General features: G+C 53.5%; 1 protein-coding gene across 1 annotated transcript; it reads right to left on the bottom strand.

Moving 5' to 3' along the window:
* Positions 1 to 21,966: 21,966 nt before the first annotated feature.
* Wscd2 (WSC domain containing 2) lies at positions 21,967 to 114,312 on the bottom strand. Its single transcript, XM_076561260.1, has 9 exons — positions 114,077 to 114,312; positions 62,531 to 63,455; positions 54,813 to 54,927; positions 52,352 to 52,536; positions 42,292 to 42,413; positions 40,627 to 40,801; positions 37,463 to 37,627; positions 33,244 to 33,444; positions 21,967 to 23,900 (listed from the first exon to the last, which is right to left on the bottom strand). The coding sequence occupies exons 2-9, from the start codon at positions 62,928 to 62,930 to the stop codon at positions 23,548 to 23,550; spliced, it is 1,716 nt and encodes a 571-aa protein (XP_076417375.1). The 5' UTR covers positions 62,931 to 63,455; positions 114,077 to 114,312; the 3' UTR covers positions 21,967 to 23,547.
* Between the last annotated feature and the right edge of the window lie 6,046 nt (positions 114,313 to 120,358).

The following is a 120,358-nucleotide window of genomic DNA, read 5'->3' as shown; positions in this document are numbered from 1 at the left end:
AGAATCTTTCGGGAGATTCCAAATCCAGTCAAGTTGACAACAAAGACACCAGCAGGTCCAGGTCAGCTTGCTTTCAGCCGCCGGCCTTATCTCTGGGTCCCAGCTCCACTCTGGGGTGGGGGGCCAGTGTGGGGAGTCAGACTGAAGAGCTCTTTGGAAGCTTTCAGAGGTAAGCAGCTTGGAAAGGGGAGGGGGGACTGCCTAGGAGAAGCTGACCACACAGTGTCTGGAATCCAGCCCATCTGATGAGGCAAACAACTCTCCAGGCCTCAGCTCCCTACTCCGTAAGACTGGGAGTCCAAAAAGCCTTGTGGGATTGCATATACATTCAGGAAAAGTAAGCCACAGGCAGCATCTGTCCTGAGGCCTACAGTTGTGTGCTTGGAAGCTTGCTTGCTGGATGGGGTGGGGGTGGGGGTCCCTGCAGGTGTCATACAGGGAAGCAAACCATGAAAAGAGATAAGAATGAAAACCCAGTCCAGATTGACTTCATCAACCTGGATCAGACTTCGGGGAGTCTAATAACAGGTAGTTTATTCCCAATGTACTTAAGCCCAGTATAATTTGGAAAAACTTTCCTGGTGTGATACAATCCCTGTTGCACAAGGAATCATAGTTACATTGAAACTCAATTCAGAGTACATGTCATTTCTTGCAAAAAGATAGGTTCTAGAGATACACTACCTGTACCAGCTTAAGGGCCTAAGGATCTGGCCTGGCCTAGGTCATACAGATAGTGCAGAGGTCATTTGGGCTATTAGCCACCTCTGGTCCTGGTTGGGGGAGCTTGGGGGATCCTCTGGCTATCCGGGTCATTCAGATTACTAGCCACCTTGGGTTTTGGTTGTAAGAGCTTAGTATGGCCTGGCCCAACAGGTAACACAGATCACCAGGCTGTTAATCATTTCCAATTCTCAGCTTTCTGGATGGAAGAACAGGTTTTTCATCTTTCCCATTGGAAAGGCAACCCTGTATGCATAACATTCCTGGTCTCCCTGGAGATCTGTGGCTGCAAGGACCTTGGCGCTAAGCTCCCAACAATTGTTCTTGCTGTTGTAATGACTTGTGCCTTTTGCTTAGACTGTATTTGCTGTGTAGTTCCTGGGGTCACACCTAACCCAGGCCATTGATTTGGGAAGTTGCATACATCTGCTTACATATGTATTAAGCCTACAGGAGTCATGTTTCTTCTGTGCGACCGGAGGAAAAAAAATATAATGTCTCTGTCTATAGCTGACCCGGTTCCCCACCTTGAGCGGCAGAAAACAAAGGGAGACAGAATATCATGAATAACCTTCAGGCCCGTCACGGGTTCAACGGGACCACACCCCAAACCCACATGTTGTCATCCTTTGTCCCAGCAGTTCAGCAGCTCTTTGTAGATGTTTTTTTTTTATAGCAATCAAGTTAAAGGAGGTCCTTGAGGTGGCCCTAATCCAGTGTGACTAAAGCCCCATGGGAAGGGGAGAATTGGAACACAGGTCCAAAAGGAAGATGAGGCAGAGGAAACTAGAGAGGATGGCCGCTTACCTGCTGGTGGGAGCAGAGAAGACACCTCACTGTCAGAAGAAGGAGCCAACCCTGCAGACCGGAGGCTCGTGGGCTTCTGGCCTCCTACGCTGTGAACGCAGCCTGCATTGCCCACGGCTCATGTTATGTTGTTGAGCTCAGTCAGCAGCCGCAGCCGAGGAATCCAACCCGGTTGTAAAATTTCAGTCTGAGTGACATCTGGATGTCCCCCTATGGATGATCACACCCTTCTCTGGGACCACACACTCCTTACTTCTGGGATGTCACCGTCCCCTCTCTGTTTTCTAGGGGCGGAGGGGGTGGGTGGTGGGGGGTACAGTGTGACGCTCCTCGGGAAGCATGTGAGTTGAGTGTTTATGCTCCTGGGTGTGTTACACATCACCTGTGGGCACACAGAGTGGGGATAGGGAGCCTGTTCTGACCTGGCAGACTGGCCTGGGGTGCCCCAAAGGTGAGTTGTAGCATCTCAGCCCCACACCTCATCTAGGTTTTGTTAGAATGCTACACACACAGGGTCCGCCTGGATTTTTCCCAGCCTTCCCTCAGGACTATCTCACTGGCTCCCACCACACATCAGGCCACATGGGTCCAGGGGTGGGAGGTGGGCTGAACTCCAGAGAACCTTCCTGCTTTTGGAGAAGCCAAGCCCAGACTTGAGGGCTCTCTCCCGCTCTCAACTCCCTCTCCTTCCCTCCGTCCTCCATGCCTGCCTCTCCTTCTCTCCATCCTCCATGCCTGCCTCTCCTTCCCTCCGTCCTCCACGCCTATCTCTGCTACTTTAGCTCCCCCCCTTTAATTCTCCTGTCGTGAGGGTCACTCTACATCGACAGCTCGATGGGATCTTGAGTCACCATGGAGACTCACCTCCTGGTACAAGTCTAAAGAGTATTTCCAGAAAGGTTGAACTGGAGAGGAAGACACACCCTGAATGGGGGCCAGGACCACTCCAGGGGCTGAAGTTCTGGGTTGAGTAAAAAATGAAAACCTGAAGCGAACCCTAGCCTCCCCCCCCCTTCCTGACTGTGGACGCAGGGTGACGGGCTCTTGGCACCCCAATTTCTCTGCCACGATGGCTTGTATCCTCAAACCGTGAGCCAGAATAGACCCTTCCTCCTTACGGTGCTTCTGTGGCATAACAAGAAGAGCATCATCCATCTAATACACCCTGACTCAGCCTGGAGAAGCAGAGCCAGGTTGGTGCCCCTGATCCGGGAGAATCCAGGGATGGGCTTTTCCAGCCTTACCCTTCACGTGTTGAAAGTAATAAAAGATGCCTGGGATGCAGCTCAGTGGTAGAGCACTTGCCTAGCAGCCATGAGGTGTAATTTATTTATTTATTTATTTATTTATTTATTTATTTATTTATTTATTTATTTATACTCTTTTGCTCTTTTTTTTTTCTTTTGCTCTTTGGGAGACCCGCCACCCAGCTCCCAACAAAATTACGCACAGAGGCTTATTATTACTTATAAACACCCCGCCTAAACTTGGCTTGTTTCTTGGTAGCTTTTCTTAAATTATTATCCCATCTGGGATTTGATTCTGGGCTTATTCCTTTTCTTACTTCTGTATATCTTACTTTCATTCTTACTCCATGGCTGACTGTGTGGCTGTGTGGCTGTGTGGCTGTGTGGCTGTGTGGCTGTGTGGCTGTGTGGCTGTGTGGCTGTGTGGCTGTGTGGCTGTGTGGCTGTGTGGCTGTGTGGCTGTGTGTCTGGCCCCTGGTGCCCTCCTCTCCTTGTTCTTCCTCCTCCTCCTTTTCCTACCAGATTTTTTTCTCCTCTTTATCCTCTCTGCCTGCCAGCCCCACCTATCCTTTCTCCTGCCTTGCTATTGGCCGTTCAGCTCCTTACGAGACCGTCAGGTGTTTTAGACAGGCACAGTAATACAGCTTCACAGAGTTAAACAAATGCAACGTGAAAGAACACAACGCATCTTTGCACCATTAAACAAATGTTCCACAGCATAAATGAATGCAACACATCTTCAAACAATAGTCTACAATGGCGAGGCCCTGGGTTTCATCCCTAGCACCATAAAATAGATGAATAAAAACAGGAGTTGGGAAATCCTCCTTCAAGACAGTGACCTATGCTACACTTCAAACGTGGCATGTTCTCCAGGAGCACCTGGCTCCCAGCTGTCTGTGCTGTTTGGGAAGGAGGATGCCTGGGATGGACTCCTGAGGGTTAGTGCCTCTGGTGTCTGTCACACATTCTCTGCGTCCTGGCCCACTGTGATTAGAGTAGCCCCTGCCATACACTCCTCTGTGAGGATCTCGCCTCTCCTTCCCCTCAGACTGTGAGCCCAAATCAATCCTCTTTACCCTCAGTTGCCTCCCGTCAGGTGCTGCAGCCACAGAGATGCTGAAGTAACAAACATACCTGCTACAGGTCCCACCTCCTAACGCTGTCACATTTGGGGTTCAGATTGATCATGAACTATGCAGGGGACACAAACACTTCAGCCACAGCCCCAGGGGTCCGGAAAGTCAGAATGAAAAGGCTCTAGTGGTCAGTGGGACAGCTCTTCTGTCATCATTCACACATTTTCCACATTTCACAAAGGACAGAAGCAGCCAGAGAAAGGCGCCTGGTGTCATCCGGTTTCACTCAGGGCCAGCTGCGGATGGCGGTGACAGAGGGCTTCTCCCCCAGAGGGCTCCCGGGTGCAGTCACACTCGATTTTCTGCTATTCACAGGGAACTCCACGGATTTCTAGGAACCTGGGGACGGGCCGGTGGCTGGCAGAGATCCGTGGAAAGGGTGGAACTGTGTGGCTGGTTCTTAATGCACGTGTAATGGGATTAACGCTGCCTGGAACCTGGGCTGCTGCTCCTGAGGGCCCTGGCTGAGGGTTGCCAGGAATTAAGAACCCATTCCCGGGCCGTTGGTGCCTTGAGAAAGACGCTCTGGCTGGCGTCTGCTGCCGGTGTTCTGGGCAGGGGGTGGGGGATGGGAGTGGGTGAGGGCCCTGGCCAGTGTCTCTCCATGCTGCCTCCTGGACCGCACCGGGCCTCACCTGTCTACCCTCAGCCAACTCCGGACTTCAGTGGTGAATGGAAGCCATGAACCCCAGCTTGAAGCCAAGTGCCCAGAGAAGGCCAGCCTCAAATATGGACAAGTATCATTGCAACCTCTGTGAGATCACCAGCGCCGCTCTGGCCTTGGCCTTCTGGCATGGAAAAGGGAGCAGAGGAAGGGAAGACAGTGATCAGGGGGTAGCACTTATGCAGACCTACCGTGTGCAGAGAGCACTTCCTTAGACCCCAGCTGCATCTCCTGACCCTGGGAGGTAGGACTTGACGGGCAGAGAGACAGGAGCCTTGCTGTGGCATCGTGTTGTCTTGCCACCTCCTTTCCATTCGGACACGCCAACGTTTCCGGCAGATGGTCAAATCCTGCTCGAGGCCCAGCCTGGCCAGACTGCTTCCCCTCACCGAGCCTCCGTCTGCAGAACTGGCCCTTGTCATGGCTGCCTGGTGGAGCTGATGACATAAAGAAATGCTGTAGGGCTGGGGGCCTGTCTGAGGGAGCAGGGTGCCTGCCTGCCCGGGCACGGCCCTGGGTTCCATGCCTAGTACACACAAACAGGGTATGGCCATGCATGTCTGCACTCCTAGAGCTTGGGAAATGGCTGCAGGAGGATCAGGAGGTCGGGGCCATCCTTGGCTACCTAGAGAGTCTTGGGGTAGGCCAGCCTGGGCTATGTAAGACCATAGCCCCCAAACAAAGCAAAAGAGAACAAAATCCCACTAGGCTAAGGCCCCTTGGTCAGCACATGACAGGGTGGTTCCCTTCTGGGTCCTCTTCATGTTCTTCCTGTCCTCGGAGCCCTCCCTTTCCTTGATCTGTTCCACTCCACCAGAGTCCGCTTCCAGCAGTTGCCTTTAATTAGATTTAACAGAATGGAATTACAGTTGCCTTTTGGTTTAGGGCCTGTAGAGATCTCTGGGTAATTTGCTTGTTTTTAACAAACTGAAATAAAGAACTGATAAGCACAAACAAGCCCATTTTAATTGGATTAAGGGGAGGGTTGGCTTGTGGACTTTAAACCACAAAGAAGGGGGGGCTCTTGGAGACTTCAGCCTTTTCGTGCATCCCGCCCCCACAGCCTCCCGCCCCCAGCACCAGCTTCCTGATGAGCACATTACATGTTGTGTCCCCTCAGAGTCTTGGAAAGATGTGAGCTGGCAATTTCCCTCAAACAACTCCTTTCCCAGTCGCTCTGTCCTGTGCCGCTTGATAAATGGCTCACTCCACTGGCTTTGGGCTCAGACTAAAGGTCTATGTCCTGGCCCCATGTCCTCCCGGCTCTCAAAAGTCTTGCTCCAGCCTCGGGACTCCCTTTGTGGTGGAAGGAAGTGGCTGTGGCTTCCACCCTGAAGGGTTAGTGTGGGAAACACCTGCTGGCAAATCGCCCTCCACTTGATGGGTTCACATGGTGGCCATGGAGGAAGGGTGGATACCAAATGCTGCCTGGAGACCCAGTGAACTGAGGAGGCTGACCCCAGCAGGTGTGGCCTACACTCTCATACATGGGGACGGGGAGTGTCACCTAGCCCAGCCTCTAGCCTGAGGGACCAGGGATGGATTTTTGGAGTTGATGATGGTGTTAATCCCAAAGATGGGAGAAGAAAGATCATGGACCCAAATCATTGTGGCTAAACTCATTAAAGCAAGCTTTTTAAAATAATGTACACTGGCTGCCTCCCCCTAAGACGGGGTTTGAGAGGTCAGCACTGGATTTGAGGAAGATGAGGCTTTATAGGTCAGGGCTAGAGGGTTTCCAAATGGCTGGGAAATAGGCAGGGTTACAGGAGTAGGACATCACAGGTGGTCATGACAAGGATGTCATGGGAGTCAAATAACCTTTCAAAACAAGGGCGGGGTTGCAAGATTGGTATAAACAACTTTTTGCAACAGAGACATGATGGCCATTCCTAGAACAGGCAGTACAGAATCATTCGTAGTTAGGGTTACAGCAGGGTCTAGTTCGATCTTTGGGAAACAGTTTTGTTTTGTTTTTTAAAGTAATTTACTTATTTGTATTTGATATACATTGGTATTTTGCCTGCATGTATGTCTGTGTGAGGGTGTCAGATCCCCTGGAACAGGAGTTATAGACAGTTGTGAGTTGCCATGTAGGTGCTGGGAATTGAACCTGCGTCCTCTGGAAGAGCAGCCAGTGCTCTTACCGCTGAGCCATCTCTCCAGCCCCCGGGAAACAGGTTTAATCATAAACAGGAATGAACCTAGTTTGTCTACAAGGTGGCTTTTAAACCTAAGGTGGAAGCAGAGCAGGCTGGTTCTTCAATGGGCCTGGGAGTCTGAATAGGAGTGGGCCACAGCAGCCCCTCCTGAAGTGTATCCAAAGAGGTTCTCCCTCTTCCCTTCCTCTTCCCTCCCTGCCTCCCTCCTCTTTTTTCCTTCCTTCCTTTCTTCCCAGCACAGAGATCAAGCTCAGGGCCCTGTGTAGTTAAGCTACACCAACATTCCACCACTCAGCCACACCCCCCAGCACTCCACCACTCAGCCACGCCCCCAGCACTCCACCACTGAGCCACACCCCCCAGCACTCCACCACTGAGCCACGCCCCCCAGCGCTCCACCACTGAGCCACGCCCCCAGCACTCCACCACTGAGCCACGCCCCCCAGCACTCCACCACTCAGCCACGCCCCCCAGCACTCCACCACTCAGCCCCGACCCCAGCACTCCACCACTCAGCCCCGACCCCAGCACTCCACCACTCAGCCACGCCCCCAGCACTCCACCACTCAGCCACGCCCCCCAGCCCTCCACCACTGAGCCACGCCCCCCAGCACTCCACCACTGAGCCACGCCCCCAGCCCTCCACCACTGAGCCACGCCCCCAGCCCTCCACCACTGAGCCACGCCCCCCAGCACTCCACCACTGAGCCACGCCCCCAGCACGCCACCACTCAGCCACGCCCCCCAGCACTCCACCACTCAGCCACGCCCCCAGCACGCCACCACTCAGCCACGCCCCCAGCACTCCACCACTCAGCCACGCCCCCCAGCACTCCACCACTGAGCCACGCCCCCAGCACTCCACCACTGAGCCACGCCCCCCAGCACTCCACCACTCAGCCACGCCCCCAGCACTCCCCCACTCAGCCACGCCCCCCAGCACTCCACCACTGAGCCACGCCCCCCCAGCCCTCCACCACTCAGCCACGCCCCCAGCACTCCACCACTCAGCCACGCCCCCCAGCCTTCCACCACTGAGCCACGCCCCCAGCACTCCACCACTCAGCCACGCCCCCAGCACTCCACCACTCAGCCACGCCCCCAGCACTCCACCACTCAGCCACGCCCCCAGCACTCCACCACTCAGCCACGCCCCCAGCACTCCACCACTGAGCCATGCCCCCCAGCACTCCACCACTCAGCCACGCCCCCAGCACTCCACCACTCAGCCACGCCCCCAGCACTCCACCACTGAGCCATGCCCCCCAGCTCTCCACCACTGAGCCATGACCCCACACTCCACCACTCAGCCACACCCCCCAGCACTCCACCACTCAGCCACGCCCCCCAGCACTCCACCACTCAGCCACGCCCCCCAGCACTCCACCACTCAGCCACGCCCTCCAGCACTCCACCACTCAGCCACGCCCCCCAGCACTCCACCACTCAGCCACGCCCTCCAGCACTCCACCACTCAGCCACGCCCCCCAGCACTCCACCACTCAGCCACGCCCTCCAGCACTCCACCACTCAGCCACGCCCCCGGCTCTTGGTTTTTCAACACCGGGAGGATAAAGGCGATTGTTTGAGCGCCCAGGAAGGCCTTGAATTCACTATGTAGCAAAGGCTCCTTCCTCCCCTTCCCGGGCAGGTGCTGGGATTACAGGGTGTGCCCCCACAGCTGGCAGTGGCCCCTCTTATCCCCGAACCTCTCTACAGATAGTGGCAAACCCTACGTGGATGGTGCTTCCCCCTCCCGTATGCATATACAGCGGTGACAACATTTGTAGATTAGCACAGGGAGAGGTCAACAGCAGAACAAACCGGACAGTCAGACAACCTCTCCATCTCTGACTCTCAAGACAAACACTCTTGTTTTCAGAGTGACTGGCTGTGGGCAAGTGAGCGTTTGGGTGAGGTGGGACACTGACCCCTGACTCTTGTCAGGGTCTGGAGCAGGGCCTGAGACGTGAGTCCTCTCGACACCTCCCAGATGACGCCGATAGGGCTGACGACAGGCCACACCTTGAGGAGGCAGCAGCCGGTGAACCGGTGGGGCTGAGGTTTTGCTACACCATCTATTTATTTATTTGAGTATGGGGCGGGCATGTGCCACAGCACACCTGTGTGAGAGGACAATTTGTGGGGGTGAGTTCTCTCCTCCTGCCACGTGGCTCCTGAGAACTGAACGCAGGTCGTCAGCCTTGGTGGCAGGCACCTTTACCTACTAAGCCGCGTTGATGACCTGGGGCTGACTTGAGGCCAGGCATCTACTCTGCCATCTGTTCCCGAAGACCCTGGCAGGATCTGGAGCGGGTGGTTGTCACCAAGGCCAGGGGGATGGAAACAGCATGAAGGAGGGAGGCTTTGCCCTGGCTCAGGGTTTCTGAGGGTCTGGCTTTTGTTGTTTAACCACGTGTGCCTGGGCCGAGCGACAGGGAGATGGGAGGGAGCACAGGGTGGAGGGGGTGCCCATCTCATGGTGAGCAGAAAACAGAGAGGGAGGGAAGAAGAGAGGAGGGAGAGAGAGGAGGGGGAGGAGCGGGGACAACATGCCCCAAAGTCCTCTGGGACCTTCAGCAGGTGCAGAGGGTTTCCAGAGCCTTCAAGGAGTCATCCCCAGGAAGGGACTGAGCATCCAACATGGAGATCTCTGGGTCATTTCACACTGAACCACAGCACAGGGCACCTTTGGGTTGGAGTTAGGGGTGGTGATTTTGGCCTCCTGTAAAATGTCTGCTTTGCATATCTATCTATCTATCTATCTATCTATCTATCTATCTATCTATCTATCATCTATCTATCTATCTATCTATCTATCTATCTATCTATCTATCTATCATCTATCTATCTATCATCTATCATCTATCTATTATCATCATCATCATCTGTCTGTCTGAGTTCCATGTGTGTGTAGTGTGGCAGAGGCCAGAAGAGGGCATCCGATCCCCTGAAATTGGAGGTAGAGAAAGTTATGAGACACCATGTGGGTGCTGGGAACCAAACCCAGGTCCTCGGCAAGAGCAGCCAGCACTCTTAACCATGTGCCACATCCCCCATGCTCTGGCTCATTTTTAATGGGGGACATAGAGGATCCTTTGCTTGCCTACCTGTTGTAGGTTGGAAGCCAGAGAAATGTATTATAGCTTTTGGGGAAGTGTAGTGGCCCACAAAGGCTTCCTAGTGAGACCTTCCCCAGGGTCAGAGACTCTGAGCTTGCTTTACCCAGCAGGGCTGCATAAGGAGATGATTTGGCCAGGGGTGTGTTTACCAGGTGTTTGAAAGGGTCTATACTTGGCTGTACGATGTGCTTTGATCTTGCAAGGGGAGGTCTCTTGCCTCTCGCCTTGGCATATTATAAAAAGCCCTTTTGAATAAAGTTCTGGGCAACTGGGTACTGACCCAGGGCCTTCCTGAAGCTATCCTGTGTCTCTGCCTTTCTCCTCGGTGTCTAGGCCTATCTTTCTACCTAATATTTCCTAATTCCTCTCCCCTCCACCCAAGGTGGGAGCAGGTTGGAGCTGGTCTTCCGGCAGACTCCCCCAGGGGAGTTTAGGGAGTAATCTTACACCAGCACCAGCGTGAGGAAGTGAACAGTGGGTGCTCTGGGGAGGAGGCCTCTGTGTGCCTGGGTTCACAAGAACAGAGATGTCTGAAAGAGACAAAACCAAAACACAAGCTAACACAGCAAAGTCAACACCCTGGACTTCACCGAAATGAGTGGCTCTGGTTCCTCCAAAGAGTGGAAAGGGGAGGTGCTTGAGGCCAAGATGCGTTGCCCTCAGCAGGGCACTTGCCCCCAGGATAGACAAAGAACACTTCAGCTCACCCTGGAGAGAAACAGGGACCAGAGCTGTCAGAGCACCAACTGCTCCTGCAGCTGCAGAGGACCCGGGGTCAGTGCCCAGCACTCATGTCTGGGGTTTCATCACTGCCTGTCACTCAGGCTCTAGGGACCTGACTCCCTCTTCTGTCCTCCAGGGACACCTGCATTTATGTGCACACATGCACACACACATATAACACACACACACACACACACACACACACACACACACACACACACACGTCTAAAAGGGAGACTGACAGAGCTGATGGGAATGCAAAGGATGTGACCTCTTGGGAGAAGTTTGGCAGCACATTTCATGGGTAACTAACTGTGACCCAGCAGTTCTCCTGGACACTTAACTGAGAGGGTGAGACCGTCCGTCCATACAAAGAGTACAGGTGCATGCTTATGCAGTTTTTTGTTTTTTTCGAGACAGGGTTTCTCTGCGTAGCTTTGCGCCTTTCCTAGGACTCACTTGGTAGCCCAGGCTGGCCTCCAACTCACAGAGATCCGCCTGGCTCTGCCTCCTGAGTGCTGGGATTAAAGGCGTGCGCCACCACCGCCCGGCCTAGCTTGTTTTTTTTAAAGCGCTGTGCTTTGCCTGCATGTATGCATGTGCACCAGGTGCACGAAATAATGAGATCAGAAGAGGGCAGCAGATCCCCTGAAACGGGAAGTATGGATGGTTGGGAGCCACCACTTGGGTGCTGGGATCTGAACCTGGGTTCTCTGCAAGAACAGCCAGCTCCCTTAACCCCTGAGTCATCACTCCAGCCCCTTTGTTGGCTAGTTTTAAAAGGATAGGCACAAAGGAAGCGAAGAAAAGGGGGAGTGGCCAGCTGCTATGGCCACGGACTTCTGGGGATGCAGGGAGGGAGGTACTTTGCTTGAAGAAAAGTTTTGCCCAGGAGGAGATATGAAAAGATATGCATCAAAGTTTCCTGGGGTCGGGAGACACGTGAAATATGTGGACTGCGAGCTACCTTTAATAGCAATAAAACATTTCTTACACATGGGAACACTACTTTTCAGCGGTATAAAGGAATGGAATACTAATGCACACAAAGAAGCTAAGCTCCTTGAACAGTTCTGTTGATGAGAAAGTCTAGAAAAGACAAAACCATGTAAGTGGATTTCTCTGCCACGCCCTCCTGTGGTGATGCCACCATGGCCAGAAGTCCGAAGCCCATGGGGCTGCCTAATCCTGGGCTGGAACTCCTAGAACCTGGAGCCAAAGAAACCGTCTAACTTTATAAATTAACCAGATCAGGTGTTCATTGTAGCAACACGAAGCTGACAAGACAAGTGAGTGTAAAATACCTTTCAAAACATCTGGCAGAAAACATAACCCAGGGTAGAGGTGGCAGGTCCCATAGCGGCTGCAGCCACCAATACCTCAGAGGGTTAGATCCCCTTACATGTCTCTCACTTTCTAGACATGGGGTCACATTCCTAAAGCTGAGTGAGCCACAGAGAGCTGACAACTGGGCCCTGAAGGTCACACCAGCAAAGCCATATTCCCCCAGGACCCCACTTCACCCCCTTTCAAGCCCCAAGACCATCAGGCTTGTCCTCCTAGGACTTGAGAATCAGGTCAATGGCTGAGAGAAAGTTGCAACACCTGAGGGCCTGGCTTCTCTTTGGGAATTAGCTAATAATTACAGAATCCATGCATTTAATTAGGCAGGAAACGGGCCCTGATAACAATAATTAGCATTTAAACGTCGCTTTTTAACATCAACTTGCATTAAAGGCGTGTTTATTAATTAGACCCTTTCCACAGTCCAGGAGGCGAGGGATGGGCTGGTGGTTGCTTCAGGGCAGCCTAGGAAGGCCAGGAAGGGGGTGAGGCTTCTCCAGCCTCGGGTCATTCAGCTCAAAGACTTACAGGAAAGGGCAGAGGCTGGGGTGGGGTGAGGGGGGGGGCGTGGACAGGGCTGATGCTTTAGGGGGAGTAGGTGTGACCAGCCCTTCCCTTCTCCGTCCCTTTAGTTCTCCAGGGGTTGGTTTGTTTCTTTGTCTCCACGCCTACACATGGCCCCTTCTTCGTCTAGGAATACTCCCAATCCTTAGGGCTCACCTAGCTCAACCCCCTGGCTTTACAGAGAGGGGTGCCAAGCTTGGGAGACAGCAGGGCTGTGTGATTATTTCTGAGCCACAGCGCCCTGGCTAGAGAGAGTGGGCGAAATGTTGAGGACGAAGGAAGAGCATCTGGAAAGACACAGGTTCAGCTATAAAAGGAATGCCTGGATCTGAGCAGCCGGCGTCTGGTGGTTTGACTGGGAAACGTCCCCGTAATCTCAGGCATTTGAAGCCTAGGTTTCCAGTTGGTGGTGCTGTTTGGGGAGGTTAGGCAATGCAGTCTTGCTGGAGTCACTGGGGGCAGGTGTGGGTTTTTTGTTTGTTTGTTTTTGTTTTTGTTTTGTTTTGTTTTTTCTTTTTTAACTTGACATAAACCTAGACAAATCTGGGAAGGAATCTTAACTGAGAAAAAAAACGCCTCCATCAGTTCTGCCTGTAGGCAAGCCTGTAGGGTCATTTCTTAATTAGTGATTGATGGGGGAGGGCCCAGCCCATTGTGGGTGGGGCCATCCATGGGCTGGTGGTCCTGGGTTCTATAAGAAAGCAGTCTGAACAAGCCATGGGGAGCAAGCCAGTAAGCAGCACCCCTCCATGGCCTCTGCATCAGCTCCTGCCTCCGGGATCCTGCCCTGCTTGAGTTCCTGTCCTGACTTCCTTCAGTGATGGACTATGGTGTGGAAATGTGTGCCAAACAAACCCTTCCCTCCCCAACTTGCTTTGCTCACGCTGTTTTGTCACAGCAGTTGAAACCCTGACTAGGACACCTTCTTCACCTATTCAGACCTGCTCATTCCTCTTTGAGATGAATCTGGAGTTAAGAACTCTGAGTAGGGAGCCTGGCGGCTGCGGCGGCAGCGGCAGTGGTAGCGGCAGCGCACGCCTTTAATCTCAGCACTCGGGAGGCAGAGCCAGGCGGATCTCTGTGAGTATCTGAGTAGGGAGCTGGAATCTGATGAGGGTCTAATGACCCCTCAACCCTCGCTTCCATGAGGGAACACCAATAGGCCGAATTGCTAGTGGGTAGTCACAGCTGCTCTGGTTAAGATGGTGATGCCCACTGAACAGTGTCCACCACACTGACTGTGGGCAGGGACTTCAATGGTATCCATGACAAAGAATATGATACTTGGGGAGACTTTGAAAAAGTCACTCAACAGCTGTAGCCTTCAGAAGCCAGCAATGGAAAATATGAGCAAATATGGCGTCCAGGCTCTCATGCTGTTGTGTGCAAAATACCTGGCTTCATAGGCTTGTGCAAAGGAACAGGAGAGGACAGCACATTCAGAGGGGAAGAAGTCACCTCTGAAGACTCCATCCAGTGGTTTTTCCCATCCATTCATTCATTCATCCATCCATTCATTCATTCATCCAGTCATTTGTCCATCCAGTCATCCATCCATCCAGTGATTTTCCCATTCATTCATACATCCAATCATTCATCCATCCATTCATTCATTCATCCAGTCATCCATCCATCCAGTGATTTTCCCATTCATTCATACATCCAGTCATTCATCCATCCATCCATCCATCCAGTCATCCATCCATCCAGTGATTTTCCCATCCATCCATCCATCCATCCATCCATCCAGCCAGCCAGCCAGTCATTCATCCATCCAGTGATTTTTCCCATCCACTCATTCATCCATCCAGTGGTTTTCCCATCCAGTCATTCATCCATCCAGTGATTTTTCTCATCCATTCATCCATCCATTCAGTGATTTTTTCCCATCCATCCATCCATCCATCCATCAATTTTCCCATCCACTCATCCATCCATCCAGTGATTTTTCCCATCCATTCATCCATCCACAGCTCATTCACACTCTTGTCCATCCATCCTATGCATGGCTTCATTTGCTGGTTCACCCACTTCTTGTCAGTTTACTGGCTCATCTGGGCATTCATCACCACCACCCTGCCCACTCCTCACCAGGGAGCTTCATCTGCCCAGTGCACCCTACAAATGCTTCCAGCCCCATATTAGTTACTTTTCTGTTGCTGTGGTAAAACACCATGACCGAGGGAATTTACAGATGAGCTTATCTGGGCTTATGATTCCAGAGGGAAAAGAGTCCATCGTGGCAGGGAAGCATGGCAGCAGGTGGCAGACATGGTGGCCGGAGCGGGAAGCTGAGAGCTCACATCCTCAACCACAAAGCACAAAGCAGAGAAAGGAAACAAAGTGGCACCAGGTTTTTTAATCTCCAAGTCCACCGTCAGCTGGGTTTCCATTGCTGTGATAAACACCGTGACCAAAAGCAACTAGGGAAAGAAAGGGTTAATTCAGCATACACTTCTACACCAGAGTCCATCATCAAAGGAAGTCAGGACAGGAACTCAGGCAGGGCAGGATCCTGGAGGCAGGAGCTGATACAGAGGCCATGGAGGGGTGCTGCTTACTGGCTTGCTCCCCATGGCTTGCCTAGCCTGTGTTCTTATAGAACCCAGGACCACCAGCCCAGGGATGGCTCCACCCACCATGGGCTGGGTCCTCCCTAATCAATCGCTAATTAAGGAAATGCCCTACAGCTGGATCTCATGGGGCATTTTCTCAATTGAGGATCCCTCCTTTCAGATGACTCTAGCTTGTGTCAAGTTGACACAAAACTAGTCGGGACAGATAGGAAATAAAGCTATAAATTATAAATTTGTAAGGTGGAGTTTTATAGGAACTCACTAGATGCCAGACATACCTCCCCTCCCTCTGCTTGCTTAGACATTTCCTGGGTGTACCCCAGAGTGGGAAGCACTATAATAGCCAATACTGAAAACAGGTTCCCACTGTTTTAACACGGAGAGTCTAATTGCCTAACTGAGGCGCCAAGGGATGGATTTATTCATTTTTGGTTTGTTGAGACAGGGTCTCATGTAGCTCAGGCTAGCCTCGAAATCACAACAGCTCAGAATGACTTTGAACTCCTGATCCTCCTGCCTCCCCCTCCTGAAGGCTGGGACTACAGATGTGCACCACCACACCTGGTTTATGAGGTGCTGGGGATGGAACCGGGCACTCTACCAACTGAGTTACATCCTCAGCCCCTTAGTGGATTGGAAAACTACACATAATTTTTTTTTTTTTCTGGAAAGACAAGTCATGGCTTTGGCTCAACACCTCCCTTTCCAGTCTCTTCCACATATGCTAGTTGGGCGTTTGTGGTTTTACACTTCCTTTTTTTACACCCCACCCCAAATTAGTCCTGTGCCCTCATTTATCATCAGGAAAAGGTCTCGGACCACGCCTTCCTCTCTAGCTCATTCTTCTCTACGGATTGTGGGGAAGGAGGTGGGTAGTTCCAGCAGGAGAAAGAGTTGCCGAAAACCTATAAAGCCACAGAATCCAAGGTTCTTCCTTGCCTGGCAGTTGTCATGGGAACCTGTTAGCCATCCATGCCGCTGAGAACTGGGAGGCATCTGCATGGCCACCCCTGAGCCCACTGCTCTCAGGGTGGCTTGTGTCCATATCATTTCACCCGTATGCTCCGTGAACTGTGGGGGTAGGACGCGACCTTCCTTGTCTCTACCCACTAACACGCCAACAACACGCTCAGCTGTTCAAAAACCCCCAAAACACCTCCAGACATTGCTAAACGCCCCTGTGTGGGAAGTTGGGGTTTCATTGTGTGAATCTGGGAACCACAGCTTTGAGTGGCTTCTTGTTTCCCAATCGGAGTCCTAGAGGTCCAGGCAACCACGGAAAGACCGGCCGTGTGCCCCGTGTCTCCTCCTCGCCTCCGTGGTAGACCACCCTCAGCATCCCTCCCCAGCATCCAGTCGGGTCCACAGCTTCCTCCTTCATCCTGACCTCGCATCTGCCCCACACCTACCATGCAGCAGCACGTGATCACATAAGCAGGTTCTCAAACCAGATGCCTCAGTGTCCTGTTGCTGTGGGGAGACACCGTGACCAAGGCAACTCTGATGAAAGAAAGCTTTTAGCTGGGAGCTTGCTTACAGTTCGTCTGTTATCATGACAGTGTCAGGATGGCAGCAGGCAGAGAGCTACATCCACAAACGAAAGAGACACTGGGTGGGCCTGGCTTGGGATTTTAAAACCTCAAAGCCAAGGGACGCACTTACTCCAGCAAGGCTGCACTTCCTAATCCCGCTGATCTTTTCAAATTCACCATTCCCCCCATGACCAAGCATTCCAATATATGAGCCAATGGCAGCCATTCTCCCATTCTCATTCTGACCACCACACCAGACTTCCCGGGTTCAAAGTCCTCTTCCACCTCCTTCATGCTGTGCCACCTTGGCCACATTACCTTCCCTCTCTGAGCCTTGGCATCCTGACATGAAATGGGGAGGATAAGCGTTCCTTCCTCACAGGGGTCTTGGGAGTGACTTTGGGGTGATAGGCTTGTGAAAGCCTTAGCTTCTGTCAGCACATAATTGGTGCTTAGCAGCCAGAAGCTACCGTCACCATGGGAACCATTATCTCCCATTCTCCCCTCTCTCTGGCCAGTGTCCGGAAGATGGATCTTCCCATCTTGTCCCTCAAATGCTTGAGCTCTAGTGGGTGGGGGATGTGACATGGTGGGCACATGATTCTGTATCAGGCCAGTGCTTGTCACTGTCTGCGTCAGGAGACATCTGTAAACGAAGGAGGAAGACTGGGTTTTCAGGCTCACGGAGTTCACGGCCTGGGGAGGCATGTGACATGTGCATGGTCATGCACACACAAACATACAGACAGCCATGTGCACTCATGCGAGCACACATGAGCATATCCCCATACACACACACACACACACACACACACACACACACACACACACACACACGCATACACACTGTCAACGCAAAAACACAGCTCTCACTTCCAAAGAAGGGAGGGTTTATTCTGGAGCCCAATAGGAGTGACCGTGGCCCGGGAACACAGGTTTAGGTCTCCCCAGATTCCATGTCCCAACATGGAAGCTGTTTCATGAAGTTTTCATAGCAATAGAAAAGGCCAGTCACAGATGGAGACACTTTCCGGATACACTGGTGGAGGAGCCCTGGCTGGAGGCCTGGGGTGCGTTCTGATGACAGGCTTAGCTCCTGAGTTGGTGGACGCTGGGGCGTCTGCTGAGTTAAAACATTTCAGAAGGCTTCACCTTCACCTATGACCTGTGAGTCATAGGACCTTAGGTCCAACAGAGGCAGCTAAGGGACGGCTACTCAGGGCCCTGAAGACAGCCCAGAGTAAACTGTAATTGGGCTCTGGACCTGCAACATTCCCACCTCTCCAGGTAGCTGCTGCTGTTCTGATGAGTCAGCCTGCCTCTGCCGACACGGCTTTCCAGGAAGTCCCACGCAAAACACACACATGCCTTGGGATTCTAACATGACCACATGTACTGCCACCTCCAAAGGCGTGATCAGGGTGACTGAGGAGAGGCTGAACGCGGTCTGTGTGGTCAGGGTGCCTGGGAGAAGAAGCCTGAATGGAGTCCTAAGGACATTTGGCCATTGGCCACTTCCTGAGAGGAGTGGGAAGAGGGCAACCCAGAGGCCGACGGGAGCTGTAAACCGGCAAAGACGACTAATAGACGGACGCGTGGCTGCAGGCACCTCACCCTGCGCCTCAGTGCTTTTTGGAAAGAGGTGGGACGTGTTTCCTTGTCTCCACACACCGCTCTCTGCCCTTCTGTCCTCATGCCTCCCACATCCCTCTGAATCTTGAGCACCAGCCTAGAAGGGGGACCCAACCTGTCTCTCTGGAAGGGAGTGCACCTGGACAGAAGTGTTCTTTGGAGACCAATGTTTACAGCTGCACAGGTGCTCAGGCATTCAGGGTGCGTCATCAGAGCAATGATTTAAGGCACCCCCTTCCTCCCTCCCTCTCTTCCTCCCTCTCTCCCTCCCTCCCTCCCTCCCTCCCTCCCTCTCTCCCTCCCCCTTTCCTCCCTCCCCTTCCTTCCCTCTCTCTCTCCCTCTCTCCCTCCCCCCTCTGTCTGTCTCTGTCTTTGTCTCTCTCTGCTCCCCCTCCTCTCTCCTGGTACCCCCTTTGCCCCCCCACCTTCCAAACGGGCTCTCATGGTTTCTGGTTTCAACCCAAGCATTGCCGTCAACCTTTATGTCTGAGTGAATTACTTAACTTCTTTAAGCATCTCGAGCCTTGGTCGTGCCCTGGGTGGTTCCGGGCCTCCACGTTTCTCCTTAGCAGTTCAGAAGGGAGATCTCTGCATCCTTCATTATATTTTCCTACCCCAGCACCCGCTGAGGGGAACTCCTGAGGACCGGAAACTGTAGGATACTTCCCCCCACTCACCTTGTCCCCTCACTGTGTTCTCATTCAGTCACAGGATCCCCCTGGTGTCTGGGGATGGCTGAGCCTGGGAGCTCCAGGCCCCGGTTGCCTTTTTTGTCTTTTCTACACATCCAACCTGTAGTCTAGTCCTCCAGGTGCTTACCCCCTCCACTCTGCCTCCCTCAGCTCTCACCCACTTTGCGCCTCAAATTTTGAGTGTTCCCAAAGCATCCGACAATGAGCTGGTGCCGGAGCATTGTCCCTTCCTGGAGGGACCACAGCAGTGTCACACTGAGGCACTCAGCCTGAAACCCCATCTTTCTTTCCCTTTCTCATTTTTTTTCCCTTCCCTCTTCCTTTATCCTGTTACTGCAATAGCAGAGCTAAGGGACAGGGCAGTGCAGCCCCTGCCTGTAGATTTTGTTGCTAAGGAAACGACTTCCTTGGTTACCAGCCCGGGTACATTTGTCTCCTGATGCCTGGATCCCACAGAGCCACCCCCACGCTGCAGGAGGAGGCAATGGGGTGGGAGGGGGGGTGGGGAGGGAAGGAGAGAGGAGTTGAGAGCTCCAGGATCCAGGGGTAGAGATGGAGAGACACTCGCAAAAATAATGCAGACCAGGATGAGCGGGTGGTGAGAGAGGCAGAGAAAGGCAGAGAAAGGCAGAGGAGCAGCCAGGGGAGGGCAGAGAAGAAAGAGGCACCCTGGGCAGCTGGAGGAGATCGGACCTCAGAGAGGGAAACCATGGCTGTAAGAAAAACAGTGAGGAGGAGGAAGGAGGAGGAGGAGAAAGAAAACAAAAGAGAGACCCAGGGGAAGAGGGGCTGGACCTGAGGACAGTCTTTGGAGGACCTGCCCACACCCCCTTGCCTCTCCTCTTCCCTCTACATGGGCTGCCTCCAGGGCGCCTGGGAAAACCTGGGATTGATTCCAATAATCAGCCTTATTCTACTCGAGTCTGGGAGCCACTGTGGGAAGACAGCAGAACCCAGCTTGGATGTCTCCTGCCCCCCCTGTGCTGGGGACCCCTGGGACCCACGGCCATGCTTCCTGTTGCTTTCCACAGTGAGATCCTGAGCTGTGAGCAGGTCAGCAGTCTCTGCAGCTCACAGGGTCACCGGGGCTTCCTCTCCTCTCCCCCAAACGCTTTCTGATTCCGTGGACATCTGCAGGGATGGGGACTTTTTAAATCCCCCTTTTTAAGACTCTATAACAGGGTGCAGGGTCTGACACACTGGCAATACATGCTTAGGGAGTATGTGTGAGCAAGTGATCGAAAGAACGTTCCTTTAGTTCCTCCTAAGTCTGAAAGGTAAAGATTTGACTAAAAATGGCCACAGGAAGGGCAGTGACCATTGAACCTGGGTCACCCAATTCGAGACTCTTGAACCTGGGTCACCCAGTCCTAGACCCCTGAACCTGGGTCACCCAATCCTAGACCCCTGAACCTGGGTCACCCAGTCCTAGACCCCTGAACCTGGGTCACCCAGTCCTAGACCCCTGAACCTGGGTCACCCAGTCCTAGATCCCTGAACCTGGGTCACCCAATCCTAGATCCCTGAACCTGGGTCACCCAGTCCTAGATCCCTGAACCTGGGTCACCCAATCCTAGACCCCTGAACCTGGGTCACCCAGTCCTAGACCCTGGAACACCTGTGACAGGTGCCTCAGCCCAGCTTCACCCCTGGCCATGGCCTGGAGCATCAGGGAGGAGTGGGGGATGGGTGCAGCAGATTCCTTGTGACCCCGAGACAAGAATCCAGGGCAGCTAGATGCCACATGGCTTCCCTCACTGGGAGTGGGTGGGTGGAGGTGGCCTCAGGGACATGGAGGGGACTTAGGTTCAAAGCAAGCCAGCACACTGGTTCAGGAGCAGGCCACCAGGGCTAGTCAAGCCTTGATGTAAGGTCACATCAGGGCACACCGGACCAAGGTTCAGATGCCTTCCAAGCCAAGACTGTGGCTTAGTCAGCACCTAGAGTCCGTCAGGACACAGAGTAAGGACCATTCAAGAGACATCAATGGCATCTGTTTTGGGGCAGGTCAGGAATTAGCCTGGGACATGGGTAGAGTGGTCAAATAGCTGTGAGCAGGGCTCAGTATGCATAGGACCAGCCTTGGGACTCAGTCAATGTGGAGATAGGATAAGGATTAGGGTTAGTCTAAGATTGGTCATGGATCAATATATGTCTATGAGCATATAAACTGTAACAGGATTTAGTTATAATCCAGGTTCAAGGGTCCAAGATTAGGTGACCCAGGTTCAGGGGTCTAGGACTGGGTGACCCAGGTTCAGGGGTCTAGGGTTGGGAGACCCAGGTTAAAGGGTCTAGGTTTAAGGTGACCCAGGTTTAAGGGTCTCAGTTTGGTTGACCAGGTTCAAGGGTCTAGGCTTAGATGACCCAGTTTAGGTTCAAGGGTCTAGGCTTGGGTGACCCAAGTGTCTCAGTTTGAGTGATCCAGGTTCAAGGGTCTAGGATTGGGTGTGTCTGTGACAGGTCAGAGTTGGTTTAAGACTGCGATCTGAGTTACCCCAGGCCCAGAAGAACTCTGTCACCCAGCGTGGCTTTCATGAGCAGCATTCCCTCTCCCAATGACTCTGCCACTGAAGTCCTGATTCTTGCTCCTATGTTGGCCCAGGACTTTGAGGGGGGTGAAGCCCTGCCTTTTCCCTGCCTGTCTCAGCTGCCCCTCCCCCTCAGTGCCAACAAGGCAACATGAAAAGTTCTTTCTCCCTCCGGCCGGGAAAGTCTCTAGTCACAGCCTTCCCCACAGAAGCTGCAGTCTGGTGTGTGAGAAGCCAGGGTAGAGGTTTGGAGATCCAACAGGCCAACCACAGGGCCCCTGGGTGTCAGAAAGACTCCCCTGTGTCTCTGTGTTGTCACTGGCTCCATACAGGGTCTCTGTCACTCACATACATAGAAGCGACACCTCCCATGGGACACCACACCCTCTTCCACATCTGTGCGCAAACCCAGAGAATCCTCAGCCCTCTCCTGGACATCACCCCCCTCCCCCTCCCCCCAAGAAAATGTCTCCTTTGTGAACTCACCATCTACAACAGGGCCACGTGGTAGAATTAGCAACAAAACTCTTTTTAATGACAGTGTCGACCTGAGGAATCTTGGAACAGAAAGTTCGTGACCAGAGGTGGCCACTAGCAAGGAACTGGCCCGAGTTCTGGACCCAGAGAGAACTGACCTCCAAACAGGAGGGGAGACCCGGCCATCTACTCCCCGCTGAAAGAAAACTATAAATTAGCCTGGGAGGAGGGGAAGAAACACCATACAAAATACATTCAGAGCCCCCTGGCTGAGCCCTGGGGTGGTCCAAACCCTTCAGACGAGGGCATCGGAGAAGGGAATCAGGGACAGTCTCTGGCCCTTCTTTTTGCGTGGCCAGTGTCCAAGGGGCAGAATGTCTTGGTCATATTCCTCTTAAAAAAATATATCTCTTTGCGTGACCCTTCTCCGGGGTTCCTTGGCTCGGTGGGAACCAGTGTTCATTTGCCCCCCCCCCAAGGCTTCGGGGGTGGGGGGTGGGGGGGTGGAGGCTGCTCCAGACAGAAGAGCAAGGGGGCTGTGACTATGGCTTTTGTGTCTATGCAGTGGGAATGGTGAAAGTGTGGGCTGGAGGGGAAGCCACGGGGATCCGAGGTGGGGAGACGGGATCCTGGATGCATGCTTTGGAAAACATGATCAGTGACTCAAGTCAGAAATCCTTTGGTTTGGTGTCTCGGCATCGAGAGAGCAGTGGCGCAGTGGGAATGGACAGCCATTCATTACCCCGTTTCTAAGGAGTCCCCGCGGGGCGGGGGGGGGGGAGGACTGGCCCTGTTGGGCTGTAAGCGAGGGAAGGGAGGCTGATGTCTTGTGGGTAGGGGGACTGTTTTGAGTGTGGCTCCCTCTGAGCTGGAGCAGTCTGTTCCCTCCCCTGGGTAGTAAAGGACTCCCTGGTTAAGGGTTCAGGAGGGCAGTGTAAGATAGACATGTTGGACCCCACCCTGAAAAGATGGGTCGTTGGGAGCTCTGTATGTGGTACATGACCAACCTTTGGGTTGATGTTTGGTACCTAAGGGACTTTGGAAGAAGGGTCAAAACCCCCAAAGTCACCCCGCCCTCCAAGACACAGCGTGGGCAGAAAGGACAGAGTTCCAGCCCTCGAAGTGGAACAGCACCCAGCTTGGATCTCATATGTGATTTAGCCTGGGGGACAGCTCCCACGGTGGTGCCGGGCCACCAGTTCCCCCACAACAGAAGCCAGAGATCTAAGGCCATGGAGACAGGTCCCAGACATCTGCCTGTCACATACAGATGGCCTGAGAGAGATCATAAAGCCAGTGCTCGCTCAGGGGAAGAGACAGGGGCCCACACAGTCAGCTGCAGGGTCACTGCTTATAACTTTTCATCAGCTGTCATCTCCAGAACCTCCCAACCACTGCCGTCTCCATGATAATCATCTCCTTCCCCCCCACCCCAACAGCAGGGACAGGGACTCCCCAAACAGGCAGCCAGGGGAAGGTGCCTGGATGTCTCCTCCCCAGGCCTCGGAGGGGGTCTCTCTGAAGGCAGGCAGAAGCCTGGGGTTGTCATCATGGCAGAGGGAAGCCAGCTCTTGGAGCCAAGTGGGGAGCTGGGACCCTCCCTGGCCACCCATCATCTTGGGCTGTAGGCATCGGGCACCCCGGTGAGGTTGCGACTGCGCAGGGCTGTGTCCACCATCCTGATGTAGGCAGCGATGGTCCTGCGCATCTCGGCGGTGTAAGGGTCGTACTCCAGCTTGCGCAGCCCCGAGCGCTTGAAGTTGCCATCCTTCTGGCTCTCCACGCACAGCAGCCGGTCTTCCCTGACCGCCACGCCCAGCAGGCTGACCATTCGGCCCAGCTGCGCAAAGAGGTCCTGCTTCAGATCCTCGAAGTGCACCACCAGTACCGTCTTGCCGAACTTGAGCCAGTCCAGCGTGTGTGTGGCCCACCACGGGGCATAGTTCCTGACGAACTCGGGCCACTCTGCGGAGAGAGCAGGGTATCAGGGACGCCACCAGATGGGCAGATGACACACCTTCCAGACCTCTGAACCCACTTGTGCCCTCTGGGGTAACACCCACTTGACTGGTGCCTGGTTCATTCCAGGCACGGCCCTATACACGAATAGACTACCGCATATAAATATATATACTACCAAAATGTGGAGGTAAGGAAGTAATAAGAGATGCAGGGTTACGCAGGAAGGGCTGGGGAGTAGGCGCTTGCTCGCCTAGGATGCTGGGAGCCCCAGCTTTGATCTCGGGAAGCAGAATTCTTGGAAAGAAGCTGTCCATGCAGACACTGATTGATTAGCACTGCAGTACCATGGAGAGGTTGCGATGTTGCAGGTCCAGGTACCAATTACCTTACCCTGGGCTAGTTCTAGCCCCCTGGAACCGCCATTCCTTGCCCGCCTGTGTCAGAACTAACACCCCCACCCCGACTAGTAGATAGAAATCCTTTGGAATCTGTTAGCAGATGGCTGGCTTCCACCAACCCCAAAGCTAAGGATGCCATCAGATAGCTTCTCGGGCCTACAGGAAAGCTTTCCCTCATCTTGCTGTACCCACCTCTCTGATGTACCAATCAACATATTTTACACTTGTCTTGGTGTATGACTTTCTTTGTCCTGTAAAACCACAAATGTTCATGAAACGGCTTCCACGTCGGAACATGGAATTTGGGGTAACCTAAATCTGTGTTTCTGGGCCACAGTAACTCAAAATGCTCCAGAATAAACTACCTCATATTTCCTTTAAGATGAGAGATGTGTTTTTTTGTGTCAACAGATATGGTGACATGTGGGATTCCAAAAATGGTCCACTTTTCACCAGAGGAATCGCTTGAACGGAAGCCAGGACCCTGCATGGTCATCTGGTGTTATTTCCTCATGGGGACTGTTGGTGAGTTCTTTCCGGGGCTCCAACCCTCCCTTGGTTTTGTGGACTGTCTATTCTGAGCTGGCTAGCAGATCCTATTGTGATAGGAATCTCTCTTCGTCTGCTTTCAAAGTATCTGTTTTAAGGTTGTCAGTTTGAAAGCATTTTGTTCTAACATTTGGTTTGGTTTGCTTGCTTGCATTCTGAACTCTAAAGGCAGTTTAGGTTCTATTTAGCTTGTTTTCAGTATTTTGTTTGCTTCTGGGACTTTTGAAGGCATTTTGGTTTCTTATTTTGCCCGGGTTTTCCTGGTCTTTGAAATGTGTTGATTTATTAGCACTTGACCTTTGTTTCCTGACACTTGACCTTTGTTTCCTGACATTTGACCTTTGTTTCTGCCCCGCCCCTCAGAGGCTTAAGTCTGCTTTTTTCCTGCTGTGTCTCCTGCGACCTTGTCAACCCTTTAGCTCAGGAACGTTAGGATCATCTGATGATAAAGACACTGAGGACGAGAGGTACTTGTTCGCCCCCACCCCACCCCACCCCAGAGTGTGGCGGTGTCATGGGGAACGCCCCACTCTGTGCAATGGCCACTCTGGGGTCAGGAGACACTTCACTGGCTCTTCGGGGAAGACGCTTACGAGGGTTCGTTCGCCCTGGGTCTTGAGCTCTCTCGTGTTTGTGTACACGTGTAAGATAACCAAAGACCCAGTAGGAGAAGATGGTTTCTGGGCAAAAGCCGAGAAAGTCGATGCCAAAAGCAGCGCACAAAACTGACCCAAACCACATATTCCCCAATGAGCACAGACGCGGTGATTTTTCAGGAGAACAGAAAAAAGAAAGAGAAAAAATATATATAAACACGGCCACGAGGTTTCCAAAAAGGAGGAGGATCTGCCTGGAGGTAAGGGCCATCTGGCATTCTAGCAGGTTCTGGGAGTGATAATTGCTGACTAGCTTGGAAGTGTTTGGAAGAAACACACCAAAGATAACCCAAACAGTCACCGCCTCCAAAGTAGTGGGCCATAAAAGCAAAGTCCCAGGCAAGATAAAAAAAAAAAAAAAAAATCACAAATAGGCAACCGGCTTTCACTAAGATGTAAAATGATCTCCAAAAACTGATCAAATTGGTAATTCATAGTAAAGAGCTCTTAAAGCCATACAAGTTAAATTAGATGCTAAAATGAAAAATTAATAATAAAAAAAACTTTTGGGGAGGTTTATGTCAAAGGCAAATGCTAAGATAGCCCCCCCCTGCCCCCATCCCCTGCCTCTCCTCTCTCTTTGGCTGCTTCTTTGTGTCCTCCTTTCTTACTATTTCTTTAAACAGCTTCTTTCCCTGTAATTCTAACATTAAAGTGTCTTAACCAGCCCTAAAATTCCTTTCAGCATTAAAGCCCCAAATCTCAGCTTGGCCTGAACTTAGGGGAACTCCTCAGGCTATTAAAGATAACCAAGTGAGTCTGTGTCCCCTCTCCAGCATCCTGGGGACTTGTGCCGAGACCCATTTTCAAGCATCTTGTGGAGTTTCCCTATCCGCTGTCCTGCCCTGCAGATCCTCCTAACACGGGATTCTGTATTCCTTTTATTTAACAAGAAACTCTCTAGATGTCTGAGTGCCAATGACACCAGCCATAGGCATTTTCCAGACCCATTCAGCTCTGCTTCTGGGTCCTATGTAGTAACACATGGCTCATCTGGGGAACGTCATCATAAAAAGTGATCCCCCGAGTAACCAGTCTGGCAGAAATGAAGATATTCTCCAGAGTGTCTCAGCCAGACTATCAGACTGTTGAAGGAATGGACCCTCAGGATAGAGGGGTTCCCCCAGGAATCTCATGCTGGAAGAGGGAAGGGCGCCAGCAGGATGGGGACCCTGTCTCCCTGAAAGAGACTTCAAACAGTTGTAGCAACTTGTCTGCCACCTTAGAGGACAAGACTGAAGCCCAGATGATGATGAGTCCTGAGGACCGATCAGTCCTGCATATCCCCGGTCTTTATACCTTGATCTCACCTCAGGTCCCTAAAGACAAACTTGAGGGGTTTGCTGTACCTCATCGTCCCCCTGCCCAGCGTGACCACATTGACTAAATCTCCTTGTTGTGCATTCTGCTTTTCAATGGGCTCTTTTGACGGTCCTAAATCTTTCTCTGGGACAACAAAAACATGAGTTTTCAGATTAAGAAAAATTTAAATCTGCTTTTAAGTACAAGATACAATTCTGATGAAGATGTCATCTCCTTATCCTGTTCTGGTTTACAGCACAGTCCCTATCACTTGAGGGAATAAAGTAACTATGCTATGATTGCTTCTGCTTTAGCATATGTTTTTCCTAGTGACAACGGCCACCCCTGACACACAGAACTCTATCCCATGGATTAACAGGCCAGCTCACATCTGTCCTTTAGCTAGGTCTTGTTTATATGGGAGTGTTTATATGCATACCAACATTTCAAGGATATGTTTGAGCACCAGTTCCCCTTTAAAAACAAATGAATGGACAAGTAGGGTTTCAAGAGCCGGGTCTCGGCACGGCCAATGTAAGAGAAAACCCTAAGTGTCTACTTTTTTGAACTGTCTTTTTAAGAACTTACTGTTAGGTTTGCATAGACATCTCAGAGCTTACTGATCATCTTAACGTGTTACACCATAGTTAAGAATTCAACAGAATTATTCAACTCTGTTTCTAATTAAAAAGAATAATAAAGTCATGAATGTGAAAGCTTACCCCCATCCCACGCTTTATGCCTCATACTTTTGGTGTCTGGTAAAGACTAACAAAAGGAAATGCTTTTTCCAACAATGACAACGAAAACCACACATGCATAAAAGCAAAACTCTTCAAGGTATCAGATCTCGTGGCTTAACTCTTTAGCAAATACTTAATTTAAATTTGGTTAAGTAAACAAAAACCATTAATGTACTTTACCTGTATTTATAATGTTTGGATATCTAAGATACCATATTTTCTGTTCTATACTATACCCTCCTGAACTTTCTTTTAAAATTACCTCAAACAAACAAAAAATATTTTCTAAATTTTGTAATAACAATAAAAATAAGATGTATGTTGCAAAAGGATTGTTTAAAATGGATATGGTTATAATGAGGTTAAAAATAATGCTGAAGTTATAAAACTTAAGGTCAATTCAGTACTGTGAGATAAAATTAATGATTAATTCTCTACCATACTTTCTTAAGTACTGATTTGTTCTTAGTAATGTTTAAAAAAAATCGCTTGAAACAGCAATAAAATTCTTTGTTTATTTTTTGACTTAAATGTGCATTTAAAACCTGTGACTAAATGTGTTTTTCCATTGAACAAAGCCTTTGTTTTTTGAATAGTCATTGCTTTAATCATTAAAAAAAAAAATCTGTTTAGAGACATGCCTCTTTAGAATATTCCTACTAAATTCAATAATGATTGTAAAATTTTTAAAAGGACAAATATTTAAATCTGTTGATATAGGGCTGGAGAGATGGCTCAGAGGTTAAGAGCACTGGCTGTTCTTCCAGAGGTCCTGAGTTCAATTCCCAGCAACCACATGGTGGCTCACAGCCATCTGTAATTAGATATGGTGCCCTCTTCTGGCCTGCAGTCATACATGCTGTATACATAATAAATAAATAAATCTTTAAAAAAATAAATCTGTTGATATAATTTGGCCCGTTAATTAGTGAGTAACACATAGTGTTATAAATAGCTTTTAAGTAGGATAACTAAATTCGAAGCTAGTCACAGGGTACTCAAAAGGGTAAAGACAACCAGATGCTTCCATCAACTGAAAAGAAAGAAGACAGCATGGCCAAGACTCCATTCTGATGAAAAGAGCAGGCTATGTCCAGGTACTTCCAACTCCCTCCTAGACACTATACTCTGCAAATTATATAAAATTTATATAGAAGAGATTTTTTTTTTTTTGAGACATGGTTTCTCTGTGTAGCCCTGGCTCTCCTGGAACTTGCTTTGTAGACCAGGCTGGCCTGGAACTCACAGCGATCCACTTGCCTCTGCCTCCCAAGTGCTGGGGTTAAAGGTGTGCGCCACCATGCCTGGCTTTATAGAATATATTCGTATTACATATAATTTATGTAACTATATTCACACCATAGGTCTATCATTTCCATTGATAGGATCATTATCAAGGTGTATGGCCGGGTTGAAACCGCGTTTTCACCGTGGTGATGTAGGCAGGGTTCTATTCAGTCCTCACAGCCCAGCATCATTGTGGCCATCATTTAGCAGAAGAGGAAACTGAGGCAGAGAGTGGGTGAGTGACTGTTCACGGTCACTCAGGGAGACCTGGCTGCACGGGGCGGGCCTTTTGCTTATCCCCCATCAGCAATAACAGCATCTTACGGGGAATGGTGGGCTGTGCTCCGAGTGTGGCCAGAGCACCGGGGATTGTTGGCGTACTGGCCCGAGCCCTGATGTTGTTCAATAAGCGTGGCTATCACCATCCCTTCTGAGAAGTCATTTCGCTGGCTCCCGGGGCCTCCTTTGGGCTCCGCAGGCACAGTGCTCCCTCCTGACCACACAGTGAGTCATGACTGTGTGGTCACCCTGATTACGCGCCTGTCTCCACTGCCGGCTGAGCCCGTGGGGGTCTTTTGAACAGGATTGTTAGTCTTGTTCATGTGGTCTCTCTACTCTTCACTGAAATGGTCACAAATGGTCTCTTTGGGGGGGGGGGTAGGGGCTCATCAGCCATCTTGCCATGTGACAGAAAGTCACCCGACTGGGAGGGTGCCTTTGGGGTTGCCTGACTTGAGAACACTCCTTGGGTTAGCTGTACAGCAAGCAAGTCTCAAGGAGAGCTGCTGAGGCTCAGGCTCAGGTGGGAGGGGAGCCGGGAGACGGCCCAAGGTAGGCACTGGAATGCTGGGAACAGCATCAGCCCCAACTCAGCTAGAGAACCCCAAAGGCTCAATGGTTGATGAGGCAGCCCCCCCAGTCCAGAGTGGGCCATGCATGACAGACCGGTGAGTCCCTCAAGCTAGGTTGCGGACCTGAAACTCCTCCTACCTCCTAATCCCTCACTGGATGACAGAGCCTTTCTGTCTCACTTAGCCTTCCTAGACACCCTGAAAGGAAACGACTGTTGGGCACTGGGGCCAGGAAGGAAACTGAGGCTAAGACAGTGAATGGAGCCACTTCTTCAAGGTCACACAGCAGGGAAGCACCATCCAATCCAGCCTGCCTCACTCTGGCCCAGATCCTCTGGAGACACCAGCAGCCGCATCCCTACTTCCTCCCACAGCCTGGTACCCAGCAGGAGCTGGGGGGAACTGCCACTGAACTAAATTGAAATCCCAACTGCTAAATTGCGCCGTGATAAAAGGCTGCTTTTCTTGACAGAACCCATGGAAGCCATCCTGAGATGCCTCTCACCCAGTCCCCTCCTGGAACCCCACGGCTACTTGAGAAATATTTATGCTGGCGACAGGTTATTTTTTTATTCTTAAAATAGATTATTCACAAGGCAGCTGACTAATTGGGCCCGTACTGGTATAATGGGCTGGGGCCAGATGTATCTGGATGATTAGGAAACTTTAAGCACACACAGGGGCTCCTTCCCTTTGTCAGCCTGTCCCCACGTCTGAGTCCCCTCTCAGCATCCTTGGTGACTCAGGACAGCTGTGATGGTCCCAGGAGAAACCCGGGTGAGGCTGGCCCTTGTCATCCAGCGTGCCACAGGCCTGGACTTCAGGTGTGGCCATGTGTGACCATCCTGAAGACACTCGCCTGGTGTGTCTTCCGATCCCATCGCCTGCACCTCCTATTCTGGGGAGGCTGCTTCTCTACTTGCTGTGTCCTTGACTTCTGGATGCTGCCTGAGACACAGGAGCTGTCCACAGATGACTTCCCAGCCAGGGGCCGGGGCTGGAGACCCTGTTCTTCTCCACCCGCACTGGATGACCTTGGAGGTGCTCTTTGCTCGCGCCTTGAGGTTCACTCTACTGACTTGAGGGCAGGCATCCCTGACCTCTTAGGATAATAAGCTTTGCAAAGATCCTGATGAGGTTCCAGGTGCAGAAGAGTAAACGCTGCTTATGACAATCCTTGCTGATGCTGGCCTCCAGCTTTTCCCGAGACACCCCCTGTGCCCCAGCCCGCTGGCCCGAGTCTCCCTGCCAAAGCTTAGCCGCACCCTGAGCTGTTCTGAGCTCTTCCGTATCAGACGTTTGTCCACACACTCCAGCCCTTCACCTCTCGAAGCTCCTAAATGACTTCATCGCAAAGAACAGTAGAAATGGTAACAAAAGCCCTCCTCTGCTAGCTCAGGGCTCCTGGTAATGGATCAGCACCCACAAATCTGGAAATAAAGCACCCCCCCCCCCCAGGGAGCCAAGGCCACACAGGCAGGCGTGCCTGGCTGCACACAGCATGGAGGTGTCCGCTTCATCTTCTTGTCGGCAGGAGGAACCAGGCCCTGATTAATGGTTTCTCCGTGCCAGTTCCCCATGGAATCATTAAACACAGGATCGGTTTCATTAAACAGATCCAGGACAATTCACCTTGTGTAATCATATCACATAAAATTTTGCCTTGGTTCTGCTCCAGAGGGGTTGTAAAATTAATGTGATGGAACCAAAGTTGGGGGGTGGGGAGGCTTATCTCCGTCTAATCAGGAGGGAGCAGATCTGTGGGGAGCTATGGGGAGTGGCTATGGGGCCTCTCCTTCGAGGTGACTCTCCCGCTGTTCATCAAAGGGTGTCCTGACGCAGTCCTCAAAACTTGTGAGAGCCCCCCCCCCCCTGAGAACTCTGGTTGGACATGGACTCTGAAATATCCCAGGAGACACCGGTGCCGCTGGTCCCCAGCCACACCTGAGCAGTAAGGGTTTAAGGCAATTAAAGTAAGTTGAGGGGTGCATCAGGAAGGTCCCCAAAGGCTGGTGAAAATGCGGTGTTTCTAGTCGGGCAGGTCTGGGGTGGAGCCTGGTCACTGGCATGGCTAATGAGCCCCCCAGTGGTCCTGTTGCCTAGGGTATCAAAGAAGAGGACTGGGTCGGGGGAGTAGGGTGGAGGAGAGTCGGGGCTCTGTTCCCTGGAGAGAGTTCTCTGCCAAAGCTTCGACCTGAGAGGAGCTGATGGAGCTAATCTGGCCCCAGTATGAGATGAGTCTGAACCAATCCTGGGTTCATATGCCCTGACTCAGTGTTGACCTAAAGGACCCAGGTGTCTTAAATAAGGAAACAGAGCAGATGAGGTGGTGTGTGTGTGTGTGTGTGTGTGTGTGTGTGTGAATGTCTCTGAATGTGGAGGCTGGCGATCAATCAATACCGATGCCTGGGTTGGAATCCCAGCTCAGCAGCACCCAGGGTGCTAACTAAGCTCCGTTTACCCTGCCCCAGCAATCACGCTCTCCCTAGTTCCTGGAGGGCTTGACGACAGCCACACTCCCCGACACCCCACTTCTCTCAGACCCCAGGAGGCCTGGGACGAGGAGAGCTTGGCCACTGGGTTTCCCAGTGACCTTAGTGGTCTCTACCTCTCTGGGCCCCAGTTTTCCTCATTAGTAAAGAGAGAACCAGGGTTCTCAGCCAGAAGCTGGGCCCATGGTCCAGCCACGGCCTGCTCCCTGGCGCAGGCCTCTCCCCTAGCTGGGGAGGAGCTGTCAAATCCCACTTTGCCTCGGGCCCTGCTTGCTGCCCAGCGGAGCGACACTAGCAGATCATCAAGCCCTCTGTGTGGGTCGGAGCTGTTGGGTGAGTTCACTGGCAATGGTCCCACAGCTGTAGGGTTTCACCACCACGCAGGGGCTGGACACGGGCCATGTGGTACCCAGGAGAGGACCCACAACTCGTGGCCACCCATGCCATCTGGATTTCACCAGCAGTGTCCCCGTTAGCATAGTGAGAACCACAGCTGCTGAGTAGAGAAAGTGAGCCTTCCAGCCTCTCAAATCCCGTGTCCTCCCCCTAAGTCCAGAAAGTTAGAGCTGTTTAAGAAAGCGTAAGGGCTTGGGGTCCCACTGCAAGGGAGCCTCACTGTAAAGAGTGAAACCGTAGTTCCTGGGTCACATGGATGGTGCTTTGGGTGTGGCCCCATGGTGCCTCAGCCACCCAGAGCTGGAGCATTGCAAAAAGCTCTGCACTCCTCTGGAGAGCTTCCTGCTGGTCACCCTGCACCCCACACCACCTGGGCCCTCCCCCTGTCGCCCCATGCTGGTCACTCTGCACCCCACACTGCCCCAGGCCTGACCTCCTGTTACCCCATGCTGGCCACCTGCACCCTACAGGGTCCAAGATCCTCCTATCACCCCATGCTGGTCACTCTGCACCCCACACTGCTCCAGGCCTGACCTCCTGTTACCCCATGCTGGCCACCTGCACCCCAGACTGCCCCAGGCCCCTCTGTACCCCACACTGCTCCAGGGTCTCTTATCACCCCATGCTGGCCACCCTGTACCCCACACCACCCCAGGCCCTCCCTCCCCATACCTTTGCCTTTCCAGTGGGCATGGGCAGCGAAGCCGATGTGGCCTCCATACTTGCGGTTGAACTCAGCCATGAGGGCCTTGTAGGGGTTGCGGATGAGCAGGATGGCTGCGTCGAAGGCCTCGATCTCCTTCTGGCCACTCTCGTGGGTCTTGATGCAGATGGTCCGACCGCTTCGCCAGTGGTCTCGCTCACCTTTGAACCCTGTCCCCAATCCCCGGGGGCGAGAAGTTAGAAGCTGGGGAGGCAGGGAGGCGGGAAGGACATGCCACCCCGTCCCGCACCTCCTCAGGACTCCTCACTCTCTTGACTCACTCATTCCTTTCCGTGTGTGTTCTGAGCACCCACGTAACCGAACATCCTGAGGGAAGCCGAGCAGAGCATCACGGCTCAGCGGAGGGTGGCATCGGTTAACCGACGTCACAGGAACGGAAAGTCACGGCTGCTGTCGATGCAGCAGAACAGGAGGACCAGGCCCAGAAGGGACCTGGCTGGACGGTTCTGGTTTGGACCCAGGCTACACCTCCACCCTCTGAGATACAGACCGGGCCCCAGCCCAGCTCATGAGCTTGTGGCGTACAGGAAGGCCTTCTGGGTAGGGATGTTTAATTTGAGAACTGAAGGTCAAGGAGGAACTGGTTATCCCAAGACAAGAAAGGTCGGGGACCACAGGTACCAAAGTCCTGGGTAGAGTGAGAGGGGACGTCCTAGGATGGGTGGCCGGGAACCCAGGGAGCTGGGGAGGCTGAGGGAGTCACGATGCACTCAGAGGCACCAAACTCGTGACACCCAGGCTCCTGAGCCTGTGCCCTTCCCCCTCAGGACTCCCACACTCTGAGGGGCGAGGCATTAGGAAGATCTTGAAGGACAAGTGCGGCCTTCACCGCTGTTTCTAAGACAGCGAGTGACCCCGACTGACACTGTGTCACATCTCTGGGCCTCAGTTTCTCATCTGCACCTTCTTCCCCCAGCCTCTGTGAGAAACTGGCGAGACATAGAGCAGGACTCTGATGAAAGGCGCTATGCTGGCTGCTGGGGACGGCCCTTCTAATCCACCAGTGATGTAGCTGTGGTGGAGGATTGCTCTCCTGGGGACTGAGCTGCTCCCTGACCCCCTTCCCTGTAATGAAGGACTGGATGAGCCAAAACAGATCCTCCCTTACACCGTTTTTGTTTTTTTTTTTTTGTTTTTTGTTTTTTTTTTTTAGGTTTTCTGTCACAGAAACTAACATAAGCCACAGCAAATCCTGGGCTGAGAGGCCACGGGGCCTTGCCAGGCCGTGGGGTGCCGTGTCTTCCTGTTCAGCCCACGTGTATAAGCGGCTTACATATCGCTTTGGAGGTGGATGGTGGTAAGGGCTAGCATGTCATCCGATCCTCTTCCAGAGGTCCAGAGAGCTGTGGCTGCCCTCACGGGGCCTCTGGGCAGAAGAGGCAGACCTGGAATGGCCTTTCCTGAATTACGTTTCACCCTGGGGCTGCTTGGGCCAAAGGCATTAGAGGAGTCTTGCAAATTTGAGCTGGATCATACCTGCGACTAGATCTTTACCAACAGCTTTTGAGGTCCTCTGAGGCACAGAATCCCGAGGGCACTGAGGATGATGGTGTGGGGCTTGGGAGAGAGTATGGGCAAGTTCACCCCACACAGCCCTGGCTACAGTCCCATGCCACACATCCCATTGGTGGGACTCTGTACCATCCAGACAAGGACTTCCCACCTCCGGCTTCTTTTTGTCTTCACTGAAATCCATTTCATCACAGCCCCAGCCATGGGCAGACAGAGGTGGCATACAAGAACCCACACACTCTCAGAGGAGAAGATGGGTCTGGGTGAGTGTGGTGGCAATGCCCACGCTAGCGAGCTGAGGCAGATGGATTGGTATTGCCATGAGATGCCGTGAAGCCATCTCCAGAAACCCAAACCATCAAAGCGGTAATGAAAACTCCCCAAATGCCCCAAACAAGGCATCATGATGTCATCAACGGAGACAGTAGGAGAAGTCACTTCCCTGTCTGGGGAGACCTGAGATTCTGTCTCTTTGATGCCATGATGGCATTAACTTAGCTTGATATTTGTGGAAATTATAAATAAGCACCAACAAGATAAGCCACGATCGTCTAGAAATACCTACTGCAGAGTCTAAATATTCATCCCCCGGGGAACTGGCCTGTAGATGGGGGTGGGGTGATTTCATTTAGCAGAACATGTTCCAGAAGTGTCCTATGACTAGGAAGGAGCTTGGGAAGACAGTGGCCTGGGCTTTTCTGAGGAATGTTGCTCACTTGTCAATAAGTAACGGGGAATTGCTGAATTCCACCACCAGAGGCCCCCCTTCCGCACCCCTCTTTTCTACAGGACCCAACACCACCATGACACAAATGTGGCATGTTTAAATATTACTTTTCAGAGTCACCACAGTGGTCTACTTATTTGGGGAGCATGTGACCGTCAGGCATGTGACACTTAGGTTCTGAGGGGCCACCAGAATATTGTTCCAAGACATGGACTCAGAGCTGCAGGAAAAAATAAATGTTTTCTCTTTTCTGTCTCTCTCTTCACACCTCCAATATTACAGGTTGTGTGTTCCTTGCATCCCCAAGTGTCCCCAGTGTCCCCAGGCACCAGCTCATAAAGACAGCAGAGCTCAGGGTCTGCTGAGGGTCTGGGTTCAAACCCTGGCAGGTGCCTCACACATAGTAGGTGACATTTCATACCTAGTAGTTGCTAAGTAAAAGAGTGCAGAAACCCAAACCAAATACAGAGAATGGGGATCTGAAGGCACAGGCCCTGCGTGCTTGCCAACATGACACAAAATCGAGTCACTCACAGAGAGGGAACCTCAGCCAGGAATGCCCTCTATCAGATCGGACTCTGGGGCATTATCTTGATTAATAATTGATGGGAAGGGGCCCAGCACAGGGTGGGTGGAGCCATCCCACAGCTGGTGGTTCCAGGTTCTATAAGAACGCAGGCTGAGCAAGCCATGGGGAGCAGGCCAGTGAGCAGCACCCCTCCGTGGCCTCTGCTGGAGTTCTCATCTGACTTCGCTCACTGGCGGATTGTGAGCTGGGGGCCGCTAAGATAAATAAATAAATAAATAAATAACCTCTCTGAGCTGTTTTTTGTCAGTGTTTGTCATAGCCAACTGAACGCAAACTAGAAAGCCCTTCCGCATCCCTGCTGGCTCCGACCTTCCACCCCACCTCCTTCACTCTCCACCTCCCACCTGTCCCCATCCTGGGAGCTGCTGCTGTCTAGCTTTGCCTCAGCCATGCCTGGCACCCGAGCCGTCACGCCAGGCTCGACTTCCCGTGTGCTGAACTTGTTACACGGACTGGCTCCTTCGCTTTCACACCACCCTCACGAGGTACCAACTGTTGGCTGTAGTAGGTGAACGATCACAGGACCAGAGAGGTGCAGTCATGTGCCCAAGACCACACAGCCAGGAAGTGTTCCTCCACTAAAACATAGACACAACCCAGGGCCGTCCACACATAGACGTAAAACCCACACGGAGGAGAGTGCTTCATGTCCGGTGCCACCCATGATGTTTAGTTGCCCAGTAAGTGACAAGGACATACTTGCGAAATCAGGAAACAGTTGGGGACATTTTCTAATCAGCCATTTGAAAAAAAAAAAATCCTGTGACTTTGGGGGCTGGTTATTTCCCCCTCTTCAGCCTCAGTTTTCATGTCTGGGGACAGGATGTAGCTGGCCCAACAAGGTATCTGGGGGTGGTGAACTTCCCTGAGATTCCCTACACACACTTGGTGCTCCATAAATGTGTCTTGAAAACCACACGAGGGAAGCACATCTCTCATACAATGGTGTTCACTAAAACACAGCGCACAGCCTCAGAATAAAGCGTGGCACACAGCACTGTTGGCAAGATGCCCGGTAAGCAGTTGGTACTCAATAAGTGCCCCGATGTAAACACAGTTAGCATACTTCTATTGAGAGCAGAGAGCTGTTGGTCAGCCAGTATCTGTGGTGAGGGGCCTAGCACACAGCAGGTGCTTAAGAAATGCTTAAGGCAACCTAAATGGTGCTTACTAGATGTCAATCAGCCGGCAGGCTCCGGGGAGGTACTGAGACAGGACACACAGGATGTGTGTGCCAGACATGAACGGAGGTACGGCAGGAGCACACAGCAGAGGCCTTCAGGGATGAGCCCAGGCATGCTGAGCCGTGCGGATGCTCCCCTCACTCTCTGCCCCTCACCTTTGTTATATAGAGAGCCATCAAAGTAGTAGCTGCCGGTGTAGAAGCCGGTGGCCAGTTCGATGAGATGGCGAGCCCACGTGTTGCCGGCGCCTGGGAAGCTGGCGAGTGCGATGAGTTTCTTAGACTTGGCTGGGAGGAACCTTCTGTCCATGCAGCGATTGTCTGCAGGGGGACAGATAGACAGACAGGGGTCAGGGATCAGCACAGTGTGCCCTGGAGACAAGGTCATACATGGAAGAGGAGGGGCACTCGGATGTGCTGAGCTCACAGGAAGGACCGACAGAAGTCCCACGGGAGGACAAGCCTCCTCTTCAGTCCCAGCCGCCCCTGGCGTAGCAAGTCCCTCACGGTGAGTGGTTGGCAATAGTTCAGCTTGACCTTCAACTTGATGGGACTGAGAACCCCGCCTGTGGGAGACCCAGCCCCACCCACTGTGGCATCTACCAAACCAGAAGGCCCTCCGGTTTCTTTCGGTCTTAGAGGGTCAAAGGTCATCAAGTGACCATGGGCCACCCCACTTGAAAGGTGCCTTTCCCTCTATGGCAATGGGACTTAAAAACAAAAACAAAACAACCTCAATCAAATGTCGCATTGGAATTAATGATTCCTATTGGGGACCACACTTCCTTCAGAAGGGCTGGATGTAAGAGGGTCCTGGGGACAAGGGGTGGAGGGAAGTGTGACTCGGTAAAATAGTGCAGGGGGCAGATGGGAGGTGGGTCAGCTCTGCGATGACGGCTCTTGTTTTCAGTGTTAAAATCTATTGATTCTGAAGCCCCATAAACCAGGCAGGAGCTACAGGCTGTGTTTTCCAGGCCCCGGAACCAGCAGACCCGACTCTCCAGCCTTTATTTACACCTTACTATGTGCCAGGGTCACGTAGCGCTGCCCAAATGCTGGTGCATCCTGGAAACCAGCACACACTCATCCCTCCTCACTGGACTGTGAATGAGCAGGGCTTGCTCACCAGGCTCTTGTACTCAACATGAGATCAAGTGGGATTTCCTGCCAGGGACCACCAGTCACTTGTACAGGAAGGATTTTCATGCAAATCACGAACAGGCATCTGCTGCTTTTCTCTAGAGTGCTGGCGTGCGAGAGCGCAGGCTGACTTGCATGTACTTTTGCTGTTGACACACCCATGCAGTGTCCAGCCTGTCCATCTATGCATTGTTGCTAGGAGGCAGTCTGCTCAGAGATGTGCTGTTTGCTCTTCAGAGTCCAGAAGGGTTGGGAGTGCTCTTGCCACTGTGAGCTGAAGATTCTGGCACGATCTTTGGAATCATCTCTGAAGGCACATTGCTCTTGTATATAGGATTGTGGCCAATTCCTTAACCCTCTACCATCTATAAAATGGGCACAGTCCTGGATCACTGGCTGATTTCGGCCTTTCTATCACAGAATGAGCTGAGGCTTAGCCTGAGGCTGGTACACAGTGGATGGCCAGTGTATCCATGTATCCATGCTGGTATAAATCCAACCACTGTATCCATGCTGGTTTCCTTAGGCTCTGTTACAGGGTGAGTACCCAGCCCCACACCAACTTCTCCTTGAGATGCCCCAGCCAGGAATAAAGGTTTATAGTCTGTCTGCAGGCAAGTAAGTCCCTTAGCTAGTCTGAGTCTCACTTTCCCAGGAAAGTAGGAATAATCACTGTTCCCACTTCCTAAGACAGCTGAGGGGAAGGAAGTATATAATAAGGTCTTAGCACTGAGCCTGGTGTGGAGTAAGACTCAAGGAACTCATTACACCCTCTCATCACCATTCTTATCATCATCACCATAATCAATACCACATCATTATCATCATCATCACCATCACCACCATCCATCACCTTCATTACAAATATCACCACCATCATTTCATCATTGTTTATCAGCACTGTCGCTACCATCAGCATCACCATGATCATCATCACGGCCAGCAGCAGCAGCAGCAGCACAAACATTATTATCATCATTACCCTAGTTTGCTTCGTCTATTGCTGTGATGAAACACTGACCCACGGAAAGGGTTTATTCGGCTTGCATGCCCCAGTTACAGCCAATCATTGAGAGAAGTTAAGGTAGGCAATCAAGCAGGAGAAGGGGCAGGGACCATGGAGGAAGCCGTTTCCTGGTTTGCTTTCCATGGCTTGCTCAGTTTGTTTTCCTATACAACCCATGATCATCTGCCCAGGGGTGGTACCACCCGCAGTGGGCTAGAGCCGCTCACCTCAGTCCTTAATAAAGAGAATGCTCCACAGACTCTCCTATGTGCAATGTGATGGGGATAATTCCTCAGTTGAGATTCCCCCTTCCCAGATATATCTAGGTTTGTGTCAAGTTGACAAACACTAACACACACAAGTGCAGTCATCATCGCCATCATGATCCACACCATCGCCATCAACACACGGCATCATGACCGTCATGACCAACACCACTGCATCATGACCACCACCATCATGTCATCAACACAGCCTATGACTGCCATCACCATCACTTTCCTCTTCACTGTCGTCGTCAGTGCCGCATCAGGACCACCATCACAATCAGCATTGCTGTCTTCGTCAACACCGAATCGTAACTGTCATGACCACCATCACTTTCATCCCTACCCTCCCAGCCACTGTCATTGCCACGGCACTTGGCATCCCCCATAGACAGTAGAGAGACGGTCAGTCAGTGTGGGTTCTACTGGCAAAGAAGGGGAGAGATGGAAAGGATGACCAAGTCGGGGAGGGGAAGAAGGAGAGAGAAGGAAGAAGTTACAGACACACTGACAGAATGCGACCTTGGAGGCCAAGCATCCATCACAGCTTCATTTTCCAGATGGAGAAACTGAGGCCCAGATGGGTGGTAGGAGCTGTCCAGGGTCACACTCTGGGTCTGTGTTGGAGGAGAGGAGATCCAGGGCTCTCTTTCCACTCAATCTCACTGCCTCTTGTATCAGCAAAGAGCCACCAAGGACCCTCACTGATGAGGGACAGACAGGAGGTCATTAGACCCTCCCCTCATGCTTCCTCTCTCTTGCACCTAGAAGCCCTCAGCCTAGGCAACTTCACCAGCCCAGCCCTCTGCCGTCACATCAATCCTCCTCTCCCCTCACTGCGGGCTTTAAGAGACTGACTGGCCGGGACGCATCTGGGAAGGAGGGTCTGTCCAGACCTGCTGGCTTACCTTGGACCTGCGTCTGGTACACAATGAAGTAGCTGGGGGTCCCACAGCTCTCAAACTCCTCGGCACTGCACTTCTGCGCACACAGTTGCTCATCCTCCCGGTCATGAAGAGGGAACCGTGTGGTGGGAAAGCCACAGTGGCAGGCAGTGCCAGCGAGAGCTGCCAGGGGGTACTCCTGGGCGCGAGAGGAGAGGAAGAGTCACCTGGCCCTTGTAGAGCCCAACCATCCTCCTCCCCAGACCTCAGCAGCTATGGATTTCCACCCTGGCGGATTTCCTCCATCCCAATGCTTGTGCTGATTGTTTATCTGATTCCTTGTTTGAAACAAGACTTCAGGATAAACTTGGTGTCTGTAACCAGTAAGGCCAGTGGAGAAGTGGTGGGTTCCTACACACTCCCACGCAGCCAAGGGAGACCCATGGAATGTACCAGCCCCCCCCCTCCCCATCTGCTGGCTCCACAGTGACGTAAAAAAAACATTCCAGAAAAGTTCTATCTGGGCACTGAACACCTGGACCCTTTCCTTCCCCTCAGTGATTGCCATAGCAACTCCTTACACAGCATTAGGAACCCATTAGGAGTTAGAAGTCATCCAGAGCTGAGGGTGTGCAAGGCTTCTGCAGAGCCTTGCCAGCCCGATAAGACCTTCGGGTGTCCTAGGACCCAGGTATGCACAGGGTGTGCTGGAGCTCAACCCCAGATGGATGGCTAGTTTGGTAAATTCTGCCTGGGTCCTGCTGAGAGTGAACTTGGGGTCACTGCCATCTTTTCCGGCAAAAGGGATTCACCAAGGGTTGTGGTAGGGAGTGTCAGCACTGTACTGACACTTTCTCCTGGAGCTGGGGAGAGGATCCAGGGGGCCATGCCTCTGTCACTGGCGCCCCTGTCTTTTGTGTGACAGTGTCACACAATCCATATCTTGGGAAACGCCGTCTCAATTTGTGCTGTAAATTATCAACCGATTGTGTGTCCGTGTGCACATACGGAGGTCAGAGGCCAATGCGCAGAAACCAATTCTCTCCTTCCACTATGTGGGTCTTGGGAATCAAACTCAGGTCTTCAGACTTGGTTGCAAGCCTTTAGCCACTGAGCCATCTCGTTGGCCCGAATCTGTGTGCTTTTAAACCAAAAGGATATAGGTGTGTCCACCCAAAGAAGCCTTGGGTTACACTTTTGACCGCTGGGTAGCCAAGCTATCTCTGTCCAGTCTGTTCCTAAACCAGACACAGCCCAGATTCCCCTCCTGGTCACAGGTCCGCAAAGACTCAGGAGAGAAAACCCGCACATCATATCCAGTGAGCTGTGCCTCTTTCTAAGATACTTTATAGGAACTGCTTAGTGGCAGAGAGAAAGGTGGCATGCACCTGGGTCCCGCTGGGCCACCGCTGATGACATTAGCTAACTAGGAGTTTATTACGCCTCCTCAGGCATCCTCAATCTCACACTCCCTCACCATTAGACACAGGCAGGCAGCTCCTGCCACTGTGTGTGGCTCCACTGCCTTGAATCCATGAACTAATGCATTCCTCTGCCTCGTCACCGGTCACGGTCTGTGACCCCATCTGTTCCGAGTGACTGCTACTTCTCCAGCCCCACACCCTGCTCCTTAGGCTTCATGCCACCCTGTCCTTGCACCCCGAAGGCTTGCAAACAGCCCCAGCTTACCTTCTCTGTGCAGAGGTCCACACACTTGTCCACGGACATGTTTGGCATGGCGGCCGTCACAGGCAAGGCCAGGGAGAGGTTGTTGGGTCGGCGGAAGCAGCCCCTGAACACCGCACTTCCATCTGAAGAGGCAGACAGAGCTGTCAGACCTAGAGATGGCTCATCTTGGTCATCAGTCTGACTGCATCTGGAACCAACTAAAGCCCAGGTAGCTGGGCAGGCTTGCGAGGGATTTTCTTGATTGAATCGCTTGAGGTGGGAAGACCCACCCTAAATCTCCGGCAGCCACCACATAAGGGCGTGGAAGAAGAAAGCTTTTCCCTTTTGCCAGCTTGCCCTCACCCTCACTGGCAAGTTCATCTATCCTGCTGCGGAGGCCTTCCCTCTCTGTTATTGGAACCCACTTCTCCAGGATCCCAATGCAGACTGAAGACCAGCTGGGAGCTGGACCAGGACTGTTGACATGAAGCCTTGTGGACTTGAATAGCCAGATGTGGTGTTCATGAATAGCATGCATAAGCTTTAGGTCTCAAAGACATCCCCGTGGTCATTTCTGCCGTCGGACACCTGCAGCCTGAGCTCACAGGGGCACTGGCCCACAGCACAGACTTACAGGGCGACTCTTACATCATGCCTGCATATATACTGTCCTGTGCTGTCTCAGATTTCTGTCTTTAGTCCCATTTGGTGCTGGGGGTGGAGGGGCTGGAGGTAGCAGCACTGGATAGAATGCTGCTTAGTGTCTGTGTCTTCTCTCCAGGCCTCAGTTTCCCCACATGGACATGGGGAGAAGAGACTAGGGTACTGTATCAAGTGAGTGTTTGGGAAAGTATGGGGTCACCTTTGATTCCCATGGTATCTTGGGGCTTCACCGGCATTGGGAGGGCTGGAGTACGGAACCACAGCTCTTCTATCACCCCAAAAAGGAACCATCACACCCAAAGCCACCAATGCCCTACAAGAAATGCTGGGGTCTCCCATTCAGCTGCGTGGGTGGGGTACACAGAAGGAAGCCCCATCAGGCCACCTGGGGATTGGTGAATGAAGCTTACCATATTTGCCATGCAGGGGAAGGGGAGGGAAGCGGGGGAAGGGGACATGGTCTCTGAGCCAAAGGTTTAGACAACGAGGCAGAAAGCCTACGAAGCAGCCTGTATGAATCTCTGTTGGCCAGAGACCACCGTTAGCGGGATGCCAGCTCAGCTCACGGGCCAGGGAGGCGCTGGCTTGGCAATTGTCTCCTTCCTGCTCTGACAGTTCTCGCTGAGGCTGTGCTGACCCAGGCTTGGGTATCTTGGAGCCTGTTTCTCTTCATAGTAGCCGTATAAACTCTTACCCGCTAGCTCAGGCCTTCTCTGAGCCCCATCCCATCACCCTGATGGTGTCCAAGTCCCCCAGAAAGGGCAGAGCCAGTCAGGAGGGGTGAAGGGTGCTGGGGTACATGGGAAGGAGCGTGTCTGTCTATATCCAAGGGGATGAGGGTGAAGGTGTTGAGGGCCCAGCGAATGTGTATTTGGACAGTGGAAAGGATATGGATGCGTGTGTGTGTGTGTGTGTGTGTGTGTGTGTGTGTGTGTGTGTGTGTGTGTGTGACTGTCCATGCTGGATCTACCTATTTGGGCACAGAGACTCCAAACTCTGAGATGCAGGTGTGACCCTGTGGGTTTCTTCAGAGGCAGTCCAGGGCTCTGGGGGGTAGAGGGCAGGTGTGTGTCTATCGGCTCTGCTGGCTTCCTGGCCCAGCATCTGACCGTGGTTGGTGCATGTGACCGTGTGCTTCTGTGGTGACTGCAGTTGTATATGAAGGTGTCATGCAGAGACAGAAACCCCACGAGCTCTCTCTGGATTGCCTACCAGTTAGCAATGCCAGGGCTACCTCCACCTAGCTCAGGGCAAGGCTGAACCTCAGTTAACCTGCCGTGCTGGGCTGACCCACAGAATATACTGGGGGGCCCAGCATCTCCCAATGGTCCTTTGAGCAGAATCTAAGGGGCAATGCACTGTACAGAGAGGGAGCAGGAGAGGCAGGCCTTGACCAGAGTCCAGGCCACATAGGGGACATCTCTTCCCAGAAAGCTAAAAGTATCTCTGGCTTCCCACAGCCTCAATGTTCTCAGGTCTAGATAAGGAATGATGTGAAGGAGACTGGTGAGCTCATCTTGTGACAGGTCTGCCTCCCTGCCTGCTGCCCTGAGACAGAGAACAGGGGGAGAGAGGTATGGACTCCCAGGCTGGACATCAGGAGTCCAGACTGCAAAGGACAGGGAGAGACTGAGGACTTTGTAGTCCAGTGCTGCTGGAAGGAGTCTACTTTGTCCTGTAAGCAGCTGCTCACTGAGCAGAGCCCCGATTGAGGGAGGAGGGTTGAACAGGAAGCCCCGATTTCAGATAAGGCCAGGGCTGCAGAGTCTCAGAGGGATGGAGACAGCGTCTTGGGGGAACAGGTGGAGAGGACAGCAGGCTGAGAGTCGGCTCCAGCAGCAGCCAGTCTCCCGGATGTAGGATGTTCCTGTTCTGAACCCCTGGGGAAGACTGCAGATCCACAGGACTCCTGAAGTCCCGTAAAGTCAGTAAGGAAAGGGTCCAGCTGATTCTCAGGAGTCTGGAGAGCCCAGTGGAGGCCACTTCTCTTTAAGTGGCTGTGCACTGCAGCTTGGCCTACTGGACACTGAGCAGGCCAATGGAGGTTGGGACCCTGGGTCTTCCCACTGCCTTCCTGCTCCCATTTTTTGGTACCTGTCACAAGGCTGTCTGCTCTAGTGTCTCTTAGATTTGAAAATAAAACTGGGGTGGCCAGAGGCTCCCTTCAGCCTCTCTGTGGCATAAACATATTTGGATTTCCACAGGACTAGGATGCTATTTTCATGTTGGAAAAAAATCTCTGGAGTCCAGTGCAAAGGGGATCACCCAAATGGACCGGCTACAGATGCTTGACTTATCTGGGTGAGGGGATTTAGGTGGTCATCTTCACTTTTCACGGAGCCTCAGTTTTCCTCATCTGTGAATGGAGCTGACCTCCCCTTCGCTTGTGCACACAGAGGCTTGGGACTAAGGAGCAACTACTGTCTGGGTCCTTTAACAGGCATGCCCATCCCAGGACGGGATGAGGGTGGCCAGACACGATGACCTCCCCAGGAGCCATCCTCAGCCAGACATGGGTAAGAGTCAGGGAATAAAGAGTCCAGCCTTCTCTTCCTTGGGCAGATCACCTCTGAAGCCTAAATAGTGCCACGTTCCAGAGAGTTCCAGAAGGCCTAGGGGAAGTCTTCACAAGCAGAGCGGCTAGTTCCGCGAAAGACTCTTCACTGGCGGCTTCTCATCTTGCTGCTCCATTCTCCAGCAGAGGCGCTGTGGCACCAGCCTCCAGTCACCTTGTATCTGGAGAAGCGGTGGAAGAACTCTTAAGGAAGAATCTCTTAGAGAGGTCAGGGTCACAGCCTTTCACTGTGACCACAGATCGAGTGACACTTCCTGGTCACGTTCCACCACAGCCCTTACCAAGGAGCAGTTATGGCGACTGTAACGGTGGCGTTCCATGTGCACCGTGGTGTCGGGCACATTCTGCACAGTATCTCATTTGCCTTCACAATGGCCCGTGAGGTCATCTGAACTATTACCCTGTCCTACAGGCAGAGAGCCCAAGACTTAGAAGGACCCCGTCTCCGGGTCCCACAGCCAGCGGGGAGCAGAGCTGGCTTTTGACCCCGTCTTCATGTACATCAATGACGCTTTCCCATCTCCGATTCTCCACATGAGCTGTGCCCCATGTTAAGGTGGGGGCTCTGGAGACCCCATGCCAGCCACGCTTATTTCCCAGAATTCTTCTCAAGCTCCGCAGCAGGATCCTGAGGCGGTTGCAGAAGCTCGTGCCCCACATTTTGACAATGCCGGCTCTTATTGGCAGTCTCTCCAGGGCACGCGTGACCCCGGAAGCTTGAACTTTCTACTAGAAAGAGTTGAGTGGAACAATGGCGCATTGACATTCTTTGCTGGGGGCAGGTGCCAGAGTCTCTGAAGTCCTGTCCCTTCATTGTTCTGATGCTTCATAAAAAAAAAAATGAGGTAAATGTCACCCGGCGCCAGCTCAGAGGCAGACATGGAGGAATCCTCCTTGGTCAGAAAGAGGCCACCACCCCCTGGGTAATTAGGCCAAGTTCCACTGCATTCAAGATGCTGGCAAGGGGATGCTGCTAGCTGGAAGCTGTTCTTAGCCAATGAGCTACCTACAGTCAGAAAGACACTGAATTACACAAAGAGCCTCCCTGTCCAAGGGGGCTCAAGGCAGCTATTTTTATACATCACCAGAAGATCCTGTGGGTGTTGGAAATCCCAGTAGCTTGATCTGGGTAGTTCTCAGAGCGAACTTGGGGACTCCGGGAAGAGCGGTGTGCACCATGCTGATGCTGTCTAGACTCTCACTTGCTTTGTGGCTCCAGTGATGGCTGGGGTTGTCCCTAATTTACAGAAAATGTTTAGAGGCTCAGAATGGATCTGTAGGTTGGCCAGAGTCAGTGTAGCAAAGAAATAAAAATGAGTGGGAAAACCCACATGACTCCCTGTGTCTGCCTTCCCTGCCTTTGCGAATTTTGAATTGAGAAGCTCAAGCTGAGTCCACCTGTTACGATCAGTACTGTCTCCTGTGATTGTAAGAGTCACCAGTACCATCTGTTAGAGTCTGGCAGAGAAGGAGATGACAAGGTCCGTCCAAAGAGACACGAGTTTCCTGGACAAGCTGGAGGTAGGAGCAGCAGGACAGACCAGTGAGTGGAAGGCACAAACCACATGGCATTCTCCTCCCAACTCTCAAAGAGTTCTGGAGGTTCCAGAACTAACAATCATGGGCAGAATTCATTAACCCAGCTAGGAGGTATCCACCGGATTCTTCAGTGTTATTGTGAACTTCATAATGCCTCATTAAGGTAGGAGAGGGGGCAGAGGTGAGAGTGGGAACCAGAGTGGGCTGGGGAAGGAGGAGTGAGGGGGAGAAGGAAGAAAGAACAGAGCCCAGGGAAAGCTGAGTGGCAGTCATGGGGTCTGAGTTGTAGCAGAGGGCAGTCAGCACCATGGACAGCCACACGAGGCACCCTGGGAACTCCTCACAGCACAGCACAGCTGGGAGGCGGCGGCGGTGTATCTTCTCCACCAAATCCTGCAAGCATCTTTCAGGCAGACACACTCTCTTGTGACCTCCTGTAAAATCACAGCGTTCTCCGATCACCAGCTGGTTTGTCCCTCGGGGGAGAAAGCTAAACTCAATGGCACGTTTAGCAAACGGGTGTGACAAATGTCATCTCACCAAGAAGATAGTCCATTTCTCGGTTCTTTGTACCAAGAGTGAATGAATCTGTGTGCCCCAGAGTCTGTGCGAAGGCAGAAGGGCAGAGATTGGCTCAGCCCATCTCTGAATGTCTTCATTGCTTGCTGCTACAGGAACAAGCGACCTCCTCACAGGCCTACCTGTGCGGCGCTCAGGAAATAAATGTCCCCATAGGATCTTGATTAAAAGTGTTCTGTGCGAAGCCGGGCGGTGGTGGCGCACGCCTTTAATCCCAGCACTCGGGAGGCAGAGGCAGGCGGATCTTTGTGAGTTCGAGGCCAGCCTGGGCTACCAAGTGAGTTCCAGGAAAGGCGCAAAGCTACACGGAGAAACCCTGTCTCGAAAAACCAAAAAAAAAAAAAAAAAAAAAAAAAAAAAAAAAAAAAAAAAAAAAAAAAGAAAGAAAGAAAGAAAAGTGTTCTGTGCGGCTTCTCAAGAAACTCAGCAAATGGGAGTCTTGTTTCTTCCCCCTCCATTCCTGAAAAGACCATTCACTTCTTTACCCAGGTTACTCATGCTAAGCTGGCTGTGAGCTAGGGACTTGGACAACAACACACCTTTCTGAGTTGTTTTTGGCTGAAGCAGATCCCAGGTATGGGAGTCAAGGGTGCTTTGGAGTCAGGGCAAAGGCAGCAGAGACGTCAAGAATCTTAGAGCCAGGAGGCAGGAAAGGGGTGAGGGGCCAGAGGAGGAAGGAGTTAGGTTAAACTGAGTCCTTGCAGAAGTGACGTTCCAAATGAGAGTCAGAAACCTGTGTGCAGCCACCCCAGTCCTCAGAAGGCACCTTGGCATCAGAAAGACATGCCTGTCACTCCTCCCGACGTGCACCCAGACCTCCTCAGGTCTAGCTCTCCTTGTCTAGATTTTTTTCCAGGTTCCTCGGTAATGTGTCTCAAGTCTGGGTGCCCTTTCCTTCTCTATCAGAGGAAGCTTTAATCCACTGTTTGAGGACCCCCCCAAATGTGCCCCCTTCTATGGTGTCTTCCAGGGTGTTCCATGGAGTCATTTCTGCTCTCTGTACATCAGTTTCCACAAGTGTATAATGGGGACAGATGGTAAAGATTATTCAACAAGACATTTGCTGAATCTGGACTGTTGCTCCTGGCTGAACACTGGTTTCTCACTCACCTGGACTCTCCTGAGAAGAGAATTCCACTCGTGTCCCCTTGGCTCCTTCAGGCAGCCTCTGCAGTCTGTTGTGCTTACTACCATGGCTGAACCAACCCAACTGGCATCCAACTGTTACCCAAGGATTGTGGCTTCCTTGGAAGAGAGGCTATACCTCCCACACTGCATCTACATGAAAGTGCACAGTGCTCTGCTTCAGTTCCTCCATATGCCATGTGCTGGCTGCTGAGTGGGAGCCTAGTAGGCATCCCGGCTGGACATCTGGTCAACCGCCTGTCTTCTTGTCCACATTACCTTCATTCTTGTCTCAAGGGGAGCAGCCTTAAGGCTTGGGCTTTCCTTTAGTTCTCTGGTGGAAGGCTTCACACCTTGTACACCACACTCTGGTGGTCTGAGGATGCAGAGCTTTTGGTAGAAATGACCGCATCTCCGTTTGGATATGACATAACACAAAGATCACAAAGATGCTTCTCTCAGGCAGGATGGCATCCATGCAGGGGACGTCTACTATCACAGAGATGGGCAGGCTCAACAGGGAGGATGCATCCCTGCTCAGCCCAGTCCTCCCTACATGTATAAGGACCACCTCACAGAAGAGAGCCCCACCATCTGTGTGTCTTATACATCTCACCCAATTGAGAAGCTTTTGGGTTAAGTGTTACACCAGAGAACTGGGGGGGGGGTTGGTGTTCCAGGTTATCTAGTCAGTGAGACATGCAACCTAAATCTTTCCCACCCATCCCAGGTACACCTGCAAGCAGCAGCAGCAGCCTCTCTAAGTGACTGCAACACTTTGAGGCCATCTTTTCAGATGGCCAACATGTCATCATTTAACGACTTGATATCAGTACAAATGAATCGTGAGGATGGGGAGTCTGCCACTCAGAACCTTGTCGCACCGATGATCAGACCCAAGCCCGCCACATGGGTTTTCTCTAGCTGCGATTTCCCACCTCTGCTCTTTGCCAGCTGGGTCTTCAGACCTGAACCGAGGTGACCGAGGCAGATGGCGTGACCGGCACATTTACAAACTGGTGACACGCTCAACCCAGTTAGCCGCAGGGTAAAGCTTGCGCGAGGCCGCCAGAGTTCAGGATCTCAAGCCCTGTACACATTACCTAGTGATGGGTTGTTATAGAGACAGCCACAGAGAAGATACCCTGTCCCCACAGACAACCAGGCACGGAGCTGCTGCCAAACACACCTGTGTATTCCTGCCTCCCTATACTGAGGATGGGAGCTGTGGGCCAACAGCCTGTGGACACCTTAGGGGTGTAGAACCCAGCTCTGCCTGGTAGCTCAGACCTGTCATCCCGGCTGCTCTAGGGGCTGAGGCAGCGGCTTCACAAGTTCAAGGCTGCCTGGGCTACAGACTGAGTTTAAGGCTGAAGATAAGGGGTGTAGAGAATAGTTACCTAGCATGTTTGAGATCCTGGGTTCCATTCCCCAGTACTGCAAAAGCCAAAACCCAAATCAAACAAGGTCACAGTAGTTTGAATCATCTCAGGCATTGGAACACTTGGCACCCCAGCTGGTGGTGCTGTTTGGGGAGGTTCTGGGAGACACAGCCTTGCTTGAGGAAGTATGTCACTGGGGATGGATGCTGAGAGTTTTCATTTGTGTTTGCTTGCTTATTTTTTGAGATAGGGCGTCATCTGCAGCTCCGGTTATTCTGGAACTCACTCTGTAGACCAGGCTAGCCTCAAACTCAGAGATTCACCTGCCTCTGCCTCCCGAGTGCTGGGATTAAAGGCGTGCACCACCACCGCCCGGCACTGGACTTTGAGAGTTCAAAGCCTGGTGCTACTCCCACTTGCTCTCTGCTTCACGCTTGCGGCTGAGATGTGATCGCTCAGCCTTCTGCTCCTGCCTGCCTGCCACAATGGGCTCTTCTCTTCCTGGAACCATAAACCCCAATAAACTCTTCCTTCTGCAAGCTGCCTTGGTCATAGTGTTTTCCCACAGCAAGAGGAAAGTAACAAGTACAGGAATTACTCAATTTAACAAGGTCTCCAGGGATATCGGGCATGCTGAAGTGGGGCCTGGCTGAAGAGCCCTAGAAGCCTGCGGCTGGCTAGTTTTATGTCAGCTTGACATGGGCTCAAGTCAGTTTAGAAGAGGAAACGGAATTTGAGAAAAGGTCCCCGCTGCATTGGTCTGTGGGCGAGCCTGTGGTACACTTCCGTTGACTGACGACTGATGTGGGAGGGGCCCAGCCCTGGGCTGATGGTGTCCCAAGAAGGCAGGGTGAGCAAGCCATAAGGAGTACGCCAGTGAAGCCACTGTTGCTCCATGGCGTCTGCTTCAGTTCCTGCCTTGGGAACAGCCCTGACATTTTTGGATGATGGACTGTGTGATGGAGAAGTGGAATTAACCCTTTCCTTCTCAAGTAACCCTTCTGTCATGGTGTTTATCACAGCAATAGAAACCCTGATGAAGACGAAACCATTGCCTTTTGTTGTTGTTTGTTTGTTTTTTTGTTTTTGTCCTGCCTGTGTGAGCCTGGGCAAAATGACTTCAATTCCTAAAGCCTCCGTTCCCTCGCTGTGGATAGCGATGGTTGCCGGTGGCAACTCCTGGGCAGGGCTGAGGGGAGGAGACATGGAGTCAGGCTTGCCCTGAGCGCAGTACCTGGCCACCAGCAGACTCTTGACAATAGCTAATAACCGGGACTCAGCACTCCCTGCTCGGGAAGGGGCAGAGGGACGATGATGGCTGCCGCAGAGGTGACGCCTCCCTCTCCCACCATCTCCTCTCCCTTAGTTTACAAACTGCAGAGTTTTTCCAGCCAGACTCAAGCCGGGAACACTAGCAAAGCCCAGGGGAACTGTGGGAAGTCTGCTGAGCTAGAGAAAGTCCCCCACTGCGCAGAGCTGTGACAATGAGACAGGTTTCCCGCCTCAAATGGGAGCAAGTAAAAGCAATGCCTCATACTTGCCTCCCCTCCCCCTCCCTCTCCCCCTCCTCCTCCCTCTCCCCTCTTCCCCTTCCTCCTTTCCTGTCTTTTTAGTTTGCAGTCCTGGAGATTGAACCCATGGCTTTGTGTGTGACAGGTGAGTCCTCTAACACTGAGCTACCTACACCCCCAATCCCCTCTCACTAACTTGTGTTGAGACTGGTTCTCATTATGTTGCCTAGGCTGGCCTCAAACTTCCTCTGTAGCCCAGGCTGTCCTTGACTTGGAATCATGCCCTACCAGCCTCCCCAGGAGCAGGGACGTCAGGCCTGTGCTGTGAGGTCTGGTTTTCCTTGTGTCTATTTCAAAGGTCACTGTGACGATGACATGGCCTAGTCTGCATAAAGTGCTGGGAAGAGGACAAAGGCTTTGTGCTCTTGGTTACTACATTGTCCTAGGCAATGGAGACAATTTTATCTCAGAGGAGACAGGCCAAGGTCAGGTTCAGACTTTCGGCAGAAGAGGGTGGGGTCACAGGAATGTTGAGTGGCTGGAGTGAAGACCGGGGTGGGCATGCGATGAAGCCTATGGTGGCTTTGGAGTGATGGGGTGTCCTAGAAGATACCGGGCAGACATTGAGGATGAGACCATCAGACCCCTCAGAGTGGGCAGTGGAGGGCTAGCGTGCCACAGCAGAGGGGCGGGGCGAACTCACGTACACCTGCGGGCAGACTCCTGGGCCAGTTGAAGCCGGTAGACTGAGAGGCGGTTGACCCCGCCACACACGCTGCCCCGCTCTCCCTTGCAGTCCATGTCACACTCCGCGTCGCTCACGTTGGCTGCCTGGATCTTGTGGCCACAGTAGCACTCAGCACCGAACTCCAGCCCAGCGTACAGGTAACCCCTGGGGGAGGGCTGTTGTCAGGCAGGGCAGTGTGGACAGGGAGACCCCGGGGAACAGGGGACGCAGTGGGAGAAACCCCGGGGAATAGGACCCTGAGACTTTGGGGTAACAGGAGGTGGACAGAGTCTCCAGGAGGCCTGGAGGCCAAGGGATGAGAACACAGGAGACTTCAGAAAGGGGACAAGAGGGTTGGAGGGATCGGGAACTTGGGGGAGGAATGGGCGTCATAACTACTCCAAAGGGCAGGGTCACCTGTTGGGAGTCACAGAGGGTGGGGAGTCAGAGGGCCCGAGGCACTGTGTGTGTGTGGGGGGGGGGAATTCAGAGACCCCTGGGGACAGGGAGAACATCCTGGGGACACCCACCAGCCCTCTTCACTGCCTGATGTGTTGTATCCCCCATACTACTCTCCATGTCCATATTAACACTCATACTCACACATGACATACACTTACACTCTGTACACACACACACACACACACACACACACACACACGTTCGCTTATACATACACATACATATCCACACATTCACAGATACTCATACACACTCACTCATCTATACACATTCACACACATATTCACACACACACATTCACCCATGTACGCACACATTCACGCACATTCACTCTCTCTCACACGCATTCATACATATATACGCACACATATTCACATACACATACATTCACTTGTGTGCACACACACATTCACTCTTACATATTCACACACCCACAGACACTTTTGTTCATACACACACACACACACACATATTCACTCACACACACATTCACTCGTAGGTACACATATACACACACACCACCATCACCACCACCTCGCCCCTCCCCCATTCTTCTTTCACCATTGCAGAACCCAACCTCTGCATTCCAGGAAGCATCACCCAAGGAGACACCTCATTGCCAGGTCCCCTGAGAAGCACTGGGGAGGAGGAGGAGGAGGAGGAGGAGGAGGAGGAGGAGGAGGAGGAGGAGGAAGAGGAGGAGGGGCCCTTGTATCCCTTTGGCAGGCTATAAAACCAAGCTCACATACCCAGCCAAGAAAAAAATTTCTTCCCCGAAAACAAAGCAAAACAAAATTCCAGGAGCTCTGAGGTTAGGCTATTTTTTCCTTGCCGTGGAATTCTTCCCTAAAAAGGATACGCAGTGGACACCAGTCTAAACACATGGAAGGAGGCTGTGGGCTCTGGCTGAGGATTCCGGGAAGGAGGGGGGTCCTTGCCAGCCCCCTGACCACTGCCCTCCCAGAGACAGTCTCCAAAGCCTTGGGGCCCCTAAGAGAGAAACCTGCAAAAACATGTCCCGGAGGAGCCGTCGGTGGCAACAGCTGTCTCCTGGGTCCCTATTCAGTGCTGGCTGGGTGGGCAGGGCCACCCAGGTTTGTGCCTGCACATGCCCTGGTGACTTGTAGCATTAGTCTTGCCCCATCCACCTGCTCTTTCTGGAAGATGAAGCGAAAGCAGCTGATATGACTGAGCATCTTGGAACCTCACTTTCTTCCATCCCTCTAAGCCTGCGTCTCAGACATTCCCTGGACCCCTCTCCTACAATGGAACCCACTGACAGAAGCAACCTTTCCCAAGAAAGGGAAGTTATTGATTCTGAAACAGGAGACAGCCTGCAACTCAGAGCCAGAAGGGATGATGGCTGAGGAGGAGGGGCATTGTTCTAGAGAGGGCTCAGTGATTCCAGCCGGGGAAGGGGCTTGTATGCCAGCTGAACCCCTGGCTTGGGAGCACTGGGAGTCCACAGAGCATTTGTAAACTGCTCTCTTAAAGAGTAGAGTTTAAAACCGGGCATGACGGCACAGGTCTGCCATCCCAGCCACTTCCGGGAGCCTGAGGCAAGAGGACTGAAAAGACCTATGGCCACACAAACACCATTTCTTAGAGACAGTCAGGTGCCAGGACTCCGCTCACCAAGGTAACCAGCTGACCATGCGTACCATACCTTACCAGCCTGCTCCTCGGCATAGTCCTTACAGTTGGGGTCCTATGCCACAGACCACATTTGTATACATCTTTGTGCACACATATGTATGTGGATATATGCACATACATGCACGTACACAGACACACACGAGCATGTACACACATCAATCATACATGCCATCCTTTGTTTCCATGGCCCCTTGTTCACCCTCTGGCATTCTCTCCATGGCAAGGCAAATAACACCACAGAAGGGACCCTGCCTGGGCAGAAAGGGTTGGAAGGGACATGTCTGGGGACACGGCAGAGGTGGTGGTGGGGCGCGTGTCACTACCGTTCAGCACAGTTGTCCTGGCAACGGAAGACGGTCATCTTCTTGTAGTCGAAGAAGGACACTCCTCGCAGGGCCCGGCTCTGGGTGTCGTCCAGGTAGCAGCCGATGTACTTGGCTGTGTGGAAAGAGGAAGAGTTAAGGACAGCTGTGGACGAAGCCGGAGGGCTGTAGGAGGAGGTCCCTGTCACGCCCCTGGCTGTGTGGCTTCGCCAAGTGTGTCCTCGGGGCACAAACAAGGGGAGGAAAAGGCTGGCCAATCAGGGCAGTGGGCACTGATGGGTGAGGCTGCAGGCCCTGAAGACAGGAGGGACAGCCGTTTCCTGGTGACACTGGCTCCTGGAGCCATGCCCCTAGCCCAGAAGGAGCCTCACTTCACCCAGGATAAGGCCTGTTTTAGTGGCCGTGGAAGGTCTGGAAGGTCCGCTCATCACTAGTGACAACTCCGGAGGGTCCTGCTGGCCTTTGTTCTTTCTGGCATCCAAAATGCCTCCCATCTCAGACAGACAGGGTGCTGTAGGTGCAGGGCAGGGTCTCCCACCTGCTTCATTTGGGGCCTAAGCTTGTTTATTTCTGTTTCAGGCAAAACCTAGGATCCGACACATACTCAGTCAGCACTCTGCCATGGAGCCATGCTCCCAGCCTTTGTGACTTTTTGAAACTCAAATTTCATAAGCTTTTTAGGAACCCCTTTTTAAAAAGTGCATGCATGTGCGTGTGTGCGTGTGCGTGTGTGCGTGTGTGTGTGTGTGTGTGTGTGTGTGTGTGTGTGTGTGTGTGTATGTGTGTTTGTGTGCAGATGTCTGCAAAGCCAGAAGACGGTTTGAACCCCCTGGAGTTACAGGAGGTTGTGAGCTGCCTATGTGGGTGCTGGGACTGCGCTACTCATGTCCTCTACAAGGGCAGCGAATGCTCTTAACTGCTGAGCCATCTCTCCAGCCCCACTGGGATCCATTTTACAGACTGGAAAGCCAGTCATTAGGACGTTAACATCCTCTTGCCTCTGCCTCCTGAGTGCCGGGATTATAGGCAGATCTCACCTGCCTCCCTACAGGGGTTCCCTGACCCAGTTAGGGTGGGTAGCACTGCCCACCCACCAGCCTGCTGGACTCAAGACTGGGCATGAGGCCCATGCCCCGAATTCTTACAGATTGAAGCTGGGGGTGCAGGCCTGTCTCCCCTGGCTCACGACACTGGCATTCTGCCAGACCAAATACGACAACAGCTAGGACCAAGTTCCGTCTGTGCAGGAGGGTGGTTAAGTGGTGGTGGTGGAAGGATGGGGGGAATGGGGGTGGGGGATGAGGAAGAAGGAGAGGGAGTGAGGAGGAGGAGGAGGAGGAGGAGGGAGGAGAGGATTAAGAGGTGTTGAAGCCCAGGTGTCAGATCTTTTCTGCAGTCCAGGCGCATGGCAGGACAGACGGACACTCCCCAGAACCCTGATGCTGAAGCTCATTGACTTGCTGAAGCCGCCCACAGGGAAGTTCTTAGACCAAACCCAAGCCCAGGCTCATCTTCCTCCAAAGCTGCCATTTCTGGCATATTACCCTGAGGCAGGACCCTGGAGTTTTCTCCACCCTGCTCATACACTAGGGTGGAGGACAGAGAGGGAGGACTCCCTGGGGTTGGTGACAGTCAGGGTTGGAGCACAAGTTCTTCTCCCCCAAGTCTAGACTTTCCATCTGAAATGATATGCTCACTATGGCAGAGAATCCTTTTTCAGTTGGTATGGTGTTGTTTGGGGGATGTAACCCAGAGCTTTGAGAATTCAGGGGTCTACCTGAACCATCAGATGCTGCTCGACTCTACTAGGCTGTCCCCAGGCTAGCATTAAACAGAGATGTCCCATATTTGTTGAAAGAACATGAGAATGTCTGTTTCCTCATCTGTCAACAGAAGGAAGACACAAGGTCCTCTGTGCTTAGAACACGGGCCTGCCACATACTATTTCCCTGTGAAGTCACTGTCAGGATACATAAGCTGAGTTACTTTTCCTACCTCCCCGGGGCAGGACCAGGTGGCTTCTCCCTGCCAGCCAATCTGGTCCTGACCCCTAGAATGTCACAGCACTGCCATATATGAGCTCAGCCTTGTGATGGACAACCCTGGGACCCTGCTCGGCCTTTCCCGGGTCCTGTGCTCAAATCCCACTGTGGTGGCAGACACTCTCAGAGGCAGGGGAGTTCAGGTATGTAAAACAGGGACACTGTGTCACAGGCCACAGGAAGGGGGATTAATGGCTGAGTTCACACAATCTGTCAGCATTTCTAGGACCCCAGAGACCACTGAAATATCTAAGGGGCCCAGGCTGGCATTTATGTCCAGCCCAGAATCCAGCATGTGAGGACTCCTTTCCACTGCACTGAATTCTCCTCTCTTCACACTTTTTCTTCTGCTCTCATTATTTTATTTTTATTTTTTATGGAATTCCCCGGTCTCTGATGGAGGCCATCTGCTAAGAGGGTGGCTGAACATTTGCAGGTTTGCATGCTTCTTTCTGTACTGTTGTGAACAGGCTTCTGAGGTATCCCGCTGTGCAGTTCAGCCAGACCTGGGTTTGAGGCACCTAGCCACAGAATTGGGCTCCCGGAGACATCATTTCCCTGCTTGACAAGTGGGATCAGAAACTCTGCTGGGGGTGCCTTGAGAAGACCTGTGTCTTATGCACAGCCCCTGCCCAAGAGGAGACACCAGACTCTTAAGCCCAGCACCTCAGAATATTGCCTGTGGTAGATGGTCACACTGTCCCTGGATTAGGTGATGATGTCATTTGGAGCTGATGATCATGTGACCAAATGAGCTGAAAGAGGACACTGGACAGAGTGTGTGGCACCTATGAATGGAATCGATGAATGAGTGGAGATATGTGCATATATATTTATATAAAAATATGTACCATTTGAGTATATGTATGTTCACAGGTGTATGTGCACATATGTGTGCATATTTGTGTGTAGGGTGGACATTCATGTATGTGTGTATTTGTGTGTGTGTGTGCATATGTATATGGGGTGAACACTTCCATATGCATGTACACATTGTAGCTAGCATCAAGTGTTGCTCCTCAGATGTTTCCCACCTTGCCTTTTGAGACAGAGTCCCTCACTGGACAGGAACTCACCTCATGGGCTAGCCTGTGAGCCCCCGGGACCTACCTGTCTCTGCCTCCCCAGTGCTGGACAGGAACTCACCTCGTGGGCTAGCCCGTGAGCCCCCGGGACCTACCTGTCTCTGCCTCCCCCGTGCTGAGATTGCAAGCATGCACTACAAGCCCAGCTTTTCTTACGTGAGCTCCGGGTCCTGGTGCTCACGTGCAAAGCAGTTTACCAACTGAGCCGTGTCCCCAGCTGGGTTATACGGCTTAGGAAAGAGATACTGTCACTCCACCGTGAGCAATAAAGGCTTTGGATTCTGAGAGAATTGGGACAGAGTCTGTTCCGCCTTTTAAGCTGCTGTGTGTGTGACCTTGGGCAGGTAGTTTAACTTCTCTGATTCTCTGGTTCTCGGTGAGAAATGGGACTCAATAGTTTCTACAAGAAGTGTCTGAGGAGGTGGGGAGTGGGCTTCCCTGCTGTTTCTGAACAGGGTCACACAGCCCTCCCCATGTCCCCCCTTCATGCTCGGCCCAAGCCTCCCTGTTATCTGAAGGAAACTTTGAAATCAAGCTGGGTCTCACTCCCTGGCTCTCCCCGACCAGTTGTGTGACCCAGACAACTCCTGTGACTTCTCTGCGGCTCCCTCCCTCAAGGGCAGAACCTGGGGCAACTTGCTCAGCCTCTCTGCTCCTGTGTTCCTTCCGGGTCAGATGGGGTCGTGAAGCCACCCCCTGGCTGTTGTGGGGTTGGAAGCGATGTGCGATGCGTGCACACTGTTCTAGGCAGTGTCTGGCTCCTCAGCACCCTCTGTTTGTTTCACGGCCATCTGAGGCTGGGTGCTTCCACGGAAGCTCGGAGATAGGACGTGACCTGATCAAGGCTGTGCAGAACAACTTGTGGCATTGAGATCTGAGCCCTGGTCTGGGGGCTCGATGCTCGATGCTCTCACAAGCCTGGGACAGACAGACAACACGGTGAACTGACCAGTGTTGGCTGCATCCAGGGATCCGACTTCTCCTCTGGCGCCAGCTCCTCCTGGATGCAGCTCTTCCCTTCCCCTTCTTGGTCCCAGGGGCTCTGAAGTTCAAGTCCTGCATGCCCACATCCAGCAGGGTACCTGCTAGCTTGGGGAGGGAGCCAGGCTTCCGTCAGGTCAGAGAAGCGTTTCGATTTTGGTGGTGCTGATCTCAGGTGATGAACCCCAAATAAGCCTATCAACAGACGGGCTTCATCTGTGTTTTCCTAATGACGCTGCCTGCCGAGAGCCGGGAGCTTGGGGCTACTTTTCTATATCCTTCCCCTTCTCTCTTTGCATTTCATAAAATAGGTATAAGCTCGCTGGGCTGGGCAGTGCCCAGCATTCAGAAGAAGGCTCCCATGCTTTGGAAGTCAGTCACCCCCATTTCAAGCTTCAGTTATCCCACAAACAACCCGTGGAACCAGGGGAAGCTGTTGCTCTCTGAGTTCAGTCTTATCGTGCGCAAAATGGACCAAAAAGGGCCTCTGATTCATGGAGTGGCGCTAGTTAAATAAAGCAGCGAATCAACCCAACATGGTCCAGTCCACAGGGAAGCTGCCAAGTGACATATCATCACAAATCAGGGGGGGTGGAGGGCACGCGCATACATCACCCCATCCTAAGCCATGAGCAGGAAACAAACAGCATTGAGCATGGCGCAGGTGCTCAGTAAAGGGCATTGTTACTACCAACAGCCATAGTGGCCATCTGTTGGTCCCTCAGCATCCCTTGTGACCCAGCACATGTATGAAATGCGGTATTTGCACAGAACTCCCTCACATGTTCCACAGTCCTAAGTGACGTTGGGCCCTAAGGCAGTGTGAACGCCGGAAATACAAGGGGAGATCCCGTGTATGTTTCTTACAAATGTATTTTTTTCCTCAGGTGTTGTTTGTGGTTGCCTGAAACCCAGGGTATGAACCCTCAGCCATGGAGAGCTGACTGGGTTTCATTCTCACAACCCACAGGGACATCATCGCACAGATCCACTGCCACAGGAGCTCCTGCTTGGCACGGAGCAGAAAAGAGCATTTGGTTAGACTTGGAAGGGACAGTGTTCTGGAGGTGGACAAAGCTGAAACTCGGAGGTCTCCTGGCAGAGGGAGAGTCAGTCACACATTCATTTACCCATCCAGTCACTCATTGGTCCACGGGGTGCAGCCAGGAGCCACAGCGCTGTCCCAGGTGCTGACGGGTTGAGCGGGCCAAGACTGGAGTGGACGCCCCTGCCGAACCGGAGCACCGAGTGCAAAGACCCGGTTGGACAAGCAAGATGCCTGTGGATGGTGATGCACTTGGCATCAGGGTAACGCTGTGTGTGTGTGTGTGTGTGTGTGTGTGTGTGTGTGTGTGTGTGTGTGTGTGTGTGTGTGTGTACTGCACCAGGCATGAAGTGGAGCTGGTTAGGACCTCTGGGAATTGGCTATGGGAGGCAGGGCCATGGGAGGCAGGGCCTCAGTGGTGACTACAAGGAAGAGAGCTGTCCAGACATGTAGGGCAAGAGTATATGAGCCGAAAGGGCAGAGATCCCGGAGCAAAGAGAGGTAAGTGCTCAACGAACAGGAAGAAGGACTGTGGGTAGAATGTAGGAGGGACCTGAGAGCTTAAGGAGCAGACTGGCGAGGACTCAGGGGGCTTTCAAAAGATCGGTTGGTGTTCAGAGTGGCCAGAGGCAGAGCTTGAGTGGAGAGTATGGAAAGAGGAACAATTTCTCTATCAGACCAGCCTCTCATGCCTTGCCATGCTAAGACCTGGCCGCTCTATGAGTAGATCCGGGGGTACTTTCTGAACATTGATCACTAACTGCCGGTTTTGTCCCAGCTGTATTGCCAGATCCTTGCCTGACCCGTGTCCCACTGGATTCTCAGGACTCCCTGGAGGGGAGCCATCATTGGGTCTGTGTGACAGGCATGGAAACTGAGCCATTGCCTGGACCACACCGGTGGTAAGGTGTCTCCTCACCACTCTGTGAGCTCTGGGATCTCTCATAGAGTGGGAAGGAAGGCGGAGTCTCCTGGAGAGCCAGGTTCAGGCTGGGACTGGGGCAGGGGTCTCTTTGTGAATCCTGTGCCTTGTAGGGATGGAGAAGGGCATCCTACAGTGCCACACAAAGACTTGTGGTACCAATCCTCACCCTAACCTCTCTGGGTTCCCTGCACACCCTCCCATATTAATCTCAAGGGCTGTGGCCATGGCATGTTTCCCTAGCCTGCTGGTCACATGGTATCTGTCAGTGGAGTGGGGATACCCTCAGAGAAAGCCGAGAACCTGGGCTGATGGTGCTTGAACCCCAGGTTATACCGAGACTAGCTGTGCAGCCCTGGGCTAGCCTCTTCACCTCTCGAACCTCGGCTTCCACATCTGGTTCTCCCTCGTTTTCAATTTATTTTGTTTTCAGTTACGTGTATGTGTGGTGGCTTTGTGCCAGAGGCACAGGATCCCCCTGGAGCTGGAGGTATAGGTAGCTATGAACCACCCACTGGATTCTGGGAATGAAACCGGGGTCCTCTCTGCAAGAGCAGCATGCGGCAGTGCTCATAACTTCTCAGCCATCTCTCCAGCCCCATTTGTTTGTGAGTCGGGGTCTCTAGCCTAGTCTGGCTTCCAAGTCCCTATGTAGGTAGCTGAGAACGGCTTTGAACTTCCAAGTCTCCTGTTTCTGCCTCCTTTGTTTTGGGATTACAGGTGTGCACTACCCTGCCTGGGGATGGAGCCACACCCCCAGCCTTCCACATCTGTTAATCAGGCAGGCACCGCTCATCTGTGCCCTGTTCAAGCCTGTGAAATGTACCGGTAATCAAAATCCGTTTGGCTGTAAACGGCTGAGAAAATGCAACAAGGCGTTTACCCAGGGCAGTGTTAGTGCCCGGAGCTCTATCACCACGACAGAGCTTGGCAGATGGAGAACTCTGGCATGGCCATAGCTTCACTTTGCTAAGTATTTTCCATCAATCCTGGGATCCTGGTGTCCCTTTTTTACTTTAAGACAGAGTCTCAGTATATAGCCCAGGCTAGCCTCTGACTCCTTCCACCCCAGCCTCCCCAGGGCAGAGATGAAGGTATTCACCACCCTGGCCAGCTGTCTCCCTGTCTTTAAACAGGCAGGGTAGCCGTTTAGTGCCATGGGGATGATTCTGCATGTGTCAAGTGCTCACCACAGATCCTGGGACATTCAGTGCTCTGCAATCACTGATGCTGGAATTTTTTTGTGTGTTTAATAAGCAGTGATAAAGGGAACAGGAATTCTTTTTTGTTTGTTTGTTTTTGTTTTTTTCGAGACAGGGTTTCTCTGTGTAGCTTTGTGCCTGTCCTGGAACTCACTTGGTAGCCCAGGCTGGCCTCGAACTCACAGAGATCCGCCTGCCTCTGCCTCCCGAGTGCTGGGAGTGCTGGGATTAAAGGCATGCGCCACCACAGGGATTCTAAATTGAGGCAAGTGTGGGGTTCGAATGGACCTTACCAACCGAAGGGCTATGGCTGCTCATTACAGATGTCAGCGCCGACTTCCTACCTCCCTGTGTCTGGAGCTCCTCAGCCAGCTGCTGGCTGCTATATTTCTGCATTTGTGTCCTGTATCCTGTATTTTCCCCGTCCCTCCAGGCTCTTACCTCTCTCCTCTTCCTTTTCCTTCTCCTTCTCCCGGACAACCCTCCCCTTGAGGGCTCGGCTCCAGGCTCCCCCGTAGTCACCCAGCTTGGCTCTCTCGCTGGGCTCCTTGCTCTTGAATGAGGGTCCGTATCTGCGTGAGATGCTGGAGGCCTCCCCCGTGTCCCGGAAGCCTCTGCCCAGGTGCAAGTCGCCCAGGAAGGGCAGCTCGGCTCCTTCGGCTGGGCTCCCCGCGGCAGGGCTCGCCTGGCTCTGGGGCACAGCGGGCTGGCCCACGAAGCCCGAGTGCAGGAAGACGAGGCTCCCAGCGGTCAGGTAGAGAGCCAGCAGGGTAAAGAAGCGCACGGGCTTCCTGCGGAAATACCGGAAACACCGCTGGAACTTGAACCAGAGCTTGGCCATAGCAGGACCATTCCGGACTGGCTCGGGGCTGCCTGGGCTGATGGCTGGGAAGGGGCGTGGAGGGCGTGGCTTCCCAGGACACCTTAAGAATGCAACTCCGAGGAGGGCGTGGTACTCTGGTCCCTCCGCGGAGGAGACACTGTAGCCAGAAAGCAAGCCCAGGCTGGCTGAGGCCAGGGAAATGAGGACAGAGGTTCTGGAGTCCCGAGGTCAACGTGAGCTGCCTGGGGCCAAGAAAGGGGACCTACAGGATTCGGTTTCCTTTTCCCGCATCTCGGTCCTCATCCCGGAGTGTGGCTAAAGAAGAACTCCGGTGAAAAGGACTAGGGGAGGGAGCCCAGCAGCTGCAGATCACTTTGGCCCCTTCTAAGCCCCCTTTGGTCCGTTGAGCCTGGTTAGTTCACTGTGGGCTCTGATGCTGGCCTCTCCTCCAGCTCCAACGGGCGACCAAGCTGTGTGCCACCTTCTGGGGACTCCCGCTGGAAGGCCTCCATCTGGTCAAGCTTCAGGGCACTGGGCTGCCACCTGCAAAACAGCAGTGGACATGGGCATGAGGCCCCCCGCCACCCAAACCCAGAATGTAAAGAGGTCCTGAGCAACCTCAAAGGGGTGTGCGGAGGCCCAGAGAGGGCTGAGGACCAACTGCAACGGAAGGAAGCACCTTGAGAGAAGGCGGCTTGGGTTCCAGGGCTGCAGAGCCTGGTCTCTGCCCCCGGGCACACGGGAACTGGGGTGCTTCCATCTTAGAGGGGATTGAAGTCCGGGGAAGAGCTTGGCCTCACTCAAGCACAAGTTCCTATGCATTATTTGTGTACATCTGTCCCTCACAATCCATAGGGCATTTGGTCCCAGAGAGGTTCAAGTATCTTGGGCGCAAAGGCAGGGTTTGTATAGGCTAGGCACACACCCTCCTAGGGGTTTCCAAACACCTCACATGTCTTGGAACACCTAACACGGATGTCGGTGCTCAAGAGTTGTTACATTGTACTTAAAATAACGGCAAAAGAGGACTTTTCTATACATTCACTATGGACCCTGTGTGTGTGTGTGTGTGTGTGTGTGTGTGTGTGTGTGTGTATTATGAGTGTGTAGTATTTGTGTGTGTGGAGGTCGGAGGTCAATACTGAGTAGCTCCTCACCCCATCCGCCTTGTGTTTTGAGACAGGGTCTTTCCAATACTGACAGCTAATTCGGCAACACTGCCTGGCCAGTGTGCTCCAGGTATCTTCCTGCTCTGCCCTCCCAGTGCTGAGGATCTGGACTCAGGTCCCTTTGCTTGTGTGGCCAGTTCTTTACCAACTGAGCCGTCTCCTCAGCCCTAGACATTCCCCCCCCCTCACTTGTGTTCTGCCCATGGTTGGCTGGATCTGTCTGTAGAAGCTGCCAACAAGGCAGGCCCCAGCTGCTTGCTCCTCTCTTTCTAAACAGGCTTTGTATATATTTGTCAAACAAACATGGGCTGGTGGGTTCCCTAAGTCCAAAGAAAACCGCAGAGACGTTCTGAGCCCAAACTCATTCATATCCCCTCCTCAAGGAAGAGTTAAGGAGGCCAACTGTGTCCCAGCAAGAGCTGAGATGCGGAGATAAAACACACCTCCTGAGGGCGTGCGTTCTAGTGCAGAAATCAAATCCACAGGCCATCGTCTAGAGAGGGAAGCAGGCCTAGGAAGCAGCACATCCATGCCATCAGTATTTGGTGAGGGCCTCCGGGTGGCCAGCTCAGGGCTGAGCCTCCTCCATAGACTGTCTGGTCTGTTCTCTCCTGTCTTACAGGTGAGGGGTGTGGGGGCTTCAGTGAGTGTGTGTGTGTGGGGTAGCGTGAGATTTGAAACCACACCTTTTTGTTTGTTTTAGACAGGGTCTCATGTAGCCCAGGATAGACTCAAACTTGTTCTGTAGCTGAGGCTAGCCCTGAGCTCTTGTTCTTTCTGCTTCTACCTCTCAAGTGCTGGGGTTACAGGTAAGTGCCATCCTGCTTGGTCAAACCACAGCTCTTCCCACGTGTTCCCATGTACTCTGGACACTGCCTGGCAATTCAGAGGTAGCCACGGAACAAAAGAGTCCATTTCTTTCTTGCTACTTCCTCTGGTCAGGGATTCTCCGAGGAGGGTATGATGAGCTCCCGGTTAGGAATTCGAGTTCCCCCTGGAGCTGATGAGAAGTCCTGACTTTCTAGCTAGCATCTCTGTCGTCACAGGCGATCCTGGAGAGTGCTCGTGGGCACACAAAGTTGAGAACCCCGCTTGGGACAATCCATCAGAAGAAAAAACATGATGTAGATGAACTGTTGGGCAGTGCTGTTTCATATTACCACCAGCAGGGGGCGACAGGCTGCTCTCAGCCAAGGCGAGGGGGACCCAACCATCCACCACCAGTGGAAGTGTGGCTCTGGGTAGCCCCTGAAGCCACACAGCAGCATGGGAGCTCCACTGCGGTTTCAGGCGGTGCCTGCCGCCCCACTCATTCAGAAACTCAGCGCTTACTGCACCGACCACCTCCTAGGCACGCAAAACATAAACATCCATGCACTTGTTGCACCAAGCATTCCTCCGTCTGTCCATCCATCACCCTCAACCATCTACCCACCCGTTAATTTACCCACCCACCCCTCCGTCCTTGCGGTCATCTGTTAGTCTGTCTTCTTCCTGCAGTCCACCCACCCATCCATCCCTGCACCCATCCTTCCGTCCAACTCTCCACTCAGCCAGGCACTTCCTGTTCTTCAACCCACATTCCTGTTCAGCCCGGCCAGGCACAGGCCAGGCTCAGCAGGTAAAGGTGATTGCCGCCAAATCGGGCGACGCAAGTTCAGTCCCCAGGAACCCACAGGATGGAAAGAGAGAACTGATTCCTGAAAGCTGTCCACTGACCTCCACATGCATGCTGTGGCATGATGCTACGAAGATGCCCACAGACAGACAGACAGACAGACAGACACACACACACACACACACACACACACACAAATAAGTAAATGTAATTTCAAAAATTTAAAATCTGTTCATCCTGACCGTGTGTGTTAGGAACACAAGAATGAATAAGTTACTCTCCATTTTCAGGGAAGTTTTCGTCAACCAAGGGAGAAAGCAGGCCACCTCACAGTTGCTATGTCAACTAGACAGTGACAGAGCCCTGCAGGGTGTGTATCCCATGACACAGAACAGCAACATATTAACAGTGTTTAATAATCACGTACACGGGCCGCTCCGCACACGCACACGCGCACACACACACACACACACACACACACACACACTCTCATGCACACGCACACTCACATAGACATGTACACTCCCACACTCTGAGTTAGTTCCCACAACGATTCTGTGAAGTTCTGTGTTGTCTCACGGAGCTGAGAACTGAGTCTCAGAGAGGTTAGTTAACTTATCCTGAGACACACAGCTGGTAAGTGGCAGGTGGGCTGTGAGGACCCTAAGACTTTAGGAACGGGACATCTGCCTCTGGCTTTGGAACGATAGGCCCAAGCCCAGGAGAAGAGACAAGTCCTTGCACTGAGGTGCCAGATTGGGGTTTCAAGTGTCGGGAGGTTTGGGGACCCCACCGACCCTGGAGTAGGGGAACCTGTCGCAATGGAGGGTCTACAACTGCCTGGGGAGAGAGGTGGGAGAGGGCTTCCCCAGGGAGCAGCCAGCCTGGGACAAGTAGACAACCCTCTGGGTAAAGGACAGCAGAGGAAGAGCCAGGCCAGGAGGCGGGAAAACAGTGGGCGGAGCCAGACAAGGGTCCTGAGTGCCCTGCTAAGGGCACAGACCTCACCGGGGTTTCATGATCACTACATTTTAGCCTTTTAATTTTTTCGAGGCCGTGTGTGTCTCCATGTAGCCCAGGCTGCCTCAAACTCACCATGAAGTTAAACATAACCTGGAACTCCTGATCTCCCTGCCTTCGCCTCTCAAGTGCTGGGGTTACAGGTGTGCACCACACACCTGCTTTAAGGGGAGCTGGCGATTGAACCCAGGGCTGCCTGCATGCGAGGCAGACGCTCTACCAAGCGAGCTGCATCCTGAGCTGATGCTGCACTCTAGAAGCCAGTGCCTTGTGGGGACTTTTGTGCCATGGAGAGGGGAAGTCAGGAGTCACTCTGGTGCTTTGCGGGTCCCCCTCAGCTCTGTAGATCACAGATCATTAGACCCAAGTGTGGGCCCTGGACAGTCGCTAGCCTGGATTCACAGTGACTTGGAGAGACACCTGTCTCCACCAGCCTTGGGTGACTCGACTCTCCACACCCCTGCTTGTGTTGTTGGAGGAGTGAATGGAAGTGTAGGGAGACAAAGGAAATGCTCAAGGCTGCCTCCCCCCATCCCCCGCTCATCTGTCTCCCCCCCCCCCCCCCCCCCGCTCCTGTGAAGCTGTTTCCTACATCAGGGAGGGACTCACCGTTGGTCCCGGCTGCCATTCCCTCATTGAGGGTGTCTCTGGGGCTGACTCCTTGCTTGTTCCCTCTATGTTCTTCATCGCACCCCACATCTTTCCCCCTAAGTGGTTGCGTGGGCGTCGGGGAACATTTAACCCATCAGCGGCTGGCAGAAGACAGAAAGAGATGGGCAGGAGGGGACAGGGGACCAAAGGAGGAGGGGCAGAGAGCGGGGGGGGGGGGGGGCGGGCTGTGCCACCCCACCGTCGTCGGCGGGAGGGCGCGAATGTGAACTTCTTACCCACACCCTCCTTCCAGGACTAGACGGGAGAGCACCCTGAAGTCTGAAGCCCTCACACTATGTCTTAGCCCCAGCACCTGGGGTACACAGGCCCCCAGGAAACAGCAGTGGAGGGGGAGGGAGAGAACGGAAGGGACCTCCCCTCACCCCAGGCTTCATACCAAGGGCCGCCCAATGCACTCACGGAATAGCCGTGTGTGTGTGTGTGTGTGTGTGTGTGTGTGTGTGTGTGTGTGTGTGTGTGAATCTGGGTCTCTGAGGGGGCAGTGTACTGTATTATTTGTCACTGGGTGAGTCTGGGTGGAGGGAGAAGTCTTTCTGAGTCACAGAACCCCGTCCTCAGGGGAACCTAAGCACTTCTGCCTCCTGGAGCTGCCAGGCCTCCCCCACGCAGTGGCTCTCCCTAAGACTTTGTCTCCCATCCCCTCTTCCCACCTCTCACAGACAGAAACCCCGCTCCAAGGCGTACAGGAGAATTAGCTGTCATTTGTTGAACACCTCCTTTATTCCAGGTGCTGTGGTTAAAGGCCTTACCGACAGGCCTCACATACCCGTCTCTCCCCACAACCTCGGAGGCTCCCCAGCCCACAGACGGTGCCTCCACAGCCCTGCCTGGCCTTCAGCGAACCCTCTCCCCTCTGTCTCCATTCACTCAAATCACGCCAGGGGACTCTATCGCACTGATGTCCCCCCACACACACACCTTGGTCGCTACAGTGTCTAAACGTCCCTGGGCTGCGTTTTTCTCTCCATGAGGTGTGTCAATCACAGAGAGATGGTGCACAGGGCAGGGGTTGGCCCTCATGGAGGGCGGGTTCTCATGCTTCCTCCCTCCCCTCCCCATTGAAGGAGACCTCTGGGGTCTCGGTGTCCTCGGTGTCTTCCTGGGACAGGAAGCCCTTGAGTGACTGCGTGTAGATTATTTTTTTTTTTAATAGTAGAAGCGACGTAGGGGTTGAGAGGCCAAGCAAGAGATGGGTGCTGGCTGGGGTAGGTAGGCCGGCCCCACCGAGAGGGAAACCAAGAGGCTGTCCACCCTGTAGCTCCTTCCTCTGAGAGCAAAGGGTCTCCCTCCACGTTCTTGAGGGAGACTGCAAGGAAGCTTGTAGGCTGGGAAGGATCTGGGGCTTCCTTTCCTACCCTCCCCCCAGAGCCTGACTGGGGGGGGGGGGGTCAGAGGCAGTTGAGGGAGGCATTAGACAGGTCCAGGGACCAACTAAACCTATGACCAAAGTTTCTCCAACAAATAGATGCTGAGAAACTTGGCTGGTGAAAGCTGATGTCTTCCTGGTGTTGGGGAGGAGCCCGTCTGGGCCACCTCTGTCTTCATCTCTGATCTCGCGACAGCACAGACCACCGGGAAGATGAATGTCCCCAATGCTCACCCAGGAGTGTGCCTCCCAGGGGCTGTCTCCATCCAGTCTGGACATTGTCTCACAGACCCTGGCTTCATCTCATTGTGCTTTTAGAATTTAATCTATTATTCGTGTGTGTGTGTGTGTGTGTGTGTGTGTGTGTATGTGCGCATGTGCGCATGTGCAATGGTGCTTGTGGAGATCAGAGGGCAGCTTTCTTAGTTCTGTTCCTTCCACTGTGGGGTCCAGGAATTGAAATTGGGCTGAGAGGCAAGCACTGAGCTATCTGGCTTATCCCTCTTTGGAGATAAGGTCTCATGTAGTCCAGGCTAGCCCCGAACTCCCTATGTACCTGAGGATAGCCTTGGACTCCTGATCCTCCTGGGTGCTGGATTACAAGTGTGTCCCATCATGCCCAGCTTGTCAGTCTTCCCTATAATTCTGTGTAGCACTGAGACAGAGGTGAGGAAAAAACTGAGAATCTTGGTTCTCGCCATTGTTTACCCAAAACTTCAAATAAATACGTTTCCCTTCGCCAGTTTCTGTTTCACAGCTTCTTTGGAAACCAGGGGAACTGAGGCAGCAGCTGAGATCTAGCGTTCTCTCCCATCTGATGCAGCCACCGTTACTGTGGAAATCTGGGGAGTCCCTGTTCAAGGCCATACGTTACCAGGGAAACCGGGTCCCTTTTGGATTCTTAGTCTTATTAATAAAAGAATTTTAAAACAGACTCCGAAGGAAGCCCGGGGACAATTGCAGTAATGTCTGGGAGAAAAACATCAGGGCAGGCAAGCTGTGAATCTTGGCAGCTGCCTGGAGGAGGGAGATGGGAAAGAGGAAGAGAGAGAGCCCTGTCCTTTTAAGTCAGGGTCCAAGGAAGCCGGCAGGTCCGGGAATGCAGGACAAGCATCACAGGGCCGAAGAAGAGTGGGACAGAGAAAGAGTGAGAAAGCCCACTGAGTCTGGGAATGAAGGCCCAGGCTTTTGGCCAGTGTCTGGAAAGATAGAAAGAGAGAAAAGAAAAAACTTCCACTTTCCTGAGTTGGGGTGCCATGTGGTAGAAGCCTTGCATCTGCAAGCATCCCTACCACAGGAGGGCCGTCTGGGATGGAAAAGTACATGGTAGCGTTGGGGAATAATTATTCCTCTCCTTGATGGCTCAACGTCCATGGGGAGAGGGGTCTATTCCCAGTGCCCTCCTTGCCTGCTAACCACCTAGCACTGTGGTGCTCCTCAGGCCTCCGCCGGAGCTGATATCCCAGGTCCCTCCAGACATCCAGCGACATGAGGTGTAAATGCCTCCTGCTACCCAGCAAGAAGCCGACCTGAGAGAAAGCACACTGTGTGATCCCAACCACGAGATCATCTGGAAAAGACAGGAACAGGAAAGGCGTTGTCTGCAGCTTGGGGTGGCAGGGAAACAAGCTGGTGGAGCTCAGGACTTTGGGGGTGATGATTCAACCCCTCTGATACTGTAATGACACCTACATGTCACGCACGCGATGTCTAGAACCACAGAGCACATGACACGGAGAGAAGCTTCTGACCCTGTGAAGGAAGCATGTGCAGAGGGCCACAGGCCTGGACCCACTGGTGTTGATAGCGTGGGCAGGGGGTCTGGCCCCCACTGGTGGTGACAGTGTGGGCAGGGGGTCTGAACCCCATTGGTGGTGACAGTGTGGGCAGGGGGTCTGAACCCCATTGGTGGTGACAGTGTGGACAGGGGGTCCAGGGGGTCTGAACCCCATTGGTGTTGACAGTGTGGGCAGGGGGCACTGTGCCTTCCAACTAACTGCTGCTTCAACAAATACAATCATCTGCACATTAAGCTAACCATGGTTGTCAGTAACTCACTGCACTTTTCGAACAGCTAGGAGAATGGGTTTGAGTGTTCTAACACAAGGACATGACAGATGTCTCAGGCAGTAGATGGGCTGGTCCCTCCGATCCCCTCATCATCACACATCTCACACACGGACTGAACCATCACCTTGTGCCGCATAACACACACCATCATGGTGGCCGCGATTGAAAGAGTTTGTAACGGGTCATGTGCTTGTGTCCGAGAGAGCGTGGTCGCGTGCTTGCAGGCTCCGTGCTGGGATAGTAAGAGAAACTGAAGAAAGGGAGGGACGGAGGAGAGAACAAGCCAGGAAGCTGTGTCCTGTCCGGCGGTTCCGATGACCCAGCTGAGGCACAGTCCCCATCTGGGGTCCTCTCCACCAGGCAGCTGGCTGCCTTCTGCAGCCCAGATCATTCCCTTACCCACGAGGGAGACTTGTAAAGCAGGGCCCTGGGCCCCTATCATTAAGCCATCTGGAGTCATCGCTCTCCTGCAGGCGCTGCTGTGTCGCGGGTCAATTAGTGCTCATTTGCATAGGCATCCTTAATAGGCTGCTAATTGTCAGGGGGATAATGGATGGTTCTGTTCATGGGCAGAATGTTTATCCAGGGGCCAGACCCGCGGGGGGTGGCAGCGCAGGGGGAAAGAGAAAGGAGGGGACCTGGAGACCAGAGGAGGCGCCACGCGAGGGAGGGATGGATGGAGCCCTCTCTGCTTGAGCTGAGGCCGCCTCATCATCTGGAGCTTCCCTGTGCTCAAGTGTGCTACTCCAGTCTACTCTATTAGAATAACTGGGAGGCACAAGTACCACGGGGAAGCCTTGGGCCCAGAAGGACCTTCTGGGAAGGTCTGTAAGCTGAGACCTCCGGAGAAGGTCCCCAGCAGGCGGGCACCATGCAGCATGTACTGACTGGATACTGGGACAGGAGTGGGTCCATCTTGCAGAGGCTGTGCCTCAACTCTGCCCCTCCCTCTTCCTAAGGGAGACCACACAGGGTGGAGGAGGGGGCTCTAAGGTCCCTTCTGGGGCCGGACTGTGTCAAGCCTTAGCTGCCCTGCATGGAGCCAGGATGCACATGCCCCTCTTGGTAGGGCTCCGATCTGTGACCACAAAGCCTGGGACATTCAGTGTGGCCTTTCGAAGGATACCTCCATTGACCTGTGTCAGCCCAGACAGCTGGCAGGGACCCTCGGAAGAGGGGCTTAAGGGCCATCGAGGACCATCACTCTACTTCCAGAAATCACACCACCCTCTCTAGTCAGCGGCATCTTCCCTGGAGTGAGGAACACGGAGCTGGGGATGGACCGCCCAGCAAAGTGGCATTCTCTAACAGAAGGGGAAACCGAGGCTTAGGGAATCCAGAACGACACGACCTCTGTCCCTGTGAGATGCCTGACGCAGTCTGGGACAGGACTAGTGTTCAGTGATGTCGGCTCTTGTCATCACTGTCCCAGAGGGCAGGGCACTCTTAGGAACCAGCTAGGACAGGCCGGATGATTGGAGGACTCAGAGAGTCTAACAGAGTGACCCAGGGTCATGTAGCTAGGCCAATCCCAAGTTAGCTCCAGAAACTGCCACCCTGTGTCCACACCACTCTTGGTCAGCTCCTTCTAGCCACAACCACCAGCAAACTGCCACTCGTGGCCACACCCGGTTAGGCTCTAACTTGGGAACAGTGGCTGCTTCCACTAGAAACCCTTACCCAGAGAGGAATTTTCCACTCAGAATCATCTCTGGCTCAGTCTGGTGTCCCTGCCCGGGAGTGTGCACTGGGGGGAAGCCTCTCTGAACCCCCAGGGGCTCCTCAAGGCCAGGTCCTCTTTCTTCAAGAACACCAGCTCAGAGCCGGACTCAGAGACAGACTTACATCCCATCTGCACTAGAGGGAGGGCTACCTGATCTCCAGGTCGGATGGGGGAACTGAGGCCAGGAAGGGGAGAGCGAGGGCCTCTGTGGTACCTCCTCTAAGGCCCAGGCCTCTTGTTGGCTGTAGGCCTTGTGCCCCCAGGAAGGAAGCATAGCAAACCCTGCCCATGGCAGACCTATGGCAGTGTGGACCTTCGTCTCCCCCATCAGGGCCTCTCCAGGGGTCTCCACAGTGTTTTGATGCCCCCTTGATCAATGAGAAAGCCAACCTACTTGATGGAGGTAGAGCCAATAAGCAGCAATGCTCTCAGATCCAGGTTTGTGCGACTCTAGAACCTTCTGCCCACTGCTGACCTGCCCCCCCCTCCCCAGTCTGAGGGAAGAGTATGGTGACCAGAATCCTTCAGACTCAGGGAGCCTTTCTGCTTTGTGTGTTCAGAGCCCATGCAGGGAATGAGGACTTCCCAGAAGGCACAGAGGTCCCTGACCCTTGTGTGGTTGATATATTATGTACCCCAATAAACTTATCTGGGGGTCACAGAACAGAACAGACACTATAATAAACATAGAGGTCAGGCAGTGGTAGCACATGCCTTTAATCCTAGCATTTGGGAGGCAGAGATCCATTCGGATCTCTGTGAGTTCAAGGCCACACTGGAAATAGCCAGGCATGGTGGCACACAACTTTAACCCCAGCACTTGAGATCTCACATCTTATTTGGGAAAAATACACGCCTTTAATCCCAGGAAGTGATGGCAGAAAGCAGAAAGGTATATAAGGCCTGAGGACCAGGAACTTTAGCTTTTTAAGCTTTTAGCAGCAATTCAGCTGAGATCCATTCAGATGAGGACTCAGAGGCTTCCAGTCTAAGGAAACAAGATCAGCTGAGAAGTTGGCAAGATGAGGTTGGCTGTGACTTGTTCTGTTTCTCTGATCTTTCAGCGTTCACCCCAATACCTGGCTCCGGGTTTGTTTTTATTATAAGACCTTTTAAGATTCCTGCTACACCCTTGGGCATCTTCATCATAACCTTCAGTGGCTGGAAGGGCTCTAGGACATCTAGTGGAAAGGTGTCCACTGTCCTCCCCCATGATAACCACAGGCAGGAAGAGAATGTCCCCTGGCTCCTCTGTCAATCACCTGGACATCATCATGGGAAACAGTGCCCAAGCCCCTCATGGCACACTCCATGCCTGCCCTTCCCTGACCCCAGCACAGACCTATGGCACTCTACCCTGTATTGTCCCTCCTCAATCTCAGCATAGACGGGGGTCCTGAACCCCACTTTATACACCAGGAACAGCGGCTGCTGCCATTTGCCCCAGAAACCTGGTTAGTGCTGGAAGCTTCAAACTAGATTCTCCGGCTCTTGGGAGTTGAAACTGAACCGCCAGCTGGAGCCTGAAGCCCCCAGGCCAGGTTCCTGCTCCTCTGAGGCGGCTGGTGCCGACCTGAGCTGTTAGCATCACAGGATGGTTGCCCACAGCCCGGCCCACACCAAACAGCATCATTTCCCTCCCGAGGGATGCAGCTGTAGGCATAGTTGCTGACCTGCCCTGGGGAACAAGCCTGGGCTCGTCTCTCAATGCACACGGCTTTTAGCTCAAACTCCACCTCAGGTTTTACCCAGCTTTCAATCACTGACTCTATCGGGGTTCGAGGCTGGGGGTCCTCGTTTGCAGGACCTTGTACTGAGGTGGCTGGGGTCTACCAGCTGGCAGTGGGCTCTCTGATTGGGACATTCAAATTCTGGTTCCTTCTGTGTCAAGGTCGAAGCTCCCCGGGAGACGGTCACACCTCAGTGCCTCCCAGAGACTGGGGAGAAAGACACACCCATGAATTATATATTTCCAGCCATCTCCAAATTGCTCAGCAATTACAGAACACCACAGGCAGTCCCAGAGGCAGGAGCCTCCCTTGTGGGCTGAGACGCAGCTGGACAGGAGAGACCTCACCAGCCAGGCTGGGTTAGGAGTGAATTTATGGTTGCTTTTTCTTTTCCACACTAAGTTGTGCTTTGAAAAATACAAGGGAGCTGTGTGAGAGCTCTTCAAAATGATTGGTATTATTTATTTTTTTATTTTTTTATTTTGTGTGTGTGTGTGTGTGTGTGTGTGTGTGTGTATGTGTGTGTGTGTGTGTGTGTGTGTGTGTGTGTGTGTGTGTGTGTGTGTGTGTCACAGTACATGCACGGAGAGGAGGTCACAGGACACCCTGAGTTGGCTCTCTCCTTCCATCATGTGGGTTCTGGGGATCAAAATCATATCTTCAGATTTGACATCAAGTGCCCTTAGCAGCAAATCCATCCTGTCAGCCATTGCGTGAGCTTTGTTGCCAGTTAGAATGGAGTTTGAATCTTGGCTCTGATCCTCGGGAGCATGAAAGAACACGGAGGCCATTTAAGGCATCACGGCTGCAGGGGATGAGAACACCGGTCCCACCCCACCAGCCTGGTTGTGGAGAGGGTTGGCTGATACAATGGGTGCAAATTGCTTAGCAGGGGCCAGGCATGTTAAGGTGGTGGGTCCTTGGATACCATGCCTGGGTTGCAGGAAGTAGCCCAGACACCAATGGCAGAAAGGCAAGAGAATGGCAGGAACCCTTATCTCTCCACGCCTCCACTTTCCAAGCTTGATAGCCCACGGCTACCCCATGGCCAGATAGTCCCTGCCTGGGCACAGCGGAAGGCAGGGCTGGGTCAGAGGTGAGAGCTGGAGGAGATGCCTACTTGTCTCTCAGTTTATTTGAATTAAAAAAGAAAAAAAAAAGCGCCATCCGTTTCCAGCCCCAGCATTAATAAGCTGCTGCTGAACACGTTCGAAATTTAAATTTAGACAAACATCCCCCCACATAAACGCTCACCACCCACACACCCCCAAGAATAAATCCACCCGGTGAAGGGGAGACGTCTGTGTGGTTACATGCTGGGGGTGAGGGAATGGGGAGAACTGGAGGGTGCCAGAGGCTCCTGGGGATGGGGAAGTGGCTCCCTGTCCTTGATGGTGGCGTTAAATGTTGCTGTCAGGAGCACAGGACTAGGGAGTCTGCCCTGTAGGGCTAGGCCAATGGAGGGGAAGGCCAATGGGTCAAGGCTGGTGGGTGGAACTGACTCCCCTACTGCAGAAGCTGCAAGCCTCTCTGAGTTACTTCCTGTCTACAAAGGAAGTGGTCTCAGACATACAGCTATAGGCTTGCCCATGACCTGTAGTCACCCTGGCCCACACCAGAAGAGCCTTGCCTGGGTTCTGTGCCTGTTGCAGCTTCTTGTCATGTTTACTACAAGACGAGGTAGATACTATCATCTCACACTGTCTCCTGCAAAATGTCAGCTGCCCACAAAGGACTGTGAGGGCATGTGGAGGTTCCGGGCAGGGCCTCAAGTTGTAGCCTTTACCTCGTCCCATTCTACCTTCAAGGTCATTCTATGGCTGTGTGGCCTCGGCCAGGTAGATTGCCCTTTCTGGGTCCTTCTTTGCCAACAACAAAACACTACCCTACATATTCCTAGTTCTTACCTACTGTTCCCCTCCTATAGTCAAACTACATTTCACTCGTTCATTCAAGCAGCGGACTTTCAGTACCAGCCTCATAAGCAGGTCAAAGTTTGCCATGGGGTACCGGCCTGATGTGGAGGTTTTTCCACCAGGGAGGGTTCATCATATCATATATCATCTCATGGACCCAACACCTGCTTCACTCAGAGACCACCTCATCCTTCCGGCCCCACTGTGGGTCAGGAGCCTCGCCGGCTGGCTTGTTCTCTCCACACTGAGTGCCTGCTGCACATCAGGCTGTGGACCCAGAGCTCAAGCAGATGTGGCCCCTGGCACCAGGAAGCTGGGAAGCTGGTGTCTTTGTCGTTTCGGACTTGGGGTGGGTACTGGTTTAGTCTCACCTCACTTCAGCTTTCAGAGCCTCAAAATACACGATGTCCAACATTGAAGATGAATCTGTAAGGCAGTTAGTGTCCCCATTACAGCGGTGAGAAACTGAGGCTCCCAAAGGTCAAGGGACTTGTTTAAGGTCATGTAGCTCATTGGTACAGAGCCAAGACTTCAGCCTGGGTTCGTGTGTTGTAGAATATTGTTTTAAGGTGTGTTACTTTTGTTTATGTTGCATTTGTTTAACTCTGAGAAGCTGTGATACTTTGCCTGTCTAAAACACCTGGTGGTCTAATAAAGAGATAAACGGCCAATAGCAAGGCAGGAGAAAGGATAGATGGGGCTGGCAGGCAGAGAGGATATATAGAGGGAGAAATCTAGGAGGAGAAAAGAGAAGTAGCCAGAGAAGGAGGAGGACTTCAGGGGCCAGCCACCCAGCTACACAGCAAGCCACGGAGTAAGAGTAAGATTTACAGAAGTAAGAGAACAGGAAAAGCCCAGCGGGAAAAGGTAGATGGGATAATTTAAGTTAAGGAAAGCTGGCTAGAAACTAAGCCAAGCTAAGACCTGGTGTTCATAATTAAGAATGAGCCTCTGTGTGTGATTTATTTGGGAGCTGGGTGGCGGCCCCCCAAAAGAGTTAAAGCAAACAACACCTGTGTGTGTGTATCGTATGTGTGGTGTGCATATGTTGTGTGTGAGTGTGTGTATGATGTGTGTGGTGTGTATATGTTGTGTGAGTGTGGTATGTGATATATGTGGTGTGTACGTGTTGTGTGAGTGCATGTGTTGTGTGTGCGATATATGTGTGTATGTGTGTGTTGTGTGTGTGTGACCTCCTCCCTCTCCTAGCACCCAATCTCCAGTTTCCATAGGAAAGGCACTTCAGAGGTAAGCACCACCACCCCCCTCCGGCTCAGGAGTCACATCTCTAGGGATCCTGGTGGGCTGTGTGAGCACACCATTCCTAAAGGAAGCCTGGTGCCAGCTCCAGGCCCCAAGTGCAGCCTGTGTACACAGCAGGGTGGTCTCTAAAGCCGCCTTGTCAGAGGAAGATGTCTAAGCTAAGCGCTGGGTTCCATTTGTGAGCGTACTTAGGGATTTTTTCTTTTGTTGTTGTTTTTGAGGGAGTCTCATTATATAACCCAGGCTGGGCTTGAACTTTGTTTTGTTTTGTTTTGTTTTTTCCCCCGAGATGGGATTTCTCTGTGTAGTTTTGGTACCTGTCCTGGATCTCTCTCTGTAGCCCAGGCTGGCCTCGAACTCACAGAGACCCACCTGGCTCTGCCTCCTGAGTGCTGGGATCAAAGGCATGCGCCACCACCACCCAGGTGTCCTTGAACTCTTGATCCTGCTGCATCAGCCTTCTAAGTGCTGGGGTCACAGGGTCTGTCCTCACACCTGGCTCTAACTTAGTCTTTTGAACCAACCCAATGAAGTTCCCTTAGAATCTCCAGGGTGGGTGCAAAATGGGGATTCTCAAGCCCTAGCAAACCTAGCACCCTCTGGGAGGTCACGGAGAACCGAGGCCGCTGCGGATCCCACACTATGTGGCCAGCCTCATATCTCTACGGGGGCGCTTTGACAGGAGACCTAAAGCATGCATTGAAGGTCTGAGACCACTGAGGACCAGGGCTGAGATGGAGCCCGGCTGCTCCACGGCACGTGCCCTTGACCACTGTCCTCACCCAGGCTCTGCTGAGTGACACCGGGATGGCAGGGAGCCACAGCCAGCTCTTTAATTAAAGCCATGACGAGAAAACATCAAGGTGGCTAAAACAGACCTAGTAAACTCAGTGAGGGGAGGCTGCGAAGTGGGTGGGGCTTCCGGTCACGATGGTGGAGATGAAGAAGGGAACAGAGCCCCTCTGGAAAAGAGCAAGGTTGTTGCTTACGATGTTAGAGATGTCCACTTACTTCGATAACTATCTCCCTCCTTGGTTGCTAACCTGAGAGAAGCCCACATGCTTACAGCAGAACCCGAATTCAGATGCAGAGAGCGGTTATCCCCGCCCCCCCAACCCCCACCCTGGTCCACCGCCCCATCCCAGGCAAGTGGACCCAAGGTGGTGAGTGTGTGCTCAGGAGAGCACTACTCAGTGCTTGAAACTGTGGCTACACAGACAGCCAACCCTGGTGAGTCACACAGGCTAGAGTCCGAGGACTGTAGAAGCCCATTTCTGTGGCATTCCGGAAAAGGTAAAGATCAGTGATCCTCAGAGCCCAGCATGTGGAGTGTCGGGGTGGGGAGGTGGCGGGGGCTGAACTCTTGTGTTCTTTGATTTTGGAGCAGGGTGCTGAGTTATATGCATTTGTCAAAGCTCACAGAATTGCAGACGAAACCAGGTGGATGTTACCATAGGCAAATTATACTTGAAAGAAAGAAAGAAAAAAACCTAGCTCAGTAACAAGGCACGGTTCGTGTTTCCCACTTGGCCAGCTGCCTCCCCATGGAAGTAGGGTTAACATCTGCCTACTCACTTATCCGGGCCCCTGAGAGGCTCATCTGGAGCGCTGGGCGGGCTCCAGGGAGCACCTGGATTCCCGAATGACCCCAGCTCCTGCCTTCTCCTCTCCCAGAGCTGCGCTGTGCTCCGGGTTATTTTGCTGTGAGCGGCACCAGCCACGGAGCTGTTTCTCGGCAGGCGGCCGCCAACCCCCTGCCGTGTTTACATGAAAACACATTTGCACAGGGTTTTGTTTTTTCCATTTGCCTCCGCAGCCAGGATCCTAGGAAGCCTGGGGCGGCCTGATTATCCAGCTGGAAGCAGCTGACGGGAGAAAGCTGCTGGAGCGGGCCAACCCAGGTAAGCGCTTATCGGAAGTTCAGGTGCCCGGGGCCTCTATGGAGAGGGCACAGGAGCTGGCAGTGGGCGCTTGTGTGGTGTCTGTGCACACACAGGCATTTCTCAGCCCACAAGGCATCGAGGGGGAGGGGCTGCGATGTCCTATACCTCGCTTGCAGGATGTTCAGCACGCTTGTTGGCTCTGCCTTCGAGGAGCCTCTCCCCCCCCCTAGTCAGGAGGACCCAGCGTCTCGGTAGATATAGTTACATGTCTTCTCCCTGAGGGTCTCCCGTTGTGAATCGCACCAGGAAGGTTCCCGTGAGCTCAGCCCAGCCTCGGTCCCCCTCCCTCCACCCTGGGACAACCATCCGCTGTACTGGGCTCCACATTTGAGCAGAGGTGATGGTTAATCTCGATTGTTCACGGACAGGATCCGAATCCCTTGGATGGAACCAGCTGGGCACCATTCTAGACTGTGTTCAGTGAGGTGGACCCCACGGCGGAACCGCCCCGTGGGGGCCTGGGTCACACTGAAGAGGAGAAAGCCAACTGAGCGCCGGTCTTCATCTCTCTCTGCTTCGGGAGAGATGCTGGCTGTCGGTGGAGCGGCAGGACCGGGAGAACATCTAGATATTTCTGTCTCCAAGTCGAGAAGCACTGTAGACACGAACCACTGGCTTCCAATCGTGCCTGTTGGCTAGACTAGCACAGGCCCTGGGTGACAGCTCACCAGCACAAGTCCCCACCAACCGCCCGTTACCTGGCCTCCTGTGGTGGCTCCAGCCGCCCTGGCCGAGGGCTTGGCTGGGCTACTAGGGTTCGTGATTGTTGACATCACCGTCACCACCGACAACACCACGGACAATCATTATCCATTATCCGTATCACCACCATCGCCATCGCTTTGACCAACATCAGCGACATTTTCACTGTCATGACCAGCAGTTCATTATCACTGTCATTACTGCCACCATCATGGTTGACATCATCAGTGTCACTATCAACATCACCATCATCAGCATCCACAACATCACAGTCATTGTCAACATCACCGTCATGGACGACATCATCACCCCGTCAACACATCACTATCTACGTCATCAATGTCAACATCGTCACTATGACCACTGTTGTCATCGTCAATATTATTGTCACCATCAACATCGTCACAGTCATCATCAACCGGTCACTATTAATATCATGGTCAACATCACCATCATCGTCGTCGTCGTCGTCGTCAGCATTGGCACGGACATTTACATCATCCCTCATCCTGTCCGTTGTCCTTATTGTCACCTCATCCTCTGTCGTCCTGTGTGTGTATGCAACACGGAGCTGCTTGTCAGCACTCAGCAATACATTGTGTCTGAACCAATCACTAACACACGTGGGAAGGCCAGGTAGGCAGGTGGTTCTTGTGTGGAAGTCATGCAGACACCCATGCACCTCCACCCAGCACATTTCCTTTGGATGGAGACAACAGAGAATGCCCTGGGGACAAGGAAGCACGCTGCCCCGCCAGCTCCACGGAGTTTAGTTCTCCCTTCCTGGCACAGGGGTGCTGTGTCCTTAGCTTCTTGGCCTCCCTTTGGAGAAGCGTCCAACTAAGATAAGCCCTCTTGGGTCTGGAATGTTCCCCCACAGAAAGCGTCTTGTGTGTGGCACTCCAGCGCTCCCACTAGCAATTGTAATGGTCTCTGGGAGACAGGAGACTTCTGGGCAGAGCTGCAGGTGTGCTCTCTGGCTTCCTGTCCTGTCTTCCTGGGCGGCTGCCTCTCCACGACTTCCTCAGTCCCTCGCCTTGTCCTGTTCCTTCACATGATAAAGCTCCTCAGGCCGGCAACAGGATGCTGGCAATGGGGGTTCCTATGCAGATGTCTGTATGTGAGGGAGGCTTGGGGCTGCTGGGCTTTCACAGACAGTTCAGGAAGCTGCTTCCTCCCAGTTCACACTGGTCTATTAAACTTGACCTTTCTGCTGAGGCCCGTGGACAACTGGATTGTTTGGGTCTGTGCTCAGCAGCTCTGGGGACACTAGCGTGTGCGGAGCTGGCGCCTTTATTCAACTAGTATTGAGCTGCAGGCAGGCAGAGACTGGGCACGGAGCTGGAGGAGAGGGTGAGTCGAATTCTAGCTCCGAGTCTTTGTTGTTGTTATTTCTTTTGATACCGGGGTTTTGCTCTGTAATCCAGCAATCCTCTTGCCTCATCCTCCCAGGCTTGGGGATTTACGGCATTCACCTCCAGCCGGCAGCCCATCTCCCTCACACAGTGATGCCTGGCTTTGCTGTTTGTTATGCGGCTGCCTGGATTTCTTTCTTTGCTGAGCGCAGCCCCCGAGTCAATCAGTTCCACGATTATCTAACACAGACCACCCCAGATGGAGTCTAGTCCCGTTATCCCACTTGACAGACAAGGAAAGAGGGCTCAGTGAGGGGGTAACCGCCCAGGGGCACATGGAGAATCTAGATGGGTCTGGAGTCCCAGGAAGTGGAGTTACAGAGAGGGAGTTCCCGGCCAGCCTGGGGATGGGAAGTCAGGCTGAGACCTAAGAAGTCTCAGAGACCTGAGAGGTGCACGGAGACACCTGACAGATGTGGAGCAGGACAACCTGACAGATGTGGAGCAGGACACGCCCGAGTAGGAGCCGATGCAGAGGTGGTGACTGTGAAGGGGACTTTCATGTCACCGGGCTCCAGCTCAGCAGCATGGAGTGAGGTCTCAGGCAGGGCTGCTGCCTCCATCCAGGTCCATGTCTCCACACCTCTCTGCTCACCCCTCATCCCCTCATCCCTTTACCTCAGGAGCCTGGAGCTGCATCCAGCTAAGCTAAACCAGGCTTCCACCAGAACCCAAAATAGCTACAGCTTCCAGGTGAAATTAGTGCAGAACACTGGCCCATTCATCACTCTGACTTCCCGTCTTCTTATTTTCAGGCAACATGGCCCTGGAGACGAGGAGTGTGTGTGTGTGTGTGCGTGCGTGCGTGTGTGTGCGTGTGCATGTGTGTGAGTGTGCATGTGGTATATATTTCTGTGTGAGTTGTGTATATGCATATATGTGTGCATGTGTGTGGTATACGTGTGTTTCTGTGTGTGTATGAGTGTGAGTGTGTGTGTGTTGCTGGATTTTTGTCAGAACCTCAGACTGAAGCCCGCCCCCCTCCCCCCTTACCCCTCTTCACTTCCCAGGTCTCCAGCCAGCGGAGCTTAAGCAGAATTGACTTCACACTCGGGTCAGCACAGCCCATCTCCCCTGCCCACCATGGCCATTAGAGACTTGGCCTGGGAGAATTGGGTTCCCAGCGTCTTGTGGATGGGGGCACCTGGGAAAGGTGAGCCTCGGCTCCATGCAGGCAGCCAGAGCCTAGGGGAAGTAGGGATGCGATGTGAGAAACTGAGATTTGAGTCCGGATCAAGTCACAGCTGAAGGAAGATCCTGGTGGGTGTTGGTGTCCATGAGTCAAAATAAATGATTCTCTTTTCAGAAAGCTGTTCTCAGACCAATTTCAGCACAGAGAATCCTGCCTGGGTAAGGGGTGCTGCCGATGGCCTCCCAGGCTTCCGAACACTCTGGGTAACATCCAGGACATGGAAGAGAGTGGAACTGGAGGATTGTTTCTGGGCATTCTGAGACAAAGATTTAGGATGGCCACATACCCAAGAGGTGACATCAGATCCACAGGGCATTATGTCAGCTCAGGGCTTCCTCAAGAGACAGCTGTCATAACCACCATTCTTGCCTGATACCTGCCTACCCATCATCATGTTTTTCCGAGTCACCTCGGGTTTAACAGCCCTGTCTGCAAGCAAGTTACAGAGTGTGTGAATGTCACAGCGCTGGTCTGGCATTTATTTAACCTTGGCAGGATCCCAAGGGCAGTAAACACTCCTGGGAATGGGTTTGGCTCAGGCTGTCCTGGGAGGGTCCTTGACGGACAGAGCCATAGCTTCGCTGCCTGCTCAAGAGTTCAGCCCTCCTCCTGCATCCACCCCTTGACAGTGGATTCACGAGAGACGGCATCTCACAAAGACGTCAGGGCAGAGCCAGGATGCAGAGGCAGGTGCCAGGATGACCGTGCTGTATAAGCATGGGGGTCCAGGTTCAGAGAGGTAAATCTGCCTGTCCGATGCGGTGAAGCTAGGCAAGCAAGCATTCAAGTGCAGACCCTACCTACGCAGGGCCAAACATGTCAAGAGAACAACAGGCGCAGACGTCACCTTGCCAGGACTGATTCCAGTGTGAATAAACCTCCGTTCACAAAGCGAGGGGAGCATTCACTTTGAACCTCCTCGATTCATCAATTAATTGGGAGGAGGGCCCTGACTTCTCGCTGACAGATCTTTAACATCCCCCAGCCTCAGGCTCAGAGCCCCAGCCTGAAATGTTTGCCGGAGCCAATGCGCTCTGCCTGCCTTTGAATGTATATACTGATTGGCCTCTTTAGGGAAAGGCATGTTGGTTTCATAGTTTCAGGTAAGTTAACTTCCAAATAAGCAATTGTTTGGTTAAAAAAAAAAAAAAGTGATTCGATGGAAAGAGAGACGCAACCGTAGGAGAAAGCCGGTGTGCTCACGGCTTTCATCTGGGAAGCTGGACCACCCCGTCCCACGCCCAGCAGAACTCCAAACTATTGCCTCATCAACCCAGCAATGAAAGGTCCAACGCGGAGATAACAGAGCTGGCGAGGCGAGGAGACGGCTCACTTCTCCCTCACTCTGCCCCAGGCTCCACGTTAAGGCCCGAACCGCACCTGTTCGCTATGGCTGGCCACCAAACATCACAAACTGAGTGGCTTACAGCCTCTCCTCCCTGAGCTCGCTCTGTGGGGTTGGTTCCTCTGAGGGCATGAGGAAGGGTCTGCGCCAGGCTTGCCTGACTTTGCAGGTGTCACCAGAAAACCGGTAGCCATCCCCCTCCCCTCACGCCTGCCTTCATCTCTGCATGCTGGTCTCCTTCCTGGGTCTCTTTGCCCGTCATCTTACATCCATTTTTTAAATTGACAGTTTCATACATGTATATAATATCTTGCCCCGTTCCTACCCCTTCTCCCATGGACCCTTTCTTCCCAACATGTCCATCACACTTCCTATGCCTTCTTTTTGGGTGATACCCACTGACTTCAAGCAGGGTTGCTTGCAGAGGTGCGGGTAGAGGTTATTTCCTGGAGTAGGGAAGCTTACCAGTGGCCACACTTCTCCCCTAGCAACCACGAACTGCCAATAGTCCCTCAGGAAGGGGCGGGGTCTTGTATACTGGCTGCTTGTGTGTGTCAACTTGACACAAGCTAGAGTCATCAGAGGGGAAGGCACCTCAGTTGAGGAAATGCCTCCATGAGATCCAGCTGTAGGGCATTGTCTCAATTAGTGATTGATGGGGGAAGACCAGCCCATGGTGGGTGGTGCCATCCCTGGGCTGGTAGCCCTGGGTTCTATAAGAAAACAGGCTGAGCAAGCCATGGGGAGCAAGCCAGTAAGCAGCACCCCTCCATGGCCTCTGCATCAGCTCCTGCCTCCGGGTTCCCACCCTGCTTGATTTCTTGTCCTGACTTCCTTCAGTAATGAACAGCAATGTGGGAGTGTGAGCTGAATAAACCCTTTCCTCCCTAACTTGCTCTTTGGACATGGTGTTTTTGTCGCAGCCACAGAAACCCTAAGACAAGTTTGTACCAGCATGGTAGTGGTATTGCTGTGACAAACCTGACTGTGTTTTTGGGAGGATTGTGGAAGGACTTTGGACCTTTTGGCTAGAAAAGCCATTGAGTGTTAAGAGCTCAGTGAGCTGTTCTGTGGGAACTTGGGAGATAAGAATGTTGAGAACAGTGCAGATGATGGAGGCCTGGCTCATGACGTTTAAAGACTCTATCAGGGCCATTTGTTATTTTGAATTAAGATTCCGTGGTCCTGGTCAGCTGGGGCTGAAGAATCAGCTGTGATTAACAAGATACCAGAACCACTAAAGTGAAACTTTGCTGGGCTATTTAGTGCTGATCTGCTGGAGCTAAGAAATTCGTGGTGATTAAGAAGAGACCGGCATCACTGAGGTGAAGTCTTCTGGGAAATGTTTCCTGAGAGCACAGAGAAGCTGTGTTCCAGAGGTGGCCATGGTTATCACTTCATATTGGCAGCTGGACTTGGTAGTGTAAGAGTCACCCAGGTAGTACTGACTGGTTTTGAAGGCATGAAGGGGTCATGGAGAGCAGCTGGGGCTCGGTACTATGAGAGGCCAGGGAGGCCATTGGTGAAGGGGCAGTCTCAGTGGCAGTTGAAGGCCCAGGACTGAAGGGGTCATGGAGAGCAGCTGAGGCTTGGCACTGTGTGGCGGGGCTGGAGTCCCTGAAGAGAGCCCAGGAGAGGCTATTGGTGAAAGTGCAGCCCAGGTGCAGCAGAGACCCCGGCATTTTGGAGATGCCAGTACCGTGGGACGACCACCAAGAACAGCAGCTGTGGAGTGGAGCCAGCCGGAGCCTAGAAGACAAGCTGTGTGTGCTGCAGAGGGCGGAGCCGGAGAAGTGACCCGGGCCCCTTGGAGGAGCCCAGATGATAGTGAGCGGATCCCAGACACTGAATTGTTGGCATTTTGGTTTTGCTTTGATTTGATTGTGCCCTGATTTTTCCCTCTTGGAGTAAGAAAGCATTTTACTCACAGTTGAGAGACTTTGATTATTAAAAGACAGGATTTTAAAAGAGATTGCCTACTTTAGAGGAACTGAGATTTTAATGTGTTTGAATTTGTAAAGACTGGGACTTTACAAGTTGTTTGAGTTTTTAATATTATATCTTAGGGATGAATAAGGAAGGGTTGTGACTTAACAGTGATATGTTTGTGTGTCAGGTTGACAAGGGGTCAGTTGTACTGGCTGCTTTTGTGTGTCAACTTGTCACAAGCTAAAGTCACCAGAGAGGAAGGAGCCTCAGCTGAGAAAATGCCTCCATGAGATCCAGCTGAAAGGCATTTTCTCAATTAGTGATCAATGTGGGATGGTGGGTGGTACCATCCCTGGGCTGGTGGTCCTGGGTTCTATAAGAAAGCAGGCTGAGCAAGCCATGGGGAGCAAGCCAGTAAGCAGCACCCCTCCATGGCCTCTGCATCAGGTTCCTGCCCTGCTTGAGTTCCTGTCCTGAGTTCCTTTGGTGGTGAACAGCAATGTGGAAGTGTAAGCTGAATAAACCCTTTCCTCCCCAACTTGCTTTTTTGGTTATTGTGCTTTGTTGCAGTAACTAAGACAGGCCTCGTGGGCACCTCCCATCCATGATGAAATGTCTACATGGGGCAGGTGTTCTGTGGTAACACAATTGCAGTGAGTTTGTGAGTAAAAGTCTCTTCATGCCCAAGATACACAGTTTACTGCACATCTCCCAAACTTTGGCTCTTACAACGCCCTTTCCTGGTGTCCCTCAGCCTTGGAGGGAGGGATGTCGCTGTCCCATGTGAGGCTGAGCACTCCACCCTTACTTATTCTCAGCATTTTGGCCAGCTTTGGGATTTTGCAATAACCTCCACTGGCTATAGTAAGAAGTGTCTCTGAGGAAGGCTGGACATAGCACCAACTTCAAATGTGACAGGGGCTGGGGCTGAAGAATGGGGGCCTTTAAAAGATCATATCTGTCTGTCTATCTGTCTATCTATCTGTCTGTCTATCTATCTGTCTGTCTATCTATCTGTCTATCTATCTACCCACCCACCCATCCATCATCCATCCATCCATCCATCATCTATTCATCTATCTATCATTTATCCGTTATCTATCTATCTATCTATCTATCTATCTATCTATCTATCTATCTATCTATCTATCCATCCATCAATCATCTATTCATCTATCTATCGTCTATCCATTATCTATTCATCTATTCATCTATCTATCTATCTATCTATCTATCTATCTATCTATCTATCTATCATCTATCAGCTCTCTATTTGTTTTGGGCCCATTCTATTGTATTCCAATGGCATAGCAATGATCTCTCCAAAAGCTGCTTCCAAGCAAAGCTGTATTCTGAGGTCCTGGGTTGAGTCCAAGAGCTACACCCATGCCAGTCAGTTTACTGTTGCCATGACAACTTGGAAGCGAGAGGTTTGCTTTGGCTCACAGTCTCAGAAGTCTTAGTCCATGGCTATTTGGTCCCATCACTTCTGGGCTGTGGCGAGCAGGGTATCATGGTGGAGACCCATGGCGGAGCAAGCTGGTCACCTCATGGTGACCAGGAAAAAGAGGAAGAAGGGGAGGCAAAGAAGGAGGGAGAGGCAGGAAGACGGGAGGAGCTGAGACAAGGTATCCCCTTTAAGGGTGACCCCCAGTGACTTCCTTCTCCCTGCTGGGCCCTACTTCAGTTCCCACTACCTCCCAACCATCGGATTCAGCTGTGCGTCCGTCCACGGATGATCTGATAGCCGGGTCGTTTTGAGCGCTGCCACACTGGGGAACAAGCCTCGCCTTGTAAGTTTTCAGGGACAGGAACACTCCAGATCCAAACTGTCACAAGCCCTGAATGCACTGTGACATTTTCTTTACGCTGGCCCTGGAAAGTAGGTTGGGATTTATGCTATTTCACGGGTGAAGGGACTGAAGTTTGGGGACGAGAAGACTTCATCCAAAGCTGCAGACACAGTGTGCGTCACCATATCAGGCTTTGCAACCCCCCACTCCATCTAGCTGCCTGCCCCCTGTGTGCGCTGCCCCCCCCCTTCCCTAGTTACTCTTTCCACGTCATGAGTGGGAAAACTGAAGCCCGGAGAAGTGACAGGCTGATGAGGCTGCCTAAGCGGCTCGGGCTGAGCTGAGGGCCCTCCAGGCATCTCCCAGGGGTGGCCTCTGGACCTTCTCTCAGATCTCTCAGTCTGCACCATGGAAAGGAACAGCTGCTGTACACCGTGATGGGAAGAGCCACACACGGCAGTCCAGACGGCTGTCGCTTCCTGGTGGTTTGACTTAGGACGTTCAGATTCAAGGAGGTGTGACAGGACCTACATGTCTTCCATAGAAACTGCGCATCCTTGATGGGGATCTTTCCCCAGGCCGTGGCTATGTCGTTCAGGCCTCTCGCCCGCTGCTGGGCAGCGATGTGGAGAGCGGGACCCACAGGCTGCAGGGAGGCCTGCATCTGAGCTGGGGTGTCCTGTTAAATTAGGCATTCAAAGCATCGCCACAGTCCTGATTTTGGCGTATGCTGAGGTTAATTGGGACGCGGCCCCGTCATAAGCTGAGGAGCGCTAGAATTGCCTCGCGTCACAGACGGAATGGGTTATCACATTCATGTCACACCACACTGTGCCATGCGACACCAATCAAAGCAGACCACGCATATCAGATCATGCTACATGTTAGTGACACCATACCACATTCATGCCTTACGTCATACATAACCCCCGGAGGGCAGGGGTTCAGAGGTAGCTCTGTCCATCTAACCACTGGGATTGGCTGAGTCCTGCGGCCAGGCCAGCCCAGCCCAGCAAGTTGTTCCCACCCCTACAAGACACACACCGTCATGACTCACTTTCATGTTGGGTCCCAGAAGCAGCTCACACTCAGAGGTCCCCAAACGAAAGCCTCTGGACGGCGAAGCGTGTACCCCAGACCGGCCAAACTCCCGTGTTAGCCGTGAAGCTGTAAGGAGCGGGTCTCAGCTCTCACACAGCTGAGCCTGGCTGGGCAAATGTCTTTATGTGAGCACAGGAGGAACCCCAGACTTGCCGCCAGTAACACGCCCAGCGACGCCCAGCCCTTGGACTGTGTTTCTAGCCTCGGGCAATTTTACACTGGTGGAAAACTGTCACCAGGGAGAAAAGCCAGCACCATCAACAGCCTTTCTCCCACAGCTGCCTTCCAGCAGAGGTGATGCGGGGACCCTCTGGTCCTGGAGACCCAGCCCGCCCTCTTCAGGACCAAACCCTCCTGCTCACATGAGCCGAGTGGAGGATCATTGTGACTCGGTGTTTGCTGAGGGCTTCCTCCCCTGTGCGCCGGGGAAGCCGAGACCTATAACAGAGAACTGTCTGTGGGGCTGCGCTAGGCAGAGGCAGCTCCAGATCCGGGGAGCTTGAGCTGAGCCTTTCCCATGTGTAGACGGGCAGGGAGCCTTTCCCCAACAGGGATATGGAGACCAAAGGGGTTAATAGGACCCAGGCTCAGTGCAGAGCCAGGTACAGGGAGAGCCAAGATGCAGAAGGGTCCGGGGCGGGGGCTGACTAGTGACTGGAGGAGTCCAGAGGAAGAGAGCCTAGTGGGAAAAACACCGTGAATGAGGCAAGGGTGGGGACGACATCCGGTCAGAAGTCGTCTGTCCCAGACACAGCAGAGGGGGCGATAGCTACAGCCTGGTGCGGTGAGATTTCACACCAGGGAGCCCCAGGAGGAATTGCTGGCTACAGTGCAGAGAATGCTCCAGTGTCTCAGCGGCAAGCAGAGGCGGCTGGGTCAGGGCAGCTTGCGGGTAAGGGTCCGGGCATCTAAGACACAAGAAAACTCAAGGCAGGAATGATGGTTGGTGCCTTGTGTCCTCCCCACGGGCAGGGTGGGTCCTGTCTCCTTCCCAAGTGTGGCTCCAGCACTCGGCTCACAGGGGTTGCGTAACTCTAGGTGAGCTACTGAAGGAGGGAGAGAAAACACCTGTGTTCAGTGCCTGAGCGCCCTCGCTGAGTCGAAGGGCTACCCCCCTTTGTGCGCAGTCCCCGAACCTCCCGCTGGCTCCCCTGTGGTCCTGGCCCTCTAAGCTGTGCAATTTAATCTCTGGGTGTCCAGTTCTCCGCCTCGCTCCAGGAAGGGGGTCAGTGGGGGTGAATTGCAGCGTTAGCATAAATTATTGACCCAGAGCCCGGCAGCCGCTGGAGGAGTTTGCGGGGCAGGCAGCCTTGGAAGCCAGAGCACGGCTGGTACGAGAACACCGGGGAGCCCAGGACAGCCCCATGGCTGGGTGGTCAAATGGCCACTCTGATGAGCCACCCCTGAATTCCAGGGGATTCATCCCGACATGTCCCCGTATCTGTTGCTCTATAATTTCAGGCAGGCAGCCAGACTTTACGACATTTGGGCAGAAACGAGGACGACCTCCAAACAAAGACTGCCGAGTGGTCACAGGGGGCACGGCCAGAATCTCAGGCTCAAATCCCTTCGGGTATCGGGAGGGAGAGAGGTAACAGTAAATGGATTGGCAGAAAGAGAGGGAGAGCCACCCTGCTTGGGGGCCCAGGGTGGGGGTTGTAGTCCCACTCCAGGGTCCTCTAGGATGTCAGCACGTGCTCAGGGATCCTGGACCTCTGGATTCGTTTATGACACGGTTCAGTTTTGAAATCTTGGAAACTAATTAACATTTTTTGATCTTTTTAAGATCCTGTGTTGCTAGGTAGCCCAGGCTGCCCTCAAACTGGCGATCCTCCTGTGTCTGTTTCTGGGATGCAGACGTTATAGTCATATTCTTAGCTAATTAACTATTTAAAAATCCAGAAAAGATACACCATGTAGATGGGAGAAATCTCATTGGTTGCCAAGGGGCTCGGAAGGGAAGGGAAGGAGACAGAGAGAATCCAGGGAGCAGAGTCAGTCCTGCATGGTGCCCCGGTGGTGGGTCATTCAGTTGTCACCATCGCAGACTGTGCAAGAAGGGGGAGCCCTTGGCCCAGCCACGGGCCCAAGTAACAAGAAGGTAGCCCCCAGAGCCACGTGATGGATGAGGGCAGGACCTAGAAGGCAGCAGGAACTCTCTACTTTCTGCTCGCTTTTTATTTATTTATTTTTTTTTAGACAGAAAACTTGCTCCCCTAACTCAAGTTCAGCCCAGCACACAGAAAGCAAATAAATACCTACAGCGAGCAGAAGGGAGCCGACCACCATGTGGCCACTGTCCTCACTCGGTTTATAGCTGCGATAAACACCAGTGACCAAAAGCAAACTGGGGTGGAAAGGGCTTGTCTGGGGTAGGTGTCCCAAATCACGGTCACACTCCATCACCGAAGGAAGTCAGGACAGGAGCTCAAGCAGGGCAGGGACCCGGAGGCAGGAGCTGATGCAGAGGCCATGGAGGGGTGCTGCTTACTGGCTTGCTCTCCATGGCTTGCTCAGCCTTCTTTCTTACAGAACCCAGGACTATCAGCCCAGGGATGGCTCCACCCACCGTGGGCTGGGCCCTCCCCCATCCATCACTAATTAAGAAACAACCCTACAGGTTTGCCTACAGAGCCAATCTGATGGAGGCGTTTTCTCTACTGAGGCTCCTCTTCCCAGGTGACCCCCGTTTGTGGCACATTGACACCAACACCTACCTCTTCTCCATTTGCTAACCCTGCTCGGAGCTCAATGACGGGCTTCAGGGGGTTGGTATTGCTAGGAGGAGGTCAGATGTGAGGGGTCGGGGTGAAGGCATGAGTTTTCAAACAAACCCCTTTAGTGCCTGAAGGGACATCAGATGTTTTATGTCCCCCCCCCAATCTATGCAGAAGGTCCCCTGTCCCAAGCTTGGTGTAGAGAGAACAGAGACGGGGGGCTGTGCTGCTATGGCAAAGGGAAGGTGCTGAGTACCTTGGGGACAGGTGTGTCCCTAGAGACACCTCTCTGTGCCGTGCCTGTGGGAGAGAGAACTAAGCGTCTTGCATTTTATGAGGATTCCATGTGAGGTGTGACTTAAGGGGGTTCAGGAAATCCGGGGTCTCTGGGATAGCTGCACTTGGGGGTTGAGATGGATTCCACACACCTTACACATCCACGCCCATCCACCAGGTTGCAATTCCACCGTCTGCCTAACCCTGTTCTTCTGAGCGCTGGCTCCCTCATACGGGGACCGGGCCAGATTCCAACCCATTCTTCAAAAGGCTCCTCTCTAAACCCAGCCACCACTCGCCCGCCATTCCTGAAAGCGCAGGGTTTCGGCTCACAGGGAAGTTAACAGATTGATGATGGGACCGCGTTCTGCTCTCCCAAGCCTCCTCAGAAGCACTGGCTGCTGTTCTTGGCTGGGCACCGGCTTCCCGGCGGCGGCTGGGCTAACGCCATTGGCCAGGCTGGGCCTTTACTGTTACCCAGGGGACCCTCAGATGTGCGGCTCCCGAGTGACCTGTGGTTAAGAAGAACATGGGAGGGGAGGTGTCCCCCCATACCTCCCCGGTTTCCCAGCCCAGCCCCCTCCTCTCTGTGACAAACCAACCCGTCTGGCTTCATTCTCTCCCCATCTGACTCTGCCACACACACGACACAAGACCAAATTAAAAAAGACTATTTTCTGCTCGGCATGAAATTTTTAGTCCTGGCAAGCATTCGGGGAAAACACTTTGAACACAGGGCATCTGAGCAGTTGAGCTGCTACAGAAATTCTGTTGGGACAGAACGGAGCATGTGTGTGGGGACCACTTCTCACGGGGCGTCCCTGACAGTTCCTCACACCTCCAGAATGGGTGGCCTTCTCGGCCAATGGGGGTGGGGGTGGCCGACCAATCTTAACAATAAAAGCGCCTCTAACTGTGAGTGTTTGCGGAGCTCAGGGCTTTGCATGTGTCATCTCATTTAAACACAACCACACACTCCTATTCAGTATTGATATCTCCGCTGTACGCATAAGACAACTAAGGCTCAGAGAGGTGAGGTAACCTGCTCAAGATCACACAGCTTGTAATGGCTGAGATTTGAATCCGGCGCTGTCAGGCTCACAGAGACAACATGCTCACTGAAGTTCTCTGGGATGTTCAGTGTGAAGAGGGCTGGAGCTTATGCTGAACATCGATCTCTTAGATTATCCTGGGAATCATACTGCTCTTTCTTCGGTCAGTCATTCATTCAACAAACAGATCACAAATAAAATCCAGCTCCCTCCTAAGAGCCAGGATCTGTGTGTAAGGAGCGACCCCCACTAGGGAGGAGTTCTGGTTTGGGGTGAGGCACACCGTGTGTGTTGGCTCTCTTCCGAAGCTGTTATCACCACCTGAGCCGGGTCCTGTTGCCCTGTGACTGACACACTACTAAGTGACCGGCAGAGTCGTGTCACATCTGTGCTAGTGTGAATGGGGAAACTGAGGCCTGGAAAAGAAGGAGCCTTAGCAGAGACTGCTGAGCAGTTGGAGAGGTCAAAAAAGGTCTGTCTACCCCCTGAGGACCCATGAAGGGCCCTCCGCTTGCAATGGCCTCCCCCTGCTGCAGGGGTGCATTTTCTCTGCTCCCCCGAAGGCCATGCGGGCTGTGTGTGTGCGTGTGTGTGTGTGTGTGTGTGCGTGTGTCCAAATCCACTTCTCTAATCATGTCTGTGTCTATGTGGCTACCGCACCAGGGAGGGGAATTCTCAGAAACATCCCAAGTGAACACTGCACCCCGATTTCCCATCATCACTCAGGAGGAGACTGAGTGGAATGGGGCTTGATTAAGGACCCACTTTTTAAAAAGCATGAAATCTGGGGACACCCTGGAAGTCAGGTCAGGGCGAGCAAAGTGAGCTACTCTCGGAGCGGGGCTGGGGCGCTGGGGCTGTACGCTGGAAGATGTCTCCCCCGGGGAGCTTCCAGAGTCTCCTATACCTCCGAACACTCCCACGTCCCCCTTCCCAGAACCGTGACATGTCACCTTCCATGACTGGAGGGGGTGGGGAGGTTGGCCTGGGTCACTCGGGGGCATGGTGGTATCTCAGGGGAAAGAGGGAGGCGAGGATGCCGGAGTGTTAGCCGAGACCTGGGTGTGGCAGGTGCCAGCTTTGGACAAGAGGCCTGGGGCTGTGGGCAGCTTCTGGAGTCTGGCTGGAGAAGGCCAGTTTCTTTTCGTGTCTCCAGCACTTTGGTGTGACCCGGATCGTGACATTAGCTGAGCACGATCCGATCCGTCTTGGCCTTGGGGCTCTGCCGTCTGTGTGGCTGTTTTTAAGGCAGGGTGTGTGAACGTGACTGGGAAGAACACTCCAGTCAACACTCTGTGGGGACACTCAGGGTTGTGCCCTGGGACACTCACACCCCCAGCCTTCCCCTCAGGCCAGCCTGCCTTCCACATCTTGGCTGTAACGGGATGGGGAAGGCCTCCAGCAGGGCACAGGCTGAAGGGAACCTCAGTCTTGCTCAGACTCGCCAACTGTGGCCAGTCTCCCGGACTCTCTCTTGTCCCCTGGCTCACTGTCCGCCCCCAGGGTGGCCTGTGGGGACCACATCAACACTCCATCACTTGTGCAAGGCCAAGAGCAGGAGGGGGGCAGAGCCGCTGCTGCCTCAGTTTCTCCTGGAATGCTCAGCTAGAGGTGCCCAGGGACCCATGGGCTGCGGCCACAAAGGGCACACAGCTCAGGTTCTCCACTCGCTAACCCACACCGAGACGGAGTTTCTCAACACGAGTGCAGGGCACCTGCTTCTCTTGAACGGGAGTGGCGTCGGCTCTGCTCTGGGCCTGTGGTGCGTTCGTGTCCGATCTTCGGGATGACTCCCCCCTGCCCCCCAGGGTGAACACCAGCACAGCTCCCCTTTACAATATGAGGAAACTGAGGCATGGGAATTAAGTCACCTGTCAGAGACACTCACGAGTGGGGTCTCATGCCAAACTGTTGAAGGTGGCTCAGGCCGTGGCACTGTTACGGTCTGTCAGGAAGCCCCCCTTCTCACGGACGATGGTGCCCCCCAGCTTACTCTGCTCCCATCTTACACCTCCAGCCTCCGGTGTCTTACACTCAGCTGCTCCCAGGGCCGTTCACAGCTGTCCTCTTTCCCTCTCGGGGAAAGGGAACTCAAGGCCCCACTACTGGGTTTCCACAATGAGCCTGGTTAACTCTTTGGAGTCTCCTTTGCCCCGGGCCAGACTCCATCAGCCACTCTTGCTTCTCGGCCTCCTCTTGCCCACGCCCTGCCCAGGCGCATTCCGCAGCAGCGTGGTGGTTGCCAGGCCTCAGGCTCTGGCCACATGGGGGTTTTCTGGTGACTCCCGGAGCCTGGCTGGAGCCTACAGAGCCTGGCACTCGGGTGCCTATGTCCCTGTGCCAGGAGCACACCGGGCCCTTGTTCTCCCGCCTCCCCACCCTGCCCCGCTCAGGTTGGAGCCCCGCCTGGAGCCGAACAGGGCTCCAACTTTGTCGTTTCTTGGCCACGTTCCTATCGGCTGCCCGTGGGGAAACCGAGTCACGAGGGACGTTTGCTGAAACGCTCTGAAACTGGAGCAAGCCTGGGTCTAGGCTGCCAGCCCGCCTCCTTTGAAAGGGGAAGCTTGTTGGGTCTGGTTTCTGTGTCTTTCTCCTCTTCCTCAGTTTCCTCCAAGGTCCCAGGGGAGGCGAGCTCTGCTAAATGCCCTCATTGTGAAGAACCAAAGCATCCCTGCCGCCTTGAGACTGACCCAGGAGGGCAGTGACGTCGTCGGCCAGGGATCCATGGCCCTCTTATCAAGCAAGGTTTTCCTTTGGCCCAAGTGAGGGAGGGAGGGGGGGAGGGGAGAGAGCAGAGACTTTCTGGAAAGAACTGGTTGGACCTCAGGGGAGGCAAACACAGTCTCAAAAAAGAGGAGCGTTATCTCGCCAAAGAGAACCATTAATTGGCCATTCCCCTGTGGAGGAGCTTTTCTTGTCTAAAAGCTCTCAGAGAGGGAGAGAGAGAGAGAGAGAGAGAGAGAGAGAGAGAGAGAGAGAGAGAGAGAGAGAGAGAGAGAGAGCAGGAGCTTCCAGGCAGCCAACCCACTGAGCCTTGTACCAGTGTGCTTCGTAAATGTTTCCGTGGCTCTGTGGTTTACAATGTGTCTTGGGAGGGCTGCAGGGAGGAGGTAGCCTGGGGCAGGGGCAGGCTACATCCGCTGCACCCGACTTTGATCCCAAGTGGCTTTGCACCTTGGATGAATCTCCTTCTCTCTTGGCCTCAGTTTCCCCAAATGTAAAATGATGTGTGTGTGTGTGTGTGTGTGTGTGTGTGTGTGTGTGTGTGTATGTCCCAGATGTTCTCAGCTCACCCACCTCTGCTGTGCATGTCACAAGGAGGAGGAGAATCACAGCGCTTGGCCATTCTCCATCCGTTCTCTTTCTTCTCAGGCAACAGAGGGCCTGTCTCTGGAGATACCAGCAGCTCTAAAGAGGGTAAGAATGGTGAGGAGCCAGGCAGGTGGGGGGGGGGCGCTGGGGACTGGACAGATGGAATCTGGGTGCCCTGAGGGTGTGGAGGGTGGCAGCAGCAGCTGGAGCCTGGGATGGTGGAGCAGAAAGAAGGACTGAGGAGAAACTGAGTCAGGGGAAGGGACGTGTGGCGGGGCCTGGTCACTCGGAACCTTTCCAGCAGGTGACTAACCTAGGTGGGTCCTCTCGTCCATGGCTTCCCATGGCCTGCCTCACTTGGGGAAACTCAGCAGCAGAGAACATCCACACTGGCCAGAGAAGGGTCAGTAAACCTGAGGCTCCATCTCTAAAGCCAAGGGTCCAGGTCCTGTCTACTCTGGCCACTGTGACCTCTGGGACCCTCTGCACAGAACAAAATAACGAGAGCCCCCGGAGAAGATGAGGAGCTGGATGTGTGCTCTGCCTCCACAGACACTCCCTTGACCTAACGGACTCCATCACCTCAGCGCTTCCCAACTCTACCTCAAACACCAGCTCAGACCTCACTCACCGAGTCACTCAGCAAACATCATCGCCACCAGGCTCCGGGGGAGCTGCTTGGCCACCACAGTGAAGTCACAGGCCATACAGCCCCTGTGACTCCTGTTCCACCCTGGACTTGTTTACGGGGTGGGGTGGGGTGGTGGTGAGGACATTGTAGGTTACCACGTCGGCGGTGGCAAGGACTTCAGGGGATGTTGGTGTCTGTTGGGCAAAGGCTGGGGTGTACACAGCCTGGTTGGGGGTGTGGGGTTGGAGGGGCTGTGGACTGAAGACCTTCTGTAGGGGAGGGAGGGGGAGAGACTCAGGACCTCACTGGGTCCTGAAGGGTCAGTTCCAGGCTGGCCTAGAACTTACGTCATCCTCCTGCCTCAGCTTCCTGAGTGCAGGGCTTACAGATGTGTGACACTACACTGTCTCCCAGGGTGGTCTTTAAATAACACTTTTCTGTCTTTTCTCAACCTCTCCACAGCCTGTGCTGAGCACAGCGACCAACAGTCCTCTGTGATGTTCTCCAACCCATACCACAGCCTTGGTGGTCCCTCCTCCCAAGGACTCACTTCCGGATGCCACCTCAGCCCGGAAGCCCCCAACTAGTGAGGAGGGGGTCTCCTGCCTTCTATTCAGTACCGGCCATTGCTTCCTGACTTTACTTCCTGTTTTGGTGTGTGAGGCTGTGTGTCCCACAGGACTGAGCAACAGAGGGCTCTTCGCCATTCCCAGGGCTACCTGGGACCACGGTACCTGAATGGTCGGAAGTTCAGTGCTAAGGCTGGGGGAACGCTGAATAAACCCCAAGCCGGTTAGGATGGTTCTTTCTGAGGTGTGTGCAAGGCCCTGTCACACCTGCTGGAGGAGTCAGGGTTCAAAGTCACCAGCCAGACTTCAGGGTCACACTGGAAGAATCCAGCCGCATCCTGCCCTGTTTGAGCATCAAGGGTCTGTGAAAACCTCAGGGGTGTTGCTATCCAGCTGGGGCCCAGTGGGTAGAGAAGGGTCTCCAGCCACATCCTGCCACCCAGTCGGAAGGAAGGGGTCCCCAGATGGGCAGGGAGTGACTGCAGAGATCTGACTGCCCTGAACCTGGATGCCAGCTCCTTGCCTGGGCCCTCTCACTCTGGGCTGGCCTCTGCCACCTCCCCCTGGAGCAACAACCTACCTTGACTCTGCGGCCAAGGGGCTGTCTCCTGAACCACACAGGATATTTATCTCTTTGCCTGCGTTGGTGTCCTCCAAAGCTAGGGATGCCACAGTGCTTCTTGTGTGTGTGTGTGTGTGTGTGTGTGTGTGTGTGTGTTTGTAATTTTTTTTGGGGGGGGCAGCCCTTCCCCCTAGCCTTAGCACACTTTGGAAAAGAGCCCAGGCTAGGCGGGAGGGCTGCCTGGTAGCCTCTGAGTCAAGGCAGGCTGCTCACAGAGCTCGTGTTCGTCGTCGCACCCTTGGGAATTTTCTGCAGCCAGCAATGACTTGGTCTGAAACAGGTTACAGAGCTGGGTGTGGCATCGGTGTCTACACATCTGGGGAGGCTGAGGCAGGAGAGTAGCCAGGCCAAGGCTGATCTGGACTACCTAGTGAGACCTTGTCGCCAAACACACGATCTCTCTTCCACTCCATCCCCAGCAGCACAGCAACCAGGAGTCAAGAGTCTGTACCTGGGGCGGAAGCATTTCCTGGCCAGCTGAGAGAATTATCTGGGAATGTGGGGGTCGTGTCCGTGGGAAATGAGACCCACATACACACACAACAGAAAACTAGCACAGACAACCTGACCAGCACCATGAACACACAGCGTGCAGCTACCAGCCCTGCATGAATAGTGTAACACCCTTCTGCACCAAAACGGGTCCTCTCCCTTCAGCACAGGGCGGTCCTTCCCTACTCTTGGATGGACACTCTCCACCTGAGCACACACGCATCCCCAGGACCGTGGTGTAGCTTCCATTTTGGGCTTTTTACACTCAGAATTTTGCAGCATGTGCTTTTTGCTAATTGGGCTTTTTTGGGGCTGGTATTATTTTAGCACAAGGCATCTGATTATGGTGTATAGCCAGAGTCTGTCTGTTGTTGTGGCTGTATACTATTCCCTGGTTAGTTCAAGTCCTGTGCTCCCTGTGCATCTGGGATTATGTTTAAATGGCCTCTGTTCCACTGTCAGTAAATTACAGGTAAGGACTCCATCTCTGTCCAGTGTGTGTCTAATGCCGCGATGTAGAGATGACTGAGCTGTGTTAGTCAGCTCTGCCATTTGCTCAAGCAGGCACGCAGACTCACCCTCCCCAGCATGTGGGTGTCCTGAGGTCTCCTCCATTCAGCATTATCTGGGAACTGCCAATCTACTGAACTCTGCACCAGCGTGAGCCTGAAACAGTGGCAGCCAGTTCTTAGCCCCTGGGCAGTCTAGAAGAGGTGACCCAGGTCATAGGTCAGTCACTGCTCTCATGAACATGAACCCTAAGGGACTGGCAGATCTAAGGAGATGTGACCAGACCCAGGGAGGGCCCGGGACTGCCTCGAAGGAACCCTTCACCCTGGAAGGGGGAACTGCAACTAACTGGTCCAAATGGAAGCCGGTGGGCTGACGTCAAAGCATGTGTAAAGGTCCTGGGGTGGGGCAGCGTGGGTTTAAACGCTCAGAAAAGAGGCCTGGATGTGAGGAGGGTGGAGACATCAGGCTGTGCCGGCTCTCAGCCACCCCATCGTCTAACGGTCTTCCAGGCAGACGCTGTTCTGAGGGTGGAGGATGACGCCAGCCCCCATCAGGCTCCCCCCCCCCCCGCCCCCAGCCAGCAAGGCTGTTAAGTGACTTATTCCTGGGGTGAGAAGGGGACCACCACTTGGTTTACTGGGAAAAGCTGAGACTACGGGGACACATGGGTGTGTTAAGATCGTATCAGGGAAACGGGGCCTGGAGCTTAGGGGAGACACCAAGTAGGAGGTGTCCATCCCTCACCTGGACCCCATAAAGGGATGGACACCCACCCCTGTCATGGCGTGGCCACAGTAATCTGTCACTGGACAAGGACCCAGGACTCCCCAGCTTGGTTGGTCCCTCAATGTTGATGCAGGCTAATGTCTGCTGGTCCATCCACCTGTCTGTCCGTCAGGACCTGGGCCCGCCCCGCTGTTTCCTGCCACTGAGCTTCTCATTTTACGGCTGAGCAGCAGCTCCCTTGGCTCATTATCCCTGCTGTACAGACTCCCTCAGCCTTTGGAGCCTCACAATCTCTGCGGCAGCTTGTATCCACTCTGTAGGTGCCCCCCCCAGCAATTCATGCATGCATTCACTCACATACATGTGCACACAGACATACCACACATGCGTACACACATATGCATTCACACATACACACACATATATACATATGCATATACACACATATATATATGCATATGCATACATACGCATACACACCATACGCACCACATGTGTTCACAGATGCACATGTGCACACCCATTCACACACGCACATATGCACATGCACATCTACGGTAGTGTGATGTGAGAGCTGATATCAGTCATTAAGATTGCAATTAAAGAGCCTGCGTTCGCTCAGGCCAGGCCACCAAGGCAGGCAGATGACACGACAAATTATGATCATTGAGACACTCAGGCTTGCGAATTTGTTAAGCCAATAAATTCTGAGACCGTGGAAACACAGCTGTGCCCGTCTGTTTCTGGCACTCACAACGTGGAGAGTGGGCACAGGTTGCCGTGGGGTCGCCTCACAAGAGGTGGAGGGGCCTCTCGGTTCAGGGCGGCTGGAGTTAAAATCTCAGTTGTGCAAGTTCTAATTGTGACCTCAGAGCCTGGGGGTGGGCAGAGGGGGGCAGATAGAGAGGGGAGGGGAGAAGGGAAAAGAGACACACGGGGCAAAGAGGTGGGATGGGGGGAGGCTAGGAAGGATCTGCCTTTCTTCTCTCGGGCTGCCGAGGTTGTGGTGTGCAAGGAGGACCTGTTTTATTGAGCACCTACTACGTGCCGGCACCCTCACTCTGTGGGAAGAAAACTGAGGCCCCATTGGGCACATGGTTCGAAGTGGAGAAGGTTGGAGGGAGTCCTCCCTTCCCTGAGGGCATGGTAGCCCAACACACACACACACACACACACACACACACACACACACACACACACACACGCACACGCACACACGCACACACACACGTGTATGAGCATGCGGACAGTGGAGGGGAGTGACTCCTAGTCCAGGGTGCCATGGGGTAGCTGTGAAGTCCAGGCTGAGCTCCCAGATTGAGGGCTGTTCTCACATCTCCTGAGTCCTTGCTGAGAGCCTGCCTGGCCCGTGTGACACCCTGACAGTGACAGCCTGTACCCTGGGAGCTGCCTCGTGCCTGAGGCAGGGGAAGCCCGGTGTGCGGGAGGCCTCCTTTCATCCATAAAGCTCTCAGCTTGCCTGCGGGGTCGCTTCAGTATGGCTGGTGCTGAGAGGCCTTGACTCTCCCCTGGGCTCACCCCTCCCTGACCATCTGCCAGTGTCTGTGGCTCAGGAAACCGCAGAGAGTGATTCCCCCGCTGGTGATCTCTCCACCGCCCCCACCACCCCCCAGTCCCCTGGGCTTTGGTTGGTCACAGCAACTGTGGTGGAGGATTTGGCTGAAATTTGAGAATCACTCAATGGTTCAATGATGTGGTTACGGGGGTGGTGGTGATGGGACTTTGTGCCAGAAGGCAAGAGCCGGGCTAGGGAGGAAGTCTGTAAAAGAAAAACGTGAACCAAAGGACAAATAAATTGTGAAAGGGGGGGGGGCAGTGGGCACTCTCGAGCTCCTGGATCCAGCCAAGCCTGAAGCTCTAGATGAATTCTTACATAAGCGGATACATTTCCCCTTTCTGCCTGAGCGTAAAAGAATGTGATAATATTTAAGTTGAGATTTTTCTTTTAGGACCCAAAGAATGCAGTGCTGGTGAACACCACCATTCTTTACACGTGTTAGCATGGGAGGGGGCTGAGGGGGCCGCCACCGTCTGCAGAGAGCCGGACCTGCTCTCCCCCACGTCCCCCAGAGGCAGCTAGGTTAGAAATGGGTTGCTTCTGGGGTGTGTGCGTGGGTGGGTGGGTGGGGGAACTGTCCCCTGCCTCCAGGAGCAGAGGCGGGGTGCCCTGAGGATCTCTGTGTGTTCAGAGTTCACGGGGCCTTGGGCTGTGCTAGGGTGGGCGGAAAGTGGGGGCTGCTGGGAGATGAGATCCATGATTAGTATTTGAATCCGTTCCCATGCCATAAAGAGAGAGAGAGAGAGAGAGAGAGAGAGAGAGAGAGAGAGAGAGAATCAAAGCTCTTAGTGGCACTGTTTTTAATTCCATCAAAACACAGCTCGGGGTTGCTTTTTGGAAGGGCGGGGCCCTCCTTTAGTAAAAAGAAAATCTCGTTAATAGAAGTTAAAACAACCCACAGGCCACCGGCTGGCGAGGGGAGGATGGGGCGGGTGTTCGCGGAACTCACAGCAGCTTAGGAAACTGCTTGGACTCTCTCCTGCTGTCCCCACCCCAAGGCCACAACAGGAGCCGAAGCCACCAGAGCTACCCTGGCTCCCTGGGGGGAGTTCTGTGGACTCCCCTCACACACAGGGCAGCTTTGCTCACTGCTGCTCTGGCCAGCATCATGAACTCATCCCATCCCCTTTGAGCAAACCCTCCAGGAGCTGTCCAGAAGACAAAGGACAGAGTCCCCTCCCCCCCCCCCCCCCCCCCCCCCGGCCCTGAGGACTGTGCTGCTCTGCTGGGGTCGCAGCTGCCCCCCACTCATAAAGCTCTACAGCGTATGCCCTTGGGCTCAGTCATGGGGACCTCAGGGCCTTTGCACCTGCTGTTTCCACTATCTAGCTACCAGCCTCAGTTTCCCCACCTTCCTTTTCTCCAGGAAGTCGACCATGCCATCCTATACTCCCAGCTGAGCACGCTTTCCCCGGTGGATTGTTAAGTTTCCAGACTCCTTTCCAGTTATAATAATATGAAGAACTCTGTCTTGTCTTTCCTTCCAGGTCTCTATAGGACCTGGCACACAGCGACACAAATTCATGGGCTCTCCCCAAGCCCCGGGCCCCACTCCAGAGCCTCTGGAGATGCTCTTCCCTGTAGGTGCGTGTGTGAGATCTTATTGCCTTAGAACACTGCACAGGGGTGGATCGAGGTTGGAGCGCCAGCTCTGCCTCTGGGGCCTTGGCCATTGGGTCATCTCTTGGCCTCTGGACCTTCAGTTGATGAGGACTACCCAGGAGGCTGGGGTGTGGCTGGGAGGCAGAGTCCCTGCCTGGCACACCTGAGGCTTTGGGTTCTTCTCAGAACATCGACAGAAAAGCCAACAGTAACAACCAGCAGACCCAAGCCATGAGTCATCGTAGCGGAGTCTAAGAGTGTGTTTCGGGGATGTTAAACGCACACTCACAGTCTGTTGTTGCCTGTGTCAAAATTTTATCATGTGTGCATACACGTATTTGAGTGTGTGCCTGTTTGTGTGAGTGCACGTGTGTGTGTGTGTGTGTGTGTGTGTGTGTGTGTGTGTGTGTGTATGATCTTGTCAACAATCCCACTTTATTTAGCCTTTCCGTCACCCACGGATACTATGAGAACCGTTCTTCTGAGTGCTGACTCTGGCTGGACCACCCACAGTGGGGGAGTGGTTCACCCTGTCTAGGCCAAACAGGACAGGGCTGTGGAGTTCTCAGGATCCAGAGGAGGTTCCTGAAGGAGAGGACCCAGGCTGGGAGCTGTCAGTTATCACACAGTTATTGCCCTGTTGGGTGCTTCTGGGTCAGCCCTGAGCTCAGAATCTTCCCCAGGACACAGGAGCTGGCATGGTCCCCGCTCCAGCACCAGCCCACACAGCTTTCAACATAACAGGACGCTCAGTAAGCATGTCCTGTGTACAGTAAGCGAGTGTGTGCCTGCAGAGGGCCACCTTCCTCGCTTATCACAGAAGGCAAATGAGGATTCCCCAGGGGCATCATGTGGAATTGATGTACCCAACATCCACAGCATCAGGGGTTCTGGAACTGAGCCTGAGGGTCTTGACGGCAAGCTTAGCTCAGGTCACACAGGCGGGCACTGTCCTCACAGGGATCCTCACACGTGGAGGAGGCATGAAATTCAGATGGAGATGGAAAATGGAAGAGGGACCACGTGGAACCGTGAGACACGGGATGTGGGTGGTTTCCACACCTTAGAAAATAAAGGCAAGGGAACCCTGCTTTGGAGCTTCTAGAAGGGTGACAGCCTCCGGGCTTGTTTATAACCTTGGCCTGTAGAATAGGAGACTACATCAGGATTGCGTCAGCTCGCGCACCTGCTGCTGCGGTCACTCGTTATAAAATTACAGGAAAAACATCCGCTTGCATGAAGTTGGAGGAAATCTTGGGGATCTGGGCGTGGAAGGCCCAGGTTCTGGTGCCAGCCTGGTGGTCAACTCTGTAAGACCAGAGGCAATTCCAAGTCCCAGTGTTCCCCTGCTTTGGGATGACTGGGCTGAGCGGCCACTCTGTGAGGATCCTGCCCTCACTCCGGCACATGCACAGCTCGGGGTCTTGTGACTTATGTCACCAGCAGGTGCAGGCGACTAAGTACCCACCTTAAAGAGCCAGACGCAGATCCCCCACTCTCTCTCTCTCTCTGTTCCCTCTCTGCTCCCGCCATCCTTCTTTCTCTCCAGGCCTGGCTCTCCTCCTTCCTATCCCCTCCTTCTTTCTATTTTTTTTTTTTTAAATTTTCTTTTGAGACAGGGTTTCTCTGTGTAGCTTTGCATCTCTCCTGGAACTCACTCGGTAGCCCAAGCTGGCCTCGAACTCACAGAGATCCGCCTGGCTCTGCCTCCCAAGTGCTGGGATTAAAGGCGTGCGCCTCCGACGCCCAGCAACCCCTCCTTCTTTCTAATAAAGCTCCTTGTAACTCGGTAGCCGTGGCCGTGGTCCATGACTTTTCCACCACCACCAGTGCCGTTGATCACAACCATCCCACTCTTGTTAAGCCCTGGAGGCTCTCTGGTCCCTTTCCCTCTGCTCTGCTCAAGTTCAGACTTGAAGGTGCAGTTGAGCCAGGCCCCTAAATCAGGGGGCAGGCAGAGCTGACATGGCATGAAAGGGACAAGGACTGTCCCTCTCAGCCTCTGGAGGCGGATGACAAGGAGTCCCCAGGCCAAGAGTCCCCAGTCCCTCCCTCTCCTGTCCTCTGCACCCTCTGCTGTCCTGTGCAGGGAATGGGCTGAAATGCTAGAATCTAGTGACAGGGACACGTCTCCTGAGCTCCAGGGACGTAGCCAGAGCTCTACTCTCAACACTGGACCCTCACCCAGCCACCTGGGCAGCTTCGATCATTATCATCTCTGTCTTACAGAAGAGGAAACCGAGTCACTCACAGAGAGCCAGGGCTGGGTCCCCGGAAGCTGCTCTCACCTGCCTTTGCACTCTGAGCTGGACATCCTCTAGCCACGAGGGGGACATTCCCTAGCAACATAAACTCATCATCCCCATTTTACAGATGGGGAAACTGAGGTATGGAATGGCGGTCATGGTGTCCGTAGTGACTGGTATTGCCATCAAAGTTTCTCTTCCACTTGGTGCATGAGGCTAGCTGAGCTTCAGTGGGGTTGGGTTGATTCAGTGGCCCAAGGTCACACATCCAAGAGATGAGGTTTGAGCCAGGGTATGTGACGCATCCTTGTCTCTCTGCTATGACACTGGGTGGAGGTGATGGGCACTTGGAGAAGCGCATCTCATTATCTCCCTCTCTGTAACATGGCAACAGGCTGAACCAAGTCCAAGGTCATGGTCAGTTCAGGACCTGGCGTCTCACCCCGAGCCTGGTGTCCTCCACAGCTTTTTCCTGGCCGCCTAAGCTTCTACTCACCATGCTCGGCACAAATCTCTGCTATTTTAAACCAGCTGTGTCTTGTTTGGGCCTCTGGGAGCTCTGTGTGGGCTTTTGATCCGAGCCAAGCACGGTGCTGGGGTTTTGTGAGAACTGACTTGCTAAGTGTCCCTGCGACCCCAGGAGAAGGCACACGCCACCGTCCCACTTACGGGAGACAAGACTGAGGTACAGGGTTGTTCAGACACTGGCCAGCTAGCGAGAGGGGGCAGGGCTCTGGGATCCCAGGGGCTCCGCTTCCCTCTGCAGAGCCCTATGTTCCACACTCCCCTTTCCTTCACGCTGGGGAGGACTCTGCTCTCACTCCTAGCTGAGTGGGAACGACGGCGCCTGTGTGCAAGCTCCACACCTGCGTCAGGTCCCCAGGAACAAGAACCAGAAAGACAGGTGAGTCGAACATCTGTAGGTGTCTTGGGCCACTGTCTCTCCAGCATCAGCCACCCCCAGTTAATCCCACGACCTCATCCAGGTCACCTGGCCTATGTGCAGGGCTGAGATGGGGCCCCCAGCCTAGTGACACTGAATCCCAGCAGTTGGCCTCCAGTCCTGAAGTCGACTCCAGGGCTGGGTGGGGCTGTGGGCACCCAGCTGCTGGACCTGCGTGGAGACCCTGCCACCTTCCTTCAAGGCCTCTCCGGCAAGGCCTCACCTGCCTCCGCCCCATGGTGCACGGCTTTCTGCCCATGAGTCACGACACAGCAGCAGGGCCTCAGCTGTGGCTTATTTGGTGTGACCCTCTGTAGCCCAGGCTAGCCTTGAACGCGCAGCAAATCTCCTGCCTTAGCTTCCTGAGCAGGTGGAATTAGAGACTGACATCATTATACCTAGCCAATGTGCTCTTCTCCCTCCCTTCCTCTCTTCTCTCTCCTCTCCCTGCCCCCCCCCCGTTTCTTTTCATGATTGAGATGGAGCCCAGGGCCTTTGCACACACTAGGCAAACCCTCCACCTTGAGAGCAGGCCCAGCCCCTAAAGCTGCACTCAGTGTCCAGAGAAGGACGTGAAGGCTGGACAGCCACCCGCTTGTTGCTCTAATGGGGCTGAGATCCAAGCCTGGCTACGTCTGATGTCACAGGGTGCTGCTGTCCTGAGGCTGGCCTGTGAGCTCCCTCCTCTTCTGGGGACAGCCAGGCAGATGTCACCGGCCTACCGTGGCAGGAAGCGAAGCATCACGCACAGACGAGTCTTCCCGGGTGTGAGACTCCCGCGGTAGCTTAACTCCATCCATGCGGAATCCTTGCCCTTTCTTTGCTCTGACTGCTAAGCAGGGCTTGACTGTGTCCGGGGCTGTCACCAGGGCCCCCAACCCTGCCCTGTAATATCAAGCTGAGAACAAGCCGCTGCTGCGGAGGGGCCTTTGCTCTCCCCCCACCCCCACGCCCTCTCTGGCACGCAGCCTCATTTTAAGCATCTTATTTTTTTTCCCGAAGTCCTCACCCACCCGTGTCCCAGGGCTGCCGTCTGTCACGCCCAGCTGTGCCTCCTCCACCATCCCACACGCTCCTCATTTGTTCCTTCTAGACACGGTCATTCCTGAGATCCAGGTCACCAAGCTTATTAGAAACGGTGGGCGAAGAAAGTAAGGAGACGCCGAGCGGCACACGGAGGCCCTGTTCCCACGTGGTGCCGGCGGTTCCGTGGGACATCGTCCCTGTTCTGTTTTGTGTGTGGTTGAGTGGCCAGGACAAATGGCGACACACGTAAGAGTGAAAGGGAGAAGGAGGAGTCTGTTCTGAATCGCACAGGTGTGCGGGCGCGTGTATGTGTGTGTGTGTGTGTGTGTGTGTGTGTGTGTGTGTGCGCGCGCGCGCGCGCGTGCCTGTGTATCATCATCATCACCATCATCATTATCATATCATCATCATCATTATTATTTTAACTTGTCCTTTAAGACAGGCATCAAAAATACAGAGTCAGGTTGCTGTCTTGCAAAAAGCCACACTGGATGGGGCATGGAGGCCACATTAGGAAAGCGGAGGCCATGAGGAGGCAGCTGGGGAACCCCTCTGGCTTTGGACGCCTTGCTGCACCAGCTCCTGGAGCTGAGGCCTCCTCCATGAGCCCGCAAGGCTGCTGGAGCTTGGTGCACTCAGCCCGGCCCTGGCCCTGCCTCCGCTGCTGCACAGGGTCCTCGGGGACCCTGTGTGCTTTGCGGCCACCCATGATGCCTCAGCCTTCGGCTTTGCTGACAGCTACGGGAATCCAAGTCAGGCCAAGTCATCTCTGTGTCGCCAAACCACACACACACACACACACACACACACACACACACACACACACAGCAAGCTGTCCCAGGACACATACACACAAACACACACACACACACACACACACACAGGGCAGGCTGTCCCAGAACACACAAACACACACACACACAAACACACACACACACACATACACACACACGGCAAGCTGTCCCAGGGCACACACACACACACACACACAGCAAGCTGTCCCAGGACACATACACACAAACACACACACACACACACACACACACACACACACACACACAAACACACACACACACACACACACACACACACACACACGGCAAGCTGTCCCAGGGCACACACACACACACACACACACACACACACACACACACACAGCAAGCTGTCCCAGGACACATACACACAAACACACACACACACACACACACACACACACACACACACACACACCCAGGAACTCTCCCTTTAGTCCACACTCACAGGACCACACCGAGCATGGAAAGGAGTCAGGGCACAATATAGTATCCAACAGCCGAGCTAGCAACACGGACATTTAGACCCGGGCGCTTCAGGCTGGGGTGCCACACCGCCCCTGGTTCCCAGGTGTACTCGTTGGAGTCAGGGCTGGATCAGACGCAGAGGTCCTCCCAGATATCCAGATGACCACATCACAACCACGGCCCCTCACTGTCCACGTGGCCTTGAGAAGCCCCATCCCGTCTCTAACTAGTAAGTCCGTAGCTCATAGTCTCAAGAGTCACATGCCACTTGACCCATAGTGATCCAGCCAAGTTCATCAATGCCAGCCTCACCTCCCCTCTCTGGCCACAGCTTGGGCCCCTGGAGGAGTTTGGGGGTCAGTGATTATTTTTTCCTGGCAGGGTCTAAAATAGTAAACACTATGGACTGTGAAGCTCATAGACTCTCTGCCCCAACTACCAGCCCTGCCTAGCACTGCTCAGGACCCCCACAGAAGGCATACAAATGAGTGGACCTAGCTGTGTGCTAATAAAGCTTTATTTACAAAAACAGAACCTGAGCCTGATTTACCAATTCCCTGTTCTTCTAGGTCTTGCTGAGCAGAGCCTGGTTCCTCCTCTGGGACTGGGCTGAGGAGGGTGTCCTGAGGTGAGGGGACTTTTCCAGACTTAGCCTGGAAAGCCCTGATCTACGAAGACTGGGTTCGGAGCAGGACAAAGGGTTACCCTCCCAGAGTTGGCCGCCCAGGACAGCTTTGCTCTGTGCCATTTGGCTGTCTGCTCTATACAGGGGCGGGGAGGACTGCCATTTAGTGTGGCGTGCAATGTGCCAGGTACTTGCAAAGAGCTGAGCATGTCCTCTATCACAAAAGCTAGTGTGGGGGGGGACTGGACAGCCCTGCCTCAGGGACCTCAGGTGCCTCCAGAGCCCAGGCCCTTCTGCCTCTCCAGACCATGAGCTCCCTGAGGACAGAGCTGGGAATCTCATCAATGTGACGGCTGTGACCAACACAGAACATGTCACCTAGAGGAATCCCAGCAAACACCGGCATCAGCAAATACTGACACCAAATGGATGAATATGTGAGTGAATGATGGATAGGTAGATGGATGAGCACATATGTCTATGGACAGACAGGTGGACAGACAGATGGGTGGATGGATGGATGGATAGATGGACAGCTGCATCTACAGATAGATGCATGGGCTGGTAGGTAGGTAGGTGGGTAGGGGGATGGGTTGACTGACGGATGGTTGGGAAATTTCCCCCACATTCCTACAAACACTGGCTTGTTCTCTGCCTTGATCCATTCCCGTCAACGTATCCTTCGGGTGAGCTAATCGGAAAAGGTCTCACGAGCTCTGACATCTATCATGTCAGCCTTGCCTTCTGGCGCTGGGAAGGCAATATGATATCATATTTAAAAAATACTCTCTGACATCAGGAGGCCTCTGTGAACTCCCCCAGGAAGGCCTTTCTCTGGGCTGTGTGGCCCCAGATAAATCAACGTGCCTTTCTGGGCGCCACAAAAGATGGTAGCAGAAATTGTCTCGCAGGGCTCCCATGAGTGACAGGTGACATGTGTTTAAAGTATGTGTGGTGCTAGGTATCATTGGCTAGTGCCATTGTGTTGGGCTGAGCAGAGAGCAGGTGCGGCTGGGGTGGCCACCCTGAGCAGCACACTGTGTGTGGCGCTCTCCACAGAGCACCGGGGGCAGACAGGGTCAGGGAGTCAAACCTACCCAGCGGCCACCGTGTCACCCAGCTAGGACCACAGTGACCGTTCGTGCCAAACGAGCCCCCGTGCCTTCTCCGGCTCACCTGTTGGTGACCAGGCTGGACTCTGCTCCTCCCTGAGGCTCACACCAGGGTTGGGAGGCAGCCGTGGCCCCAGAGGAGCCCTGCCAGCCAGGTTCACACACACACAAGGCCACATGGGTTGTCACTCCGACCTCTTCTAATGGGCAGTGACAGTCATGGGGGCTGAACCCAACCGTGGGGGTCAAGAGTGCAAACACTGCCTGCCCCTTGAGGGAATCCAACAGCAAGAGGAGGTCTCAGGGCCAAGGCTATCTATCGACAGGGGCGAAGGGGTGGGAAACACATGGATCCCACGGCCCTGCATCAGCCAGGCTGGGGAAGGGCCTGTGCCCTCCTCATTGGTGTCTCTCTCCTCACCCCACCCCCATACCAGGAGGACCCTGAGCAGGCGCCCTTTCAGTCCCCGGGACCGAAGACCCAACTCGTGTGTCACCCCAGTCCCCACCTTCCAAACATCTGGACCTGCTCCGGGGAGCCATTAATCTCCGGCAATTTCTTTCCTCACTTGATTTGTTTATTTAAGGAAAACAAGTTGCTCCTAATTAGAAGCGCCGCGGAGATGCTCGGCACATCGGAGCTGCCTACTTTCAGACGTTCTGCCTGAATGCATACCTGTGCTCCCAGCAGCTGTGGGTGTGTGCAGCAACTGTCCTGGGTGGGAGCTTCTCGCAAGAGAGATGTGGGTGTGTAGGCAATGAGGAGGCTGGGAATGCACTGTGCTCTGGAGCGCCTGAGACACGCACGCCGTCCCAGCAGGCTTAGAGGTAGCACAGGTAGACTGGCATTCACAGGGTGCCCAGCTCAAAGCACACTATGGAAGTTACCACAGCTCGGGCTGGTCCATGCTGTGTGTTCACCCTGTTTCCCATCACATGTTCACGCCTCCACAGCCACCCAGTCTCATACACATGCAGGAGCCACAGGACCATACACAGGCACTCACTGCAATAACATACCTCAGGTACATACATGCAGCAGCTCACTCACCCACAGGAGATGTGTGTGAAAGTTAGACACTCCAGTGAACACAGGCACACTCTGATGGACACCGCTGATGCCCACACTCAGAAACACACACGCATGAACATGATACAACTGAGCATGCAATGTCCCTTACATACTCACATGTAAGTCTGTGTACACACACACACAAGTGTCCATGGCAACACAGAGGCACACACACATGTGCAGAGACGTGATACTCAAAAGCTTTGAAATTCATATACTGAGGCTTGCAGAGATGTGAATGCAGAGATGTACACAGGCCCAGGGAGGAATGAGCCAGTGTGTCGGGCTTTGCCTCTAGACATGTATAGACAGGCCTGAAACACACCGAGAACCACACAGACATGTGTGTCCCTAAGTGCACAACACAAGCTCACCTCACACTCCTCATGCACACTCACAGGTAGTTGTTCTCTCAGAGGCACACACACACACACACACACACAGCATGCACATCCATAAGCCTACAGGCACACACACTCATTAGAAGTCGAGTTCACTCCTGCTGTTCAGACACGTGCACACACACACACACACACACACACACACACACACACACACACACCCCTCATGACTACATTTGCACACGACTGCAGTGTCTGCACATGGCTTCCGTCACACACGTGCCCCCTGCACCCTAGTCCACCAGGAGAGCAAACTGTTCATTCCTTAGTGTCCTGAAAGTCAACCGTGCCAACTCTACCAGGGCATGGTGGATCCGTCCCTAAGCTGCCCATCTGCACACACCACGTCAGTCCACACAGGACAAACTCTGCTCCCCCACCCAGGGTCTCAGCAAGAACCCGGGGCCATCCCCTGGGAAGCGTCACAACTAGTCAGAAAGAAATGAAACTCTCCTCGGTGGCGGCCCCTCTCCCTGCAGCCTCTGGCTGTGCCCCACCCCCACCGCAGACCCAGAAAGCACTCCTCCCAGCATGGGCTGCTCCTGCCGGGAACAGCAGCCTGCCATGCCCAGCCCCGAGGCAGACTGGATGCCTGACCCGGAACAGACAGAACGTCCCTGCCCTGGGTCCCTAGACAGCTGCAAAGTTGAAGCCATGGAGACAGCTTACCTCCATCTCCTGTTGTCATGACGACGCAGCAGCTGGGTGCATCCAGCCCTCCCAGACTGCCCTGGGCTCCCCACTGGGAGCAGCTGGTCCAGCAGCGGTTTTAAAAGGGAGCAAGAAGGGGCGGGGACAGCAGGTATCCTGGGATTGGAGAGACCTGGGACCCTGGCCCTCCGCTAAGGATCCTTGGGGTTCTGGAGAAGCCTCCCTGGGGGAACGGTTCCCAGGATCTGTGCACAAGACCTCCAAATGGGCATCCCCACTGCGCCCTTACTCTGCCAGATTGCGATGAGTGCTCCCGGCATCATCCCAGTCAGTGCTCCCGGCACCTTCCGAAGCAGGATCTGTAAACTCCTACTTTACAGTGGAGAAGTGGCCGGCGCCACTCAGATCATCTACTTTGAGACCTGGGTTCCTAAACACTAACATGCAACACACACACACACACACACACACACACACCCTGAGATTTTGAGAAAATCCCACCTGCCACATTGCTCAAGGCCACACAGTGGTCTGAATAGGGATCTCTGAGGCTACACGGCACGTTTTCATTCTTAGAGAAATGGCAGCTGAGCTCAGAGAGGCCTAGTGGTTTGCCCTAAGTCACACAGCACGTCAAAGGCAGGTTTGAAGCTACCTCCTGAATCAGAGCTGGGTTTCCCCCAAGATCTCTGGCACAGACTCTGACACCCCGGACGAGTGCCTGGGTTTGGGCAGCCTGGGAAAGTGGCTTCTTGATTCAGATCAGAATCCTAAACTCAGGCAGGACGTCCTTAAAATCTCACCTAACGGCTTAAGAGCTGTCTAAGGACCCCAGCAAGGCTGCTCCCCCAAAGGCAGACACCCAGCCCCAGCAGCAGGTTAATCCACGGCCAAGGGATCATTTCCAAACACAGCTCATGGCCAGAAGAGCGCCCAGTCTCCGATTCTAGGGGACGTCAAGTCTACCAAGGACCATCCAGTAGTGTGCCAGTGACCCCAGCCCCAGGCAGGAATGGAGGACAGTGATGCCCTCCACCAGAATGTGGACACAGGGCTGGCCTCTTGGAAATTGTGCATTCTCTAGGGAGAAAGATGTGCGGCCACACTCAGAGCGGTGATCTGGTTTGGGACAGCCTCAGGGACCTGAAGTGGGCAGTCACGGGCTGGCCAGGAGGTTACCAGCAGCCTGGTCACCGGGCCCCTCTTAACGTCTCGTTAAGGAGTGTTCGCAGCTCTCTCTATTCGATTTCTTTTTTTTTTCTTTCTTTCTTTCTCTCCCTAAAGGAGCAGCCCCTTTGGAGCCTCAAGGAGTGGGGTGTGCCTCAGGAGGCGTCCAGGGGCTTCTGGGAGGGCACTTGGGCCTGGTGGGGTTTGGATAGGGACAAGTGACTCTCTCCCTCCACACGCCCCTCAGGACCCACAGAGGCCAGTCTGCAAAGTGGGCTGCGCGGAGCCCTCGCTGCGGGGGCCCTGGCTGCCGCTTGGTTCCCCAGTGCGTGCGCCACCCCAAGGCCGGCTCATAGGTACCGCTTGCCCCTTCTCCCTAGGCTGGGAGCTGGCCCGGCAGCGGCAGTGGGGTGCGCGAGTCTGATCCAAGGGTCCCCCCGACCCCCGCTGCTCCAGCAGCCCCATGGCCCCAGGGATGTCCCCAAGCGCGTCCGCGGCCGGAGGAAAGTTTGTCATCTCCCCGGAGCCGCCTGTCACCTCTCCGCAGCGCGGGGCTCGCTGGGGACCAGCGGCCGCTGCTTACCTGGAGATGCGCCGAGGTCTCCGCGCCCAGCGGGGCGCAGCGCGGAGGAGCAAGGAGCATGGATCGCAGAGCACGGAGGAGCACCGAGCGCGGCGGAGCCGGGGCTGGGGCTGAGTGAGGCTGAGGCTGAGGCCGGGGCATGAAGCTGAGGCTACGCGGGCGCCCGCACTCCCGGCCCTGCTGGAGCAGTCTGCAGCCTGAGCTCCCGCGCCCGCCGCCTCCCCGCAGCCCGGCCCGGCCGCCCGCGCTTAACTCCTTGCGTCCCGGCCTCCCGCCGCGCCCGCCGCAGGCCTGGGCTCCAGGTTGAGCATTGCGCTGAGCCCCGCTCCTGGGCTGCGGACTAACGCGCCGAGACGGGCGGCGAAGGGCCGGGGCCTGGCGGGAGCGTGCTGCGCGCTGGCCGCCGCTGCTCAGAGCCCTGGCCGGGTGCCCGCCCGGCAGGCAGCTCAAAGAAATCCAACAAAGGGCAGTTTTGTTGATGGGTGTTCAGCGTGTTGTTTTAACGGGCCCTGAGTTTCAGCTGTGTGGCCTCTGGGCTATCCGACTCCCTCTCTGAGCTGGTGTGACCCTGGGCCAATGGCCCAACTCCTGGATGACTCCCGCTGAGGTCCCTGAGGGGGTCCAGGGTCATCAGACAAGAGTGGGCTTGAGGGATGTCATCAGCTCAGTTTGCAGCTCTAGCTTGGCTCCAGGTTAGGTCCAAGGGTGACTAGAAAAATCTAGGTGTAAAAAATTTTTTTTTTAATTTTATTTTGTTCATTTACTTTTTTTTTTTTTTTTTTGAGACAGGGTCTCTCTACGTAGCCCTGGCTGTCCTGGAACTCACGATGTAGAGCAAGCTGGTCTTGAACTCATAGAGATCCACCTGCTGCTCTGCTTCCCAGTGCAGGGATTAACGATGTGAGCCACCATACCTGGCTTAGGTGTAATAATTTTTTTTTTTAATTTTCATGTGTGAGCGCGCATGCGTGCATGCATATGTGCAAACGTGCAGGCCCACACATATGAACTTGTGTGACATGGTGCCTGTGTGGGGTCAGAGGACAACTCCAGGGTGTCAGTCCTCAGCTTCTACTCACGGTCCTAGGGTTTTCCCATCCTCCACCTTGCACCTTGGTTGGGCCACTGGGTTAGAGACGTAAGCTATTGTTTACCTGGGTTCTGGGGATTTGAACTCAGGCCCTCATGCTTCCCAGCAAACACTTTACCCGACCAGCCACCTCCCCCACCCCCCAGCCTAAGACCCGGGTTTGTGTTTTTGATTGACAGTTGTGAGGCTCAACAGAACTGGGTTCAAGCGCTCCTGCTTCACGTGGCCCTGATTGAGTTGCCTCAGTTTCCCCATCTGGAACAGGAGCAGCTCAGACCTATTAGACTGGCAGTGTGAAGATTATGGGGTGCCAGCACAGGGCACACCGGGGACACAGGCCTGCGATACCGCACGCCGTCTCGGAAGAAAGGGGTGCCCGGCCCGGCTCGGGGAGCGAGTTTGAGCCTCGTGGAGAGCTGCGTGTAAAAAGCAAGATGCCCGCTGATGTTTGCAATGCGAGTGTGAACTCTGACAGCCTCCCCCCCACCCCTCGTTACTGCCTGGAATACAGATGTCTTGGGTATTTCGTGTTTGTCATTTGCTAATTCTTACCGTCCAGCCGCTGTGAGAAAACACCTGACGGAGGCATCCACGGGGCAAGAGTCTATTCTGACTGCTGGGCGGAGGGCGCAGTCCACCAAGGAAGCAGGGTGACAGAGTCCACAGCCGGGGAGCAGAGGCCAGTGCAAGTGCTCAGTGCCTTAATTCTGCCGGTGACTCTAGCCTGTGGGATGGTACCAACCACATTTGGGGTAGTTTTCTCCTCACAGTGGGCTGGCTAGTTTTGTTTGTTTGTTTGTTTTAGGGGTTTCCCCCCCGAGATAGGGTTTCTCTATGTAGTTTTGGTGCCTGTCCTGGATCTCGCTCTGTAGACCAGGCTGGCCTCGAACTCACGGAGATCCACCTGGCTCTGCCTCCCGAGTGCTGGGATTAAAGGTGTGTGCCACCACTGCCTGGCTAGCTGGCTAGTTTTCTGTCAACTTGACACAAGCGGAGTCATCAGAGAGGAGGGAGCCTCAGCTGAGAAGACGCCACCCTAAGATCAGGCTGTAGGACATTTTCTTAATTAGTGATTGATGGGAGAGGGCCCAGCTCATGGTGGGCAGTACCAACCCTCGGCTGGTGGTCCTGGGTTCTATAAGAAGGCAGACTGAGCAAGCCATGGGGAACAAGCCAGTAAGCAGCATCCCTCCATGGCCTCTGCATCAGCTCCTGCCTCCAGGTTCCTGCCCTGACTTTTTAAGTGATGGACTACAACGTGGACGTGTAAGTCAAATAAACCCTTTCCTCCCCAAGTTGCTTTTGGTCATGGTGTCTCATGACAGCAATAGTAACCCTGACTAGGACACTTAGTTAAAATGCTCAGAAAGTACCCTCCCAGACACAGCCGGGTATGCATCCGAGGTGACTCCAGCCAGGCAGATGGCGAAGATGAACCCTCGCAGGGTCCTAACTCCAGAGTTAGCTGGGCGCCTCGGGTAAAGTTGCTTAACCTCTCTGGCCCCAGTTGCCTCATCTGCAAAAGCACTGAGAAGGCAGTGGATCTGCCTAAGTCTCCTCGCACTGTTCCTGCTCCCTCTGTGCTGTGTCTCTGGGCAGCCAGGACTCCCACAAGAGTGGCTTCGCCCCCTTGCTGGTCTTCACACGTAAGGGACGGCTGGCCATGCAGAATGAGCAGGGGCTGTGGAGTTGGCAGACCACAGACCCGGGAAGGAGTGGAGCCCGGTTTTCTGAACCCCATTGCTGAGGGCCGGCTGTGCCCTAGGCTCATCCCAGCTGTGACCTGGGTGAGCGAGCGGCTTCTGAGTGGAGCTCGGTCCTCTCCACCGGCTTCTGCGAGAGCTCAGGGTTTGCCGCTTCAGGCCGGCGTCGGCTGGGTGAGTAAAGACCCAAGCAACACGGCGGCCTCTGAAACGGATCAGCAAGATCCAATGGTGATGTCAGAGAGTTTCTCAGAGCAAGATCAGACAACACCTCCGAGCTACGTTCATGGAACGAGTCGCCGCTCATACGTCACTGTCACTCGAAGCACGGCCTCTAAAAATAGAATTTGCTCTAATTTTGGGTGTAGCTGAGGCGAAAGGAAAGAATGTGGGAGAGCGGAGAGGACCGTGTCCAGCCGTGAGTAGTTCCCTTTGATGGCATTGTTCTAGTGTAAGGAGGAAACTTGCCTTCAGACTATCCTGGTGCCAGAGGACTGTGGAGTTAGCTACAGCCGGGACAAAGCTCAGGCCCTGCCACCTGCCAGCTGGGCAGCCTTGGGGAAATCAATTAACCTCTCTGGGCTTCCGTCTTCTAAAAATAGGGATAATCGTTCCCAGCTCCTGAGGGTTGCGTGCAGATTGAGTGGCATCTGTGAACAGTTTGCCACGCTGCTGACTGTGCATGCATTAGGCACACTGTGTGACCTGTGGTCAGAGTGATGCTGGGTGGCGGTTGGCAGCCCAGGCAAGTGATGGAACTGCCCTGGAATGCCGGCACATTCAGAGATCCCGGCGAGATGCTTCTGTTTTGATTTATTTTCAGGCCCAGGGCAAGTGGTGCATGTGACTTTGTTGTGTATGAAAAAGAGACTATGGTATGGGTGCGGTAGGTGTCTGTGACTATATCATCCAGTGCTATCATCCCAGAGGCTGAGGCAGGAGGATGGAGAGTTTGAGGCTAGCCTGGGCAACACAGCAAATTCAAACAGAGGGGGGTATATCCCACAGCACTGGTCAGGGATGTTTTGCTTTGTTTATTTAATTGATGTAGAGTTTTTTTTTGTTTTTGTTTTTGTTTGTTTGTTTGTTTTTTGTAGGTGTGTGATGTGTGTGGAGAGCGTACGAGCCACGTGCGCCCTCACAGGTTCATGTGGTGGAGGACGACCTCGGTCAGGCCTCGCCTCCCGCCTTGTTTGATACACGGTCTCTCTCGTTTGCTGCTGTTGTCCTCCGGGCTAGCTGCCTCGAGTACCTGGGGGACTCTCTCTGTAGGAGTTGCTGGGGTGACAGGCAGGAGCTTCGGAGCTGGGGTTTATCTGGGTTCTCGGGATTAGAACATGGGCTCAGGGGCTCAACAAGTGTGCTATCCACGGAGCCATCTCCTCGACTCGATGTCATTAACTTTTTAATGTTACGAAGTCTCATTGTGCAGCCCAGGCTCACCCTGAACTTGCGATCCTCCTGCCTCAGCCTCCCCAGTGCTCAGAGTCACTACACCTGGCCTTGACTTCAGGAGAGTTAATGTGCCCAAAGCACATTTAAACCACCATGAGAGAGATTATGGAACACCTCTCTTTAGTTTGGTGGCAGCTATTCCAGGCTAGCCTTCTGCGAGATACGTAGCTGATGGTGACCTCGAAGGTCTGACCACCCCCACCCCCTTCACCCTTTGAGTTCTGGAGTTACAAGAATGCCCCAGGGTGCTGGAAATCAAATCCAGAATCTTGTCTGTGTAGTGCAGTGCTGGGTAAGCTCTGTATCGACTGAGCCGCATCCCACCTCCAGAGTCATCCTTTTCTATTTTCTGTTCCTGACTGGCCCCACATCTGACGCTAATATGGACTGGATGTGAAATGTTTCCCATTTGCTCACCCGTTTGAACACGTGGCCCCCAGCTGGCCTGGACCTTCAGGGGAGGCACAGCTGCTGGAGGACATGGGTCACTGAGGGTCTTGAGGCCTTACTTCCTGTCTGGTCTCCTTGCTTCCTGGCTCTGGATGCGATGTCACCTGTGGCTCCTGCTCCTGCTTTTCCCACTTGCCTTTCCCACAATGATGGTCAACATCCCTCTAACCTGTAAGGCAAAATACCCCCCCCCAGGTGGTGTCTCGGGTGTCTAGTCAGCAATGAGAAAAATAATGTTCAACACGCATGGTTATGTCTTCAAACACGAACGCAGCAGGATGTACTGTAGCTACACAGCGCTGTCTTCCTCTGATGGAATAGTATACAGCCGTGATCATGGATGAACTGTGGCTGTCAGGAGCACACAGGTGAGTGTCGCACATACAATCTCAAACAGAGGGAGGCAGAACCACCACGGTTCCTGTGTCTGCTTCTGTTTCTATATGGAGTCCAGAAGCTCTAGAATTGGGGCATGGCTGTTAGATACTGGTGGGTAAAGCCGCAGCTTGGTGGCTGTGACCCGGGTGCTGGCTGGTTTTGTTCTTCAGGAAAGGCCTGGACCTGTACACTCCTACTGACTTCATTAAAAATGGTTTACAAGTGTAAAAAAAAAAATGGCAAGTTCTGGTATCGTAACCTTGACTGGTTACAGAGGTTTAATCACCGCCCTGGACAGGCCGACTGATAGAGAGGTCGCATGGAAGGCAAAATGACCCCTCTCCCGGCACTGGCCCTGAACTCACCCACTTCAGGCTTGTTCCCAGCTACCTGAGAGAGGGATTGTGTTTGGGGAACCAGGGCAGGTGGGGACGAGGGCCAGGGCTGCGACATGTGATCCAGAGAGACGGGCTGGCCGCCCAAATTATCTGATTTGGCAGATTCCTGGGATCAAATGGCCCAGATAACGGCACCGGCCACCGTGACACCACACACCGTAGCCAGAGTATCTGTAAGGGAGACCTTTTGGCTAGGGCCACGCCGTGGGTAAGAAGAACAAGGCCAGGGCCCCAGGGTCTGATTTCTGCAGGAGGATCATGGGAGTCTGTGAGAGCACAGACCAGCAGGTTTGCTTGGTCCAGAGCTCCGCCAGCCCCCTCTCCACCCGGCCCCCCGCTTTGCACTGATACTTTATGCTCCGGCAAGTGGCACACCCAGCTCACCACTCAGAACCGTGATCTGGCCTCTTCCCATCTGATCCCATCACTCCACAGCTCTAGGAAAGCAGGGGGTGGGGGAGGGGGGGGAGGGAAACTGAGGCCCACGATGCTCAAAGGAGTTGTCTTCAGGAAGTCGCATCGTTTGGTTCAGAACTGGTTTTCACACCGCGGCGGGGGCCCTCTGCCTCCAGAAGGGGCTTTTCCGTTTCCCACCCGGGGCTCCTCCCTCATCGGGCCCCACTGCGAGCCTGACCCCAGCAGCCCTGTGCGCCCACCTGCAGGAGGTGTCTGCGGAAGCCAAAGGGAGAGGAAGCCAGAGGCAGCAAGGGAGGACTTCAGACGGTCAGTCTGGTCGGACGTCTGGGAGAGGAGAGGAGGGATGAGGGTCGGGATGAGGGAACAAAGGAGGGAAAGGAGGAAGGGAGGC

Source organism: Peromyscus maniculatus, chromosome 23 (genome assembly GCF_049852395.1).
Source record: "Peromyscus maniculatus bairdii isolate BWxNUB_F1_BW_parent chromosome 23, HU_Pman_BW_mat_3.1, whole genome shotgun sequence".
Classification (NCBI taxonomy): Eukaryota; Metazoa; Chordata; class Mammalia; order Rodentia; family Cricetidae; genus Peromyscus; species Peromyscus maniculatus.
This window is presented reverse-complemented; position numbering and strand designations above follow the sequence as displayed.

Excerpts from the sequence above, each read along its gene's own strand:
- Wscd2 (XM_076561260.1), bottom strand. The coding sequence starts at position 62,930 with ATGGCCAAGCTCTGGTTCAAGTTCCAGCGGTGTTTCCGGTATTTCCGC. Across the intron at positions 42,414-52,351 it reads CCAGGAGTCTGCCCGCAGGT|ATGGAAGTGCGGTGTTCAGG; the intron begins GTACGTGAGTTC and ends CTGCCTCTTCAG. Across the intron at positions 40,802-42,291 it reads TGGACCTCTGCACAGAGAAG|GAGTACCCCCTGGCAGCTCT; the intron begins GTAAGCTGGGGC and ends TCTCGCGCCCAG.